This window comes from Gigantopelta aegis, chromosome 3, assembly GCF_016097555.1.
Source record: "Gigantopelta aegis isolate Gae_Host chromosome 3, Gae_host_genome, whole genome shotgun sequence".
Taxonomy (NCBI): Eukaryota; Metazoa; Mollusca; class Gastropoda; order Neomphalida; family Peltospiridae; genus Gigantopelta; species Gigantopelta aegis.
Genome location: NC_054701.1, coordinates 20,131,809 through 20,275,987, shown reverse-complemented (window position 1 = coordinate 20,275,987; position 144,179 = coordinate 20,131,809). Strand labels below are relative to the sequence as shown.

The 144,179-nt window shown below is 39.1% G+C and overlaps 1 protein-coding gene and 1 long non-coding RNA gene across 3 annotated transcripts; both read left to right on the top strand.

Annotated features, from left to right (window-relative positions):
• Nucleotides 1-23,248: 23,248 nt before the first annotated feature.
• On the top strand, nt 23,249-113,028 carry LOC121367666 (somatomedin-B and thrombospondin type-1 domain-containing protein-like). 2 transcript variants are annotated; one of them, XM_041491973.1, is made up of 4 exons: nt 23,249-23,946; nt 83,915-84,130; nt 102,493-102,616; nt 108,049-113,028. In XM_041491973.1, the coding sequence occupies exons 1-4, from the start codon at nt 23,700-23,702 to the stop codon at nt 108,335-108,337; spliced, it is 876 nt and encodes a 291-aa protein (XP_041347907.1). In that variant the 5' UTR covers nt 23,249-23,699; the 3' UTR covers nt 108,338-113,028. The 2 variants fall into 2 exon arrangements, with proteins under 2 accessions (XP_041347907.1, XP_041347908.1); XM_041491974.1 differs by lacking the exon at nt 23,249-23,946 and adding an exon at nt 70,742-70,922.
• Nucleotides 113,029-134,660: 21,632 nt separating this feature from the next.
• On the top strand, nt 134,661-138,892 carry LOC121369523. Its single transcript, XR_005957629.1, has 3 exons — nt 134,661-134,904; nt 137,960-138,116; nt 138,755-138,892. It is a non-coding gene; the product is annotated as an uncharacterized LOC121369523 (long non-coding RNA).
• The last annotated feature ends 5,287 nt before the right edge of the window (nt 138,893-144,179 follow it).

The following is a 144,179-nucleotide window of genomic DNA, read 5'->3' as shown; positions in this document are numbered from 1 at the left end:
CAAAATGGACACTAAGTTTGGTTAATTTAAAAACATGTAACAAATTTTTATACAACAGAGTAAAACAAGAGTCTGTGATTTTGACATACTAAAACGCGACTCCATAACCGTTACTTCTCAGACGCACGTGCGTTTTTAAAAATATGAAAAATGCAATAAAATATAAGTAATGTTTGATTTCAGTGATCATAAACGTCTCTAATAGTGAAAAATATGCCTTAGTGGCCTAGGGTCTGTCCCTTTAAATGAGCGACAACAAAATGATGGAAATGGTGGTCAACGACATCGTCCGACATGTCAGAAACATCAAAGGTCTTGTTCTGTAATTGCCAATTATAATCATTTTCTATTAGTTTCTAACGAATTACAACAAACTATTTTTTTCGAGAAAATAAATTACCCGTAGCCCTCCCCCATCCCACACCCTTTCTATTATGTGGGTGCCCATAATGTTCCGCTAGTTTCCAGTAATAAGACTGACAAACTGTAATTGCAGTGTGAAAAGAATCGTCCATTCTTTGATATGACCGCCCTTGGTACCAACTGTCATAACAAAGCCGTGCGAAATTTCAATCGGCTGGAATTAATGCGTTTTACGCCTGCTGATTTGGATAAACATCCCTATAATTGCAGTACGGATGTTACTCCCTTTTCGCGGGGGTAAGCCTGGTACTTTGTGAGGACGATGTTCACACAGTATCCGTTGAGTAGAGAACTGATTTAATAGCACTTCTGACCTGTTAACATTATTCAAGTGGTTTGTTTTCAAAATCGCGATCATAAGTTTAAATACTCGCCTGTATTTTGTTTTAATTTGGCGTGTAAATGAAGGTTTAAATGACCTATCTGACCCGCATGAGACGGGTTCTGGGGACGACCGGGTATCTAATTGCCAGCAGCGAATTGTAAATCATCGCTTATTCTGATGTTAAATGCATTATATTTAGAAAGGATGTGATTTGAATTAAATAGTTTTAGTTATGTGGTGTCTTTTTTTCTGTTCTTCGTCGTTCACTTTAGGTTTAAATATTCATTCAGTTGGACTGTTTGTTGTAAGGACACTTTAATGGTGCCGTGTTACTTTTCTATAAAGTAATTTGTCCACTAAATTAAATAGTTTCAATAATTAATTAATAAAGAAATACAACTAATTAAATGATTACTCTTCAAGACCAATACAACAAATAACACCAATAAAGTGTCTCAAAACCAGTATTGTTAGTAACTGATTTCAGATTTCAAGGCAAAGAAAAAAAAGAAGCTTACTTAACATTGGGCAGTGGTTGACTGATACATGTATTTATGACTGCTTCTATGCCCGCGGGAGCCCGTAGCTGGAGGGAGAGAGTGTAAATTGCCCTTTTTGACTTTGAAGTGCCATTTTTTAAGAGCGGAAATATTTTAGGGACGAGACCAAGAGCAAAAGGGCAGATGGACCAACGCCGTGAAAGGGGCACTTAATGAAAATTGTAAACAACTTCTCAAAATAAGGCATTTTAACTAACGTTTTTTTTTTAGCGAAGCAGACCCCCTAGTCCACTCTCTTGGACCCGCCCTTGACGTTTATCTAGAAAAGATATTGTATTACTGTGTCCCCATTCTTGTTTATTTTACCTCTCCCACCCCAATTATTTTTATTAGGCGCGACCCTACGATTAATATGGTCAATACTGTCAGATTAAAAACTGTTGTTAGATACAAGAAAAGTCAATCAGTTAAAGTTTGTTCTGTTTAACGACACCACTAGAGAACATTGATTTATTAATCATCGGCTATTGGATGTGAAACATTAGTGTTCAGAGGAAACCCGCTAGCAGCAAGCGATCTTTTTATATACACTATCCTACAGACAGGATAGCAAACTGGATGGGATGGGAAAAAACGCCAGTCAGAAAATGGGTCTACAGAGGAGGTCCAATCCTGCGACGAAGCCACCTCAGGCGAACACTCTACCGACTGATTTCATTTCATTTCAACTTATTTTCATGCTTATATCCAATTAAGGTTCAAGCATACTGTCCTAGACACACACACACACACACACACACACACACACACACACACCTCAGCTATCTGGGCTGTCTGTCCAGGACAGTGGGTTAGTTGTCAGTGGTTGGTGAAAGAAAAGAGGGCGTAGTGGTCTTACACCTACCCACTGAGTCATTAAAACTCACTCTGGGCGGGAGCCGGTACCGGGCTGCGAACCATCTACCTACCAGCCTTGTGTCTGGTGGCTTAACCACGACACCACCGAGGCCCGTGCTCTACCGACTGACTTGTGGTATGATATAGGGATGAACGTGCACATTCAGAGAAGCTGTCGTGGGCACAGGTACCGACTGAGCTAGATACATACAAGAATATAGGTTTAGTTAAGCGTAAAACGGTCAGGATCCGTTTGACCACAAATCCAATATCTTATCTCATACATTTTATAATCGCATCGCGCGATACCAGTGACCACCACCTGTTGGCGTTGACCGGCTCGATGATAGGTAAGCAGCCATCAACAGGGCCTGGAGTGGCACTCGGGGGTCAAGTCGGTCCCGTTACATGTCACACCTTACCTTTTGACGCAACCACATCCACGCGGCCTTCATAAACAAAGGTCGCTGGTGCCAAAAAGAAGAGTGCGTAAACAATGGGTACATGTAAATTACTGTATACTTGTCAGGCACGTCACTCTGGCGTAAACTGTAACACAAACGGTAGGTTTTGTTTACTGGACGTTTCACGTCTTGGGTAGCTTGACCAAATTCTAAACTATGCCAGACTGACGATTAATAGTTGAAAAGATTATGTAATGTAGACAACCATGATTATATTGCTTACCAGCTATGGCCTTGAGGTTTATAAAGACCGCTGGACAAATCCAGCTTTTGAGGTATCATACCATATCGATTTTGTAATTATAAGTTTATTTTCATTTTGCTTTGATTTTCAGAATTTTCATATGAAATGACATAACATGGCATGTAATGAAATTGTATGACATGACAGGAAATTACATAAAATAACATGACATGACATGTCGCGACACGACGTGACATGACATCATGAAAATTGTCTGAATATAAGGCACAATTCAAGTTTGTCAAAAAGCAAAGACGATAATATATATAACATTACGTATGACATAACATGATATGATATGTCATGACATAACATGATATGACATACCTTATGTAATGTAACATAATAATGACAAATTAATTGGAAGTGAAACTTGAGTGCAAGCCAAATGACCCTTCTGCCACACCCATTGGCATACGAAAACAAGGTGGTATGGTCTCAAAGATACTCCTGAATCCTTTGGTATAAATGTTCATTACGTAATAAAACTTTAATAGCCCCGTGCATGTGACTTCAAGATAAGGCCAACTCCTGCGAGGGCAGGGGTGGCCACATTCTTGTGGTTTTCATGCAGTACAGGACCGTACTCTCCGGGGGGAGGGGGGGGGGGTAGGGTTGCAGTCGCCCCCCTAAGAATCTCACGGGTTTTTTTTACTCCAGAAAATAGCATAAACATCTTAGGGTTTAATTTGTATGGTGTTTCATTTGTTTATAAAAAGTAGTGCCCCCCCCCCCTGGGATTTTGATCAGGGTACGGCCCTGCAGTATGGCGAACACAACACACATTCTTCAGTATCTCGTAAACCTTGCAGAATTAATTATATAAGAATCTATGATAATGTTTTAAATGTTTCAAATCTATGTGTATTTCGGTTCGTGTTCATGGTTCAGTGTAATGTTCGGTATACTTATCACAGCTCTGTTCACTGTTCCCGTGGCTTGACCATCATGTTTGTGTTGTCTTTTTGAAGAGTTTATTCTTTGTATGTTGTGTTGATAGACATTGTTCTGGTAACTAGGTTAGTTTTAATTTACTACCATATAAAATATTATAATACTGCTATCATCCATATTGTCGTGTTGAATCCGGCAGACCACCGTGAAGTAACCAATGAACCTGCAAATAGGGTAATGACTACATTATTTTGGGGAAGTTGGACAAAATTAGAGGGTAAAGTCAGCTTATAAACCGATGTTAAAGTCCAAATTGTAGGGTAATAAGTGCAGCGAGTTGTAAAATTCAGTCACCCGAGTAGCAATACTGGCCTGAAAATCCGTAATTCATACAAACATACAGGTATGCACCCCATGAGACCGTGTATCCCACGTGCGGTAGTCTATGGTGTTTTGAAATCGGGATAACGTGATGAGTGTTCACGGGTACAAAGGCGAGGAGACGTCACGGTGTTGGCCAATATAGGGTCCCCTCCCGCCCCGGAAGTGGTCACTGGCGATGTCAGAGGCTAGATCCGGGACGGGCGTGCCTGAACCCTAGTGGATAGGGGCACGTTAATAGAGTTGCCCATTGCCCAATATAGGGTCAAATATGTATTAAATATGGTGCTTCCTTCTCTCTGTGTCTCTCTCTCTCTGTGTGTGTGTGTGTGTGTGTGTCTCTCTCTCTCTCTCTCTCTCTCTCTCTCTCTCTCTCTCTCTCTCTCTCTCTCTCTCTCTCTCTCTCTCTCTCTCTCAGTGTGTACGTATAGATTTATGTGTTCGTAGCGGTTTTCTATTTTGTCAAACCAGACATGGAATGGCAGTCCTCTTACAGACAGAATGAATTGCCATGATGAGTGGCAGGCTTCCAACATAGATGCGATGTGGAGAACTCTCACTACTGTCGTTCAGCGTATGCGTGTGCCTGTCTCTGTGTAGGTGGCCGTATGTCTGTATATGACTATAGTGTGTGTGTGTGTGTGAACGTCTGCACATACATGTGCGTATGTTTGTCTGGCTGCTGTGTGTATGTGTTTGCGTGTGCGTGTGTGTGTGTGTGTGTGTGCGTGCGCGTGCGCGTATGTGTGTGTGTGTGTGTGTGTGTGTGTGTGTGTGATGCGGTGATTTATACTTGGTGTGCGATCAGTCGCTCCCTAGACTGTTTGGTAGCGGTCGGATCGATCCCCCACAGTGGGCCTTTTGTCTTTTTGTTTTTCCCCCGTCCCAACCAGTGTACCACAACTATTAAAGGCTATGGTATGTGCTCTCTTGTCTATGGGAAAGTGCAGCGGGTTTCCTCTAAGACTACGAGTCACAAATGACCAAATGTTTGACATGCAATAGCCGATGATTTATAAATCAATGTGCTCTAGTGGTGTCCTTAAACACAGCAAACTTTAAACCCTAGACTAGTTTTTGCACGTGATGAACGTGATGCAATAGTAGACGATAGCAACAGTCAAATTGTTTGGAAGCGCTCTGCCGCCAAAACACGCCAATGGTTTGATATAGTACGTGCGATTGTACTATATTGTATTGTATTCTATTGTACTCTATTATATACAGCGTGTGTATTGTTTGTTTTCTTCTTCGGTGTTTTGTACCATTTCAAACAGATTTAGACTTGTAAGGAAATAATTTACACGGTCTGTTGCGTCATCAAAAGACCTACTTACGATAGAAATGACAGTTCGGATTTCTGACCAATCGAAATGTAATGACCATGACTAAGGCAGACGAGAGTGGACAATGTAAAACGTGACAAAATTAGCCACATTCGCCAGGGCCGTTACGTCATGCAAATCAAAGTGCTGAATGCGGGAGCACGCCCTTTAATCCAGTGTAACAGACTCAATGGCTTGTGAAACACAGTTTAACGATACTTAATTATTCCCCAATTTCTATTCCGGTCAGTTTGATGGATTAATTCTGCCCGAGGATACGATCCGCCATCTGGTCGTATGAGCCGTGCAAGGCTGGATGACCCACGTTAGAACAGCACCAGGTGACATCCGACACAGGTCTTACGGTGTAGCTTAAGTGGGAGAGCGATGGGTCGTAGGATCGATTCCCATCGGTGGACACGTGTATTGTCCCCAATCCCAATCAGTGTCCCGCGTCTGTTATATCAAACTACATGTAGTATTATCTAGACTGTGTTATGACCTGTCCCCGTTCCAAGAAGCGATCTTAGCGTTAAGATCAGCTTAAGTATGCAATTACATTATGCATTTAAGGTGATCTTAGCGCGCTAAGATCGCTTCGTGGAACGGGGTCCTGCAGTGTCCACGAGAAAGTGTATATATACACATTACATATATTATTAAGAAGTCCTTGCTATTATTCAGTTGAATCAAGAGTCTGTGCCCATGGGGGACGTGCCTGAACCTTTTGAGAATGGGGGATTGTTAATAGTTACCCATTCAGTAGAAGTAGACTATGTGACTACGGTGGGTTTCTGCTCTTAATCTGTGGACCAGGTGTCGAAATAACCACATACGCATCAAATGGTTTATAAGAGGATTGACGACACGGCGATATCTAATATCCTGGACAGACAGCCCAGATAGCTGAGGTGTGTTCCCAAGACAGCGTGCTTGAACCTTAATTGAATATAAACACGAAAACAAGTTGAAATGAATGAATGAACGGAGATAAATATCGAATCGGGATACGAGGTCCACGATACGATACATCGATTTCCGGCAGTCTTACAGTCGCTGACGTTGATTACCTTTTTGTTGTTGCATAAAATGAATGTGTAGCTAGGTACTATAAAACAAGACAAAACAAAATAGATTTGCTCCAATTGACGTTGTAATCGGTATGTTTGAAACCTAATAACCGATGTGGACTAACGTATTGTATGTACATGTTTTTAGGCCATTATACCGACGTCTTGAGTATATATGAAAATATTAGGCCATTATACCGACGTCTTGAGTATATATGAAAATATTAGGCCATTATACCGACGTCTTTGTCACCAACCTAAAGTTATTATACATGAACGTTTAGATCATTATATCAACGTCTTTGTCACCAAACTAAAGTGACTATACATGAAAGATTTGACCATTGTACCGACGTCTTTGTCACCAATCTAAAGTGACTGTACATGAATGTGTTAGGCCATTATTCCGACGTCTTTCTGACAAACAGCAGTTACCCCAGCTCATCTAGTCATATAATCTGTCTGTCTGTCTGTCTCTCTCTCTCTCTCTCTCTCTCTCTCTCTCTCTCTCTCTCTCTCTCTCTCTCTCTCTCTCTCTCTCTCTCTCTCTCTCTCTCTCTCATTCCAAATGTTGATATAACATAACCATAAGTTAGACACTAAAACTAACCGTATTTTAAAATGTGCTGAGGTGTTATTAGACCAATATTCCTTTCTTACAATCTCCAGACAGTCACTGCACCATTGAACTACGTCCTGCGCGTTTATTTGTAAGTAATTAACCGCGAGAAACATATTAACATGCATAATGCATTTTCTTATAGTATGTTAATTTAAGAAATTTAATATTACCCGTTCACAAATGTAGTTTATTTACTAGTAAACAGAAGTGCCCATATAGGACGCGTTGAAGTTTTGCGTTGTGTTTTATGTGACAACGCGTAGCAATGCGACAACAATGTCTCACATCTCATTTTGACCTCAGGTCCTTTCAATTTATTTTACTGAATTAACCAGCCTACATTGCTGTTAATGGTAGAAAAAACCATGAATATTCATTGTGTTTTGAGATTTATTTCATGAACCAGGCAATTAAGATATAGTTTTAAGTATATATTGGAATTATTGTCTTAAAAAATAAATTGAAAAATAAAACCCACATAAAAAGATTATACTAAAAAAATTACCCACCAAATGCCAGAGACAAAAAATGACTACTGTAACTAAATAAAAAAGACCCATTGAAACAATATATTGCTAGGGTCAGAAAGTAATATCACTCTTGTCTGTGTCTGTCTTTGAACCTGTCTGCCCCCTCTCGCTTTGTATTACTAAAACGTGATACGAGGTTAGGTAGAAGAAGTCCGCGTTGTCGCCACATAAACTATTCTTTTATAGTCTTTCAATGTATGTTTTATCCTACAAGACATACCACACAAAGAAAAAGGTTTTTGATATATCAGTCGTGGAAATGGGTAAACAATGGATTACGTAATCACATATTTTTATTGAAACATTTGTTCACTAATATACATATAGGAAATAGGAGCTTCTACAGCACGACAAAACAGAAACGCTAGAAAAGGGCACGACCCAGAACTGAAGCCCATGTGGGAGGTTTTGTGGGTTTTTTGTTTAACGACACCACTAGAGCACATTGATGTGTTAATCACCGGCTATTGGATGTCAAAGATTTGGTAATTCTGGCTTACCGGTAGTGTTAGAGAGGTAACCCACTACAGTTTTCTTTTAGTAGCAAGGGATCTTTTATATGCACTTTCCCACATACAGGACATCACATACCACGGCCTTTGATATACCAGTTGTGGTGAACTGATTGTAATGGGAAAACCCCCAATCAGAGAATGGGTCCATACGGTAATTCGATCAGGCGCTAGCTCTACTGACTGAGCTAGATCAAGTCCAGGATAAACCTGCCTGCACATTCAGTAGAGATGGGGACGTTAAGAGTAACCTTCTAAAAGGGGCACTTTTTCCTATTTTTATGGGGACGGTAAATGTGTACAGAGAGAGAGAGAGAGAGAGAGAGAGAGAGAGAGAGAGAGAGAGAGAGAGAGAGAGAGAGAGAGAGAGAGAGAGAGAGAGAGAGAGAGAGGTTTTTAAAAACATAACTTCTTCATGACATTACAAATGCATATACACGGCAGTCCCCTCCCAACCCCCTGATAATAAGAGTACAGTCTAGCACAACGCGCTTTCAGATTATACAGTGAAAAACAACCCCTAGCTTCTTTTAGTCGACTGGTACCTTAAACGCAATACCTACAGCGCATCATGTCAAAGGTCACACATTAAATATGCAGTCAAAAAGATGAGGGTGGGGGACCTTTTAGGGTAAGGCATTTTTAAATCATTGATTAAACCATCATAAAATATAGTTCTGGCTATTGCGTTAATTCCTTAATGATTAATTACTATATGTCTTAATTTTTTTCCAAAAAAGAAATACGTGTATTACACATACACAGTTGAAGCAAGAAGCGTGCAGTTTCTGTTTAGAATGATAACATTTAGGGCCTCTCACACAATTTGCATACAATCCATACACCGAAGAATGTCTGTGAAATTTAATTACTGTTAAATTGCCCGTTCCAAACCGTCTTCGTCCGTCAGTACAGAAACAATGCCAATCCTTTACTGCTGACTCAGGTTAATGGCAACCCACTAGCTAACAGTCATGGACTCCTGTTTTCTTTTTCTTCTGTGTGCAGGGATGATTGGAGCAATTCAGGCAAAACGAAATCAAAGGTTTACTTTTGCCAAGCCAAGGATACACATTTATGCCAATGTGTATCCTAAATCCTATCTCACAATATATCCTGAACTGGCACCTTCTTATGACAAACGGATTCTTAGGGATGAGCCTTCTTCAAGGATTCTTAAAGAGAAAGCTGTCACCAAAAAGAAACTTGATGTTACCGGTAAATCAAAATCGAAGAAAGGTTCAAAACTTGAAATAAATTGTGAGTATATTTTCTTGTGATGTGGCTTTTAAAATATGACTTTATGGCCCGTGCTTATAAAACTTTATTTAGAGTCTAGACTCGAATGTCTAATGACGTCACACGTATACATTTTGTATTTGGCATTAAATACTCAGATTCCATTAGAATCTTGAGACCAGACTCTAAAAGGTTTGTAAGCACCAAGCCAAATACATATGTGTTGTTCCGATACCGTGGTCATGACCATAACGGTTTGAGGAACAACACATAAGTGAACACGACATGCAGCATGCAATAACATTTTACGACACTACTGTTGGCTACATTTAGTTGCATGACTGGAAACACATAACAGGCTGATGCTATATAACAGTAAAAGTAAAATATTTTCTTTAGAGAAAAGCAAAGAAAAAGGAAATATCAATTTATTGATTAGAACTGACCCAAGTTCAGCCAGCGAACGTTTTGCTAACGTTCGCGAACTATTTAATTGGTTCCCGACGTGGCCATTTGGTTTAACGTGAAGCGCATAAATCAGTCTAGCGGACGTTAGCCACAAGCTGTTGACTGAACTTAACCCTGACGTAACTGACTCTAAATATACCGATGGAAAGAAATAAGGGAGCACATGGTATTTGAGACCACGCTTAATTCACTACTAGAGTAGCTATAACTGTATAAAATACAGAGATGTCGGACTGAATGTCAGTACCGGTACTGCTGGAATGATCGCCAGTAACATAGTTAACTTCCTGACACTACGGATCAGTGTTTTGGTTGCAGTCAATATTTGGAGTTACTATTTATGTCTTGCCTTACTTCTTTTCAACTGTATATAAGCATGTACTCGCTTCCTGTTCCCATGACAGGCGTGCGCCAAAACAGCTTGCTCTGAATGTGCACGTTAATCCCTATAGCATAACATAACCAGAGAAGATGCTGCCCGATGTTACGTCAGATTCCTAAGGCACTGCCAGCAGGAGTTGCTGCCTGGTGGTGGAAGCCTCTTATTTCTGTCTAAATTTAAATCAATGTTTCCCAACTATTATACAGATATTTAAAATCATTGAAACCAACCCATAATATGTTTAATAATTTTACCAGCGGTTTTACAAGACAAGACTTTATGTACGCTCGGGCCATTGCACAACGGCATATGAGGAATATATATATATATATATATATATATATATATATATATATATATATATACATAAACATATATAAGGCTAGGGGAGGTCACTCTTAATTCTATTTACAGATACAAGCAAAGGGTTAATGGCAGATAAGATTGGAGAGTTTATGTTATGGAAAAAAGAAATAAAGAAGTGTTTTGTTTTTAACGACGCACTCAACACATTTTATTTACGGTTATATGGCGTCAGACATATGGTTAAGGACCACACATATTTTTTTTTTTTTAGAGGAAACCCGCTGTCGCCACACAGGCTACTCTTTTACGACAGGCAGCAAGGGATCTTTTATTTGCGCTTCCCACAGGCAGGATAGCACAAACCATGGCCTTTGTTGAACCAGTTATGGATCACTGGTCGGTGCAAGTGGTTTACACCTACCCATTGAGCCTTGCGGAGCACTCACTCAGGCTTTGGAGTCGGTATCTGGATTAAAAATTCCATGCCTCGACTGGGATCCGAACCCAGTACCTACCAGCCTGTAGACCGACGGCCTGCCACGACGCCACCGAGGCCGGTTTATGTTATGGAGTGATGGGCGAATAAAAAGTAAAACTGACATCACAGATCTGAAGAAACTACTGTGTCAATTCAGAAATTAATCCCGAGACATAAATGCGATACTGTGTTGTAATACTATTAAGTACCTTTAACAATACTAAAGCGCTGGCTACAAAACGTCGAGGGGGGGGGGGGGGGGGGGGGGGGGGAGAGTACTTCTGTCTGTCCACTGGCGAAATTCGAGACGTCATTGAATGAAAAATGATGTTTGGCACTCTAATGTTTGTTGATATAGTTTTAACCCGAGATTGGGTAAATCGACAGAGGTTTCCTATTTCGTTATCGGAGAGAGCGGGGGTAAACGATAACCTTGTCTGACCGCGATATTAAACCGTATTAAGACATCTGACACAATGATTGAATCGTCTATGGTGTGCCCAGTGCCCTGGCTGTAAGATGAGCGCACTCTGGTGGGGTAGTACTGAATTGAGAGGACAACCATACAAGTGATATCAAGGCAGATAGTCAACGCATTAAGGGATGATAAAGTTCAATAATCTCAATACACGAGTTTTACCGAGTAAAGTCGAGTAGTGTACATCGTAGTTTTCTTAAAGTCGAATATAGCGTACGATGGGCTAGCATAAACAAGGGGCATACCTGGGAGTGGGCACGGGCACAGACGCGTGTGCAGAGGAAGGGTTTCGGGGCGGGGGTGAAACCTCTCCTTGCTCAAGCATTTTTTCCATATATTTTCCGAGGGAGCATGACTCGACCCCCCTATAAACTTCATTCGCCAAAGTCTAGACCCCCTGCTAAAATCCCTGTACACGCGTTTGTGGCAGAAGCGGCAGTTTACCCCTGTCAAATACAAAAATGTGCCATTTTTAGTTTTTAAAATTCCCATTATGTCGATCTGAAGACCCTTTATTACCGTATCCTGATTCTTTACTTTTTTCCAAGCCTCCCCCGGTTATGTTAACCTAAGTGCGGCACTAGACAAAAGTTCTGATATATACGCTCTCTTGTGACTTTTAATAAGACCCACTAGAATACGTCAAACAGAAACTGGTGCCCTAATATTTTAGTGCTTATATGTTAGGCTCACACTGGCTCTGAATATACTGTAAAGCAAACTATGGATAGATACGAGGGGAGGTGGGGGGTGGGGGGGGCAGTTACAGGGAGGTGCGTATCCCCTTTTTTATCATGACCCTTTTAATGTAATGCCGGTCATCTTTAGAAATTGTAACGTAAAACAGTTTAAGTTAATTTCATTGGACGATTTTGCTTTAGTGTCTAGGTCATCACTATGGAGTGGCCAGTCTTTAAATCAATCCCTAATGTATGTGTGATAGCAGCCTGGAATATCAAAAATACCTCCCCAACGGGTGTATACAAAAATATTTATTCAGATAAAATACGTTATGGGTATGGAAAATGTTTGGCGTATGGGCATGGAAAATGTTTGGCGTATGGGTATGGGAAATGTTTGGCGTATGGGTATGGGAAATGTTTGGCGTGCTTCCTTCAGAAAACTGTTCAATCACGCCTGTTGTGGACACCGCGTCTGACTTCGCCAGAGAGTTCTGCCCACAACAGGCAAGGATGTGAACTGGGCCGAGTTCAGCCAAACCGATCAGAAAAACGTCCGCAAGACTGGTTTATGCGCTTCACGGTAAACCAAATGGCCACATCGGGAACCAATCAAATAGTTCACGAACGTCAGCGAAACGTTTGTTGGCTGAACTTGGGGCTGGTATTCGTACTACTGTAACTTCACAAGATAACTGGAGTCAGTTTTCTACGAACGTTTCCGAAGATTTTCAGATGCTTTTTCGTACAATGCGGGTTGCGCGGTATTTAATAATAGGAACGCCATTCTAAACGTGCCACTCGGCGCCGCCCCTGTATTAGCGTTGGGTCTACGTGTTCACACATTGTATGACTTCGCTGCCTTAAATTGATCGGGTCCCAGGGTCGTGTCACAACATAATACCGAGGTAATTGTCTTTGGGATTTACAAGCAGTATTTCGGAATGGGGGATTTGATAAGCTACATGTTTATGAATGAACAACAAGCGTTGATGTAAATTGTCCGGCGTCATCTATAGTAGGTCAGTGAATGAAGAAAACGAAAGTTTATCCTATCTCTGTATTATATATTCCAGTCAGTTAAAAATAAAACACAATAATAAAAGTTAAAGTTTGCTTTGTTTAACAACACCATTAGAGCATATTGATTTATTAATCATCGGCTATTGGATGACAAACATTTGATATTTTTTTTTACATATAGTCTTAAAGAGGAAACCCGCTACAAGGGAACAGGGAACTCTTTTTACGTGCCCATATCCAAAAGAGGTTCGGGCACGCCCATCCCGGACCTGGTCTCTGACATCGCTAGGGGGCAGTTCCGGGACGGGAAGAAAACCCGCTACATTTTTCCATTAGCAGCAAGGGGTCTTTTATATGTATCATCCCACAAACAGGATAGCACATACCATGACCTTTGATATACCAGTCGTAATGCACTGGCTTGAACGAGAAATAGCCCAATGGGCCCACCGACAGGCATCGATTTCAAACCGACTGCGCATCAAGCGAGCGCTAAATACCACTGGGCTACGTCCCGCTATCCCTGCGCGTGCTGTAACCTCACCGTGGTGCAGGGGTGTAACCTCACCGTGGTGCAGAGGTGTAACCTCACCGTGGTGCAGGGGTGTAACCTCACCGTGGTGCAGGGGTGTAACATTTTCTTTGAGAATGGCCAATACAGCACAAAATTGAAGTTTTGAGTAAAATTCAGTATCTATCTGTGATATTTGTGTTTTTGCACAGTTCTTTACACTGTTTTTATTTAAATCTTGAATTTTTATATTGATGTTGATCATCACTTTATTTATTTGCATTACCATAGTTTGACACCCAATGGCCGATGTATTTTTTCGTGCTGGGGTGTCGTTAAACATTCATTCATTCATTCATTACGTCCCGCTATCTCTTTTTCTTCCAGTCAGTTAAAAATAAAACAAATTATGTTGAATATAATGGTGAAAGTTAAAGTTTTGCTTTGTTTAATAACACCACTAGAGCACACTGATTGATGGTAATTTTGACATAGTCTTAAAGTGGAAACCCATTACATTTTCCCATTAGTATCAAGGGATCGTTTATATGTACCACCCCATAGACAGGATAACACATATCACGGTCTGTGATATACCAATCGTGGTGCACTGGCTGGAACGAGAAATAGCCCTTAGGTGTCAATCGATGGGGGTCGAGCGCTGTACCACTGGGTCACGTCCTTTCCCATGATATAAACATAATGAGTGCATCTGTAACATAATACGTTTGCGATCGTTCTGATTGCTTGTCTTATTTTGATTTGTACTGCAGACAGCTTTCTTTGTACTTATCTGATGCTGCACTTCTCAGGGATCTTTTTGCACTGAGATCCAGTCGACTACCGTACACACGGGTTACATCTAGTAATAATATAAAGGTTTACAATTTACACACGCATAGTTTACTATATAACGCTGACTTGTACCGATTGCAATAGGCTTCTAGCTTTTTAACGATTACATTAAGAGGTTATTTAATTGTTAGCTTTTTTAACGATTACATTAAGAGGTTATTTAATTGTTAGTATTTAAACGCTCGTCTTTTGTCTGTACCGGTATGTATTTTAGCATGCCTTTTTGTCTACTTTTCTGTTTGCACCACATTCATACATCCTTCCATATGTCCATCCACCCACCCCTTCCACCCATCCCTTCCACTCACCCTCCCTCCCTCTCTCCCACTATCTCTCTCTTAATTCATCCATCCATCTATCTATCCATCTATCCATACATACATACACAAAACACATACACGCAATCATCCATCTGTCAATCTATCCATCCATCCGTACATCCATCCATCCACCCATCATCATCCACCTTCCTCCTTCCACCTTTTTATTATTTCATTTAACGCTGCTTTAACGTTTACAAGGGGACCGCGTTAAGTGGGTTATAATAGTAATTTAATCATGTGTCAAAGTTAACGGATCATTATTTGGACACTTAAATGCCCGGTGTCTGTAATCATTGATTAACAATGGGAAATAGCCCGTCAATAACCGCTAACGTTGAGTAATAACAACACCTGCCAGAGGAACAAACCTTGTGCGATACCAGTGAATATTTACATCACGGCCTTTACGAGATGTTAAGTCGTAATCCTAGTCACGTGACCACACAAAACATTACATCACTCACTTGAAATTTACCCAACGTTGGTATAATGATCTATATTTATTTATTCATTTATTTGTTTATTTGTTTATTTGGTTGTTTATTTATTTATATTTTGTAAATCGAATTGCCATTTATATATGAACCGGGGGCGAGTGGTAAAGCGCTCGCTTGATGCGCGATCGGTTTGGGATCGATCCTCGTCGGTGGGCTATTTCTCGTTCTAGCTAGTGCACCACGAGTGGTATATCAAAGGTCGAGACATGTGCTATCCTGTTTGTGGGATGGTGCATATAAAATATCCCTTGCTACTAATGGAAAAATTTAGCGGGTTTCCTAAAACAATATGTCAACATTACAAACTGTTTGACATCCAATAGCCGATGATTAATAAAGCAATGTGCTCTAGTGGTGTCGTTAAACAAAACAAAAAAAAACCTTTTAAAAACAAACTTTCAAAACCTAAGCTGAATTGCCAATTCAAGGAAACATATGCACGTAGATGTACATGCGCTGCTATATAAAATTCCTTTCAAAATACATGTACAGCACTTTTAATTTTTTTTCTTTTAACCCTATTGTTGCCAACATCCTGACGGCTCTTCACATTTTCTGGTTTAACTATTCGTATTGAAAGAACCAAGAAAACAGTGGGTTATTGGCTGTGTATTATTAATCAAACAAACTTATGAGACATAAAATTTAATAAAGTGTGAAATCCAGTGCCAAAGTACCCGTGTATTCTGGCGTCTTATTGATTTCATGCCCCGGAACACACTTGTCTCACTACAAGCCATTGTCCGCATGCGGTCCTTTGTGGTTCTTTACGGGCGATGGGCTGCCGTTTGGCCACCATTCTTGTCAGTCGTATATTTTAAGGAAGGGGTCAATTGTTTACTTTATTGCATTCTTTCAAAGAGCTTGGCAACAGCTCGGAAATTGATTTTTGATACTTGTAATTCTGTTTGACAAAACGAGACGGCGTCTGGTGTTTCATTTCGTTATAATGTAGAGTATTGTTAAATATTTTTTTTATATTTTCGACTTCTCATATGCTGGGGCGTAGCCAGAGAAGAAAAAACACCGATGCAAACCCAGACCTATAAAATAAATATCAGTGTCACGGGAAAAATAAAATAAATTTGGGGAAATTCCAGACGAGGCAAGCGCCTCGTCTGCCTCATGCTGGCTACGCCATTGATATGTATTGTTTCTAGTTACATTCACGATAAGAATTAAATGTGAAATAACAAGCAATTCCATGGCAGAGGGAAAATCGCAAACTGCTAGTATACTTATTAAATTATTGATGTTCTTAGGTGTATCAAGCGATATGACTGGGGAAAGTACCTAAAAGGCACCTCCATAACATTGATGCTTTGTACATTTATACTAATGTTTAAAAGTGGGCATAATACATGTATAATATTTTCGGTTATCAAATAGTGATATAAAACGTATTTCGGGATAAAGTGGGCCTTTATTTGTGAACACTGTTCTCAAAACACGCATCTTTGTTCACAAGACGCACTCCATCATATTTTGTATTACTCCAATATTCACATACGGCCCACTCTAGGATGACCTTCCTTGATGTACCATGTGTTTTGATTTCACTTATATGTGCAGAATGTTAAACTTTTTCTTAAACAAAATTACTGGAGCACATTGATTTATATTATTAATCATCGGCTATTGGATGTCAAACATGTGATAATCCTGACATGTATTCAAGGGAAACCCGTTACATTTTTCCATTAGCAGGAAGGGGTCTTAGTACTTTTCCAGTTAGGACAGCACATAGCACGGTCTTTGATATATCAGTCGTGGGATACCCGTTGCTGAAAGGAAAAACAATAAGAAAATAGGTGCACCTGTGTAATGTATGAGAGAAGCCATCTGTTGACTAACATTATTTTTCTCCTTAATCAGGTATGGGCCAGTTTCATTTCATCGTGAGACATGGGACGGGATGTAGCCCAGTGGTAAAGCGCTCGCTTGATGCGAGATCGGTTTGGGATCGATCCCCGTCGGTGGGCCCATTGGGCTATTTCTCGTTCCAGCCAGGGCACCATGACTGGTATATCAAAGGCCGTGGTATGTGCTATCCTGTCTGTGGGAAAGTGCATATAAAAGACCCCGTTCTGCATTAGGAAACATGTAGCGGGTTTCCTCTGATGACTACGATTCAGAATTACCAAATGTTTGTCATCCAATAGCCGATGATTAATTAATCAATGTGCTCTGGTGGTGACGTTAAACAAAACAAACTTTAACTATCATCGTGAGACATGTTATGGAATCGTATTTGCTTACTCAGATAATTTCTAATAATTATCCAATTAAGATCGTTTAGAGTTGCGAAGATTATGTTTAAGGTGCATAATCATAGTTAATATTGACGGAAACAGCTATTTTTACATTCATTTGTGATAACTGTTTACAAACTAATCTATTTGACGGGCCAATGTTACACAATTAATCGGATTCAACGATGTTCGACTGCAATACGTGAGAAAATTCATTTGTCTTAGTTAACCAAACCCCAAAATAGCCTAATGATAATGGTAATGGTAATCATTTATCTTCGCGCGTATACCAGTTAAAGGCACTATGTCGGGATTACTGAAAATCCTAAATCATAGAATAAATTTAATAATCAAGTCTTATTTTTGTATCATTGTTGCCTTCCACGGCAAGTCCAGTAACATGACCCATATCAGCCTAATAGGTCACTGTTTCCAATGGCTGATCAAACAGGACATCGGACAGTTTAAAAAAACAATCAGACACAGTAATTGTTTTCCAGGACCACTTCTAAACTAAAAGGACACTTAATTTTCTTAATTTGTCCTCCGGTAGGAACAACTTTACAAAGGTAGGATGCTAATATCTGGCAGCGATATTTTCTTGTGGCTAATTGCATGCATTATAATGAACGAACGAACGGACGAACAAACGAAGGAATTAATGAATTAATGCTTAATGACATTCCAGCATAAACAATACTTCGGCTATTGAGAAGGAAGGAAGGAAATGTTTTATTTAACGACGCACTCAACACATTTTATTTTACGGTTATATGGCGTCAGACATATGGTTAAGGACCACACAGATACTGAGAGAGAAAACCTACTGTTGCCACTTCATGGGCTACTCTTTTCGATTAGCAGCAAGGGATCTTTGATATGCACCATCCCACAGACAGGGTAGTACATACCACGGCCTTTGATATACGAGTCGTGGTGCACTGGCTGGAGCGAAAAATAGCCCAATGGGCCCACCGACGGGGATCGATCCCAGACCGACCGCGCATTGAGCGAGCGCTTTACCACTGTGCTACGTCCCGCCCCTTTCGGCTATTGGATGTCAAACAAAGTCGGCCTACGTAATATGTATATACTGATGGAAAGAAATAAGGGATCTCACCTACCCAAACAAGAAAGAGAGACTGAAGGTCAGGTCAGGTCAGGTCATAGGCTTTTACGTGCACATTCAGAACACGCTGTTGTAGCGCACGCCTGTCATGGGCACAGATGCCACCCTGGGCCGTCTGTCCAGGACAGGAACGGGTTGGAGTGTGTGGGAGAAGGGACCGCCCACGCTGGCATGTACAAGAGAGCACCAGCATCCCGACCAGGGTCGGTAGCGGGCGGGGGCAATTTTGGTGCCATTGAATTTTGAATATCCTGTAGGATTAAGTCAAATAGGAAAGTGATGCGCAATTTCTTGCAGTAATTTTGGCGCGTTTTGGAACGGTTCATCAAGAAAAGGGGAGACTACAACCAGAAGCCTCATTCATACAGTCTGGAAGTTAACCTCGTTACTGACATTGAATCTCACATTAATGACAATGAATCCCATATTACATCTTTGTACTCTGTTCAGACATTACGGCGTTAAAGAGAAAGACCCTAGTTTTTAAACACTAAGGCATATTTTTCACTACTAGAGCCGTTTTTTATAACTGAAATTATACATTACTTTACATTCTTTAAATTATCCATTCCGTACATCCGAAGTGTTTTTGGTTATCCCGTTGTTTGTAATATAACAAAATGCATTTTTCATATTTTTAAAAACGCACGTGCAACTGTGAAGTAACAGTTACGGACTCAAGTTTTAGTTTATTTTTAAGGGTATTTCACCGTTTCAGGGTCACAGACTGTTGTTTCACTCTGTTGTAACTTTATCCAAACGTGTTACAGGCTTATGGATTAAGTATATTTATGTACATGTATACGGGTTGAATCTAGGGTCTGCGGCTTTAATAGTGACTGATATTTGGTCTAAAATACCAAGCGTTCCAATATTTCTTTCTCCCAGTAAATGAAGAAAACAAAGAAGAAAGTTTGTTTTGTTTAACGACACCACTAGAGCACATTGATTAATTAATAATCTGATATTGAATGTTAAACATTTGGTAATTCTGACAAGTAGTCATCAGAGGAAACCCGCTACATTTTGTCTAAGGTAGCAAGTGATCTTTTATGTGCACCTTCCCACAGACAGGAAAGCACATACCACGGCCTTTGACCAGTTATGGTGCACTGGTTGGAACGAGAAGTAAATGTAGAAATGCATGACACTAGCATAGGAATAACCAGTGTGGATGCAATGAATTTCACCTCTCAGTGTCTGGACAATGTGTCGCAAAAATGATACTTTATGACTACAGATTTAAAAATATATTATTTCGATTTGAAAATCAAATTTCTGCATAATTACACACAGTTCATGCGGAGCATTTATCTCCTGTCGGCTATCATGCCACAAACGAGTTGTGGAGAGACAACTGGTTAAGTTATATGCTTAATGATGATACCCATATGATAACAATAATGTGGGATTTTAATGGATTCTAGTGATACCCTGGGGTTTTTCTTTTCATTTTTAATTGTGTGCATTGCTATTGGTACTATAGATAGGCATCATTCTAAAAAAAAATGCTAATTATTTTTTCTTTGAATTCTCCTTTAAGTCTAGCTAAACCTTGATTATTTTTCTATTTATGACGCTGAATTACAAAGCGTATATCAAAGTTTACGGGATGATAATAATATGATTCCACGTCAGCCAGCAACTGTTTAATACTGATGTATTTCTCATCGATTTTCGTTGTTTGAAAGGAACTAAAAACATAAATACGACGTGTTATTACTCATATGGAGCCTCCCTTTGTTCTCGTCGTGAAAGCTGGGATACTACCATGAGTCAACACGTTGATGTCTTTAATCATTCTACTAGTATATGAGCGAGCACCAAACCACTAATTTCCGAATCTGGGTAACAACATTTATTCCTATGAACATTACTGCGAAACAGCTATATAAGGATGCAAACGAATCACTATGCATTTTTACATGGATTACAACTAATATTGTGGGTAGAATGATAGAGAAAAAAACATAGTGGAGAGGTTTTAAACAAGCTTATTTTGGCCGAAAATCTCTATCCTTTCTCCCCGAAATTGAAGATTTCCTCCAGCTATTTTGCCCGAATTTGATGATTTGTTCCCCTCTCCCTGTCCCCTGTCTCGTAAGCTTAAGGGAACGGTAAAACACAATATGGTCCACACCTTTTCTTCTTTTACCAGTTATTTTCTACAACTAAAAAATCACTTTTGTGTAAACTATGTAAATATTTGCAAATTGTCATTGAGTGGGTCAGTCTTCCGGGTTAATATTACTTAAATATTATGTCCATTACCACTACACAAAACACTTTGTAACTTATTTTGTTTATATTTTCTCCATACTGCACTCGGTGCAGTTTATGAGAATAAAATTCTTGTCTTGTCTTGTCTTGTCTTGTTTTGTTTTTCTTCAATAAGGCGCCAGTTGGGGAAGGGCAACTTCCTTTTGATCCTCAGTAATTTATTTCGGCATCATTTGCTGGGGGAGGCACCCACACTATCTATGAGCTGTGTTATGGGGAGACAGGCAAATGTGACTGGGGAGTGGTATGGCCTCCACAAGTTAAACCTCACCCTCTGGCTACGCCGCTGGATTATTCATATGTGTTATTGATAAAGTACACATAGATAAAATACATTAAATTATAAAGACGTACACTAGGCTATAGTATTAATAAGCATAAGAAAACACGTCTCAGCTCATTTAACAGACCGTATCATTTTCTTCCCCGAGGCTCCAAGTCTGCGCGAGTTAGCGGACAAAGACGAATATTGTTGAATAACGTTCACGGTAGTCAAGCACGCGTACCATGACAAACATCACGAACTGTCGCCCTTCTCTAATTATTAAAGCAAATGGTTTCATTAATTCCAGACAAGTGTCTCAGTCCCGGAAATGACACCAATGCATACTAAATCCACTCCTCTTCTCTCTCACTAACCACTAACAAACTAACAACTAACCCACTGTCCTCGACAGACAGCCCAGATAGCTGAGGTGTATGTGTGCCCAGGACAGCGTGCTTGAACCTTAATTGGATATACGCACGAAAATAAGTTGAAATGAAATGAAATGCATACTATTATATTTAATAACAGGACACCTCATGGTAATTATAATACCCCCCCCCCCCCCAACAACATCACCTGTTATAATGAATTGTACAACGATTGTATTTGTAAGTGAACAATGGAAAGGGGGATGCAGCTATAAAGCAAACATGATATCCGAGGAGCAAGAAGTTTTGTGTGTGTTTTTTTTAATGCTATATATCTACCCCACTACACTTCCAAACAACACTCCACAAGTAGTATAGCAAAGCACAAGTAAAAGTATAAATTTAATATATTCGCCACACTGTCCTGGAATGGGAACTAGATTTAATTCAATCAGTAGAACCCTGGGTGTTTGGGTCTTTGGTTCGAACCACCTCGATGGACACAATCTCTGGCTGGGTTTTTCCATGTGGCCAACAGTACCCCACGACTGGTATGTGATATGTGTGCTGTCCTGTCTGTGGGAAAATGCAAATAAAAGATCCCTTGCTAATGGGAAAATGTAGCGGGTTTTCTCTGAGACTACAATTCAGAGTTAAACAATTATTTAACATCCAATAGCCGATGATTAACAAATTGGTGTGTACTCTAGTAGTGTTATTAAACAAAACAAACATTAACTGTCTTCTAAAAGTATGTATACATTGTAAAATACCCCCATGTGTGAATGTAAGAGCAGCTTATAGTGATCTTGTGCCACACGTACATCAAAGACCATGGTATGTACTATCCTGTCTACGGAAAAAATACAATGGCAGTCCCGTAGGAACGATATCTGGAATGGGGGGGGGGTGGGGGGACAACCTCTAGTAAAGGGAACACAATCTCTAGTTGAAAGGGGGGGGGGGGGAGGAAGGCTCAAACCATATTTTAATTTTTATTTCAGAGGAGTACAAAAATCTTACATTTTTGCTCTTGCTCCTTCAGGCCTGTACATTAAAACCCCTTTTTGCTTTTCGATGGAAGTAACCTATGTGAGACGCAAGAAATATCTCCTTCCTCTCCCTCCCTCCCTCCCCCCCCCCATCTCTCTCTCTCTCTCTCTCTCTCTCTCTCTCTCTCTCTCTCTCTCTCTCTCTCTCTCTAACAATTTTGGTGCAATAATTTTAGAAGCAAAGTTTTATCAATTAACGCATTTGTGTGTCATCTGTCGTGTCGTAAAGTGTGTAGGAAATGTCGAATTATCGTCTGCTAACTTCGACAATCGATTGTCCGTGTGTGTAAAGCGTTCGGAGCGGCTTCGAGTATGCCAAGTCAATTTTAATTTATATATGCAAAGTTTTACATCCCGGCTGAAATGTGTGTTAACTACACGCTACACACGAGGAGTTCTCGCAGGGCTGTAAAACCGGACCATGTTTACACTTGGTCTGGTGCGATACCGATAGGCAGCGCGGCATTACGGGGTGGGACAGGCAACCGAGGACGCGCGAGCTAGGGGTGGAGGGAAAACAGAGGCTATAAATATTCATGAATCCGCACAAAGGCACTGAAGCCGCGCAGCCAAAGCGAAGTTTGAACTGCCGTTCATTTATCTGTCTTTCACCGGCAGAGGCACACATCGGCTGTGTGAGTCACTGATACTCGGCGAGCGTGTATTCTCTGTGTAATTGTCTTCAGCTGTGAAAGAAACTCAGGATAGTTACTGCCAGTGCGCACAGCTTCGCGAGTAGAGTGTACGCAAAGAAGCCCGAGCAGCGCTCGTGCAAGTTAAAAATAATTTATACTTAAAAAAAAATCCTTTGGATTATAGCTGGGAATAAACTACAGATCGTTTTTGGAAGATACCCGACATCGTCAAGCGAACCGAAAGTTTTCGTGTTACCGTTTTTGGGTTTTTTGGAAAACTGTTTCACAATGGAAAACAGATTGCTCCTATGTTCGCTGGCAGTGCTCGTTCTTTGTGTTTTCACCAGCATTGGACGTGAAATCCACAAACCTAGAAATTGCATGGAGAAGGGGCAATGCTGTACTGGACAAAATAACACATGTTTTGCCCATGGACCACGGTTAGATAGGAACGTGAATGAAACTCAATGTTACTGCGATGCGAACTGTCTTATAATGGGGGACTGTTGTATAGATTTCCACGAAACATGCAAAGGTAGGTATATATACATATTTTTTAAGACACAGAATAACTAACAAACCTAATGACAAACTTTAAAACCCTAACCCCGTAAGGCTGGAAATACTCCGATAAGCATATATATTTGGCTCAATTTATCATAAAAATGTGTCCCTGTTGAAATCTGGCATATGTAACAGATACTATTCCCATGCCAGAGGTGCCTAAACCATAACGTTAAGAAGGGCTTTACGTAGTCTAGTAGCAGTTTACAATACTTTTAATAATGGGTTTAACCAGCCCTAACCTAAATATTGGTATATTTACTACTGCAAGCATTACATTTGTCCGACACATCTGCCGTCAACCGAGTCAAACTTAGTTGTCGACAGATGTGTCGGACCAGCATTATAGATCGTGAAAGTTAATTAAAACTGTTTCTTTTTTAAATGCTAAATGTCTATATGTGATCTCTTGGTTTACAGTAGTTCAATACATATGCCATCAAACTGAATTCGGACTTGGTAGTTGTTTATCATATTGCATTTACAAATTAAGGAACGACTTTCCTTTGGCACTGTCACTAGCCCTAACCCTAACTCTATTTATGATATCATAAGTATTTATAATATTCTTTATACGTGACAATGCCAAAAGAAAGTCGTACCACAAATTCAAGAAACAGATGTACAGCCGAAGCAAACCTACAACATGTTATGCCATTAACCAGAACCATGTTAATATATTGTGTTTTTCACACACGTTGTGGATGACATCATGTAATACATATTTTATGACTTCCTGGCTTTATTCCTACGTAAACGACCGCCTGTCCGCCTCCTGATCAGTCCCCCAGAGATGCCGCGACGTTTGGGTGAGAATTCGATTACGGGGAATTTCATCTGATGAATATATTAGCTTGTGAGCTCATACATTGCCCCATTTGATGTCTTGGTGTTTTGACAGTCTGAGGCGACCGGGTCTAATATGTAAACGAGAAACAGGTTTATATCAAGAGGGACAGATTGGGAAATTTGGATTCACGGACTCTGCCCTGTCCTTTCGGCACTATTGTAGGACATACACACATACATACATACATACATACATACAGACGCACGCACGCACGCACACACGCACGCACACACAGATACAGACAGACATTCAGTTTCCTGAAACCCAAGGTTACATCAAACGACACTGATGTCTTCGTTAGTCGCTATACCCTACTATGTTAATTGTAGATGGAAGATGGCAAGTTTTGATTGAATTATTGAAACTTTTGCAATGAGAAGTTATGAACAAAACATATAACCATGAATATACCCTTATAATGGCTGGGTTGCTTCACTTTTGTTTTTACCATAGGGGAAGAATAAAACACATTTCCAACTTTTTTGCCAGCAATAATTATATCCATTTGTTCCAGGTATGTATAATCTATTTGAATTATGTGACAAAACCTTAAATACAACATATCCAAATCAACAAATGAAATTTGTTTAAAAAAAAAAAAAAATACTGCTCAAAGGCTAGTAAAATGTATGGGTGGGGGAGGGTGGCGAGGGAGAGCCACAGCATCCAATGGATGGGGCACAGTCTCTCTAGATTAAAACTTATATATTAAGTAGGACCAAAAAAAAGAACCCGTACATTTTCAATCTTGGGGGTGGGGTGAGCTGGCTGGGGTTGGGGGCGCACAGTCCGTGGAATATTGGCTGGAACGAGAAATATCTCGATGAGTTCAGCGACGGGGATCGATCGCATTTTACCATTGGACTACGTCCCGCCCCAGTAATTAATATTACATGAATCAGGAGGAGGAGGAAGCAGAATGTGCACTGTTATTAGAGTTCCTTCTGGTCACATCAGTGTAAGCTGTCTGCACATCAAAGATTATCTATTGAAACTAACGCTGTTGTCAGTTTATCTACACTTTGTCAACTTAGCGCAGGCAAAACGGGGGACGTTGAACCCTGGATCAGCCTAATCCCAAGTTTAAACAAAAGCCACTGGAAAGTTCGCACATCATAGAAGATTTTTGGTTCGTGTTTGCGATCGAACACTTTTTCTCCAAACGACAGGTCCATGGAAGGCGCACGGCATCACGTATTTTTAGTGCGGCACTATTGTTGGTGTGACAAAATCAGTGCCACGATCCGTTTGTGTGTGGCCTTGCGAGAGCGTTTTAGGCCTTTTGTCGCACTTGGCATATTTGTGGATCGGGAAAATTGGGGTCCTTTGTTGGTGAGACACCATACCGATACATGGAGTGACTGCGAGGTGTCCATGCGATTAAATACATTCCTAGAGTCACAACCTGTAAACGGATTCTTGTTTATGATGTGGGTTATGTTGCTCGATCGTTCAAAAACACAATAATCAAGGTCATTAACGACACAGGAAAATATGATACCTCAGCTCATAAAATATCTTGTATCATCACAGACATTTAGAGGCTTGTATGATCAATGCCATATACACACGATAGGTCCGTTCTTTTATTTATTCATTTTCATTTTAGTCCTTAATAGTTATATTCACGTACGGTTCAAGCTTTCGGTCCTGAGCAAAGACCTCAGCTATCTCAGCCACTTGTCCAGGACAGTAATTAATGGTTAGTTTTTAGTGATCAGTGACACATAAGCCGATCTAGTTGTCTTACACCTTCCCATTAAGCCGTTAAAACAATCTGGTTTGAAGCCAATACTGGGATGCGAACCCAACCCTACTGGCTTCAAGGTCGATAGCTTACCCACTATGCCACCGAGTCTGACGACACAAACTAACGAAAGTCAAAACGTCTACTCAAGTCGGACGTGCTGTACAACAAGTTGTTCTGGCGAGAATGTTAAAATCTTGTAACTTTGTACCATTCTGAGAAATTTCGTGTAAATGTTTTATCACAAACATCACATGATTGCTTCTCCATATCCCAAGGAATGCTCTATTTTGATTTGCTTAATGGTAGATTATAAGCACATGCCTGCTTTTGGCATATGCCTCTTCAAAGAAGCGGATCTTGTAGGCCAAGTACTATTATGGGGGGGGGGGGGGGGGGGTTCACGAGCGTTTATTTTTACGTTTAAGTTAAACTCAACTCTTCAGTGGATCTTTTCAATATGAATACGACCAGTGGAAGAGGAGCCACGAGTCCAGAGTGGGGACTTTCAAGATGTGCATTTTCTCCAAGGTCGTGCAAGGTCGTTGAATTTGTCTTCAACGTAACACTTTATTCGTACCATTCTTGTTGCATCATTCCCCCAAAAAATCCTGGATTCGCCTCGATAAAGCAATGGATCAACGAATTGTTAGCATGTCTGTCTGATATGGACCTGAAGTTATTAGACCTAGCTTCTAAAAGCATCGAATCTATCTGTTAAGCAGCTATAAAACATTTATCGCTAAATAACCAGGTGTTAAGCTGAAATGATCAACTTTAGCAAATCCAGTTTGTTTCTGGTCGTCTACGGTGTTTGTTGTACTAGCTCCAAATGCATTTCACGGAAGCAGAATGGTGTACAAATGATACGTACCTTGCGAACTAAGGTCATTGACTTTAATAAGCTCGTTATATAACATTTAATAATGCATCCGATACTCGGCCAACACGGAATACCTACTCGTCAAAGAAAAGCACACAACGACCTTTGATATACATATACACATGTACCGGTTCTGAAGCACGTGCATTCTCTGCTGCACAACCCTATGACTACGTGTGCTTGAAAGCTGGGTCATCCATCCAGGTATTAACCGAACCAAGCACTGCTTACCTTTGATATGACCGAAAGCCGGTGTTTGTAAATTTATAGTGTAGTCACAGTTTTATCTTTGTCTATGATCTTGTGAGAAAACATCCCCATCAGTTTGCCATCATCATGGCAAATGTTACAACGCATGGCTGGTCGACTTTAGAGTTCAGTTGGTGTGCACAAGATAATTGAAATCACGTGTGCGCGATTTACTTTTATTTGAAGTAAATACGCTACCGACGTATTGTGTTGTATTTGTTTGAGATATTTACTATCAAGTCAAAAATAAACTGACCCCGGAGGAGGTCGTCTATTCATATTTTACACAGAAACAGTTTAAAACAGACTGACTGGCTAATTATTATGAGACACAATATACTTGCTTATAGGAACCGGTGGTAAAAAGTGTGTTTGTGCCCTCCCACCCCTCCCCGTCCTCCCCGTCCGCTTCATACATTGTGCCCACGGTACTGCTGAAGGTGGTGGGGGTCTCTAGCCGCTCCAATAATTGTGAATAAAAAAATACTATTGATAGTAAATCATAAGGCAGAGATGAATTTTACTTGAAGAATGCAGGAAATTGCATTTAAGGACATCTAGTTTTCAAACTTTTACGGGAGAACATACCCCCGAACACCCTCGGAACTTTGCTTTGCGCCCTCGTTCTCAGTCAGCCCTCCCCCACCTGTCTACTTGCTTCCGCCGTGCCTGTTTTTATGTGCCTATATCCATTCGAGGGTCAGGCACATTTATCCCAAGCCAAATCTTTGGCATAGTCAGTGGTTAGGCTTGAGACAGGATCACTTGAGCTAGTTCTTGGTAGATTCTAACTACTCATGCCCAGTACGCCAAGTACAACATCAAAGAAAAAAAAAGTCGTGTTATTTAGTCTGACCTACATGCCCGTTTAGTTGATGTGACATGTTTATTAAAGATACATGGGTTACTTACGATGTGCTTATCTGACTAGCTAATTGGTTCTTGTCAGGCACGGAAGAGCGGGGTGGGGGTGGGGTGGGGGGATGGGGCGGACAAGCCCTCCAATAATTCTGAATAAAAATATTGTTGGTTGTAAATCTTGATACAGAAATGAATTTTATTTGTAGAATGCAGGAAATTGCAGGGGAACATACCTCTAAACCCCTAAGAAACTTTACTTTGCGCCCTCGATCTCCGTGCCTGCTTGTTATGTGTGATTTATGATATTTCGTCCAAGCACAGATAATAGTAGTCCAAATCTGTCCATAATAGATGGACTAAATATTGAGGTTTTGGAAGGGTTTACAACGGGTGCGAACTTGTAATACCCGCACTAAGGCCTATAATTTTATATGCAACAGCGAAATTAAAAAGCGTAAGAAATGTGAAGTATCTGGACGTTTAGCACGTATCATATATGGTTTTACCTGGGTCAAAAAAGGGAAACCACTCGCTAGCCTGGTTTAGGGGCTTTACGTTACCGAATGACGACTTTGGAAACCAGCCAAATCTGTTGGGAACGTTATCGTTGCTCGTTGACATTGAACGCAAACCAAGGGCTTGTATGGATGAAATCATTGTGAAAATTGAATCTCGTTTTTGGTAAGTCAGTCGGAGTTACATTACCGTATGTTGGGGTCGGTTTGGGGTATAGGGATCATATATGTATGTACAATTAATAATTACGTATCGGTGATTTTAAAAGTAGAAACCGTGAATTGACGAATGCACACGTACACATGTGACTGCATGGGCGTACATGGGGGGGGGGGTTTCGATGGGTTCGACCGACCCCCCCCCCCTGAAATCGCTTTTTTTTAATAATTTAATATATCTGACATTGATATCTGACATTATTATATTTACTCAACATAGAAATATATGCCCAATATCTCTGCAATCTATTTTGGAACCCCCCTTTTCAAAATCCTATGTACGCCAATGGACTGACGTTTCTTGTTCGTGTATCAATGAAGACTTGAAAACGTAACAGCTGTACGCGTGTCAATGTTGATAATTCACGTACCATGTTGACTGCTGCACGCGCGCTGCACGGTAACATTAGAACATGCAACATTGGTATGACTTGGGACAGCTGGTCTTCATTATTGGATGACTTTTATACTCCACACAATATGTTTTACACCACGCACACAATGAAAGATGTAACACTTTTAGACAACTACAATGTATGAGAAAATATTGCATGCACATTTTTATGACGTTGTCCGTAATAACATCAAACACATATAGAGTTTTATAAGCTTTTTCATAACAACATTTTACTGTGCATCATTGTTGCTTTTGCAGTAAATAAATATAATATGTAATTACTGTTCATTAACCATGTTATGTGGTTTTGGTTTGAATTGTATTGTGGTGGTAAACTTGTATTGCTGCAGTATTGGTACGTGTGTATGAACTAGCTGTTCTTGCTTCCATTCATAGTAGCCTGCGTGGCAAGAGTGTGGTTTTTCTATTCTAATCTTTAAGCCCATCTGTCATAAGTTCCACAAACCTGGTTGGTTATGAAGCAGATACATATGCAGGCAATTGCACAGGAGGGATAAGATCTACACTGGCGAGAGGAAGGTGTCTAAAAGGTTTGGATCATGGTTCCTTGAAAAAAGAAAATAATTTGCTTTGCACAGGGAGTTTTCGACTTCAGAACTTGCCTCCCCCCCCCCCCACGCACCTGTAAACAATGCGGGGGGGGGGAATCTGGAAATCATTATAGAAACTTAAAGAAAATTCTCTTCTTAACTGTTTAAGGAGTTTTAGACTATTAACTACTCAGTTGCCCCCCCCCCCCCCAAACAAACAATCCTAGGTATGGCCCTGTAACATATATTCATTTGTGGTAATATTTTTGTTTTTTGTGTGACTGGTATACATGTTTTGTCTGCATGTAAGACTAGCAAGGGGAGGCTCAGACATATTGCACTGTTTATATAAAGATATTGGATTTCATCTTTAATCTCAAGAATTCATTGTTGTAAAGCTGGGGCAGTAATTTACTGAGGAATGTTAGCTGGAAGCAGACTGCACTCTGAATACATGGCTGCACTTATTAAAGGTACACACCCTTGTTAAAGGTACACACCCTTATTACACCCAGTGCACTGCAAACGCAGTCGATCTACACTAGTATATAGCTAGCTATACGTAGAAGAATGGCACGACATCACTAGAGCACATTGATTTATTTATATCATCAGCTATTGGATGTCAAACATCTGGTAATTTCAACATATAGTCCTAGAGAGGAAACCCAGTACATTTATCAATTAGTAGCAAGGGATCTCTTATATGCACATCCCTTAGACAGGACAGCACATACCACAGCCTTTGATATACCAGTTGTGGTGCACTGGTTGGAATGAGAAATATATGGCAGTGGCGTAAGAAGATTTCAAAAGGGGGCACACGCATATAACCATCGCTGCTGTTACTGGATCAAGAAAACGTGTTCCCCCACTTCCTATGCCAGTGTAATAAATGGTGCTTTCATCGAACCATCTCAGTGGATCCATTCTCTGATTGGTGTTTGCCCCATCCTGTCCAGTGCCCCATGATTGCTATATCAAAGGCCATGGTATGTGCTGTCCTTTCTGTGGGAAAGTACATATAAAAGATCCTTGCTGCCAATAAAGAAAATATAGATGTCTCCTTTAAGGGTATGTGTACATCCAATAGCCGATGATTAATAACAAAATATGCTCTAGTGGTGTCTTTCAACAAACAAACTGTGACAAAAAAAGAAAGGAATGTTTATTTAACACCATTTCAATAGATTTCAAACTACACATGTATGGCAAACACTTTGTTCCCCAAAATATGTTTTATTTATTGAATGATTCCCAACAAAAGTTTGTACATTAAACTTTAGTGATTTAAAAGGTTTTTTTTTTTAACGTGACAAATCCCACAGATATCGTTGAAATGACTTGACTAGGGGACAGGAAATGGTCCATTTGACTCTTGTTTGTATTTGATAATTAGCCCATTTGCTCGTGGATATAAATTTCGTGGGTCAGTGTGCTGTTGGATTTTGTCAAGTGTTTTACGGTCTGTTTTAGCTGGCTGCTGAATGGAGAGACTTGAAAGATGAGATGATTTTAGACCTCCTTTTAAGAAACTTGAACCTGAAACCCACAGCAGGTTTCCACAGCTGCTCATTCCCCTGGTAGGAGGGAGGAATGGGAGAAGGAATCTAATTAATATGTTAATTTAACAGTAATTTTGTTCTATATATATATATATATATATATATATAGGGCCGAATTTACGCAGCCTGTTTTTTTTTTAAATGCAGGTTGTTAGTACATGTAGTTACATGCATTTAAGTCAAAAACAGGCTTTGTACATTTGGCCGAGAGTGTCATAGTTTTTATTACAAGTAGCCTAACTAGGGGTGTAAGATTGTCTGGAACTGGTTGGGGGAGGTTTCAAATATGAACTTAATGAAGACTTTTGTCTAAATTTTCTTAGACATGCACAGTTTTTAAATAGCCTAATATTGCACTGTAAACAATATTGTTTTAACCTCAGTACGGGAGGAGGGTTCATCAGATCCCCCCCCCCCTCCTCTCAGCCTACACCTCTGCTAAAATGCAGTGATGGCTTCTAAGTTCTTTGCTTTGACCATCTGCCAGGGCCTGGTTAGAAGTGTTCAGTAATTTATGAACTCGGTAAATTAGCATAGCTTGAACTTCCACACACAAATAAGGTCATGTATTAAAAGAATACATTGTCCCAGTGCTGGACCTCATGAGGGAGGAGTTGAATGTAGCTCTGTGATACACCATTAGCATCTGTCCAAGGTACAAAAGATTGTACAGTCAAATTTTGGCCATAGGTCATCCAATATTTTGTGTGCTGTCATGTGATCCACCATATTAATGCTGGGTCCATCACTTGGCATTTGTTTTTGTTTCTACTAAAATAAAAATACTTCAGATTCCCCCAGAATTTCAAATTTTAGTGCCATCTGCAACTTTAGGCATTGTCATTTAAGTTCTTGATGAAAACCTCACAATAACTCTTCTACTGTCCATGTTTCCTAACGATCTGATGAGATGTATGAGATTTTTTTCATCATGATTTGAGTATCCTGTATTATGTACATACAAGAGCATCAATTTTAACAAAATAAAAAAAATATATGATACAAGTTGAAGTTTATTATTCAGACCTCAGTATTCTAAAAGGTATTTATTAATGTCATTTATTTAATTTTTCTCAAATACTGATAGAGAAGTTGAGAGAATCTCATGTAGTATTGCCTGTTGTGGGGAGGGATGTAGCCCAGTGGTAAAGTGCTCGCTTGATGCATGGTCAGTTTGGGATAGATCCCCACTGGTAGGCCCATTGGGCTATTTCTCGTTCCAGCCAGTGCACCATGACTGGTATATCAAAGGCCGTGGTATGTGCTATCCTGTCTGTGGGATGGTGCATATAAAAGATCCCTTGCTACTAACAGCCGATGATTAATAAATCAATGTACCCTAGTGGTGTTGAGTGTGTCATAAACTGGATGCATAAGGGTCAAACTTGACTTGAATGCTGACCAGAGACCAGCAATTTGTTTTTTTGCCTAACCTGCTCATTAGCTGCTCATACACCAAGGCTGTAGACTGGTATTGGCTACATTTATAATTCTGGTTCCACTACTGACTGGTATGTTGGGCTAACAAACAAAAACAGCTGTGTTTATTGGTAACATTTTTGCTGATAACTGAACAAAATTTAGTAATATAGTGGACTGTTTATTTCTTTACATTTCTCCTGGAAGTAGCAGCAAATTGATTCAACAAACAGAAAGATCACTTTACTTCAGTGTTGGACATGATCAAACTCTGGCCAGTTGTGGCTGGTTATTGCAGTGAGGAAATATATCCAAGTAATGGTTGGTACAGGTGTGTAAACACAAAGGGGAAACAATAAGGGTTGAAAATGTGTTACTGGTTATAGTGTTTTCACCGGCCTTGGTGGGGCAGTGGTTAAGCTATTGGACTACAAGCTGGTAGGTACAGGGTTCGTAGCGTGGTATGGGCACCAACCCAGAGTGAGTTCTTAAGTGCTCAGTGGGTAGGTGTAAGGCCACTACACACTCTTCTCTGTCACTAACCAACTAAGAACTAACCCACTGTCTTGGACAGACAGCCCAGATAGCTGATGTGTGTACCCATGACAGAGTGCTTGAACTTTAATTGGATATAAACACGAAAATAAATTGAAAAGAAAAAATATAGTGTTTTCTTCATGGTTATAGTGGTTTTATCAAGGAACGACCTTAGTGATTTCTCACACTGACTTTATAGTCACATGAAGTGGTGAAATCTGAGTCTGTGGTAAAATTCTCTCCTGAGGTTCAATGGCTTACAATATTGATTGCCATCAATCGACTTTGTTTTATCTCATGCTAACCAGTGGTCTACAGCTAGTAAATCAAAGGCAGTGATGTGTACTATCCTGTCTGTTTGAAAGTGCATATGAAAAATGCTTTTCTGGTAGAATTAGCATATGTGGTGGCAACAGGTTTCCTTTTTCTCTCAATCATGTATCAAATTAACCATATATTACTAACCATCATTTATGTTTTCAGGTGCCACATGACTGTAAGATAGTGATACTATGGCATGCCAACCCTGGCACTAGTGACGACCGTATTTGTTTTCTGCGGTTAATAAACTTCTTTTAAAAAAACAGAAAGAAAGAAAAGGTTTCCAAGGGCCAAGGCTGAAAAGTGAAAACCTATTCTATAAGTATTACCTGTCATCTTACTTACATAATAGCGAGCTCCACGTGATGGAGTTGACACTTGAACACTGGAGACAGGTTAGAGATGGTCATCACTCTAGCACTGTCATTTGTAACACATAATCTCTTAATAACAGACTCACAGGGCAGTTCAGACGTAGGTGTATGACTCGGCTGACCTTCACTCTCTGCACTGAGCTCGGTGGGCCACCCAGATGGTGAGGCAGAGACCAAGGACACAAGGATAAACAGTAGACTGGAGTGGAAATGTAAAATTCCTTCCATCCATCCACTCATCCATCCATCCATCTAGCCATTCATCCATCCATCCATCCATCAAAACCCACTCCCAAAGCCATCCATCCATCCATCCATCCAAACACACACTCAAACCCCCCATCTACCAATCCATCGATCTGTCCACCCAAAATTACCTACCCACCCCTCCTTCTCCATCCATCCAAATGTAACCATCCGCTCATTCATCCATCCATCCATATATCCATCCATCCCTCCATCTATCTGTCCCTCCCTCCATCTTGTCCGTCCATCCCTCCCTCTGTCCCTCCCTCCCTTCATTTCTCCCTCCCTCCCTCCACCCATCCCTCCATCCAAAACCATCCATTCCTCCATCCCTATCTCCCCTCTCTTCCTCAGTCCATCCATTCATCTATCTACAATTCCATCCATCGAAACATTGTCCATTTGTCTCTCCATTTGCCCATCACTTCCTGCCTTTCCCCCAGAATCCATTAAGATAATACAATAAATATCTGGGCTCCTTCTCTCCTCATCTGTAACTAACTTTGTCTCATTCTGATTCAATTAGATTTTGATTAACCCAAATGAAATTTGACATCCCCAGTTCAAACAGTTTAACTAACACAAAGTGCTTGATGTGATTTTGGTGAGGGATTAACTTGGCCAGAATGCGATCCCTCCACCAACAGCCCTGCTGGCCACAGTCAACAATAAACTGGCCAATCTGTTGACCTGTATTGTGAGTGTCTGTGACCAGCTCATGTCCTGCTGTCATGTTCCCCTCTCACACCAATGACTGTTGCTGGGTCCGAGCCTGACAAGTGACAATTAGCTGGAGGCCAGTTGCCATTAGATTGGTCAAGTGTATTTATCTGTCATTTGTAGTCAACCTCAGGTGGATTTCGTTTAGGGAAAAGGGGTGGGAGTGGATGATTGCTTGGATTGAGGTGTCAGAGGTTTCAGAATCAATTCATTTCTCAGTAGAACGTTTAATGGTTTGCTTGATAACTTGTTGACAGTCCAGGGCACTTATTAATTTGTTTGCTAGATAGTGGAGAATGTATGAGGAAGTACAAGAAGTGTTGAGATGTACATATTGCATGTGTTAGCTATAATGGAAAGGTCGGATTGTTTAATGACACCTCAGCATATGTAACGCTGAATATTTGTTGTCCATCATATGGCTGATTTGGAATAGACTGACAGAGGAAACCAGCAGCTGCCACATAGGTTACTCCTTCCAAATAGCAGAAATTTATCTTTTTATATGTGTTCTTAGCGACAAGGCAACAGATATCACACACCCCTTGATATATACCTTCCTTGCAGGTGACCCATTGGGCTATTTCTCATTCCAGCCAATGCACCACGACTGGTATAATAAATGCCATGGTATGTGCTATCCTGTCTATGGGATGATTCATATAAAAATGTTGCAGGTTTCCTTTCGATGACTACATGTCAGAATTACGAAATGTTTGACATCCAGTAGCTGATGATTAATAAATCAATGTGCTCTAGTGGTGTTATTAAACAAAGAAAACTTTAACTTTAATATACATGTATACCAGTGGGTTGAGAAAAACAAGTCCACTCAGGTAAACCTTGTACCACTGAGCTACATCATTCCTCCTTTTGACTTGCTGTTCCTGTTAGTAGAGCCATTGCTAGGTATTTGAACTAATTATTAAAACAAATATTTGATGGTGTATTATAGGTGAGCTGTCTAGATTATTGAAAGTTTAATAGGATTCAGTCTTTGCATAAAATAAGACCAGCTCATCTTACAGTAGCAGGTTTCTTTCCCCTATGTCACAATTATCAGGTTCGACACTTAATATGGCTGCTGAATAAACAGCTGGCTAAGGTGTTGTAAAACAGGCATTCTTTGCTTTAAAGCTGTGTTCAGTTACTTATGTTGTTTTGACTTTAATGTCAAAACTAAAACTTAATTGTTAACAAGAGATTCCTGATGTGATGCATGCAGACACCTGATCTAAGTTTGAAAAAAAAGAAAGAAAAAAAAAGAAGAGGTTTTACTGGGATGCCCATCTTCTAGAAGTCATCAGCTATAATGCTCACAAAATCAAATAACCCATAACAACAATCTACAAAATAAAGTTATCCAGATTTATTCATGCACGATCATTCTGTCAGACCAAACAGAAGTTGAAAAAAGGTTATTCTGATCATTCTGAAGTTGAAAAAAGGTTATTCTGATCATTCTGAAGTTGAAAAAAGTTTATTCTGATCATTCTGAATGGGACATAGCCCAGTGGTCAAGTGCTAGTCTGATTGATCTAGGATTGAAGGAAATATTTTATTTAACGACGCATTCAACACATTTTCTTTACGGTCACATGGCGTCAGACGTATGGTTAAGGACTACACATATATTGAAAGAGAAAACCCGCTGTCGCCACTCCATGGGTTACTCTTTTCGATTTGCAGCAAGGGATCTTTTATATGCACCATCCCACAGACAGGATAGTACATACCACGGCCTTGGTTACACCAGTTGTGGAGCACAGGCTGGAACGAGAAATAGCCCAATGGGCCCACTGATAGGAATCGATCCTAGATTGATCGCGCATCAGTCAAGTGCTATACCACTGAGTTACGTCCTGCTCCGATCTAGGATTGATGCCCATTGGGCTATTTGTCAGTCCAGCCAGTGATTCACAACTGGTGTAACAAAAGCCATGGTATGTACTAACCTGTCTATGTGATGATGTCTACAGAATTAACTGAAAAGAGTAGTGCATGGTGGCAATGAGTTTCCTCTCTCATTATGGGTGTGGTCCTTAACCATATGTCCAGTGCCATAAAACCATAAATAAAAATGTTTCAACTTTTAAGTGCGTCATTAAATAAAACATTTCTGCCTTCTTTTCTCAACACGTTCTCATAATTGGACCAGACAATCTGGAAATGGAACTGGTGATTAATGTGCATATTCAGAGCAAGCTGTTGTAGGACATGCCTATCTTGGGCACAGGCACCGGCCTCGGCCAGTTCCTCTGTCCAAGTCAGGAAAGGGGGGGGGGGGGGGGGTGGAGGAGAGACCTCCTGTGCTGGCAGGTGCAGGGGAGGTGGAGGAGAGACCTCCTGTGCTGGCAGGTGCAAGGGAGCACCAGCAGCAGCCTGACCATGGTCAGTAGCAGGGTGTGTGTGTGTGTGTGTGTGTGTGTGTGTGTGTGTGTGTGTGTGTGTGTGTGTTTTGGTGCTATGGTGCTATGGAATTTGGAATGTCCTGTAGGATTGTCCAAAGAGAAAGGGTGCACATTTTTGATGAAGGAGGTTAGTTGCAATTTGGAACGGTCGATCTAATGGAAAGGGTTAGGAGCTATGAGTAGGTTTGGATATTAGTAGGCCGAGAGTAGTTCAGAACCAGACAATGATAGAAGAAGCCTACTTCTCCAGTACGAGTCATCGTGTGTTTGATGAACACTACCATTGCCATTAATGTGGTGGGAGTTAGATCAGTTGGTAGAGCGCTTGCCTAAGGTGATTGGGCCAGGATCGAATCCCCTCGGTAGACCCATTCTCTGATTAGTTTTTTCCCATTCCAACTAGTGTCATACACCTTGTATATCAGAGGCCATGGTGTTTGCTGCCCTGTCTATAGGGGAAAAAAAGAGTTTGTTTTGTTTAACGACACCACTAGAGCACATTGATTAGTTAATCATCAGCTATTGAATGTCAAACATTTGGTCATTATGATACATAGTCACCAGAGGAAAACTGCTACATTTTTCCTAATGCAGTAAGGGATCATTTATATGCACTTTCCCACACACAGGAAAGCACATACCATGGCCTTTGACCAATTGTGGTGCACTGGCTGGAATGAGAAAAAACCAAATCAGTTCAAGGTGGTTCAATCCTGCGATGCAAGCACCTCAAGCGAGCACTCAACCAACTGAGCTAACTCCTGCCCCTGTCTATAAGAAAGTGCATATAAAATATCCCTTGCTATTAACTTCTAATCTGAGAAAAGGTTAAATACCATTGTTATGCATGGGCTGCATGTTTTGGCAGGACGGTTTGCTGACTGAAAGTAGTTTGTTAACTGATTGTACATGTAGTTTGCACTGGAAGAAATGTAGCAGATTTCTTCTGAAGACTAAGTGTCAAAATTATTAAAATTATGTTTAACATGCAATAACCGATGATTAATAAATCAATGTCCTTTAGTGGTGTCATTACACAAAACAAACTTTATCTCTCCCATTGCTCCACATTCCCACTGCCTAGATGGGAGGACGTCTGCTCAAGTTCTGTCACTGAATAATTTCCATCTAAATTTCAGCCTGATCACCTTACTAATCCATCTTGTAGTGTGTAGTCTGTTGGATAGCTGACACGCAATGCTTTGTCCAGGTTAATTAATGACCAATTACCTAGGAGCATGGCCATGCAAGACAATGTCCGGTCTGCTATCAGGTGGACACTGGTCATTGGATACAAATGGGACAGCGTTGATTAATAATGATTCTCTTGTTACAGACTCTGGCCTCTTGTCTTGGTGACATGTACGAGACAGGTGTTAAAAACAGATGGTAATTGATGGGATTATTGTGGCTCATAAAGCTTGTAATCAGACCCATTTGGTAGAGCCCACAGATCAATGCAAAGATCCGCAATAAAAGGGTTGATGGATGGTCATGCTTTGCAGTAGAAATGGCTAAATTGGTTCTCGTGACATTCTCTTTGGAGAGGATTTTGTAAATTGTAGGTTATTCTTACGATATGATTGATATCATATATTTTTATTGGGTTTTGAGCTATATGTGACATTATGTTGTCAACGAGGTGACAATGCAATATTATTAATACAATAACAGTTGAATTTGTTTTTTGTCCGTATGAATGACAGTTTTCTTCCACTTCAAATCTGAGAAAATTTTAAATATCATTGTTATGGGCTGCATGTTTTGGCAGAACTGTTTGTTGACTGAGACCAGCCTAAGTGGAGCAGTTGTTAAGCCATCGGACTAAAGGCTTGTAGGTACAGGGTTCGCAGCCCAGTACCGGCTCCAACACAGAGTGAGTTCTTAAGAGCTCAATGGGTAGGTATAAGGCCATTACACCCTCTTCTCTCTCTCACTAACCACTAACAATTAACAACTAACCCATTATCCTGGACAAACAGCCCAGATAACTTAGGTGTATGCCCAGGATAGTGTGCTTGAACCTTAATTTGATATAAGCACGAAAATAAGTTGAAATGAAATGTCTTTTAAGTTAAAGGTGAGGGTTGTGCTATTTTCATATCTTGAAGAAGTGTAACTTACCGTAGAATAAAAAACTTTGGTTAGGTATGTAGAAAAATACAATTCCATAGATTTATCTGCCACCTGCTGATACCATTTCAACAAACACATTTCTGTTGGTGTATTTTGTATTACAGTACACCCAGCACTGTCTTCCTATTTCACACGCCTCTGTCGATAGAGATGAACATGATAGCACCAAAATAAAAACAAAGAATGTTTTCTATTTATCAATGTGTTAAGAAATACTTGAAAAACATCATCAAGAAAATAAAAAGCACAAATATTTGTTTTAGATAAAAGTGTCATTTCTCCGATCTGATAGCTGTTAGAGTGTTTAGATATAGATGATCCTGCTATAAATATTTCCGTTCTGCATGCAAAATCATGTATTTTATATATTTCAATTAAAGTTTGTTTTGTTAAATGAGAACCACTAGGGCTCAGTGATTTATTAATCATCAGCTATTGGATGTCAAACTAACAAAGTACATTACATAATCAATGGTTAAAAGGAATGTTCAAAGCTTTATATATCATATCAATATAAATAGCCACTGAAGAAATTTTTATTTAGGACAACATAATGTAGGCCAAACAGTACACTGAAAAGAAATAATGATGTAGCATAATTTTGCCTTGAACAACTGGGCAAGCTTGAAGGTATATTAGTATGATGATGATAGTGATGATGATATGGATGGTTATGTTGGTGATGATGATTGTGATGATGATGTTGATGATGGTTATAATGATGGTGATGGTGATGACTGGTGGTGGTGGTGATGATGGTGATGGTGATGACTGTGGTGGTGATGGTGATGATGGTGATGATTATGGTGTTCATATCCAATGAAGGATCAAGCATATTCTCCTAATGATGTAAATTCATGTAATCCAGAATACTATTTGCCTCTCTGTAATCCAGAATACTATTTGCCTCTCTGGCACAGGAAATTATTTCAGGGTTCTTGACTGATCTTTGTTGACTGGTTTTACTATACTATAGTTGGTTTGCATCAAAAGGGAACTGATGAATTGGCTTGAATAATGTTAAAATTCATATAAAACATCATATGAAGTTTTAAATACCATGGTTAAAAAAATGTCAGTATAAATAAAGTTTCTTGACAAATTACCATTAAAATGCAGAGGTTAAATCTTCCTCTTTTAAAACAGGTATGAAGACAACTAATGGAACAGCCATGGTAAAACATGCACAGTTTACCTTTAGTCTGTTTATTGCATTATCGGTTACTTGGTAACATGATGCTGCATACCTTGGCTGTTCTAGCATTTTGTCTTCACCCCTATTTTAAAAATGATATTTTAAGCTACGTTATATAATTTGATGGTAAACATATAAATTTTTTGTTAAAAATGTTTTTGTTTTTTTTAAATGTCATTTTTTTCTTAAAAATATTCTAAGTGTTTGTATGGGTTTAAAACATGTTTATATGTTTATATAAGTTCTAACGTCATTCATTTTGGAGTTACATGCCAATTCATCGGTTATTTTTTGACGCAAATGGTCTAGAGTGTGTTTTTGTAGCAGTGTATATAAACATCTACAGATAACTGACGTGGATAGCTGTGTGCTTCACTCACGTCACTCTCTGTTTTACTCATCTGGCTGTCTGTTGAGGCCAGAGTGATGGATATAGATGTTGTTGTTTTTATGTTGTGTGTAATAAAGTAAGACTAGTATATCAATGACAGATGTACATTCCAACTTTCATGTAGAGCTCAATGGTGGAGTGCCAACCCTAGGTGTAGTAATAGTGATCTCCCTTGGGCAACATTATTCCTCACTGCATCCCTTTCTTCACATCTACCAATGATCTAGTGAATCAATTTAAAAAAATGTTTTAACAACAAGAGCACATTGATTTATTAATCATCGGCTATTGGATGTCAAACATTTGGTAATTTTGACATAATCTGAGAGAGGAAACCCGCAACTTCTTTCAATTAGTAGTAAGGGATCTTTTATATGTACCATTACACAGACAGGGTAACACATACCGGTGGTGGTGCACTGGCTGGAACGAGAAATAGCCCAATAGGCCTGATGACTGGGATCGATCCCAAACGGACTGCACATCAAGTGAGTGCTTTAACACTGGGTTACATCCCGCCCCTAGTGAATCAGATGATGGTATGCACTGTCCTGTCTGTGGGATATTACATAATTAAAAAGTGCTTTCTTCTTAGAGCCTTTTGATGTAGGCAGGTTTTTGACCAGTGATCTGCATTAACAAATACTGGACTCAACATAACATGTCACATCTCAAACAGTCATGGTATGTGCTGTTGTGTCTATTGGAGAATGCATATAAAAACTGTTTGGCAGCAGTAAGTCTCCCCCCCCCCCCCCCTCTCTCTCTCTCTCTCTCTCTCTCTCTCTCTCTCTCTCTCTCTCTCTCACTAACATTTTCATTTCAAGATAAAGGGCATTCTCATTTTGTGATCAGTGCACCGACTTGTTGTATGCGATCAAATCATAGGCCTACTGTCAGAACACCTAATTTGGAATCACTTTAGTCTAAAATGTTCTGATTTTTTTTAGGGCTGACAAATCAGTGTGACTGATTGTATAATGTGAATGCCACTTGGTCATTCAATATTTTTTTTTTTTTTTGAGTTTGTTTTTTTGGTGGGGGAAGGGGGAGCAATGCTTAAAAAGTCTTGTGGGTGTTGAAAATTGTAAAAGATGGTCACTGTTGCAATCCCTGCAATTGTCCATGGCAGTTGGCAATGCGGTGAAGATTGACATGGAATGTTTCATTCGTCATGGCACTTTTTTTTTTGCTGTGGACATTTTCTTAATTGCAGGGCTTGCTGTTGTAAATAATCTTTTATAAAAGGACACCGTGGGTTCATGTGTGGGTATTAGCCTGTGATTCCTCCTGTCCTGGAATTGGTCACTGGTGAAGTCAGAGGCTAAGTCCGGGGTGGGCGTGTGCCTGAACCTCTGTGGATATGGGCACGTAAATAGAGTTCCCATTCCCATTCCCATTAGCCTGTGATTTGTTGTATGGATGCATAATGGTAAGCTGAACTAACTACCTTCAGTACAGAAGTCTGATAGCAGCAGTGTGACTGACCATTTGACCTTCGTGAAGACTCTTGAAACAAGTACTCACAACTTACAGAAGAGCATAGCTTTAGGGAATCTGTGTAAACTGTTCTGAAGAGGATGAAACTGGCGGCACAAAGAGCACATTTCACATATCTCTGAACAAATTGTGAGACACCACCATTGCCAAGAAAATGGTTTCCTCTACAACTTGTCTCATTATGTGTATATTGCTGCCATCTTCCAAACTTCTTCAGCTCTAAGTAGGGCAAACAATGAGATTTATGTGAACCATGTTCGGGCTGGCATTTTGCCAGGTGCGTTTGTTTTTTTGTTGGTCTACAGGAATGGTTTCTGAATTAATCAAGTTGTACGCAGATCACTCTGAGGCTCGGGTTTCAGCACATTTCTTCTTTTTTTCTCATGGCAGCCGGCCATTCATGAATATTTCATCAGTACAAACCTCCAGGACAGGAGCAGATAACCTTCCCCAGAAAGCGATAACCACTGCTGTTTGCTTACGTTTTATAATGATGTAGATAATCATTGTGGTTTGCTGATACTGGCCGTTTGAATGGATACAGATAGTCATAATAGTTTGCTTATATTCTGAACTATTATAGATAACCATAACAGTTTGCAGTTTGCCAGTGATTATTGCTTAACTTGTTATTACATGTATTAAATGAGTATGGTTTGCTTTCAACTTGTTTACAGTTACAACTGGTACAGATAATCAGTAAACAGAAAATAGCTTTAACATGTAATTTAGTCATCAAAAAGGATTGTAAATTGTAAATATGTAAATATATAACAATGGCAAAAAAATTCTGGACAGTCCTTTAAGAATTTTATTTTGTGACTTTAGATGGAGACTTTATTTTGATCAAAGACAAAAAATGTTTTGTCTTCATCTAATTTAGAATTCAAATGCAATAACTGACGGTTTAAACTAAACAAACTTAAGTTGAAGACTAAACATCTCTCAGTAAAGTACACAAGATTTAGGCTTATTTAGACTGGACAACATGTAACATTTAACAATTTAAGGAACCAGTGTATGGAAAATGTATTACATTTGAAGCTTCCTGGTACTGAATGCAATGACTTCCATATTCCCAATTAAGCAGCATGGGGCCGGCTAGTGTGGTAACCAGTTTACAACTGACCCATGTCAGCATGGTGATAATTTGCAGATAATCACCAAATTACAGTGCCAGAGTGAGAGAGAAGGAAGAATGGGTCATTTCTAACAACTAGGGGTGGTTAGCTGGTCATTTCACAGTAAAATGGAGTGAAATGTTTGTAATGTTCAAGTAATTACGCTTACAGCAGTAGCTAATTATGTTCTTTTTGCAAAAGGAATTTGTTTAAAATTTGCTTTGTAAGTGGTTAAAGGAATAGCATACACAGTTGACCTACATGTATTAAATGAACTAACAAAATATTATTTGAAACTTTTACATAGTTTGTTACAAACCATATTTATGCACCCAGTTACATAATTTTCATATCTCACTTGTTAATAATATTTTTGTATATAACTGATAATGGCTACATTCAAGTAAAATACTTTTTAGCTGATGTTTTTATTTTGAATTGTTTGAATGAATGAATAAATGAATGTTTAACAACATCCCAGCAAAAAAAATACATAAGCTATTGGGTGTCAAACTACTGTAAATGCAAACATGTGAAACCATTTGAATAACAAGCCATGGTATGTGCTATCCTGTCTATGGGATGGTGCATATATAAAATCTCTTGCTACTAATGGAAAAATGTAGCGGGTTTCTCCTCTATGACTGTCAAAATGACCATATGTTTGACATCCAATAGCTGATGATTAATAAATCAATGTGCTCTAGTGGTGTCATTAAACAAAACAAACTTTTTAACTCAAAAGCACGGTGCACACTGTATTTCATGTCTTTCAGTGCCTTTAAACCAGACACCTATAAATAATACATGGGTAAAAAATCAGATGACCAGTTCCCTTTATAAATGCCACTTCTCAGTTGTTGGTGTCAAAATTGCATTCAGGTGACAAAGAAAGATCCAAGATGGAGGTGATAGATACCACAATGAAAATGTTTTGTTCTCGCATGTTTTATGCCCATCTTTAACAAAGGTCCCGGGAGATGAAGCAATATTAGGTTTCAGTTTGTTTTTATCAGTGTGCCTCCACATGGCTTTGGGATCTGACGAGAGGCCAGTTCAAACAGGAACTTCCTATTGAAAGTTGTAACAGCAAGCCGTCAATGTGTTCATTGCTCAGGTACCACTGTCATGTCAGGTGAAGCTGAGTCAAAGTGGCTAAACGTGCTCAAGTTTTGGCATCAAAATTCAACACCCTACCTCGCATCTAAGCTATAGTTTACCGGCCTCAGTGGCGTCGTGGAAGGCCATCGATCAACAGGCTGGTAGGTACTGGGTTCGGATCCCAGTCGAGGCATGGGATTTTTAATCCAGATACCGACTCCAAACCCTAAGTGAGTGCTCCACAAGTCTCAATGGGTAGGTGTAAACCACTTGCACTGACCAGTGATCCATAACTGGTTCAACAAAGGCCATGGTTTGTGCTATCCTGCCTGTGGGAAGTGCAAATAAAAGATCCCTTGCTGCTAATCGGAAGAGTAGCCCATGTAGTGGCGACAGTGGGTTTCCTCTCCAAATCTGTGTGGTCCTTAACCATATGTCTGATGCCATATAACCGTAAATAAAATGTGTTGAGTGCGTCGTTAAATAAAACATTTCTTTCTAAGCTATAGTTTGTAGTTCAAATAATCCAGAAATGTACCAAGAATAAAAATTAATGGAACACTAAGTTGATTAATTTTTGTTGATGGGGGAGGTAGTGTTATAGTGTGGGCTGGAATTAATGTACAACCATAGAAAAAGTTTGATGACCGTCCATGATAACCTGATGGATAAACAATATATTGATGAGATTGTACAGGGCTTAAAATAGGAAGTAAAATATCACCTGTTATTATTTTTTAAATATAGCAGGTCAAAATAAATATGTCCTGTTTAGAAAAAATATTGCATTAATATTGAAGTCAGGTAGCACAGGGGAAGGTTTGGGATCGCGTGTGAAAAAGTAGCACATCTGAGATGTGTTTTAGAGCATTTTGGAATATAAATATAACAGAATCACAGGCTAAATAACAGATGAGATAATCATACATGCATATATCTGCCGTGTTTATGGGTGGTTTTAGCAGGTGAATATTCTATTTCAACCTGGTCGCAAATGAAATAGTTCATTTTCAAAATTGAGAATAACATGATTTTGCTTCAACATGAAAAAGTGTATATCAGAAAAAGTACGGTTTTAAGATTCTGTTTAAAGAGCATAGATTACATTTTGATGAAAATTCTATTGTATTATACCGGAGTATTTGTTTTTTTTATTTGACTATCATTTGAAGTTTGTTGCGTGGTACCGGGTAGTTTGTTTGCAGTCATTTACACCCTACTGTTTCATCTGTACCTTTTGGTCAACTACGTACTTCTGACTTCATCGTCCTTTTTTTCGGGGCATGTCCCTTAGCCTTTGGTTTACCCGCCTAATGCCCAAGGCAGTGGTGCTTTTCAGTAGAGGTTTACTCCCTTAGTTGTACTAATGTTGATATACCTTCACTGCTGATGCCAGAATTTGGAAATTGGTGTATCGGGTATATCTAGTTTTGGAAATGGACTGTTCATTTATAATGATATGTGTATGATTTTTTGATGCAGACATATATTTTTTAGAAATACAAATGTACTAGTAATCTTGATGATATGAAAATGGGTTACTGGCAAACAGAGATGAAGCATGTCCTGTGAAAACAGTATTCCGCCAGTAATGTGTTGTGTATAGCTGATCATTTTCACCTGGGAAAAACACTTCATACTTGTTAAATGGACATAAAAACACCTATAAAAGGCATTCATTATAATCGGGTTGTGTTAAGATTTCCATTGTATTTTATGTTAAAAAAGCATTAACTCTTTGTGAAAAATGTTTATGGGTATTTCCATGGCAGCATGTCCATTGTGTCTGATAGTCCAGTGCTGTTGGAAGTGTTTCACGTGTCTGATACAAAACATAATGGCTCAACAAGCACTGGATGAGCTGCTACAACCATGGCCTCTTGTCGTGCCCCCCCCCCCCCCCCTCCCCCCATCAGTGTGTGAAGTAAAGTTGAATGACTTGTTCAGTACATGTCAGTCTGTGTGTATCTGTATGTGAACATAATTTAAAATCATACTCAAAGTTCCACAGCTAAATCTGACCTGTAATCAATCCACTAGATGGAAGATGTTAGAGAAGTGACTTTACTGGGCAGGGCTATCCACCCCTCATAAATTACCACTTAGCACTAAGACCAATGTAGACAGTTTGCATAGAACTAATGATTACTTTATAATCTTTACCTTAATTCACAAAGTATACAAAATTTCATGACTTGCCCAAAAGACACTTAAGTTATGAGTGTTTGCAATGCCATTATTTCCTGGCACTAAATTTGGTCCGGACAAAATCCTGGATATTAAATGCAGAATCATCTAATTCAAGAAATATGTCTCAGATTAATCTGCTGAATACAATTCATAACTTTATCAAAAAGTTCATTCAGTAACCATGTCACATTTAATTGTTTAGTCAAAATCTGATTTTACTCTCCAGTATCTGAAGAAATGTGACCAGATTAAATTCAGCAAGTCTTAGGTTTGTCTTGCAAATTCTATTAGATAATATTGCAACAAGATTCAACATGGCTGCCAAGACTATTTTTGCACATATGTTTTATATGTTTGATTGAAGTCATATTTTAGTTTGCAAATACATCTTTCAAGGGGAAATTAAATATTGTCCCACACTTCAAATTGAATGTATAGGAAAGTCTGTCATCTTGAACTGAGATACCAATACAGGCTTGTGTCTCCAATAATGTCTGCATTCCCCAGTATTGGCCCACATTGTTTGATCTCCTCGTTATCTGGCAATCTCGTCTGATTTAAACATGATATTGTCAAGTTTGTGTGGACACTTGAACTTGTTGATTCAATCATTGTTGTGACACAGAGCTGATTCTTGGCTGCAATCAGCATGGTGGGTGAATGTTACAATGCTTCTGTCTACAGCCCGCAGGCAGCTCTACCACACAAAGCAAGGCATTTTGGTTTAACCATGGGCCCTGCAGATCAAGCAGGAACACAATACTGTGTTTTGTGGTGTCCTTAGATTCCTTTAACATTTCTGCTAACTATATGGTTGATGTCTGATCGATGTGTCCAGTTCTATAATTGTTTAAATGTATAATGATACAATGGTTGTGAGAGTGATATGTTGGTTGCCCCCCTCCCCCCCCCCCCCCAAACCTCTCCAGTGAACCCATATAATTATTTCTCATTCACTGATTGCAACCATTGCTGCACACAGTTTGATAAATCACAGGCTGTTGCTATTCATTATTTAAGAAACTTCAAATAAAACAGCTCCTGGTACTCCTAATTGTTTGGGGAAGGATCTAGCTAAATTTATAGGGCACTTGCCAGAGCTGCATGGGTCAAGGGTCGAACCCCCTCAATGGACCCGTTCTCCTAGTGCTTCACAAGTGGTATATCAAAGGCTGTGGTATATGCTGTTCTGTCTGTGGAGAGTGCATATAAAAAATCCCTTACTGCTAATAGAAAAATGTAGCAGCTTTCCGTTGAATTACAAAGTTTAATAAATACAACCAGTTGCAATTATTTATAAGTAATCTAATGTAGTGACAGATTTTTTCTTTCACTATTTTTCATCTGTTTAGAAGACTTCTAATCTTGAAGAGTAGCAGAATATAAATATGAGAATCCACTGATGTAGGAAGGGGGGGGGGTGGGGGCAAGCGAGGCATGTGCCCCCCCACTTTGTGGGAGCAGCGATGTTTTTTTATACATTTATACATGTATTTATATATATATGTGTGTGTGTGTGCCCCCAACTTTTTGGCACCTTCCTACGCCTGTGTAATCAGTTATATCATGTTTAATTTTTAATAATAGTTTCAGGTATTTAGAATACATCATCAATTTTTGTTTTCTTTCCACAATCATTCTTTCATTTCCTTTAAATGTTATTAAAAATCTGTGTCAGATTCAAATGCAGTTCTAGTAAAATTGACACCAAATGGCAGGATGCTACTGCTCAATTCCCATGAGACTACACTGTACCATAGACAGAATAACTGAACAATATTTTAAACATACATAGTTAGAAACAAACTTTCAAACAGAATAATACTTTCAGCTAATAGCTAAATTATAAACAATTATTGGTTAATACATGTGTAATCATGGACTCATTTGCACAGAGCCTCTAGCACTGGCTAGATTCTGGGACTGGGAACTGGGAACTATATTTACGTGCCCATATCCAATGAAGGTTCAGGCACGCCCACCCTGGACTTAGCCTCTGACTTAGCCAGTGACCAATTCCGGGGCAGGAAGCTGGCAAGATTCTCATTTTAAATGACAAATATCTGGTATTTGTAGGAAGTACACATGAGACAAAAAAATAGCTAAGTAAGCACATTTTTATAATGAGCAGATTCCTCATGGTTACTTTACACAGCGGCTGTGTGTAATTTATACATCATATGGTTACAGGATAAACTGAGAGTGTGAGCTGCAAATTGTTTGGCAGTTTCCACACTGCAGTTTGGTGTCTGCATGTTAGCACATGTTGCAGACACAGGCAGACGCGCATTCCACATCTGTTTGTCAGATCTTCCTGTAAATACCTGGCATGCAAGTCAAAGTGTTTCACTGTCTTCAAGATAAAAGTACATAAATAACACGTTGTTATATCACTAGTTCCACAAAATTACTTTCTCACTTTTGATGTGAACAAATTAAGATAAGGTGTATTTTTATGGCAGTTTGAGAAATGGTAACTGACATAAACCTGTGGCTAAGAGATTATTTTTTAAACCATTAAAAACAAAATATATCTACAAATTATCAGTTTGAAACTGTTGCTTTAACCATGAAATCATTTTAAAATGTGTAGTATAAAATTAATATATTTGGAAAATGTAATCTGATCATAAAACTGGCATTCTAAAAATACTAGGTACTGTATGAGGTAAAACATTTCTATGTTCTAATTCTTGTAAATCCTTTCTTCATTGGTTCATCATCATTCTAATAAATAAAAGTCCTTATTTCTTTTATCTTTGTTTTATTAGTGTGCTTGTGGCCAGTTAATGTCCAAGAACAGTAACACTGGCCATACAGCCCAGCATATGTAAAAGATGAAAGGCAAAGTAAGAACAATGATATAAAACAGAATAAAAGTGTGATTTGAGGCCATCTTTTATGAGCATCACATCTTTGTACGGGGCAGGATGTAGCTCAGTTAGTAGACATCTACTTGTGTCATAGAATTGAAGCATTTCAATGGACATATTTTCTTATTGTTTTTTCACCATCCAAACAATGCTGAACAACTGGTATATCAAAGGCCATGGTTTGTGTTGTCCTGTCTGTGGAAAAGATCCCTTGCTGCTATTGGAAAAATGTAGGTTTCCTGTAACATGACATGTGAAAACTGTTCAAAAGTTTGACCCAACAGCCGATGATTGATAAAGCAATGTTCTCTTTTGGTGTCATTAAATAAAAGAAACTTTTGATGCTTGTACCATCTGATGTAAGATTTAAAGGAGAAATAAAATAGATTGAGATTTTGGACTTTGTACAGGTACTACATGTATTTAAATTTCCTGTAAATGACATAGAAATATGCACACTCTGGAGAAGACCTAAGAGTTCGGAATACATGTTTGTACCAGTAGTTTACTTGTATGTTTTAAATAATGTTTTTAAAATATATTTGAAATATGTTTGTGTGTATCTCCATAATCATAGAGTTTAATTTGTGATCAAATTTCTTTTTGAGTATGTAATTTGGTTATAGACAGTTCAAACTGTTAGGCTATCCCATTGTTGGTTAGAGGTAGTAACAACCTTGAAGCACATGTGTTTTTGTAATAACACAAACAGGAAGATGTATGCTTTAACATGTTTGAATACTCAACCTATCTTATGACTGCCACATTGGCTATTTGTTTTTAGCAGCAAAAAAACACACGCATTTGTATGCATGTTTCCTACAGTCTGGACATGAATGTTATTTAGCTGAACTAACCATCCAGAAAATAAAATCAATCGTATGATTTACTAATAACAAGTCTTCAGGCATTAACTGTTTCAATGCCTCCTATGGCTCAGTCTGGTGTGATTTTATGGCTTTATGAATAATTAATATTTAATCACTTAATGATGAGACAAAAATCTCAAAATACATGTGTATCTGAATGAGGAAATGTGGCCGTAATAAAGAAAGTCTCATTCACCACTCTGTCGTTTGACAGAGTGTTAGAGACAGCAAGTGATGTATTGAGTTGGAAGTCTGACTGCTGGGTTTAGGTGACACTTGCAGACAGATTGAAGGAAGGAATATTTTTATTTAATGACACACTCAACACATTTTAATTATGATTATATGATGTCAATATATACCTGCCCACAGATAATGAGGAAACTCCGCTGCCACACTCTCTCTCTTTCTCTCTCTCTCTCTCTCTCTCTCTCTCTCTCTCTCTCTCTCTCTCTCTCTCTCTCTCTCTCTCTCTCTCTCTCTCTCTCTCTCTCTCTCTACTTTTAAACAAATATCAAATATTATTTTCCTTTTCTTGTCAAGAGACTGTGTTTCTGGAGTCTGCTTGTGGTTCTGACTTTGGAAACATGATCTAAAGGTGCAACTGGAGGCAATCCGGCTGATAACCTGCAGCACATAATGAAGCCGTTGTTTTTTCTCTCCAGTCCTCTCTGTCGTATTGTTAACAGACCTATCTTTATTTGAGGCTGACTACAACACATGTTGTGTGTAGTATCCGATTAAGTGTTGAGTGTGTTAGGGAGATAGCTGAGTTTCTGTTTGGGTGATGACAGGCTGGCCACAGTTTGATACAGGTGTTTTTTGTAAGGGGCTCTTCCACAAATTATCACATTACAAAGAGGAAGGAAGGAAGGAATGTTTTATTTAACAATACACTCAACACATTTTAGTTACATTAATCTGGTGTCTGACATATGGTTAAACACCATGCAGATAATGGGAGAGGAAACCAGCTGACACCATGCAATGGGCTACTTTTTCTATTAACAGCGAGCGATCTTTTGTATGCAATATGCCACAGACAGGATAGTACATACCATGGCCTATGTTACACCAGTTGTAGAGCACTGACTGGAATGAGAAATAGCCACATGGTCCCACCAATGGGAATCGATCCTAGACCGAACATGCATCAGGCGAGTGCTTTACTACTGGACTACATCCCCGTCAGGTCAATAAGAGACTAAATGGAACAGAATGGAATTTATTAATTTTAAATACAATGTAATTGTTTTAATGCTTTTATCATTAGTAGATAACTGTCAAAATTGCAATCTTCCAATTTTTCATTACCTTTTTGCTTAACACATAAGTAATATTTCAGCCAATTAGTAAACTTTCTTGAATTCAATTTTTTATTTATATTCCACTTCGTAGACACTACTTTTTGACTGTTGTTTTTCACCCAGTCCACAGTCCAGTTCTTGTTTTGAAAAATACAGTTTGATACCATAATGTGCTTTACCAGTGCATTGATTATATCTACCAGTAAATGTATATACTGGTAACTGTTTGTCAGTAGGTGGGGTTGGGTGGATTATGGGTGGGGGTGTAACCCTCTAGGTCATCTCTGTTGGCAACCATTCTTTTAGCATTCATTTGAATGTGGGAGACAATTTGGGTGTGGAAGAAAAATGTCCCTCATTCACCAACAGTTAATCAATACAGAAAGAGTCCTGCCCTAAAATCTTTTGAAGTACAATTATCCAACTGAGCTGGCAATAGATCTGTTTAACCTGTTGAATTGAAATGTACAATTTATTGACCTGGACAACTCGGGCGTAAATTAATCTGAGATCTACCTACAGGTGTAAAATGGTGCAGACCTTTGCCATACGATGTTCAGATGTTTAAATTGCTGTTCGTTTTGTGTGTGTCTTCTCTCACAGTTGACAGCACTTGGTGACATCTACCCGTAATGATTCCCATCAGGTGATTACGCTTGCTCACCTGGAAAATTACCTGTACACAACATAACACAAAGACGTCCGAGAAGAAAAGAGGTGATATCTTAGTGACAATTACAGGTAATGTGACACAAAGCCATCATAACATAAAAGCCATGATATCGTCATTAGACATGTATGTATTGAATCATATTTCAACAGTGATTTACGTCATTGGCAGGGAGCTTGGTTAAACATTGGTTTCGTTTAACAATGCCATTAGAGCACATTTATTAAATAATTGGCGCATAGCTATCTAGCCAGGTTTACTGGGTGTGTTTGTTTGTGGGTTGTCCTTTTCAGGGTATGTTGCCCCCATGAAGGCAAAGAAAGAAAGAAAGAAATGTTTTATTTAACAACGCACTCAACATATTTTATGTACGGTTATATGGCGTCAAACATATTGTTAAGGACGACATAGATATTGAGAGAGGAAACCTGCTGTCACCACTTCATGGGCTACTCTTTTTTCGATTAGCAGCAAGGGTTCTTTTATATGCACCATCCCACAGACAGGGTAGCACATACCACAGCCTTTCATGTGCCAGTCGTGGTGCACTGGCTGGAGCGAGAAATAGCTGAATGGGCCCACTGATGGGGATCGATCCCAAACTGACTGTGCATCAAGCAAGCGCTTTGCCACTGGGCTACATGTTCATGAAGGCAAAGATGCATTAAAAAAATCCATGGGCCTACTGATATTAATAAAAGTGCTATAGCCACTAATGTTATATAGCAGAAATAATTGTGGTATGTGACCACATCAGTGGACTGATTCAGTTATTTTTCATCACACAGTTCTACAACTCTACAACTGGTGGGGTGAAATGTGCTATAATCTCGTCAGGAAAATGCAATGTTCATCAAATACAGAATGTAGTTAAATTTAGAGAAAATATTTTATAATAAATTTCATAATAAATTTAACAAAATGCTAATTAGAAAATAATGAGACTTTGTTTTGCTTGGCCAAGAATAAGCATTATGGTTATGGAAGGAAAACGTCCCTCATTTATCTGACAGAACACAAAATAGCTGAAAAGAAGAAAGATGAGAGCTTTGTGTATGGAATTTAACTTTATTTAGATGAAATTAGCAGGTGAGATGTAACTCGGGCTTGCATTTAAAGCTGAGTATACTGAAAATACCGCTTGGTATCAGTATTGTATTGTTACCGAATACCACACCGATACTGAGGTAAATCACCCCCAAAATACCGATACTGATCCTGAAATTTCAATACCACCCAGCTCTAAAGCCGTGCAGTCTTGAGTTTGGTATATATTTAATATTGATTAATTTAGGATACTATAGATCACCTGGCTTGTTTGTTTCCCAGCATGCCCCTCTCTTCAGTTTGTTCGCTGTTATCTCCACTCTATATCACATAAAACTATTTGTTAGCCATTAAATCACTCTTAGTGAGAAGATCTGTAGACTTTTAAACAGTCCAGTAAAAATGGTGAAGCAACTTGTCTGTTGAATCAGGACAGTCAATGATATCCATTGACAGTGAAAATACGAGTTTATTAAAACTGAAGATATGTAAAACATTCAATATCCAATGATTAATAAATCAATACAGTAGCGGATCCAGGGGGGGTCCAGGGGTCCGTTCCCCCCCCCCCCCCCTGCCCTTTTTGTAAATTTGAGCATGATGTGTTCAGCTGTAAGAGGCACGCTGTGTAAAAGGAAAGAAGAGTCATCACATTTGGACCCCACACCCCTTCAGAAAACCTGCATCCGTACCTGCAATGTGCTCATTAAACAAAACAAAGTTCTAGTAAAAAAATTTACATGGGAAAGTGAAATTGTTATGTAACTTTTATTTAGTTACACATTTTAAAATCTAATTTGCCCAGCTGCTAACAGTAGCAAATATTACTGCTATACCCAGGGCCCAATTTCACAAAACACCATAAGCCTAGTTTTGCACTTAAATGTAAATCTATGACTAAACTAGTTCTTTTTACCACTAACAGTACAACAAATATAGTTTCAAGTACACCTATTTCATTTTCTTTCATCCTTAAAATGCTCAATCTTCATAATGATGTAATTTTCTGCGTGAAATAGATGTCAAACACGTGCAAACGTATGACCAGTTCAACTGCTAGTCGCAGACGTAAACTTAACAATGTTTTGTGAATTTGGCTCCAGGAGTGGCCTTTATAATAGATGCATGTGTCATTCATAATTATACACTGGCGTAGGAAGTGTGTGTGTGTGTGTGTGTGTGTGGGGGGGGGGGGGGGGGGTTAAGGGGTATGTGCCCTCTCTTTTCAGGTATTTTGCTTTATATTTGCTTTATAATAGTGTAAAAGTGTTTAAATATAAAAGTGTGCCCCCCCCCCCCCCCCCCCCCCCCCCCCCCCCCCCCCCCTCAACACTTTTTGGCACCTTCCTATGCCACTGTTATATTAGTGAAAGATAGGGACCAGTTTATATGTTACAATGTTCAAAACCAATCTTTTTGTGAACTTTGCTGGATGACAGCTAGTTACCAAACAAAGTGCTGAAATGTCACACATCATAATACAGAAACTTTCTTCTTTATTACATGTACCGGTATAATAAAAAATTATTTACAAAATAAATTGAAAAAACTATAATCTCAATCACATTTTCCTGTTAAGCTATGCAGACACGAACTGTATCCCAACATGCATGACTACATCTTTTCTGATTTTTCAGTGGATGCCTTTTTATTGTCATGTTGTCAGGGTATACACGGTTCTTTTCTTTCTCTCTTTGAATTAGAGGGTTTTGATATCATTCGGGATCAGAAAGTTAACATGAATATTTCCGGATGGTTTTTGTGCTCGGTGAAACGAAGTGTAAATGTACAAAGTACAAATGTCATGATGGAGACCTGTGTAATGAAACCCTTTTTATTTAGGTAGAGTTATCTCCTCTTGTGCTTGCAGAAAATGAAAACTACTAGTATTTTAAAATAATTTTGAAATAAATTGGCTTATCCATTTTATTATTTTGTAGCTTGTGATTGTTATAATGTTTATACTTTCTTTTCAGTGGTGTAGGATTGTGGGTATGGAAATAACTGGGTGGTGGTGCTGGCAGGCAACTGTATTTGTATATGACTTATCCTTAATTGGGGTTTTCTTTTGCTTCAAATACTAGCAACCCATAAAAGTAATTTTCAGGTATTTACATACGTTTCCATTCAGTTGACATGGTTGGATATATTACAGTACCATATATACATTTTAATTTATTTTCAATCTCTCTCTGCCAGAAATCGGCCTCAGTGGCGTCTTGGTTAGGCCATTGGTCTACAGGCTGGTAGGTACTGGGTTCGGATCCCAGTCGAGGCATGGGATTTTTAATCCAGATACCGACTCCAAACCCTGAGTGAGTGCTCCGCAAGGCTCATTGGGTAGGTGTAAACCACTTGCACCGACCAGTGATCCATAACTGGTTCAACAAAGGCCATGGTTTGTGCTATCCTGCCTGTGGGAAGCGCAAATAAAAGATCCCATGTAGTGGCGACAGCAGGTTTCCTCTCAAAATTTGTGTGGTCCGTAACCATATGTCGGACACCATATAACCATAAATAAAATGTTGAGTGCATCGTTAAATAAAACATTTCTTTCTTTCTTTCTTTCTCTGTCAGAAGTGCTGGGTTGTATGGTCAAACCCCCTTAGGGGACCAATTATCTAAAAAAAAAAAAAATTCTTCTGTACCATCTAGTTCCACATATATCAAAGGCCATGACATGTGCTATCTTGCATGTTGAACAGTGCATATAAAATATCCCTATGAAAAAATTTAGCATTTCCTCAAAGACTGTGTTTAAATTATTAAATGTTTGACATCCATTATCAATAATTGGTTTAATGTTTTTTACTGGCAGTGTTAAATAAAACAAATTTTCACTTTAGTTTTAGTCTGAATTAAACTTTTTTTTTTTTTTTACCTGTTTTTACTAAGCACACAAACTGCACATTTTTTTGCCACATCTTTACCACATACATGTACATGTATACCAGTAGCATTTTTTTCTTTTCTTTTTTTTTAGATGTTTGAAGAGATTCTTATGTCACAGGGGGGGAAAAAAGTCAACACAATTTATAATTTTCTTGTTTGTCTACATTCAATGGTGCTATCACATAATATCACAAATGGTGACAGCCATGTTCTATTAGTCCAGAAGATAATTTATTTCTTCTGACCCTCAAATCCCGTCTTATTTATTTTGCAACATTTTATCGTGCCTGTACAGTGCGAGTATTGTAGAGTGTTGTAGCCTCAGCCTATATAATTCATCCATCTGACCCACTGGCTTTGATGTGCCGCCCTACATTAGGGGATGTCTGAACACTGTTTATGATCGGGCTGCTGGTGCTCCCTTGCACCTGCCAGTGCAGGCAGTCCCTCCTCTCCCCTCCCCCCCCCCCCCACCTTTCCTGTCATGGGCGGAGGAGCTGGCCAAGGCCGGATCTTGTGCCCACGACAGGCGTGCCCTACAACAGCTTGTTCTGAATGTGCACTAAAACCCTATGACCTGACCTGACCTGACTGTTTATGGGTCTGTCAGAGTTCTATACAGTTATGAAGTACAGTGCTCCAGTGTCGCTTGGTAAAATACTGGCTTCTGAAAACTGTGGGCCGATAGTTTATGTTTGTGTGTTATTCACGCAAGTGTAAATATGTGTAGCCCATTTTTCATTGATGTAGTAAATTTAGAACATCAGTTATGTAGCAATAGTGAAGTGTGTCATTAAATAAAAAATGTCTTTTTTTTTTTCTTTTTTTTTTCTTTTACATAATCATGACAGGTTATTCAAAAACAAAATGGGTAACATGAATTTTTGTGTGACCCACAAATGGGTTATGCTTGTCAACTCTCAATTCTCAGAGGCCGACAGTGTTTGTTTAATGACACCCCAGCACATTGATTAATAAATGGCTATTTAATATATTGCATATACTGTTCACATTTACCATTACCAGTATATCAAAAGCTGTGGTATGTGATGTATTGTCATATAAAAGATCTCTTGCTGCTAATGGAAAAATGTAGCAGATTCCCTCTAATTCTGATGATGGTTTGCCCCTATCCCTCTCCAAAACAAAATATTTGTAGTCATTTATAAGTAACTTTTGATCAAATCTGTCAAGAGCCATTATAACGATCCATTATACCGGTATTAAAGGTGCTATCTCAGTGTTATCCAATGACAGCTATTGCAAATCATTGTTGTTGTGTGTTTTTTTTGTGTTTTTTTATAAAATTTTGATTTGACATTTAAAGAAGACACCTTTAACAATATGCCCATAAATGATTATAGGAAATAATTTTATCTACTGGTAGAAAATACTTTTTTATTGGAGAATCTTTATCACAGCTCACATTATATAGCACCTTGAAGTTGTTGCAAGATTGTGTAAATTTCTAACGTACTTATATTGAATTTATATTCAATTCATATGCTTGTCATAATTAATAATATATGCTGCAATTCAAAATAATCAGTTAACTTGCAGTTTTAAATTAAAAGTTTGTTTAAGGGTAAATGAAATTGACACATATCAACAAAATGTGTTATAGTCTGTTCCAATAAAGGTCATAAATCACCTGTTTACTGACACATTTAGTTTAATTTTAAGAGTAAACACTACCTTGTACATCAGTGAGAGCCCAAACAAGTAAATGCTAAAGTAAAGTATCATTGAATGGGTATTTACAAAATATTTACTTGTCAGTTTAATATGAAAGAAGTAATCGACAAAAATAATTTTTATTCTATTTCCGACAGTACTTTAGTCCTAATCAGTACTTAGAACAGCCGATGTAGTCACCCACTGAGCTAATTCCGACCCCTGCATAGGTACACTGGCTCCCCAACTCCTGAGCACCAAGCAAATGATAACACTATAGTTTACCTTCTAGTTTCCTAAAAATAGTTTATTTTGAGCAAGTAGGTTGGCCACTAGACACATTAACTTGACTGGAGTTAAAACACTGGTGGCATAATGGATCAGCTGTCAGTGAGGTACTGTAGGTACATGTATATGGTGGGCTCAGTTTGATGTCAGCACCAGCCCAGAATCATTTTCCATGACTCAGGGAAAAAAGAAAGTTTGCTTTGTCTAATGACACTACTAGAGAACATTGATTTATTAATCATCAGCTATTGGATGTCAAACATTTGGTACTTTTGACATATAGTCTTAGAGAGGAAACCCGCTACATTGTTCCATCAGTAGCAAAGTATCTTTTATATTTATTATTCCACAGACAGGATAGTACATACCATGGCCTTTGATATACCAGTCGTGGTGCACTGGTTAAATCGAGAAATAGCCCAATTGGCCCACCGATGGTGATTGATCCCAAGCCCAAGCGAGCGTTTTATCACTGTGCTACATCCTGTCCCCTCCATGACTCAGGAAGGTGGTTCATATCTTACTATGCACCTCGCACTGCACTGCATTGACCTGTCTCTCAATACACATCTAACCATTAACCTCTTCCATGGCCTGGGGTTGGGATCTAGCTTAGTAGGTAGAACACTTACCTGATGTCATTTCATCATAAGATCAAATCACCTCAATAGATTCATTCTCTGTTTTTTCCCCATTCCAACCAGTGCACTACAACTGGTATATCAAATGCCAAGATATGTACTGTCCTAACTGTGCGAAAGCTAGTACATATAAAAGATCCCTTGAAGCTAATAGAAAAAGTAGCAGATTTCCTCTACGACAAAAATACACATTGGCTGTTGGCGAGTCTAGTGGTATCGTAAAACAAAATAAACTTTTTAAGTTTCTTCCATGGACTGAGGTGTCTGTCCAAAACAACCTGCTTTCCTTATTCAGATATTTGGACAAAAATAAAATGAATGAAATGAATTTATTAATTATTAATGTAAAAGGGACATCTCTGTGAATTTATAATGAACAATTCACAGAAACCCCTGATTCAGCAAATAGTTAACTCTTGAGTATGAAGTTCTCTACTGTAAATACAGACATTGTGCAGACTAGCCCAACTTGAACGAGAGAGCACTGCACCACAAAGTAAACACCTCTTGTTGACGGTATGTGGATTAAACAGACCTATCAACCACAGCACTGAGAGTTTATTGACAGAGGGGGAAGGGTCATGTTGCCACAATTAGATTATCACCCAAAGCTGCATTTGCTGTTTCGTTTATAGACTTTTGGTGAAATTTGTATTCTTTAACTATTTTGTTAACTTTACACAGTCTATAAACATAAAACTGTTGTAAGGCCAGTGTTTTATTTAGTGCTAGGTACAGTCATATATAAGAAAGACTATCATAATTTCATTCCAGGGGAGAACTTTCAAGTAAGGAGAGCAGTTTGCAAGGGTTCCTCCTGTTTTCCCTCACAACAAATCTTTATATAAAGTTAAAATTTGTTTTGTTTAACAACACTACTAGAGCACATTGATTTATTAATCATTGGCTATTGGATGTCAAATACTTGGTAATGTTTACATGTAGTCTTAGAGAGGAAACCTGCTACAAGGGATCTTTTATATGCACCATCCCACAGACAGTATAACACATACCACAGCCTTTGATATACCAGTTGTGCACTGGCTGGAATGAGAAATAGCCCAATGAGCCCACTGACGGGGACTGATCCCGTTTATATAAAACACAATTATTTTGTGTTATGAATATTAGGATTAGGGTTAAGTTTCATTATAAAATACCAATATAATTTTCATATATCGTAATCCATGCAAATTCAAAACTCCCAAGGAGGGAATGGGTGGAACTGTTTCCAAATTTATAAGTACAAAATTTACTTCATAAATATTTCTTGGTTAATGAGAAGATTCAATCATTGTTAAATTTTATACATCATTATACAATGTGTTATAAATAGAGATTATTATACGAACTCATGTGTCATACTGATTTAAGAAACAAGTGTCATGGTTTTTGTATTATAAATAGAGATTATTATACGAGCTCATGTGTCATACTGATTTAAGAAACAAGTGTCATGGTTTTTGTATTATAAATAGAGATTATTATACGAGCTCATGTGTCATACTGATTTAAGAAACAAGTGTCATGGTTTTTGTATTATAAATAGAGATTATTATACGAGCTCATGTGTCATACTGATTTTATGAAACAAGTGTCATGGTTTTTGTATTATAAATAGAGATTATTATACAAGCTCATGTGTCATACTGATTTTACGAAACAAGTGTCATGGTTTTTGTATTGCTCGAGTGAGAATCTTCACACAAGTTTTGTAAAATCAGTACAACTCACACGCAAGTGTAATAATTTCTTTATTATCCATATTGTTATTGATTTTTTAAATAAATAACAAAGACCGTCTCAAATGTTTCAGCCACAACTAGAATGAGACGACGAAATGACATTCATATTTTACATACAGTCTGAGCTGGGGAAGCAATGTCATGTTATGACGTCACTTCCAAAAACTGCATCATTACACTTGTTATTACACGTGTGCTTCGTATGGTTTTTATTAACTCGGTTATGTTGAACCACTAACCATATGGATAGTAATATAAATATACAGAACTTCACATACGTTGTTTTTGCTTCCTATTTATTGCACAAGTTTATTTTGTGCAAGAATATATACCACAAGACCGCATAGTGGTTGAGTGGTATGTTCTTTCACAAAATAAACGAGTGCAATAAATAGGAAGCGAAAATAACGTATGTGAAGTTCTGTAGTTATTACATACCTTCTTTTATGTTTTACAAAAACGGTTTTTAATTTAACATCATAACTACACTTTGTTAAATCTATGATCAAAACTCCTTTCATGGATTCATTTGACGTCAAGAATCATACTCTGCGGCAGCCTTGTGTAATGTTTCAAATACGATATGACGTCATTTGTAAATCATATATGACGTAAGTAAATAAAAGGCACTAACTACAGTAAAAAGAAAAAGGGAATTCCCCCATTTAAAAGTTCCTGTCCAGATTGCACATATGTGCAATATAGGATAAATTTATTACACGGTTTCAAAAGGCCTTTATCACTATAGTAAGACTGAATAGATATGTAATAAAAAAGATGACAGTGAGGGATCTTATTTATAAGATCTTCATGACAATGTAAAATGTATGGCCGTCAGCTGAGCAAACACTAAGTGTAACAGATACGTTGCCAAGGAAGAGTAAATAATCTTGCTCAACTTAGGTAACAATATTTTTTGTGCTCCTGTAGACAGTACCGTATTTCTTGGCCTTTAAGCCACTACCTTTTTTACTGTCAATTGCAAGGTGCTGTTTATAAAATGGTGCACTTTATTTAAGAATTTTACGGTAACTGCAGTGTGTATAAACCACACTTTTTTAAATTCTTATAATGATAGTATCGCATACCAAATGACTGTTTATTAATTAAGCAGGGTCTGAAGTATTACTATGGAATGGCTGTTTATTGTCTTGTCGGGCTAGAAACAATACAACACTTGTGTATTGTTATACTTACAGTGTGACTGTCAAAAACGCCCCAGCTGGTTAAGAAGGTACTGGATGGTGAATTAATATGGGAAGGTTTTAAAGGATGCATAAATCTTCAAGGCTTGCGAGCTCGAATGTCATCTAGCCCCATTCTGTTTTTCTTATATGTGAGAATATGACTATAAACTGTTATGTCTGAAATTTCAGAACACTTAAAGGGTCATTAACTAGTGTGTCTAAGTTACACATAATTTCTTAAATCTGATGCCACAGATTTCTAACTTTATTATTTTGGAGTTCACTCACATTCATCTTTTATTTTTTCGACTGGTGCAAAGGAATCCGATATCCTGTATGAAACGCACACACAGTAAGCCAATTTTGAATAGAGGGATGTTTTTTTTTTTTTTTTTTTTTTTTTTTTTTTTTCTTGAAGCATTTATTCTAGTCACTAAACTCAAATAGAATCAAACCAAAGGTCTGATTTAGACAAATGTATTTAAGGCACAGTTGTTGACAAGCATTTAGTTGTTGAAAACTGGCCAACTGTTATACTGAGTACTGTCTAGCCAAACCCAGCATATGAACAGACAGGGCCAGTGGTTTTAATGCTTAGTTCACATGGGTTATATCATGGTATCATCGTCACTATGTGTTATGTTAAACCAGTCTTCCTTGACTTGTATATATATAAATCTGTGGTATGTGTTGTCCTGTCTTGGAAATTATGTTTACTCATAAAAAACATTGATATTCTGAAAGAATAGCCTATATGGTTACAGCAGGTTTCATCTTTATCACTAAATCTTGTGCTCAGTCACCTGTACTTTGCTACGACGCCAACATCTCCTGCCTCTACTCCGGGAATCTTCAGGCTCGCCAAAGTAGACACCAACCTCCATTTTCTTTTTTTGGGCTTAGTTGGACTTTAAAATTTTTTCGGCCACGGCTCAAAATTCTTATGTTTATTTTTTTATAAATAGTCCAACGCATTTTACTTTGGTGCCCGATCAATTGCTCAAATCACCTTAAAACCTTTTAGGTCGAGCAGTCAAAAACTTTTGGTTTTAAATTCTTAGTCCGGACATGTGTAGAAGTGTAGAATGTCGTTAGGATTTTAGGACTTAGGTCTTTGACCGACCACTAAATTTTTTATTCCAAATTCCGCCCACCTCAAACGTACCCCTCCCCCCTCCTGGCCCAGACTTAGTCACTGGCGAAAGTCAGAGATTAAGCCCGTGACAGGCGTGCGTGAAACCTTCGTGGTATATACGCACGTGTAAAACTTTTACTCACTCACTCAGTCACCTGTATCTGAAACCTAACCATTGCTGATTAAACAATAGGCTGAGCTGTTATGAAACAAACTTTCCTTTCTTCTAATTTCTTTTCATCATGCATATATACTAAGCAATAAAAGAAACTCTAGGTGCAAAATAATCAGAAAATGGGTTTATTTAGGCAGTGATTTGAACTAGAAGAACACTAAAATTGTGTGATATTGTGATTTCTCAAGCTAACAGACGTCTATAAGAAGAGGGTCCTGTTTTAATGAATTTCATTTACTCAGTGCAGAGGGGCGGGACATAGCCCAGTAGTAAAGTGTTTGCTTGATGCACGCTTCGTCTGGGATCGATCCCTATCGCTGGGCCCATTGGGCTATTTCTCATCACATTCACTGATCCCATTGGTATATCACAGGCCGTGGGATGGTGCATATAAAAAATTCCTTGCTACTAATGGAAAAATGTAACGTGATTCCTCTAAGACTATATGTCAAAATTACCAAATGTTTGACATCCAGTAGCCAATGATTAATAAATCAATGTGCTCTAGTGGAGTCGTTAAAACAAACTTTTTACAAAGTGGGGATTATGTTCATTCCATTTGAATTTTCCCCGTGTTTCTTTTGTCTATTTTTAGAAGCTTACTTCATTTTAAATTCTCCCCACTGTAATTCAGTTTTCTGGGCTTAACTAACTGATGGCATCCTGGTTCATTGATTTCCATTGCTGTTTGAATATATCACTCAAACTGACCCATCGCCGGCAAGAGTCGGATTTATCACTTGCAGTTTAAATAGTCGCAGATTGCATCAGATAATGACCAAACACACAAAGGCCATTAATATGGGTTATTTGAAATGACAGTAAAAGAGAATGAAAATATTGTTCAATGGCACCTCAGCACATTGTGTAATGAGACAAAGAAAGCAATGGAAAGAAAGAAGCATTATTTAATGACACACTCAACACATTTTAATTAGTGTCAGACATATAATTAAGAAGGGGCGGGATGTAGCCCAGTGGTAAAGCACTCACTCGATGCATAGTCGGTCTGAGATCGATCCCTGTTGGTGGCCCATTGGGCTATTTCTCATTCCAGCCAGTGCACTTGTATATCAAAGGTCATGGTATGTGTTATCCTGTCTGTGACTAATGTATATATAAAAGATCCCTTGCTGCTAATGAAAAAATGTAGTGGGTTTATTCTTAAGACTGTGTCACAGTTATGAAAACACAGTACCTACCAGCCATATTTCCGACGGCTTAACCATAACGCCACCGAGGCCGGTATTTGGCCATTAAAATTCACTACAGAATTGATGTTGGTACTGAGAAGCAAACCCAGAACCCTACATCTTTAAAGCAGATGGGATGGGATGAGAACTCTATTTACGTGCCCATATCCACAAAGGTTCAGGCACGCCCACCCTGGACTTAGCCTCTGACTTCGCCAGTGACCAATTCCAGGGCAGGAGGGGCTTTAAAGCAGATGGTATAACCAACAGACGACTGAGACCAGTGGTGATACAGGTGTAAGTCATTTGAAACAGATTTCACTCCTCAGGTATGTGTTACCTGGATTAACCTGCCACCTTACACATTGTGCTCTTTGATCTTAATCTGCTGTAATCCTGAGTTGAAAGATCCACTCCTTCATTCAACATTACTCAACAATGGTGGACACACTGTAAACCCTATTAAAGCTCGTAGAGGCCAACACTGAAAATAATATTCCTCTATAACAACATATACACTGGCTTATGTTGGCCTCGGTGGTGTAGGAGTTAGGTCATCAAATATAAGGCTGGTAGGTACTGGGTTCACATCTTGGTACCGGCTCCCACCCAGAGCAAGTTTAACAACTCAGTGGGTAGGTGTAAGACCACTACACTGACTTCTCTCTTACCAACCACTAATAATATAATTAACCATTAACCCACAGTTCTGGACAGACAAGCCAGATAGCTGAGGTGTGTGTCCAGGACAGTGTGCTTTAACTTTAATTGGATATTAGCACTAAAATAAATATAAATGAATTGATGAAAATGTAGAGGCCAAGACTGAAAGTAATATTGCTATAAACCAAGAATATAAACCGGCTTATACCATTTTATTTGTTTTCAGATCTAGCTTCAGATGAACCTACTTATTTTATTGCAAGTCTCATGACAAAGTGAACTATATTCCTGTCCAAGATTATACTGTCAGTTGTAATGGCTTGGCATGTACAGAAGCAATAACATTCAGATAAAACTTGGTTAATGGGACTAAATATGGATGTCTATGTTAGTATTCTACTTTGTTGAATCGATCTGTGATGCTATCTTTTTTTTCTTTCTTTTAGTGGTAATACAATTACTGCCAGTCTGCTTATTGGTTATTTTAATAATTAAGGCTTCATCATGAAGTTCATGTAATGGGTGGCTTTAAAAAACAAAACCCCACAAATGACATAATTTTAAATGCAACAGTTATTTTTGGCCAATTAAACATATAGGGATTTTTATATTTATTTTCCAATGATACTTATTTTCAGTAGGTTGTGATTTTCATATATTGGCATAGACATAAGTAGTCCTGTAGCTAGTGGGAAGGAAATAGGGGTTGACGATGACTATAAGTGGGGGTTGGGGAGGACTACAAGTGGGGGTTGACGATGACTACAAGTGGGGGTTGGTGAGGACTACAAGTGGGTTGGGGAGGACTACAAGTGAGGGTTGGTGAGGACTACAAGTGGAGGTTGGTGAGGACTACAAGTGGGTTGGGGAGGACTACAAGTGGGGGTTGGTGAGGACTACAAGTGGGTTGGGGAGGACTACAAGTGGGGGTTGGTGAGGACTACAAGTGGGTTGGGGAGGACTACAAGTGGGTTGGGGAGGACTACAAGTGGGTTGGGGAGGACTACAAGTGGGGGTTGGTGAGGACTACAAGTGGGGGTTGGTGAGGACTACAAGTGGGTTGGGGAGGACTACAAGTGGGGGTTGGGGAGGACTACAAGTGGGTTGGGGAGGACTACAAGTGGGTTGGGGAGGACTACAAGTGGGGGTTGGTGAGGACTACAAGTGGGTTGGGGAGGACTACAAGTGGGTTGGTGAGGACTACAAGTGGGGGTTGGTGAGGACTACAAGTGGGTTGGGGAGGACTACAAGTGGGGGTTGGTGAGGACTACAAGTGGGTTGGGGAGGACTACAAGTGGGGGTTGGTGAGGACTACAAGTGGGTTGGGGAGGACTACAAGTGGGGGTTGGTGAGGACTACAAGTGGGTTGGGGAGGACTACAAGTGGGGGTTGGGGAGGACTACAAGTGGGTTGGGGAGGACTACAAGTGGGTTGGTGAGGACTACAAGTGGGGGTTGGTGAGGACTACAAGTGGGTTGGGGAGGACTACAAGTGGGTTGGTGAGGACTACAAGTGGGGGTTGGTGAGGACTACAAGTGGGTTGGGGAGGACTACAAGTGGGGGTTGGTGAGGACTACAAGTGGGTTGGTGAGGACTACAAGTGGGGGTTGGTGAGGACTACAAGTGGGTTGGTGAGGACTACAAGTGGGTTGGGGAGGACTACAAGTGGGGATTGGTGAGGACTACAAGTGGGTTGGTGAGGACTACAAGTGGGGGTTGACAATGACTACAAGTGGGGGTTGGTGAGGACTACAAGTGGGTTGGTGAGGACTACAAGTGAGGGTTGGCAAGGACTACTAGTGGGGGTTGGCGAGGACTACAAGTGGAGGTTGGTGAGGACTACAAGTGGGGGTTGGGGAGGACTACAAGTGGGGTTTGGGAGGTTGGGGAGGACTACAAGTGGGGGTTGGGGAGGACTACAAATGGGTTTTTTGTTGAGGACTACAAATGACCATTTTTCAGACTGGATTTTAATCAATAAGAAATTGAATTGCCAAAAATAGCTTATTTTTAATATGTTATCCCACTTTTGTAATTTTGACATGTATTGCAAGTTATGACTCATTTTGTTGTTGATCAGTCCAATTTTTCAGACTATATACAAATAACAAAACTAATTGCTGTAACATTTGTAGAAATGTTTGTGTGAAAATGTTGACCCTGTCGGGCCATGAAGCAATAGTTACCTATTTACCTATAACCTGGACACAGGACTAATTATTAAATATAAAATGTATTAACATGAGAAGTAATGTAATGTTGACCCTGTCGGGCCATGAAGCAATAGTTACCTATAACCTGGACACAGGGACTAATTATTAAATATAAAATGTATTAACATGAGAAGTAATGTAATTGTATCTCCACTTTCCAATTATGCTTCAAATACTTACTAGCAGCTGTGTGTTTACACTGATTACAACTGTCACTTAAACCAACCAAGGTGGTCATTAGACACCAACCAATGAGATCACAGTTGACACTAAAACTATAAGACCAACCAATGAGATTATAATTAACAAAAACATACCACAAACACCAACCAATGACATTTCAGTTAACAAAATCAATTGCAGCGTTAAAGAATTGGGTCCACTTTGCAGTTTTTATACCACACACACACATTTGACCTTCTACATAAGTCAAGTACAGTTCAAATGTTTGTGCATTTATCGTAGATCTTGTGTTTATTGAGAAGTTTGTTCAGCAATTTAGATGTCTTTGTGCTGGTAAGGCACTGCCAGTATGGGAGATTTTCTTCTCTGTGTGCATTTGTTTGCCTGGCTAAGGTGTCTTGGGAGGACATGCTTCTCCATGTCATGTTAATTATTAGCCTGTCTCCTTGGTATGAAAGGGGTTCAGGTGGATATCAAAGCACTTGTCGGCCCCTTGTAGTAAGACTTAGTTATGTGAATTGTTTAGTATATTGTATATTTACATGGAACATGTACACAGTACAAATATTTCTTTGCACTGATAGAATAAAAACATGCCCAGTCTGTCGTCTGATTCCCATACCCTGTGTAAAGTGTTGGGTGTTTGCCAGCATAATGCATATATATTAATGTAGTGCAGTATTTTCTCAGATCAGGATCACTGCCCCACTCCCCCACCCCAAACCATCCCTATTGATTTATTTGCATCCCAGGGCTAACTCTGGGTGAGAAGAAAATTTCGCCAAATTATGTTTCAGATTCTGTAACAAAATGTCAAAAATTGACAATTATTACATGTAATTTATTCGCCATGTAATTTGTTTTCTAAACAAGAAAATATATTTAATATTGAAGTTTAATCATAGAAATATATTATTAGTGGAAAACATTTTACAATGCAGCAAACTCAGGAATGTCCCTTTAAAAGAAAATTTACCAATTACTTTTAAAATTCACAACTGGTGAATTTGGTGATTGCCAGATCTAACCCTGCATCCCCTACTTTCGAGTAATCTCCAGTTGACTGGAAAGTCTGTCAAGAGAAATCCTTTTTATAACTGCTAATGTCCATAACTTCACATTATGACATCATCATTTTGCCTTTGTACATAAAAAATATCAGATATGTGAACATAATTTTGTATCAGCTTCCTTTTTGGTAGATGGTGAAGTTGTAGAAATTAAAACATGGTTGTGTCTTTTTTTTAAATTTGTTTCTCTCCAAATATCAAAGAAAATTTTCATTTGTGTCTGTTTTACATTGGAAAGTGTTTCTGTAATTTAACAGAATAGTTTATTATTACTATATGAATATTACTATATAAATAATGTCTTTGGCTATTTAAGGCTTTCTTCGAGTTGTATGAATGCATCAAGTGTTTGACTGTTTGTACCATCTAGTAAATGTAGGACATACAAAATATTTTCAAATATGTGATATTTGTTGTATGAAGTCAAAACAATGGTGCCACAATGTCCTGTTTGGTATCATGACAAATTTCAGAGATAACTAACATATCTAATTAGCTTGAACGAAATCTCTTCAAACAATAAAGTTTATCTGTGAAAGACATGTTTGAATAATTATTCACAACCCCCACAATTGACCACATTAAAACTATTGGTTTTACTAGTTTTCTGTTTTTTTTTATCATGTGCCTTGATTCTGACATAAAAGTTGAAATCGTGTCACCCATTAAGTATTTATATAAAATACAAAATGTATTCCAGGTGATATACTTCTTTTTAAATCGGGTTCACGTTCACATGCGTAGTTATTTGTTATTTCCTTATTTGTATGTGTGACCCTGTCATGACACATTTCTCAATTCATGCCATTATGTCAGTGTTTTTGGCCCCGGGATACTATCTTGTTTTTTCTCTCACCCCTAAATCAAATGGGTCACTGTCCGGTTCCGTGAGTGGACATTACCCTCCATAGCATGAACTGTAATGGTCAGACATACAATTAACAATGTCCATTCCGGGCTATTATGCTTACTGCCCATTGTGACAGTGCTAGACAGAGTTTGTATGGCTACAGGGTAAACTGTACACATTATTAGTCTGGTTACAATGGGAAAAAAAGAAAATGTGTTGAGACTGTCATCTTGAGCAATAGTGGTTGTAAACATGTCTACACAGGTGGAAGTACAGGTAATACAGGTAACACAGGTAAAATAGCCAGGTGGACACTCTGTTCTTAACATCCAATTGTACAGCTTAATTAAGCATGATGCATATCATGAATGATGTCATCAGGATGCGTCTCTGATGATGATGAATGCTTGACTTTCATGATGGTCAAGAAATGAGATCTTGGTTTGGTTTACACAGTGGAGATTCGGGTTAACGAGTCTGGACTGTAGGCGTCCAAGACACATGCATTGTTGGTATCAATGTGGGTCCCCGATTTCCAGGCTGGTTAATGATGGGTCCCAGTTCTTGAGGTTATCTGTGGGAGGCCGAGACCGTAAAGCACATCGCATTCTTCTTCTTTGTTTTCCCTGGCCAGACTGGCTGTCTGAGGTGGCTGCTGCTATCACTGTCGTAGAGAGGAAAACTGAAACATTTTCAAAAATTTACAATGGAATTTCGTCTCTTATGTGGATTTTTCCTGGTTTTAGTTGGGAACATTCAGGGTTTGCAACATTGTAAGTATGATGCACTCATCACAAGTGTAATATATTCATTTATAGGTAGCAATCTTGAAGATATTTTTATGTTTTTAGCCAATTCAGAATAACTGAGCATCCAAATTAATATTTTTGTAATGACCATCTATTCTTTGTAATCCTTTAGCTAATCACTAATCTGAATCACATAATGATGTCATATTGTCCATTTTAATATCAGAAGTGAGGGGCGCTAATCCAAACATATTAGGTGTTCAGCTGTATGTTTAAAGTGTTACGTATAGAATAACTAGTTGAATGACGAAGGATGATCCTGTGAAGGTAATAATGGGAGACAGATGAAGATATCTTTATCCTGTGAAGGTAATATTGGGAGCCAAACAAAGATATCTTTATCCTGTGAAGGTAATAATGGAAGCCAAATGAAGATATCTTTATCCTGTGACAGTAATAAAGGGAGCCAGATGAAGATATCTTTATCCTGTGAAGGTAATATTGGGATCCAAACAAAGATATCTTTATCCTGTGAAGGTAATATTGGGAGCCAAACAAAGATATCTTTATCCTGTGAAGGTAACAATGGAAGCCAAATGAAGATATCTTTATCCTGTGACAGTAATAAAGGGAGCCAGATGAAGATACATGTATCTTTATCCTGTGAAGGTAATATTGGGATCCAAACAACGATATCTTTATCCTGTGAAGGTAATACTGGGAGCCAAACAAAGATATCTTTATCCTGTGAAGGTAATATTGGGATCCAAACAAAGATATCTTTATCCTGTGAAGGTAATATTGGGATCCAAACAAAGATATCTTTATCCTGTGAAGGTAACAATGGAAGCCAAATGAAGATATCTTTATCCTGTGACAGTAATAAAGAGAGCCAGATGAAGATACATGTATCTTTATCCTGTGAAGGTAATATTGGGATCCAAACAAAGATATCTTTATCCTGTGAAGGTAATATTGGGAGCCAAACAAAGATATCTTTATCATGTGAAGGTAACAATGGAAGCCAAATGAAGATATCTTTATCCTGTGACAGTCTGTGACAGTAATAATGGGAGCAAGATGAAGATATCTTTATCCTGTGATGGTAATAATGGGAGCCAGACGAAGATATCTTTATCCTGTGATGGTAATAATGGGAGCCAGATGAAGATATCTTTATCCTGCGATGGTAATAATGGGAGCCAGATGAAGATATCTTTATCCTGTAATCCCTCAGAAATTGAGGGGGAAAAAACTATTGTTCCAGTTTATATGAACTGCTTTGTATGATTAATTATGTAAGTGAAGTGAACGGTTTTATGACATTTCCATGGATGTGATGTCCACGTGTCGTCACAAGACATAGCTTGCTAATAGCAGGATACGACTCACTTTATCCAGTCATCACAATCTGCTAATACAAACATTGGTTATAGAACAAACATATTAACAATATAGTGGCACTTATTTGTTTTATGAATGCAGCGGACAGTTTCCACGAACAGTGATAAACTGGCCTCGGTGGTGTCGTGGTTAGGCCATCGGACATAAGGCTGGTCGGTACAGGGTTTGTAGCCCAGTACCGGCTCCCACCCAGAGTGAGTTTTAGCCCAAATAGCTGAGGTGTGTGCCCAGGACAGCATGCTTGAAACATAATTGGATATAAGCATGAAAATAAGTTGAAATGAAATGCAACAGTGATCAACATTGTAGTGGTGTTTGATGATTTTAAATCAATAGATCATAGGATGATGTTATAATAATTATATTAAAGAGAGACTTCAGCTGTAATTGTTTAAATTCAGCAGATTTGAAGGTGGTTAAACAATATGACCAGGATTTCAATTAACCATACAGTTAATGCTAGGCAGTCATGGAAGATTGGTTGGAAAATAACTCAGCATGAACGTGTCCACTGGAGAGTATCAATTCTCTAGCCCTGTCCCATTAAACTTTACTGATGCTCGAATATTGAAACTGTTTGTCTGATGAACAAACTGGGCTTGAAATACTGTTTGTTTTGCAATTCAGATGAAGATTGATGTAAATGGCTTAAGTTAACCCAGTAACTATACTAAATATTCATTCTGTGTCTGATGAAACAAGATAAGACCCATTTCCTGACTGAGATATGGCTGCTTCTACACACTGATGTGTCTTCATTTAAATAATTTTGAATGGCTAATATGTCTGTGTTACATCTTGATTATGAGACTACTGTCAAAGCTGGGTGTTTAACATGTTGGAAGATTTGTGTAGCTTTGATAATAATAATAATAATATAATGGGTGTTTTTATTATTGTACAAAGAGCTCAGTTTTTATGGTGATGGTTTTAAACTTAACCATTATTAAAATATTTTAGGCTGTTCTATTAGAATTTGTCAGTTACTGACAAATATACACCAGGTACAGTGGATCTTAGGGGACTGTGTGCGCACGCACACGTGTGTGTGTGTGTGTGTGTGTGTGTGTGTGTGTGTGTGTGTGTGTGTGTGTGTGTGTGTGTGTTTTGAAGAGGCACCATTTGTCATGGCAAAATTGTCTTTGTAGATTGCAGTATTGCATTTTAGGGTATCTAATTTTCAAAAATATCCAAGTGACAGTTGATGCCTCCATATCCACCCCTCTAGAATTGTACCTTTTTTTTTTTAGTTTTCCTAGTCCTGTCAGTATTGCCTTATTAATCTGTCCCTGCCCCCTTCAATGTTTACCTTCTTACATCCTGTTCCTGTAGACCTATATAATGATATATAGCTTAGAATACAAAACTGACATACAGTGAAACCCCACCAAACCAGACCACCAGTAAATGGGAATTCCCACCAAACCAGACCACCAGTAAATGGGAATTCCCACCAAACCAGACCACCAGTAAATGGGAATTCCCTCAAAACCAGACCACCAGTAAATGGGAATTCCCACCAAACCAGACCACCAGTAAATGGGAATTCCCTCAAAACCAGACCACCAGTAAATGGGAATTCCCTCAAAACCAGACCACCAGTAAATGGGAATTCTCTCAAAACCAGACCACCAGTAAATGGGAATTCTCTCAAAACCAGACCACCAGTAAATGGGAATTCCCTCAAAACCAGACCACCAGTAAATGGGAATTCCCCCAAAACCAGACCACCAGTAAATGGGAATTCCCTCAAAACCAAACCACCAGTAAATGGGAATTCCCTCAAAACCAAACCACCAGTAAATGGGAATTCCCTTAAAAACAAAAAAAATTTCATGGTCCCATGTTAAATATCAGTACAGATCACAATCTCTTTAAACCATATACCCCTTGAAACTGGACATTTTACTTGCTCCTGTGGGTGTCTGGTTTAAAAAGGTTTCTCTGTGCTAGTAATTTAGTAATTAAATTTTTTACAGCTGTCAGTGACCACGTTACAACAGTTTAAAGGCCACAAAAGGATTAAAGCACACACACTTTGTCTCTTGACTCCAATCCAAAGCCTGAGCTCAATGACTTAATTACAGAGTCTTGTTAGCAGACACAATTACCACTACTAGCTGCTGGCGTTCAGCTAGATGGGAGTCGTTAGTAAAACAGTGTCATGAGGCTTGTCACTTTTATTACTGGTAGATAATGATGAAGTCATTTTTGTGCAGGATATGGAGAATCCACTTGTAGGAAGAATTGTAGGTGTGGAATAATTGTCTGAAGGCCAAAGGTCAAGATGTCTGGCAGAAATGGGTTAACTGAACAACTAGAGAAGAAAGTGAATAAAAACATAAATATTAGCATGATGAAGACATATGTTGGAGAGGGCCAATTAATATAAGGGTCTGCTTTTCGTTCCATCTGGAACACTCTGTTAGTTCGACCTAACCATTCGGTCAACATCGTGTAAGTATAACTGGGGACTTCGTTTTTGGTTCAAGCTTTTCGGTGTATTCGACCCTTCCGAGTTCGACCCAATGAGATTCTACTGTGTATATATATATATATAACTGGGCCAAGAAATAAAGACTAAATTACACAGCCTTTAATCAGTTTTAGTTTCAAAATGATCTGCAATAAACTCAGGGGCAAAAAGCATATTTTTATATGAAATGGCGCTTGATGGAAAAGATTAAACAACTTGTCTGCCAGTGATCAACTTGGTCTATGAAAGACTTGAGATCTGAGTGTTCTCACACCCTCAGCAACCACTTCCCCATCAGTGGACCCACTAGGCTATTTCTTGTTCCATCCAGAGCACCACAACTGGTATATTAAAGGTCGTGGTATGTGCCATCCTGTCTGTGGGATGGTGCATTTAAAAGATCCCTTACTACTAATGGAAAAATGTAGGGTTTTTTCTTTCTAAGACTATGTCGAAATTATCAAATGTTTGACATCCAATATCTGATGATTAGTGATCTAGTGGTGTCGTTAAACAAAACAAACTTCTTCAACAGCCCCTTCCCCATCCCCCATCTTGGATATAGAAGTGCTCTGACCAGGCCTTTGAAAATGACCCAACTGATTCTTTTATTCGGACAGTTCTCATGTAAATCGGGCCTAATTCACAAAGCTCTCTTGGGCTCTACTAAACAACAAATCATCCTCTTTGCAAGACTGTTAGCATTGCACTGCGAGATCACAAAGTTGTGAGAGTTTAGTGAATTAGGCAAGACACAGCCCAGTGGTGAAGTACTCATCTGTTGGTGGGTCCATTGGGCTATTTTTTATACCATTCACTGCTCCACAAGTGCTGTAACAAAGGCCATGGTATGTACTATCCTATTTTTGGAATGCTGCACATAAAAAATTCCTTGCTACTAATAAAAAGGAGTAGCCCATAGAGTGGCGACAGTGGGTTTCCTTTTAAATTATCTTTATAGTCCTAGGTAACCAATGTTTTAGTTACATGAATTAAATTTGCGTAACCTACCGTAATCAGTTATCTCAAAATTGCTTTAAAATATTACAGGATAGGTTATCTGCAAAAAAGTTTGCAAACTTTTAATTTCAGAATGCATAATTTTTCACCACATAACCAACTGACAGTTTGTGTAGATTTTACCGTTGCATAATCTACACATGAACAGAACGGTGTTTCGTGTGAAATATTGTGCTCTGGTGTAATCTCTAAATGGTGTATGTCAGTTTTCAATTATCAGAAACCTGCCTGTGTTGAAAATGAGTGTTCTTGGAAACTACTTGCACTGGATAAACCTTTACCTTGTTTTATTATTCTTACACCGAAATAGCTGTACCAGCTTGGTTCAGTGCCTTCCTGACAACTGATAACTGTTTTAGATTTTGTCTGGCAGGAATTAATTAATTTTTTTTACTTTTAGAAAGTTTTTTTTTCTTTCTGGAGATGCAACAAGTTTATCTGTTAACTCTTCTTTCTCAAGTTGTGATAAATATGACAGGTGAGATATATTGTAGGATGGAGCATTTATCTCTAGGTACATGTACCTGGTTTATCTCTCGCTTTTATTCATGAAAATGCTTTTTTCCCATTCCAATCAGTGACTTATACATCAGCAGTGGCTCAATTATGATGCTTCTTAGATACAAACGAGCCTTTACTTTTTATAAACAAATTGGGGGGGGGGGGGGGGGGGCAACTGCCAAATGTGCAAGCAATTGGTTTCTTTTTTTAGTTCCCCATCGTTGTATGTGTCATGGTGACCCTACTTCGGACACCAGTAGCTTATAGTAATGTGTTGGGTTGACATTTAAACCAACTTTTCTTTCCTTTTGAAGATATTGGAGCACTGTACAGTTTAAGTACAGTATACTTTGTCTACCAGCGTAAGGACAAGAACATCAAACAAACCGGCTGCTTTTAGGAGTAAATAATGGGACAGATTCAATCCTTTGTGTCATAACTAGAGCCTGCATGTTGGGTTAATCAGAATTCTTATAAGACTGCCCCCTGGCAGATTTATGGTTTTATGGATATATGTTGTATGATGTATGTTACTGTAAATGTTAATCAGTCTGACATGGGTATAGAAAAATGTCATAACAGGAGGTACTGATAGATATTTTGTCAACTTGCTCAGCCCTTGAGTGTGGACATAGGTCATTCTGGTACTTTGGTGGGTATATGTAAACATGGGGCATTTTTATAAGTTGATACATTTATACCTTTTTTATGACAGCCAATGGCCATGTATATTTAGTGCTGGCAGCATCCATCCATCAGTCTGTTAATTGTCCATCCATCCATCCATCCATCTGTCCGTCCGTCGGTCCATCCATCGGTCCATCTATCCAATCCATCCATCCATCCCTCCCTCCATCCATCCATCCATCCATCCATCCCTCCATCCCTCCATCCATCCATCCATCCATCCAATCCATCCATCCCATCCATCCATCCATCCATCCATCCATCCCTCCATCCATCCATCCATCCAATCCATCCATCCATCCATCCATCCATCCATCCATCCCTCCATCCATCCATCCATCCAATCCATCCAATCCGTCCATCCAGTCCATCTATCCATCTATCCACCCACCCAATCCAATCCAGTCCAATCCAGTCCAGTCCAGTCCAGTCCCCAGTCCAGTCCAGTCCAGTCCAGTCCAGTCCAGTCCAGTCCAGTCCCCAGTCCCCAGTCCCCAGTCCCCATCCCCATCCCCATCCCCATTCCCATTCCCATTCCCATTCCCACCCCCACCCACATCCCCATATTTGTATGACAAAGTTTTAAAAACTTAATTCTATTTATTATTTAGAAACATTGACCATAGCTGTGTTATATATTTCCACCTAATACTGGTTGTTGCCATTAAATTGCAACTTCTTATTTAAATGATCAGCTCTGTCAAATCCAGCGCAGGAGGGTCCCAGGCGAGTTGGATATAAAAGGAGAAGGAGATTAGCTGTGCAATGCTTTTTTTCTGTAGTAATTGGTTCCCTAAATGTACTGGTGTTTTGTGTCACTGGAATTTAAAAAAAAACTGTTATGTGGGAAAACAGTTATACATGTGTCATACCTAATCTCTGAATGACCTTTAGACTTGAAATACATGCTGACTGACATATGACATCAAATTGATTGTTTATGGAGATAATCGGTGTTCACTGCATTGCTGGGATTGTTTTCAAATTGGTGGGGACACTGAGTCACATAGTATGCATACTTTTGATGCAGTTCACAAATGTCTGTAGGGTCAAGTACATTATAACTCTCACATCCTTATTTCTGCAGTGTGCTTGTCATCAAGATTTGTTGTGGAAAAAAAGAAAGAAAGAAACATTTTATTTAATGATGCACTCAACACATTTTATTTACGGTTATATGGCGTCAGACATATGGTTAAGGCTCACACAGATTTTGAGAGGAAACCCGCTGTCGCCACTACATGGGCTACTCTTTCCGATTAGCAGCAAGGGATCTTTTATTTGCGCTTCCCACAGGCAGAATAGCACAAACCATGGCCTTTGTTGAACCAGTTATGGATCACTGGTCGGTGCAAATGGTTTACACCTACCCATTGAGCCTTGCGGAGCATGTTGAGGAATTAATTTTTTTTTTTTTTTAATGACACCATTAGAACACGTCGATTTATTAATCATTGGTTATCGGATGTCAAACATTTGGTAATTTCGACATATAGTCTTTCCATTAGTAGCAAGGGACATTTATATGCACCATCCCACAGACAGGATAACACATACCATGGCCTTTGATAGACCAGTCATGGTGCACTGGATGGTCATGATTTGTTGGAGTCTGCAGCTAATGCATGAAAGTTTACAAGAAATAAGTAAATCACGTTCATAGCAAGTTCCACACAGAACCGGCAACATACCAAACTAGATTTTTTTAAATTGTTTATTTAAAAAAAGAAGAAGATTAATTAATTGATTTTAATAGTTCAGGCATGTGTCCATTTATTATATGAGCCACCTATAACTGTATACAGGTCCATAGGAAGAAAATGTAAATTTTTGTCATGCTCTATATTAAAAAAATATAAATATCCGGTTTCTGCCCCCTCCCCCCCACCCACCCCCCATTAGACATGGTAGCCCCTCTCATTAGAGATTGTGCTACCCCCACCAGATATAATTCCTACAGGCCTGATATATGGATAACCAAGTTATTAAAATAATACATGTGTATGTATAGGTAAAAAGTATAATGGATTATTTCATAATGTGGACTCATAAGTGTAAATCAGATGATATAATAGATGGAATAGTACAGTAGTTAACTTAGTCATATTAAGTTCATTATTCAGTAAGCCTCCAGCAAATCCCTGAAATAGTAAGTCTACAAGTTCAGTTGGCCTATTACTGTGCCTCCCCTCCCATCCCCTTCCTCCCCTTACCTATCCCCCTCCCTCCCATCCACCCCAAAGTGTCCATGGATGGCCACGATAATGGCACATTGTTTGAAGTGTATGTTCGATGTTTGTGCCAAAATGTTTTGTTGTTTTTGGGGCTAAGAGTTTTTGTTTACCCCTTTATTATAATCAATCAGCGATTCACATTTTAACATTGCTCAAGTGAGGACACTTTTATGGTTGTGTTAGCCATGGATGTTCAATATTTGTGGCAAGAGCTTTTGTTGCTGGAGCTAAGAGTTTTTGTTTACTCCTTTATTATAATCAATCAGCAATTCTCATTTTAACATTGCTCAAGTGCAGACATTTTTGTGGTTGTGTTGGCCATGTGTGTGTGGTTTACTGCTGTTTGAACTCGATGCTGCAGCCTATGAAGAATAGCAGCTCGCTTGTTTACCTGGCGTGTGAAGGCAAATGATTGCCTCAAGGAATGATGGGTATTTCCTGATGGTTTCCCCCAGTGAGCTTGAACTTCCTGACCTGTACAAAGATTTCTTCTAACAGTGGCTGTAACTGGTAGCTTTCCTTTTTCATACAATGTCCCCTCGATCTCTCCCTAAATCGTTCTGTCTCCAGGAAATATTACGTATGCTAATGCATTGTACAATATCATGTGAAGCACTCACTTCATGTGTGGTCGGTCTGAGATCGATCATAGCCATTGGGCTATTTCTCGTTCCAGCCATTGCACCATGACTGGTATATCAAAGGCCATGGTATGTGCTATCCTGTCTTTGGGATGGTGCATATAAAAGATCCTTTGCTACTAATAAATAAAATGTAGTGGGTTTCCTCTCTAAGACTATGTGACAATCTGACATCCAATAGCTGATGATTAATAAATCAATGTGCTCTAGTGGTGTAGTTAAACAAAACAAACTTTCCTTTGGTACAATATCACAGGCATGGGAATATGCCAGCAACTGGAAGGGCTAGTAATATATTCATTTGCCTTACTGGGGGTGGAGTGGCGGTGAATGGTGAGTAATACATTAATTTGCCTTCCAGTGGGGGGGGGGGGGGGGAGGGCAGTGTATTATCTTCAGAGCCCCCAGTGGCCACCCCCCCCCCCCCCCACCCACCCCGCTTCTTATGTCTGTGAGTACTTAATACATACAACTACACCTGCCCATTGAGTTGTAAAAAATTACTCCAAGAGAGTGGGGTGAGGCGTAGCCCAGTGGTAAAGCATTCGCTTGATGCACGGTCGGTTTGGGATCAATCCCCATCAGTGGGCCCATTGCGCTATTTCTTGCTTCAGCCAGTGCACTACGACTGGTACATCAAAGGCTGTGGTATGTGCTCTCCTGTCTATGGGATGGTGCATATAAAAGATCCATTGTTGTTTATCAAAAAGATTAGCCTATGAAGTGGCGACAGCGGGTTTCCTTCCTCAGTATCAGTGTGGTCTTTAACCATATGTCTGACGCCATATAACCATAAATAAAATGTGTTGAGTGCGTTGTTAAATAAAACATTTCCTTCCTACTCCAAAAGCATGGGAGCCAGTACCAGGATTTGAACCTCACACTTATCAGCCTTATGAGTGAAACAAGTGTGCTGGTGAGGGGAATTGATTCTACACATGTACATACAGCCCACTGTGTCTTGGCCAGAGCTCTACCACAGAACTGGGTTTTCTAAGTGCTTTCCAAATAAACTTACTGCTTTGGCATTCATGTTTGCCATTCTGTGTATTTTATGCAAGACAACTGTTTGTGCCAACGCCAAACATTTCAGCTGTAGGCATAAATATGACCACATGTAATGATTAAAACTTGTTTTAAACTTCATAACCTGAAACTTCTGAGTTGGAGGTAACACTTGGTGACCTATGGTTTGTGATAACATGGATGTCTATCTGCTGTTGGAATACCTAAATGGTACTCCCAATCCAAGAGTGTAGTTTGACCTATATCCATGCCTCTTTAGAGCAGCTGGCAGGAAATGGAATGGATATTTAATGTGTGGCATCACCATTATTTAAAGTGCCACAGCCAGACTTTTAGAGGAACGGGATTTCTTAATAATATAGTTCACAAGAACTTATGCCAATAATGGAACATCCATATAATTGTTAAAATGCACAATAATGTTATCCATGATCTGAACTTCAGAATAGGTTTTGCCACTAAGGGAACATCCATATAATAAATTGTTAAAATGCACAATGTTATTCATGATTGAAAATATGATTTGTGTCTTGTAACAACATAAAAAATAAAAAGATAAAAAAACTTTTTGCATATAAACATTCCACATATGGAACTGAATGCAAAACATATGCACAAACAAGACACATACAAACATCATACTATTCTAATGACTAAATAAGGACTAATTATGGGCAATACATGTATAATCTTGAACAAACTTGTATACCGCACCAGCACAGGATGGATTTTGGTTCTGCATCTTGAATATAAATTTTCTTGCCGACTCATACTTATAAATAGATAATTATGGAAAGTTAGATAATTTGACATGTTGAGTATTATATGTATGTATTTTGTACATGTATGTATTTATGTATTTTACAAATGAACCTTAATTTTCTTATCCATGGTTTGCATAAGAGTACAAGGCAGGGGGGACAACTGCCCCTCTAGTGCTGGAGAAAAACTTCAAATGTGGACAAAAATTATAGAGATATTCAGGAAAAATGTGCTAACCTGAGACCTTTTTACCATGTATTTCCATCATTCTACTCTCAAAATTAGTTGAAATCCATGTAAAAATGCGTAGTGATTCATTTGCAACCCTATACAGCTGTTTGGTAATAATGCTAATATGAATAAATGTTGTTGCCCAGATTTGGGCAGTTTCATATAATTCAGGCAAAAACCAGCCATCCAAAATGGGACCCCGTGCGCCTATGATGGTTTGGTATAAACAGGGCTATAGATGGCTAAGTACTCTGTATGATACCATGAATGTTGAATGCACGCTGTGGCATATACAGAGTTTGGTAAAATTAATCAACTCTACACATTAGGTCGCTGTAGGATTTGGCAAGCTTGCAGCAGTGATCACTTTTTGTTTTATACTCAGCTACATTCCGGTAATACTTTATGACACTCCGCACATACACAGGCATTCATTTAATGTTAGTCCAAAGTAGGCCTCACAATAACAAAGTAATTACTTTGTAATTTTTTAAAGTAGGAAGTTATACATGTAGCTCCACAAAAACAAAGTAATTAATAAGTAAAAATAAACATGGATGTCACAATACAGAAGAAGCTCCAGGATTTTTCTTGGGATGGGGTCCAACTCAAACACCGAGTTATAATTGCTAAGACACACAGCAGATGATAACTAACAATGTTCAGCTGTGTCGTTAAACAGTTATTCCTTTCTCGGTTTCTTATACCATTATATTAAAGTAGGTCACTATGACCAGTATAAACAGTTTAGTCAATGCTGGTTAACTAACAGCTCATAATTTGTTACTTAAATACACTGGTGAGCAAATAATGTGAATAAAATTAATTTTATTTGACTTTTGTGCTTGGTGTATCCAGTTACGGTTCAAGCTCACTGTTATGGGCACACACCTCGGTAAATCAGTTGTTTGAACTGTGCGTCCAGGACAGTGGGGTAATGGTTAGTTCTCAGTGAAAGAGTAAACATAATGACATCAAACCTTCCCAGTAAGCACCCAGTCTATGTAGAGCCATTACATCCCTCACCCTAGTGGTGGTCTAGGTGTGAGCCAGACCCCCCCCCCCCCCCCCCCAGTAAGCACTTAGTCTAGGTAGGAGCCCATACCACCCACAATCCCAGTGAGCCCCCAGACTCACTGAGAGCCAGTACCCAGTATCAGAATTTAGAACAGTTAAATATAATCAGGGGTGTAGGCTGGAGGGGTTCGGGGGTTCGGACAAATCCCCCCGCTCAAGCAAATAGTCCGCTTTCAGAACTAAACCATACAGCTTTATACACATGGAGTTTCTGGTGGTGCAAAACAAAATGGAAAAAGGGTCCACTTGGTTCATATTCAAAACCACCCCCAAGGTTCAGATCAAGCTACGCCCCTGATAATCCTAATATATCATGGTCCTAAATGTAATTTAATCTAACTTGATACATACAAGACTGGACTGTCTCACAGAAGGTTTCTGGTTCGAATCCTCTTGATATGCGTTGATATGTGTTGATATGTGTTGATATGCGTTGATATGTGTTGTGTTACTTTATCATGGTAGGCCTACATTGTAATTAATAAATTGTTCTTGATATGTGTTGTGTTACTTTATCATGGTAGGCCTACATTGTAATTAATAAATTGTTCTTGATATGTGTTGTGTTACTTTATCATGGTAGGCCTACATTGTAATTAATAAATTGTTCTTGATATGTGTTGTGTTACTTTATCATGGTAGGCCTACATTGTAATTAATAAATTGTTCTTGATATGCGTTGATATGTGTTGTGTTACTTTATCATGGTAGGCCTACATTGTAATTAATAAATTGTTCTTGATATGCGTTGATATGTGTTGTGTTACTTTATCATGGTAGGCCTACATTGTAATTAATAAATTGTTCTTGATATGCATTGATATGTGTTGTGTTACTTTATCATGGTAGGCCTACATTGTAATTAATAAATTGTTCTTGATATGCGTTGATATGTGTTGTGTTACTTTATCATGGTAGGCCTACATTGTAATTAATAAATTGTTCTTGTTTTTGCAGCTCAAAATTGTAAAGTGACTGAGTGGGCCGGCTGGGAGGAGTGTGATAATCCTTGCGGTATCGGCAGTCGGCGTCGGATCAGAAAAGTCGAGACTTTCCCCGAGAACGGCGGGAAGCACTGCCCTGTTTTAAAACAGCGTCAGGCGTGCGTCGGGGACGGGTTAAGTGAAGAATGCTTGCAGCAGGATTTGGAATTCCAAGGGGAAGAACTCCGGGGTAAGTCGATAATGTAATCTGTGGCATGTTCAGGAGGCAGAGCAATCGTAAACAGTTTGACTCGTACCATCGTCTGCTATCACATCACATTCATCTAATGATAGGTGCAAAAACCAGTCTAGCAAGCAACTGCGATAGCTCATCCCTCCTAAACACAGGGGGCAAGTGGTCGGTCTGGGATTGATCCCCATCAGTGGGCCCATTGGGCTATTTCTTGTCACAGCCAGTGCACCACGACTTATATATCAAAGGCTGTGGTATGTGCTATCCTGTCTGTAGGATGGTGCATATAAAAGATGCCTTGCTGCTAATCGGAAAGAGTAGGCCATGAAGTGGTGACAGCGGGTTTCCCATCTCAATATCTGTGTGGTCCTTAACCATGTGTCTGACGCCATATAACTGTAATTAAAATGTGTTGAGTGCGTTGTTGAATAAAACATTGCCTTCCCTCCTGAAGAGGTGACTGTTTTCTGCAGTGATGTTTGTGGTTAGAGGTTGAATCAGTTAGTGACACAACTTGAATATTTTTACATGACTGTTGTTATCTAATAGCTTTATATTGAAATTGCTTTTAAAATATAGACATGCAACTGATTTTTATATTCATATATTAAATCCAAAATGAAAGCACGTTTGGGATATGATGCACTTAGAAATGTGATAGTCTAATATCTTAAAATGTACTATTAAGCGAAACTGGACATGTTTTAAATTGAGATGTATGATAAATAGACAAGCACACTATTTATTCAGTATAAAGGCCATACGCTCATAATTTTTATGCTAAATAATATCTAATGGACATGAGTATAGTATTCCAATTCTTATGTATTATCAATAACCTAGTTTAAAGAAATTTAAGTGCCTTTTCTATCTGAAATTTAGGTCGCTTATGCTTGCACAGTTTAACTTGGATAGAAATCAGTTTCAGTAATGTTAATGTCAGTGATTAGTTTGGCTTTTTCATCTAGATTATCATAATAGAGCAGACAGTCAGATGTCTTCAACTATATCCATCATATGTTGAATGTCGCCATGTGATATGATAAATCTCACACAATGTTCTCTCAAATGAGTTACCGGCCTCGGTGGTGTCGTGGTTTACAGGTCTACAGGCTGGTAGGTACTGGGTTCAGATCCCAGTCGAGGCATGGGATTTTTAATCCAGATACCGACTCCAAACTCTGAGTGAGTGCTCCGCAAGGCTCAATGGGTAGGTGTAAACCACTTGCACCAACCAGTGATCCATAACTGGTTCAACAAAGGCCATGGTTTGTGCTACCCTGCCTGTGGGAAAGCACAAATAAAAGATCCCTTGCTTCTAATCGGAAAGAGTAGCCCATGAGTGGCGACAGCAGGTTTCCTCTCAAAATCTGTGTGGTCATTAACCATATGTCTGATGCCATATAACTGTAAATAAAATGTGTTGAGTGCGTCGTTAAATAAAACATTTCTTTCTTTCTCAAATGAGTGTGTAAGAAATAATTGTTATTTTCATTTCTATGTTGTTAACTGTTTATTATTGTGTTGATATATCTCACACATAAGTCTTAAACATTCAAATTTTATGTATAGTCACACAGTGCGCACAATCAATATTAAATTTTTTTTTGATATCTAGGAAATGGAACTATTTAAATTGTCGTGAACCCACCAGGCACCTTATCATGGCTGGGATAGGATTTAGCTCAGTCGGTTGAGTGCTCGCCTGAGGTGCTTGCGTTACAGGATTGAACCACCTCAGTGGATCCATTCAACTGATTGGTTTTTTTTGCGTTTCAACCAGCGCACCACAACTGGTCAAAGGCAGTGGTATGTGCTTTCCTGTCTGTAGGAAAGTGCATATAAAAGATCCCTTGCTACTAATGGAAAAAATGTAACAGGTTTCCTCTCTAAGATTCTAGAGTTACCAAATGTTTGACATCCAGTAGCCAATGATTGATTAATCACTGTACTCTAGTGGTGTTGTTAAACAAAATAAACTAACACACATGGTCATTCATTTAGGCTACACCAATACCTCAGTCTTTGTAGGTCATGTAATCGTGGTGTACGATCCACTGGGTTAAATGTCTTGGTGTCAGGTTTCTGTCTAAAGCTAGCAGGTGAAGAACCAATCTGCTGGTATAATCAGAATGTCCAACAAGCCCCACACTGTAACTCAGTCATTTCCACAACTGTTGGAGTTTACATACACTTGATGCTTTTAATAGCTTCAATGTATTCTTAGTGGTTCACATTGTCCAAAAACCCCATCCAACCAGATTTTAAAAAGACCCCCAAAAAATATTAAAAAATAAGACAAATAAAAAAGGACTCCCCCCATCCCCAAAAAGAGACAAAAAACAACAATAATATAAAATCACACCACAGTTTCTTAACCATCACAAGTGCATTAAAAAATATATTTCTGATTAATAGTTATATATTTATCTAGTTTGTTTTCTGCTGGATACAGTGTAGGCCTACATGTATTTAAAAGTTTGGCTTGTTTAACGACACAACTAGAGCACATTGACTTACTAATCATTGGCTAGTAGATGTCAAACATTTGGTAATTTTGACATATAGTCTTGGAGAGGAAACCTGCTACATTTTTAGGCTGTGGCATGTGCTATCCTGTCTATGGGATGGTGCATATAAAAAAACCTTGCTGCTAATTGAAAAGAGTAGCTCATGAAGTGGCAACAGCGGGTTTCCTCTCAATATCTGTGTGGTCCTTAACCATATGTCCAATGCCATATAACCGGCCTCGGTGGCGTCATGGTTAGGCCATCGGTCTACAGGCTGGTAGGTACTGGGTTCGGATCCCAGTCGAGGCATGGGATTTTTAATCCAGATACTGACTCCAAACCCTGAGTGAGTGCTCCACAAGGCTCAGTGGGTAGGTGTAAACCACTTGCACTGACCACTGATCCATAACTGGTTCAACAAAGGCCATGGTTTGTGCTGTCCTGCCTGTGGGAAGTGCAAATAAAAGATCCCTTGCTGTCTGCTGTAAAAGAGTAGCCTATGTGGCGACAACGAATTTCCTCTAAAAAACAGTGTCCGAATGACAATATGTTTGACGTCCAATAACTGATGATAAGATAAAAAATCAATGTGCTCTAGTGGCGTTGTTAAATAAAACAAACTTTATTTTATAACTGTAAATAAAATGTGTTGAGAGCATTGTTAAATAAACCATTTCCTTGAAACGTATCAGTAACTGGGGTGGGTGGGTGGTATCCAGCTCAGCAGGTAAGAGACATCACCCGAGTAGTTGCATCACAGGATCAAACCACGTTAATGCACCTATTCTTGGGCTTTTTCTCATCCCAACCAGTGCTCCACAACTGCTATATCAAAGGTTGAGGTATGTGCTGTCCTGTCTTTGGGGGAACATGTTTATAAAAGCTCCCTTGCTGCTAATGAAAAAATGTAGCAAGTTTCCTCTGAAGACTAGAAATCAAAATTACCAAATGTTTGACATCTAATATCCAATGATTAGTAAATATGTACTCTAGTGGTGTTATTAAACAAAACAACCTTTAACTTTTATTGATACTTGTGACACTCGCCACGTACAGGCTATGATTATTTCTCTGCGGCTGGCCGTATGCATTATGCAGACACACGCATCACACATGCATCCAGTCTAGATGCTTTGTTTGAAACTACTGGTAATGTATTTTTTAGCCAGACCACATGCATGCGCTACATCCAGTCTATATAAGCCATAAAGCAGCATTCTTGAATCACATTATATAGGCACACAAATACATTAAATCATTTTTATTTTAGTATATATTTTTTTAATCCTTCCGTTTGTATTTACACCATTTATCTGAAATAAATAGTTTGATGTTTTGTTCCTGGATCAGCATTCAACATTTAACACCGGCCTCGGTGGCGTAGTGGTTAGGCCATCGGTCTACAGGCTGGTAGGTACTGGGTTCGGATCCCAGTCGAGGCATGGGATTTTTTATCCAGATACCGACTGCAAACCCTGAGTGAGTGCTCCACAAGGCTCAATGGGTAGGTGTAAACCACTTGCACTGACCAGTGATCCATAACTGGTTCAACAAAGGCCATGGTTTGTGCTATCCTGCCTGTGGGAAGCTCAAATAAATGATCCCTTGCTGCTAATCGGAAAGAGTAGCCCATGTAGTGGTGGCAGCAGGTTTCTTCTCCAAAACTGTGTGGTCCTTAACCATATGTCTGATGCCATATAACCGTAAATAAAATGTATTGAGTGCGTCGTTGAATAATACATTTCTTTCTTTCAACATTTAACAGCACTCAGTGTGCTCTAGTGGTGGTGTTAAACAAACCAACTTTAACGTTTTCTGGATGGCAGTGATACTAAATAAAAAAACATGTGCAGGCTTAAAAAAGAAATAATCTAAATCTTTATAAACATAAATTACGTCATCTTTATTTTTAATCATATTTGAATGCTTTAGTTGGATTTACAGTCTTTGTATCTGAACTAAATTGCTAGATGGTCTGGTCCCGGATAGCCATGTTAGATTACTCTCTCTCTCTCTCTCTCTGATATGATAAGATTATACAAGTGAAAGACGAAAACAACTTATCTAAATAGCGTGAACGCTGAGTAAACTGGAATGATTCCAGCAAATTCACAGCTGCTTCTTTGAGATTAGTCTAGCAAGAGTAATTGTGCCTACATACAGCATCGTGAACAAGAGAGACATACATGTATATCTCGGAACAAATTTAGAATGTGCTGTGCTTAGCAGAAATGGTTTACAGTTTGATGGTTGATGTCGTATTGAGTATGGGCCCCAAACTTCAATGGATCTCAATTAGTAGTTTGCAAATGCTTTTAACCACTACAAAAAATAAAGATGAATTCTTAAATCTGCAAATGCCATATTTTGCTATTTTTACATGTATTTTCACATGTATTTTCATAAATAATTTCAAATGAATTGATCTAATATATAATCTTTGCATAATTAACTCAAGAATATAAAAATTGTGATGTGTTGTCACTCGGAATTAAAAGTGGGTTTTTAAAATAATTTGTGGCAAGAAATATAATGTACATAGAAACATTTTGTATCCATTAGATGTTAGTTCTTTGTCAGTATGGATGTGCAATTCAGAATCAAATTGTAACATTATATACTAACTTGTCAGTTGCCCTTCCTGGATTCTGCAATAATATAAATTAAAAAAAATATACCTTAAAAATTGAAGCTTGTATAGATGTTTTCAAAGTAATCCTAAATGTTCTGTCAAGAGAAAATCAATTTATTTACCAAGAAAACAAAAGTATACCATTTTACTACTTTCACACACTTTTTACTGAAATTACTCTCTACACATTACTTACAATGTCTAACTTAGCAATGTCAACAAAATCACTGTGCTTCTGGTTATCCTGGAGTTTGTTGTGGCTCCAAATGCATTTTTTTTTTTTAAACAGAAAAGGTATGTACTTTGGGAGCTAATATCGGTGACTAACCATTTTCAGTCTGAATTTTTTTCAAGTTATTACAAAATAAATATATCTTAGTACAAAAGTTTATTTTTGAACTTTATTGTCTTGCTTTTATGCAGTAAAAATGTGAGATACAGGTATTACTTTTCGAACAACGATAGTAGTGGTGTCGGTGGAGACTTTGTTAACTTGTATGTTAAAGTTTCACATTTAAATCTGTTTCTTACAAACTATAAGTTTAAGTCTATAAATCTAAGATCTATAAAACTTAGTTTATACAGTGAAACCTGTGTAAACTGGACCCTGAACAAACCTGAATCCTGTCAAAACCGGCCAAGTTTCATGATCTCAAATTGTCTAAATTCTAAAAAGGCGACTCTATAATAAACACCAGATTCTGTCTAAATCGGATACATACATGTATTAGAGGTCTAGTTTAAACAGGATTCACTGTAGCTGCACTTATGGAGGTTCATCACAGTGCCCTGAAAAAGTTTATAATAGGGAGACATTTTACTCTGTGAAATTCTTGTATTGTATTGAAGATAGCCATATAAGGTGCTATTTTTCTGGAAGAATAATGCTTACGACATGTCATAAATGAATTTATGCAAACAGAATGTCTTGTGAATAGAGTAATACTGTGAAAATATTTATGGATCATTCAACCACTTGAGATGTTGATAATCGCAGGTTACTGGATACATGGCTATCTGCATGTATCATCACTGGTATGACCATAACATGTATGGTATCATCAACTTGGAACAACTACCAGTGTTTATCTTGAAATTGTTTCCATACAAAGACATTGTTTACTTACATGTCACAGTGTTGGTATAGCATCGTGTTACAAATACGTTTGTCCATTTTTCGGTCATTCTATCAAAATGGGTAAACTTTGAGCAGTGGGGTGATAAACATGGCCACATTCTGGTATTCATGTTGTCATGCATTGAGTAGCCTTTAAACCAAGTCGTTGAGATGTTAACACGAATTGTGAAACCTAATGACAGTTTAATCTGTGATGTAAACAAAATTAAAACTGGGGGGACCCCCCCCCCCCCCCGAAAACTGTCAAAGAAAATAAGCTTTTCACATCAGTTGTGACACTTGATGACAATTAATCTTTGCTGCAAACAAAATTAAAATGTTAAAAAAAAAAATACAGTTTAAAAAATAACCTTTTAAACTAGATGACTAAGATTTTAACATGGACCTGTAAAACGTGATAAGTTTAATCTCCAATATAAAAGTTAAAACTGCAATATCAAGTATTTCTTATAATTTAACTATTTAAAATAATCCATCCACATTAATTTTCATTGTGTGACACACCATGTTTCTTGTTATATCTATTGGGTATACTTGTATACTTGCTTATCTATGTCATAATTTTCAACCTTTTCACGAGCGTACAAACCGTATGCTTTTGACCACCCCCCTCGCCCCCCTAAAAGTGTACATCCCAAAATGAAAAATGTTGATTGACATTTTTCATTTTCAAAAAAAGTGTATGCTGACCCCTTAACCCCCTCCACCCCCCCCCCCCCACCGCGTACGGTTTGTACGCTCGTGAAAATGTTGAAAATTATGAAGTTGGACACTATACAACTGTATTAGAACTAAAGAATTACAATCATGATGACATACAGTTGAATCCCATTGGCTCGGACCCTGTTGGTGCTCGAAAAAGTGTTAGACCCATCGGGTAGTTCAACCCAACCATTCGGTCAACATTATGTAAGTGTTACTCAGGACTATGTTTTTAATTTGAGCGTTGGACCCTTCCGAGTTCTACCCACCAATTCTACTGTACTTGTATGAAGACAGGTGATGATAAACATTGCCATTTTGTGTCTGCTACAATGACATAATGGACTGAGCTTTTTGATGATGTCAAACTAATAGTAACACACAGCGCACTATCACATCGACAACATAATTAAGTTGACGGCTTGTAGTCAGCCAGCCAACATTGATAAAAGGGCCTGGAAAATGTTTGGATGGCATTTCTTTGTTACAATCAATCTGACTACACAGATATGTTCTATATAGTCTCCACATCAATGTCCAGATGGATGCCAGTTGATAAATTGCCTAATTTAGCCATGAATCAACATTCAAAATGGCCGCCATATGCATTTGAATGAACAATTCTGAGAACAAGTAACATATCGCAATTCATGAATATAATTGGCTTTGGCCTGTTTCATTGCATATAAATACAATATAAACATGTCAATGGCAAAGAGAATTCTGCATACAACACGTTTAACAAAAATTCAAGATGGCTGTCATTAAATTCCAGATACATACATGATACTTCAAGCTGAAGTGACCAGAAAGTCTTGGATTCATATACAATATAAACGTGTCAAACGCTATGAGAATTCTGCACACAGCACGTTTAATACAAAAATTCAAGATGGCTGCCATTAAAGTCCAGATACATACATGATACTTCAAGCTGAAGTGACCAGAAAGTCTTGGATTCAGCTATTTGCCATAGGATTACAACACTGTTCTGCATTACATCCACATGTAGGTGTGCAGATTTGTTGTGCTTTACTGCATTTACAGGCAGCAGATCTGCACTTTGTTTGGCAATTGCATGCCACCAATTCAAGACACATAGTCGGTACTGCAGGGAGGGTTGTCCAGACTACCTCGATTCCTATGTCAGCCAGTTTCCACCCTCCAGATGTCTAGGGTAGCCCAGTTGTTGATGCAATGTTCTGCCTGTCAGCGTTCAACCACACCTTGGTTTGATAGTTAGCTCTGGCATAGTGTAAGTTGAGGGCATCCTTCGTGGGTGGAAGATTACCCATATCCTTCTTTCCTTTCTGGAACATGTCATGCCTTGCTTTGTTTATGCCACCATGTGGGTCAGGTGCAGAGTACAGAAGACAAATGAACTCCTCAACTGCCTGTAGTGGACCATCACGACCAACTCCTTCCAACAGGTGTGGATGCTCGCTGTATACTTTCCAACAGGTGTGGATGCTCGCTGTATACTTTCCAACAGGTGTGGATGCTCGCTGTATACTTTCCAACAGGTGTGGATGCTCGCTGTATACTTTCCAACAGGTGTGGATGCTCGCTGTATACTTTCCAACAGGTGTGGATGTTCGCTGTATACTTTCCAACAGGTGTGGATGCTCGCTGTATACTTTCCAACAGGACTTTTTACCAAAACCCGTGAATGAGGATGTTGTGTCTGAACCTGTCAGTGCGTGGAATCCATGTAGGTTGTTCTTGACAGGCTGCGGTAGCTTCTGTGAGATTTCATGAACTGGATAGATGTGTCGATCTCTAGCAGTTCCTCCAATCATCCACACACGGCATTTCATGTCTCCAAAGAGATGGACCAGAAGAAGTAGAACATCTGTCTTGGCAATATACCACTATCTGCTTATATCCCGCACATTTGGCCTCGAGACCATGCAAAATGAGCCTTGCGTCTGCTTCTTCGTGGTCACAACTAAGAGTTGAAATGTGTCCTCTAGATGTAGATACAACCTTTTCAGTAGAGCTGAAACCACCACCTACCACCACTTCACAGTTTGAGGATACTTGCTCTGATCTACCCATCAGGTTATCAGATAGAAATGAAGCAAGGTCTGCTTTGTTTTCACTCAAAGCAATAAACTGCGGCCACACATGTGGAAGTGGCACTTCACCACTAGTGATCGACTTACGGATTGATTTCTTAGTTTTTCTGCCTCTCTTGACTCTGGTCTGTGTCTTGATGGAGCCGGAACCAATGTATCGGTCGAAGATCACATCTACCCTAGTAGCACCTTGATCAAAGTGCCTAAACACTGTTTTGGCAAATACATCTGAGTAGTCTGCAAATGTCCTACAACCAGCTGGTTTGCCTAATCTCTGAATAAGTGCATGCCCATCTATGAGGACACATGCACCCTGGACAGCATTTTCTATATCTGTAGAACATGTGCTGACATCTTCTGCAAGTATTCCAAGCAAAGCAGATTTGGCATTTCAGTTTCTACTTTCATCTGTCTTTGCCAGTGACAGGGGGACTCCCGCAAGTTCATGCTTCAGGATTTTCTCCATGTTTACCATACGACCTGACTGTAAGGCATTGAACAACCTTTGCATGAGGTGTCTGTTTGCTTTTATTTCTTTTTGGATATTTGCAGCTGTGTTTACCACAGACTTGTAGAGGATTGCAAATGTTTTAGACTTCTGCTTTCTTATTGGAGAAGAGAAAGGTACTGACTTTTCAACTAAGCGATCTGTCACAAAGTCACCAACCACCTTGATGCCACGTGTCTTTACTAAAAGTAGTTGCTCTTGGATGTCTTCAGATGCTATATCTCTAGTAGTCAGTGACGTCAAGTGTTTCGATGTTTGTGACTCTTCGTTGTTGCATTCCGTAGCTATTTCCTGAACAGAAAATACTCCAAATCTGGCAAACTGTTCAACTAGTTTCTTGACATCTTCTTCATCATTCTTCACCTTTGCTGGAAGTGCATCCTTTCGAGTTGATAGCGACTCGTCTTCCTCTTCTACCCCCGACAGCTCCTTTGTTGCATTTGATATTGTGGATCTCTCTCCCCATGTTAAGCAGAACCTGTCACTAGCTGTATCATTTCTTGTAATTCCAATGATCCCATTTGATAGATTGCACAATTTGTTCACCCATTCAGTAGCCTGGTCGATTGGCACCTGGCTGAATTTCCTCTTGCTTTCTTCATAACAAAGTTTCCTTCCATAAACTCTGCATATACCTCAGGAGCGGTTTCATGCAAGGCCAGCATTTCTGCATAGTAGACAGGACCCCATCTGGCGTAGTTGACATGATCGTACACACTCAACCATGGCAGCATCCTCCCTAGTGTCTGGGTGTGTAGCTTCCAATTGCCATCCCTGTTTGCTCGAATGAAGTCAAGCATGATCTCTACAAGCTCCAAGTAGGTGGTCCAATATGCATAGTTTGGATCGCTGATGAACAAGTCATCAAACGCCTTCCAAAGCTTCTGCATGTCTTGACACATCAAGATGTCTGCCAATCTGCACACATTTTCACATATGACTTCTTCATTCTTGGGATTCGTCTCAATGAGTTCATGTATTGATGAGACCTGTTCATCCACTTCTGCCGGGCATCGTTCACCAGCCCATCTCCGGAATGCTGACCACTTGATTTGGCAGAGAGCCTCGTATGCTAACATGTGGCCACGGACCGCTCTGTAGTATGCCTTTCCCTCCATGATAGCATATGTAGAATTTTGCGCAAAGATTCCAGCCTCCACCCAAACATCATCTAAGCCAGCACACTCAACATGTTGACCAATTGCTTTCAAGAAGTTGAAGAGAATGTACAAGCCACCCATCAGTACTATGACATTATCATATTTCTCAGGATTTGACCAGCACAGCTCCTTTGACCGAATGTACAGGGGTAGATCTCCAACGATAATCACATGTTTTTGCCCCAGGTGTTGAGCAATCTTCTGAAATCGATTCAGTAGTGTAGTAACAGTGACATTGTTGTCTGCAGGAGCCTGGAGTATGGGCATCATGCCAGCTGTTGTAGTTGGTGCGTCTACTTTACTGCAATGCTCATTGAAAGCTGACCAAGAGGGAAACTTCTGGTCGGTCGTACTGTACATTCTGCACAAGATCCATGCCTGATTTAGACCATGACTCAGTCCTTGTATTTCATCTATTCCCCATTGATCCAGCTGAATCTTACCAGGGAGGATAGGTGTGGGTCATCTGCCAGAGCCTTCTATGCATGTGTCCAATTCATGTAGCTTCTGAAGAAGGTTTGAATCTGGTGTCCTGTTTCGTTCAATTGTCTGTGGTGTGTTCTTTTGTGGTGCTGCAGGGCCACTCTGCCACAGAACACATTGGGTGCTGTGGAATGTGTTCTTCCCATCTATCGTTTCTTCAAGGACATCAATGTTGTCAAATGATGCTATGACAATACGACCAAACTGATAGGGAACAATTCCATTAGGAATGTATACGTACCCATTCTGCTCATATCGTTGTAGAATATGATTTGCAAGTGTTGTGTCTACCCGACGCACTATGTCTATGCCAATAGTGTGTCCAGCAGCATGAAACAAGTTGACTAGTTTTTCTGATCGTGTAGCCTGGTGCAGAGCTAAGCCAAGACCCACATGTTTAGGGGTCAACTTCCTTTTCTTAGATGCAATGTATACAATATCTTGAGCAATACTGCATATCGTCGTTTGCTTATCATGTTCCTCTTCTTCAGAATCCTCCATATCCAGTGCACTATCACCTCCAAACAACACACACAAGAATAGATGTAGGCTATTTGGAATCACTCTGAACACATGTTCATCATCAATGCCATAACAGCCCGACTCGTGCCCTGGTGTGTCATTTAAGTCTGTACGCAAATGAAGAGCTGTATGGACGATCTCCTGGAGAGGTGTAACACCTGGTACCAATGTTGGTAATATTTCATCAGACAGCATTGAAGATGCATCAGAGTCTTCTATTGCAGCTGTTTTTTTTCCAATGTGCGTGCTATGGCAGTATCTGACAGGTGAGTGGGGTACAGTAGGAGCGGTGCTGTTGGATTCAATGTGCATGCTATGGCAGTATCTGACAGGTGAGTGGGGTACAGTAGGAGCGGTGCTGTTGGATTCAGTGGGCGAACAGTGCTACCTTTAGTGCCAATCATTCTCTTCACATCATCATAGAAACTCTGTCTTCTGGATACATATCTGGCAGGTATGTCTTGGTTCTTTATTTGACACAGTTCCTCACTATAGAAATGCCAAACATTTGCCATGTCATACACATAACCTCGTGATAAGCCTTGTAGTATCTCAGAACATAGTTCATCCATGCAGTGGTCTTGAGTATGCTTAGTTTGACAACTTTGTTTGACTTTGTTTGCATCTCGCTGAAATTTGACCCAACAGTCAAGGTGATATTTACCTTCCTCGGCGCATAGATCTGATACCACTCCTGCTAGTCTTACACGCATCGTCACATCATGCACAGCTAATTGAAGGATCTTCTGAGATGTCTTATCATATTCAACTGTTCTCAGAAGATGAGGTCTTCCTGGTATTTGACAAAACATGCACAAGTTCCAGTCCATCTTTATACACGATGACCTTGATCGGCGTGCATCTGCAGTAAACGAACTACTTCCTTGACTTTGTTCTGACTTTTGTCTCAACCTTTCAAGCTTTGATTCTGATGTAAATGTTGCATAACATGATTTATGCCACACTGATTCACTGGCCCACTCTTCATCATCCAGACTAGTTAGTTTTTCCAATAGTTTGATTGAATCGGTGTCTTCAAGCCTCTTTCTTTCATAAAAAGCATGTTTAACACGTTCCTTCCCTTGTGGTGTGCTCGTCCTTAAGATCTCGCCTTTTTGCATTCTCTGGTCACAGAATAAACACAGATGTCCTGATGCACCAGCTGCCTTTCGTTTAGATTTCAAAACACCAACCGGCTCCATGTCTATTCTCTATGCTTGTCTGAAATTAATTGAACATCATGTTACCGAAATTTGCAGACATAATTACTCATATCAGGAGATAATCATAAATATTTGTAAATATAAGTTTCCGAGAACTGTGTAGTGAAAACCTACAATTAAAAACAAATTTCATGAAAATCGATTGACTATTGAGGGAGATACAGCACATAAAGATATCTTACCTGTCAAAATCATGAAAATGGCGGCCATTTTAAAAAAAAAAAAAATTGGGGGGCACTTTAACAGCAAAATCCAAACTGGCATCCACCCTAGTGATGTTACCTGAGGTTCACTGAACAAGTCTGGCTAGTTACTTTCATTGTAACACAGAGATGCCATGCTTTTAAATAATTATCTGTGTCGGCTGGCTGACTATTGCCATCATGTAACAAAAAGGTTAACAACAGGTATTAAAACTGTAGCTGTGTTTGCATTTGCATTAGCAAATGATGGTGAAACAAGATTACAGGGTCAGACTTTGAAGTAAGTGAAATCTTTCTCTACCAATTGGGGAAAACAAATTGAATCCATTGAGAGTGAACAGTCAATCGTACAGTCCACTGAACCTCAAGCAAGCACTCTACCACTGGGCTACATCCTGCTAGTATTGGGAATCAGTTGGAATGTCATCACCGATCATCGATTACAATCAGTTCGCAACCTTCAAATACACAATCACAATTATATGAACATAAGGATTTTAATTATAAGGCAGCCCTCTATATTGCTACCGATTTGGTAGCCTATATGATCATTCTTTTTCATCTTGTGACTAAAACTTTTCTATATAAAAAAAGAGAAGTAGGCATCATCTGGCTCAATGATGGAAAAGTTAACATAGTGGGCAGTAAAGACCATGTACCTTTTGTCGTGATCACCGGGATAGAGACTCTACAAATTGCTAATTTTACCTGTAATAACTATTTTAATATATTTTTGTCTACACATGGAAACAAACCCCAACCCCAACAAATTTACATCAATTCCATCAGTAACAATTACAGTTCATGACAATCAATTGTACATTTTTATAATCGATCCTCACATCGGTAGAGCCCAAGCAACCAATTTTCAATCATAATCAATCATTGGAAAATCACTATGGTGGTGTCATGGTTAAGCCATCGGACATAAGGCTGGTAGGTACAGGGTTCACAGCCCAGTACCGGCTCTCACCCAAAGTGAGTTTTAACAACTTAATGGGTAGGTATAAGACCACTACACCCTCTTCCCTCTCACTAACCACTAACAACTAACTCACTGTCCTGGACAGACAGCCCAGATAACTGAGGTGTGTGCCCAGGACAGTGTGCTTGAACCGTGACTAGATATAAGCACGAAAATAAGTTGAAATGAATGAATGAATAAACTCAAATCTAGTTTAGACCTTTCTGGAAATGTTATAAAAAATTTAACAGAGTTTCAAGTGCAGACTGCAAACTTCAGCCTTGTGTCAGTTTTATGGCACAAATTGGAAAACGTTGAGTTTCTCCGTGTATTGATATGGCTATTGATATGGCCGGTACTTGACAATGATTGTAGACCTCAGGGTTATATATCTCATTGTGTTGTCCAGGCGGACTTCGGGTGGTGTCAAGTGGCAAAACAATCACACAGGACAAAGATACATCCCAGGACCTATGTCTCTGCACGTTACACAGACCACCACATCCAGTTGGGTTTGTGTCAGTACTGTTTACCAAGACCAAAACATACCCAGACCGGACACACTGCTGGTCCTGTACTTGAAAGACTGTATACTTTCACGTGTGTTTGATGAGCCAAATCTGCATGTTGTAAATCAGACTTTAATAAATCAAATGTCATAATGTAAAACATAAAAAAGGTAAAAGATAGTAACTAAGTTTAGTTTTTGCTATTAAGAGAGTGTAGAATCAGTTTGTGAAATAAACAATGTCAATTTAGTAACTTCCTATTGTTAATAGATGATGATAAAATGTATTTCAGCTCATATTAAAACAAGGTAAAAGATAAAATTTGTTTTGTTTAATGACACCACTAGAGCTCATTGATGTCACTACTGGATGTAAAAAATCTGCTACAATTTCCATTAGCAGCAAGTGATCTTCAGATGTACATTCCCTCAGACAGGACAGCACATACCATACATACAATATTTGTTAGAAATAAATTTTCAAGCTGATATTGCTAATCAAAATTTTGAAACAAAATATTTCCTGATAGTAAAAAAATACATTTGTGCATCAACTTATTTTTAACAATTGCAGACTATGGTGCATGATTGATCTAGCATTGATTCTCGTTAGTGGGACCATTCAGTTATTGCTCATTGCTAATTCACCACAACTGGTATATCAAAGGTCTTAGTATGTGCTATCCTGTCTGTGGAATGGTGCATATAAAAGATCCCTTGCCACTAATGGAAAAGTTTAGCAGGTTTCACCTCTAATATATGTCAGAATTACCAAATGTTTGACATCCAATAGCTGATGATTAATAAATCAGTGTGCTCTACTAGTGTCTTCAAGGGAAACAAAGCATAACTTGTTAAAGTATAACAGTTACAACTTGATATAATTTCTCACTAAAATACATTAATAAATTTCTCTCAAATTGAAAACAACTGTCATATTGCAGGTAACAAAATTTCTTGCCCATTGGACAGGTTTATCCAGGTTTTGCACGGTGTTAGAAATATCTTGTCTGACCCTATGGCTAGATAAATCTGTCCGACCCGAGGGCTAGATGATTTCTACATACGCATGACGTCGTAACTCATGTTTTACGACGATTAACGTCATAACTAATGGCTTTTAAAATGCTGTTTGCTATTTCATGTTGTATCATTTAAAAAAAATATTTAAACAAATGAATATTTTCAACTTTATATTTATTGGTAAGTTGAACATTACATATTTATGTCGTTGCATAAGGTGGACTATATTTTTTTGTGTATGAGTAAATGAGTTTGCAGGTGAAATTTAACGAATCGTTCTACAATAAACAAACCATACCTTACAAAATTAATGTTTTGTTACTGTAATTAAATGGGCAAGGTAAAGAATCAATCACCGTTGTGAGGTATAGATAACGCAATCCCAACCCTCGGGATAGATTCTATTAATATTTGTGCATCAACATTTAAAATAACAACTGCAGACTATGAGCAGTTGTTAAAAAAAAGAAGAAAAAAAAAGGACAAAAAGATGCCAGACCAATATATGAGTGCAGACGTATCTTTTACTACAACTATTATCTGGTGATTTGCAGTTGAGCTGAGTCAGCAGAGGATATTTCAATAGGCGTAGTAGTTCACCGAGTATTGTGGACTTCATAAAACATTCTCTAGCTGACAGGCAACACTTAGTCCTGTTGGACCGGATCGGCCAGTGTTTGTATAGGGCCTCATTGAACACAAATCTACACAGACTGAGTCAGGTTGAGACATCAAATTCCCTTGTAACAAATCACAGTTAAAAGTTGGTTTGGGTTAACGACACCACTAGAGCACATTGATTTATTAATCATCGACTATTGGATGTCAAACATTTTGTAATTTTTGACTCGTATACCAATCATGGGTTACTGGTTGGGACAGAAAGGAATCCAATATGAGAATAGGTCCACTGAGGAGGTTCGATCCTACAATGCAAGCACCTCAAGTGAGTGCTCTACTAACTGCGCTCAATCCAACCCAAATCAGATAGTTCTGTGTCAAAATTTGAGGTGCACCAACATATGTTTACAGAGTAAAAACAACTGCGACACTGGTTAGTAGTAATATCTGACATTGATTATTTGTGTCGATAATTAAGTATTGCCATTAAATGAATACATTTTTATTCAGTATACTGTTTTAATGCAACATACACTAGAAGCTGAAACCCATGCAGGATACCCCCACAAATGAGACTACGATGTTCAGCAAATATGAAGGTTGCTAATAAAAATATTTGTGAAACCTCATGAAAGGCCATGTGACCCCTAGTTTTCTTGCAGGTAGATTAAATGTGTGGTGCCACACTTTTTATTGGTGTACTGCCTGGGTGTGCTGATACGCTGCTTATATTGGTTTTATTTTGAAATGTTAATATCACTGGATATGGGAATTGATGTGATACAAGAAAGCCATCACAAGTTGTCGCCTCTGTATATAGTGTTTGATTTTAAAATCCCTTACTGATAACTTTTTTTGGGTCTCACATTGATGAAGTAAAAAGGTGAGATACAGGTATATTTTTCTGATGGTGGTCATGGCTGGGGTGGCAACAACATCAACTTTTGCATTTGACTCAATTGTAAAGTTTTGCATCATTAAAACATGATTTATGGTTGCACATATGGATGTTCATCTTAATGCATATGAAAAAAAAAAAAAAAAAAAAAAAATGTGCCCCTTCCCCTACTGGAGGACAAAAATGTATTCTTTTTTTGTCCTACTCTATATGAAGATAAAATTATGGCTTGTGCCCCCCCCACTAGAGGTTGTGACCCCCCTCCACTGGTGGTTGTGATCTCCTCCCCCCACACACACTCCTATGGGACTGACTATAGGACCATGTGCCCCTTTAAGATACATGAAACATCTGCTCTGACTGTGGTACACAGCACAACATGACACAGTCACAGTCTGTGAAGTTATTTTATACCTCTGAATCAAGATAATAAAGAGATTAGGATAATGACACATTAATAGTCCATTTCCTTCATCATTTTCGCAACAATTGCACACATTATAAAATCATGTGTTAGGAGAGGTTTAAAAACAACAATAAAACCCCCACAATTTTTACTATGCTGTAAAGTATATTTATATATACAGCACATTTTGAATTTTATGGGGTTTTTTGTTGTTGCTTTTTTAGCATTTTTTTGCTGATACATGTATGAGTGTAGTCGTTCATTTCTAATTTCATACTTTCTGCATAAATAATAATAGCATTCAGAGATTCTGAATCTCTATTTGTTATATTAAAATAAAGTTGCATAATGATATATCAGTCATGGTGCACTGGCTGAAACGGGAAATAGCCCAAAGGGCCTACTGACAGGGATTGATCTTAGACCAGGCGAGCACTTTACCACTGGGCAATGTCCCACTCAATGCGACTGTTTACATGACTGTTTACTTCACTGTTTACATGACTGTTTACACAACTGTTTACTTCACTGTTTACATGGCTGTTTACATGACTGTTTACTTCACTGTTTACACAGTGAGCAAGCACAGTACAATTTCAATATTCCAGAGTTATGCAAAGATTATGTCAAGTATGGGATCGATTAATTTGTTGTTAAATATATAATAGCACTTCTGCCTGTGATATAACACATTTAATATATGTCACTGTTTGCTACCAGTTATAAAAAGTGTATACTAAACAACAAAAGAAATATATGTTGTTGTTTTTTCATTTTCAGAAAGGGGCCAAATATTACCTGTGAAGTACGGTATTTTCCGATCTAGTAAGGAATATGCCCCATGGAAGGGAATTCTGAAGAATCTTTACGGAAGAAATTACAACCAGATTTTGAAAAGAGCAACGTAAGTTTTCAAAGTTTAAATTTCAATGCATTTGATATGTATGAGTCACGTTTTGAATCAAGAGTGACATGACTTCCACATGTCAAGTGACCTACACCCAAATCCATCCCTGGCATGTACTGCAGGTGTCTTGACCCTGGCTTCATGCTTACAGAACCTTTATTGGTGGGTATACTTGAGGCTTGAATGTAAATGGTATGAAAATAGATGTTTTACATTAGGCCAAAACAATAAATGGTGTGTTTCCAGTAACCCAACCAACCCTAATTTTAACTAAACAATATTTCTTCATTTCTTAATAAATTTTTTCGGGTTTCCTCTCTAAGACTATATATCAGAATTACCACATGTTTGACATCCAGTAGCTGATGATTAATAAATCAATGTGCTCAAGTGGTGGTGTTAAACAAAACAAACTTTAATTAAAAATTTTCTAATGCAATATGAATAAAAAATACTTTTAAAAACCCACCCTCCCTGTCCTAATGTTTTTTGACATGTTACTAGAAATACACTATTTAAAAAACAACAACAACAACATTGGGGGCCTTATTCCCCCCCCCCCCCCCCCACACACACACACTTCACACACACACACATGCATGATGAAAGTTGAGATGTTAACTCGCCTTGATCCACCCTATTCAGCCCTGACAGTATAAACGATCACACTGACCGAGTCGGCATCATTTTACCTTTTAAAGAGGTAATTTCAAATACATTAATCTGAGGTCAGAAGCATGTTTGGTTTGTGGGTTATCCGAGTCACTTCAACAGAGATAAGACTTAACACCACAAGCTGTGGCTGTACCTGTTGTGGTTTTGTCTCACGGTAACAGATCAAATCATGCTACTTTTACAGGACTTAGTAGTGAAGTGTTGGGAAAAGCTACAGCTCAGTGGGTAGAAACGTTAAAGTTTGTTTTGTTTAACAACACCACTAGAGCACATTGATTTATTAATCATAAGCTACTGGATGTCAAACAATTGGCAATTTTGATATATAGTCTTAGATAGGAAACAGACTACATTTTTCCATTAGTAGCAAGGGATTTTTTTATATGCACCATCCCATAGACAGGATAGCACATACCACAACCTTTCATATACTAGTTGTGGTGCACTGGCTGGAACGAGAAATAGCCCAGTGGGCCCACTGGCAGGGATCGATCTCCGACTGACTGCATCAAGCAAACGCTTTACCACTGGGCTACGTCCCGCTCCCAGTGGGTATAGTGCTCACATGAGGTGTGTGGATAGCAGGATTGAAAATATTTAGTGGACCCATTCTCTGATTCACTTTTTGTTTCTTTCTTGTCCTCACCAGTGCCCCCCCCACAATTGGTATATATGAAAGGTCATGGATTTTGCTGTCTTTTCTGTGGAAAAATGCATGCAAAGGATCCCTTCCTGCTAATGGAAAAATGTAGCAGGTTTCCTCTACGAAAATATGTCAGAATTAACAAATGTTTGACATCCAATAGCTGATGTGATGAATTAATCATTCATTTCATTTCAACTTATTTTCGTGCTTATATCCAATTACGGTTCAAGCACGCTATCCTGGGCACACACCTCAGCTATCTGGGCTGTCTGTCAGGGACAGGGGTTAGTGGTTAGTGAATAATTAATCAATGCCTTAGTGATGTCGTTAAACAAAAGAAACTTTAACTTTGTTAGTGTGGTGGTTAGGCAACTAAGTTGATAGGTACTCAGTCCTATTCCAGTTCTTGCTCCAACCCAGTGAGTTTTCTTGGCACACACACATGTACAATGAATGCAGTGTATGCATGTGACGTGGCTACACAAATTAAAACACTGTTTCCAATAACAACATGTATACTGGATGAAAGCTGAACTTTGTGCCCAGAACAGTAAGCTTAAACTGTAAATAGTTATAATCACCAAAACAGGTTTGTCCTTAACAAGTAAGATTTGTCTACCAAATAGTACATCATGATTATTATAATCATTACTAAATATCAGATAATTTTTAAAGCAGGTTCTTTTTTTTTAAATTTATATTTTAAATAGTTTATTGTCCCAGAAATGTGTTATGGTGATGTCAGGGTTAGAGTTCTAAGTTCATTACCTTACATGTTAAATATCTAGCAATGAGACATTATGTAATCTTAATCTGAAAAACCGTATCATTTTGATATAAAAATGAAATGGAGCAATAAAAAGGTAAAGATAAAATATAGAGTACAAGAGATAAGGTAAGGATAAAAAGATGGGTAGATATACTGACGTCATGATTTAAAAAAAATGTCATGACAGTACTAAGTGTCTCAACTATTAATCAAGCTTTCCAATTGTCGTCCAATTGATTCTTGGGTGTCAAAATAATTAAATTCTTTTCATCAAACAAATTCTTTTATTGAAACTACAGACTTGTTCATTGTTACTTGCACAACCTATAATTCATCATAACATACAAAGAAGCAGAATAACAGTATAAAATATGGGTAGTGCTCAACGTTTGTGCATTGTGTGTATTATATGGATCTACATTATAGCTTACATGGGAGGTTTGTAGGACAACAGTGCTGTCAGCACATTTTTAGCAGGTTTGTAGGACAACAGTGCTATCAGCATATATTTAACAAGAAATTTATTGCTATTCGTATCTTGATGGTGTTTTATTGGCTATGCTGTTTATTAATGTGTTGAAGTTGTAAGTCTGCCATCATGTGTGGTAAATGTGTTGTGACGTCTGGAGAGATCCTGCGTTATTGAGGACCACCTGGGTATGCGTTTCATAGAAACATGTAGGTGAATCATGACGCTCTTTCATCACTGATGTACTAGTTTTCTGTGTGGATGATTTCAGTAATTCTTGTTTTTATGTGTGGGAGTCCTATTACTATAGTTAAGTCATCTTTTCTATCCTTTTTACCATCTGTCTGTTTATCCATCAGTCCATTCATTCATTAATTGAAATATTCTACTTTAGAAGTGACTTCATATCCATCCATCCATCCATCCATCCATCTGTCCATCCATCTGTCCATCCAACCATCCATCCATCCATCCATCCATCCATCCATCCATCCATCCATCCATCCATCCATCCACCCATCCATTCATCCATCCATCCATCCATCTACCAATCCATTCACCCACCAATCCATCCATCCAAACCCACCCACACACCCATCCATCCATTCAAACCAACCAACCAGCCAACCAACTGCTCGTAACCTACCCAACCACTCTAAAACCCACCCACCCACACACCCATCCATCCATCCATCCATCCATCCATCCATCCATCCATCCATCCATCCATCTATCCTTTCATCCATCCATCCATCCATACATCCTTTTATCCATCCATCTATCCTTTCATCCATCTGTCCATCCATGCATCCATCCAGAACCCAAGAACCTACCCATCCATCCATCCATCCATAACCCACCCATACAACACACCGACACACCCACAAATTCATCCATCCATCCATCTACCAATCCATTCACCAATCTGCTCCATCCATCCATCTATCAATCTGCTCCATCGATCCACCCACCCACCCACCCAACTATCCATCCACCCATCCATTCAGGCATCTATCCAACAACCCATCCATCCATCCACCCATCCATCCATCCATCCATTCAGGCATCTATCCAACAACCCATCCATCCATCCATCCACCCAGCTATCCATCCATTCAGGCATCTATCCAACAACCCATCCATGCATCCATCCATCCATCCATCCATTCAGGCATCTATCCAACAACCCATCCATCCATCCATCCATCCATCCATCCATTCAGGCATCTATCCAACAATCCATCCACCCATCCATCCATCCATTCAGGCATCTATCCAACAACCCATCCATCCATCCATCCATCCATTCAGGCATCTATCCTACAACCCATCCATCCATCCATCCATCCATCCATCCATCCACCCACCCACCCATCCATCCATCCACCCATCCATCCAGGCATCTATCCAACAATCCATCCATCCATCCACCCATCCATCCATCCATTCAGGCATCTATCCAACAACCCATCCATCCATCCATCCATCCATCTATCCTACAACCCATCCATCCATCCATCCATCCATCCATCCATCCATCCATCCATCCATCCATTCAGGCATCTATCCAACAACCTATCCATCCATCCATCCATCCATTCAGGCATCTATCCAACCATCCATCCACCCATCCATCCATCCATCCATCCACCCATCCATCCAGGCATCTATCCAACAACCCATCCATCCATCCACCCATCCATCCATTCAGACATCTATCCAACAACCCATCCATCCATCCATCCACCCACCCACCCATCCACCCACCCATCCATCCATCCATCCATCCATCCATCCATCCATCCATCCATCCATCCATCCATTCAGGCATCTATCCAACAACCTATCCATCCATCCATCCATCCATTCAGGCATCTATCCAACCATCCATCCACCCATCCATCCATCCATCCATCCACCCATCCATCCAGGCATCTATCCAACAACCCATCCATCCATCCACCCATCCATCCATTCAGACATCTATCCAACAACCCATCCATCCATCCATCCACCCACCCACCCATCCACCCACCCATCCATCCATCCATCCATCCATCCATCCATCCATCCATCCATCCATCCATTCCGACATCTATCCATCCATTTAGGCATCTATCCAACAACCCATTCATCCATCCATCCATCCATTCAGGCATTTATCCAACAACCCATCCATCCATCCATCCATCCATCCATCCATCCATTCAGGCATCTATCCAACAACCCATCCATCCATCCATCCATCCATCCATTCAGGCATCTATCCAACAACCCATCCATCCATCCATCCATCCACCCATCCATCCATTCAGGCATCTATCCAACAACCCATCCATCCATCCATCCATCCCCCCACTATCCATTCAGGCATCTATCCAACAACCCATCCATCCATCCATCCATCCACCCATCCATCCACCCATCCATCCATTCAGGCATCTATCCAACAACCAATCCATCCATTCAGATATTTCTCCAACAACCCATACATCCATTCAGGCATCTCTCCAACAACCCATCCATTTATGCAGTTGATTACTATACATGTTCATCCATTCTTCCCTAGATGTATTCCCTTCTTAAAAGAAAGCATCTTTTGCAGGGGTTAGAATATGTCTTTACATACGGAACGTACATGCATCTTCAGTTTTCATTATTGTGATTGCTATCCAAACTGCCCTCTATTGCAGGTTAAACAGTTTGAGCTGAATTTAAAAAGCCTGTTTATGTCTTACACATGTGTAACTATGTACATATACAATGCTTAAACAACTGTGTTTAAGAAAAACAGGCTTTGTAAATTAGGTCCGTTTTGTTTAATTACTAAGCATGTGAAATATTTACCTTGATGTCCGTGTTTATTTCAGGTACTACTCCACGTACCTGATCACCAGCACTCGTGATGCCTGCTTCGACAAGGCCGACGCCCCCTGGGCCAACTTCCTGAAGAAAGGTGTGCACGTCTGTGTGGAGTGCCAGCCCACTGCCATGGACCGCGATAGAGGCTTGCGCTGCATAGGCCATGGTGTGAAAAACATGCTCACGGAGTGGTCCGCAGTCAATGTGCCACACTGCCGCGGGGAGTGGACGATGCAGAAACCACATGAATCGGGGACCTGCCAACAGGACAATGAAAATGCATTCATTTTCATCTGATTGGGTGCGAGAACCAATGGATAAAGGAAACATTGGATTTTTGGTTTTCCAATTTGAACACGTAAAAATGTGCTGATTAAGTTTTCATAATGTGGCATTACTTAATGGTTAATCTGGCTGTCAAGAAGGTTTAGAGGTTGATGATACTAATAAGTTAAAAGGTTAGGAACAGAGGGAGATTTTTTCGAATAGTGTGTGTTAGATTTTGATAACTCTTGTGTCATTGTTTGGTGGTTAAGCTTCTCCACCATTAGAACACATCTAACATAGGATGGTTTGCTCCATTATAGCAGTTTTCCAATTTTTGAAGCAGGGAATACAACTTTACAGTTTTCTGTAAATGCTCTTATAATTCATTATCTACAGTTCAACCTGTCTTGTACGACTGAGGTACCTGCAATGACCTTTGTTAAGGTCAGTCTTACTTTCCATTCAGAGAAAGCTTTTTGAGAAGCTTGCCTGTTGTGGATAGTGAATAACCAATCTAATGCGTAAAAAAGGGAACCAGGGGTCAAAATACCACCGTTCCAACTGGTTTTTGCCAGTCAATATCACCCTGGGCTGGGATATTTGTTTAGCTGTCATCAACAAGTCTATATACAGATTAGACATATCTAACATGACTCTTTTAAGACATGTTTTTACTCTACAAGGTACCTTTTTAGCAACAGGTTCGACTGTTTATAATGGTTTAACTAGAGATACTGACCACCAATGTATGTAGCAGAGTAGACCCCCACTGGTGTGATGAACGAAAGGAGAAATTGTATAAAACAATCACTTTTTGTATATTCGTCTTTTCCTTGAAATGTAGTGTTGTTGTTTTTAGTGACAGTGTTCAAGGATATGTATACATATTCATCCACATTTAGTGAAGCATTCTAGTATGTAGTCACTCATATTTTTATTATTTTGCATTTACCTCAGCAAACCTGGTGCTCGTTTTTTTTAAATTTTGTTTGTTTGATTTAAACCAGGCCAGTATTCCATCACTATTATGTCTGGTTTCTGTGTCAAAACTTATCAGCTTGAAGATTTAACATGGTATTTTACCTGAGTTTTACAACAAGATATTACCAACTCAGCGAGTGTGTCAAGCTATGGATGACAATTAGATACGTTCTGTAAACGAGTGGTTAAAATAAAATTGAAGCAGACGTGGTGGATTTAGAAGTTTCATTAAAGATTCATAAATATTTACTGCTGAACTAGCTTTTGTGTATTAATCTTGTATTGGAGCATAAATTGTAATAATTAGTGGAGATTTGTAATGGACTATTTTTTGTTTTGTTTTTACAAGTACTTGCCCATGGTAAATTCAGAATTTTCACTTAAGGATTTCAGCATTGAATTCATAAATATTTACTGCTGGACTAGCTTGTACAGTAATAGGACATAAATTATGATAATCATCCACATTTTGCAATGGGCAGTACAGGTTATAGTTTTCAGACTTGTTTTAACTTTAAGAAAAAAATGGTCTTTAGATGGTTATTCAAATAATCTCTTCAAAATGCCCCAAAAGCGGTTTTACTGTGCAGTCAGTGCCTATTAACAGAAGTTAAGCATTTGTCAAAAACCTTGTTCAGTTGCTTGTACAACATTAGTTTTACTTACAAATCGATACATATATAGGAAAAACAAGAAAAATATGTACTTCGTATGAACCCTACTTGACTTCTATGACCAAATCTGTTTTGTAAATTCCTCGAATACTTATGGTCAATGGCATGTCTAGATCCACCACAGTGTGTGTTTGCAAACAAATGACACAACATTTAGTCATAATTTTGTTTTTGTGTTTTACCATATTTTTTTTACATTTAGCTTGAACCAGTTTTGGGTGTTTTGCTTCAAAGTGAATTCCTTTTCATTTGTCACAGTCTGTGTCACAAACATGTTAAGCTTTATTTTTAAAACTTATTCTAATAAAAAAGGAAAATGTTCATACTCAGGTACATGCTAGTTAAGACACCAGACCAAAGTAATTTGTTTTAATGTTTACTATTTTGTGTGTAATTTTGTGTAGTCCCAGCATTACTTCTTAAATCATTAAAACATAAGAATGGTAAAACTGGCATTACCACTGAAATGAAGTGACCAATTTACCAACGAAGTCATGGTATCGTAGATCAGGTTTTGGCATAATCATGTTTGAAACCAGACTGAATTGTGGTTTTAAATGTACTGATAGCTGGCAGTTTGAGTCTCTTGTCGTAGAACAAGCTGTAGATGTCATAGTCTGCTCAAAATTCTCTTAAAGACACTTGTCGGAACCCCACGAAACCCATTAAAATGTTCAGGAAATGTTATGACAAGTCCACCACTGCTGGCCCTGGCCATTTAAGTGGTGTACAAGTGGCTTAGAACTACCAGGTGCCATGGATTTCATTTTTCATCAAATTCTGTTAAATTCATTTGTCAGTTTCCACAACTTTACATAATGGGAATACTACACAAGAATCTGTTTTTCATGGATTTCGTTTAGTGTGCTGATTGATTAATTAATTCGGAATTTGATGCTAACAAATAATACAATTATTATCTGGTCAAGAAAATATATATTTTTAATATATTATGTTTCCAGAACAGTAGATCTGCTTGTTCTAAGGATTTTGTTTTAAAGATTGGTGTTAATTGAAACTAATTGAATTCCTGTGATTTTTCTCGATGGGAATATTAATGAGTATCAGATTGCCAGATTACACTAGAAAAACAAGCTCTGTCTACTTGTCCAGCAATTTGAAATGAATCAATTAACAATTTATTTGCATTATATATGCACCGTGAAATCTCATGAACCCATGTACATACAAGAGTGTGAAGTCGGATCGTAAACCCCCACTGATACCTACACAGATCGTGACATTTTACAGCAATACCAAAAATAATGCTTTAACTCAGTTTGTAAACAAATTACAAGGATTTTAAAATTTTGTTTCTGTTTTTAGTTTCACTGATGAAATGGTGCTTTTTCACTGGCCCCCAAAGCAGACTGTAAGCTCATTTTTTGAACATTTCAGTTGCTTTGGTGACCATTATTTTGTGTCAATGTTATTTTTATTTTATGCTTGCAGCCACATCAAATTGTGACTTATGCTACTAAATGAAAAACAAAAAAGGTTTTAAAGCTTGTTTTTAGTAACGGTTTGGAAAATGAATGCACATGCTCAATGCTTATAACTACGATGTATGTTCGCACCATAAATATATAGTTATTTATATCTAGAAGACCATGTTACATTTATTGTGTGCTATATAAAACAACAACAACAACAACAAACCATCTACTTTGCTCTATAAATGTTGTACTATGATTTTTGCTTACATCCAAGAAAATGGAGTTTTGAGGTATATGGTCAGTGTACTTTAAATTTAATTATTTCCTAGAAAATGGAGTTTGGGATTATGTGGGCATTGTACTGTATTTTGCTATATTTCCTAGAAAATGGAAATTTGGATTATATGGGCATTATACTGTACTTTTCCTATTTCCTAAAAAAGAGAAGCTTTTTAAGTTCATGGGCATTGTACTGATGTTTTCCATATTTCCTAGAAAAGAGAGTCTTGGGTTATATTTGCTTCATCTAGTTCATCTTCCATGTGTTCTGTGTTGTTATAGACTGCAAAAAATAGTATCAACAGTACAACAAGCTCAAAGGCCTTTCCATCTGTGGAATTTGTGCAAACACTTTCACTTTTGAATGTATCAAAAATATATCTAAGCATACAACTTTTGATACTTTTGCAAATTTGACTATCAAAATCCCAACTGTTTTATGTAATAAAGGACAACATAATTTTGTACCATTTCTCAGATATTTAATAGATAAACATGGTACAAGACCATATTGGTTAGTGTTTCAAGTTGCAAATAGTAACTATAACACAAGTTCAGAGGACTTAGTGGACTTGTATTTCAATTACTATGTAGTTAATAGTTATTGCATTTATTCTACATAAGCAATATTTGTATATCTCCTGTCAATATCACTCATCTTTGATGTTATATCTAGTTTGAAAGTGTACCAACTTTATATAGTGGCTTTTTGTACATACGTCTTTTAATGTGTTGTTGCCACTGTTTTATATTCTGTACTAATTGTTTTTCTCAGTTCTTCAGATAGTGCTTGTCTGTAATGTTGTATTAAACTGATTTATCAATAATATTTTTACTATACTAGCACTTATAGTAGTAAACTGTGCAGCACCACAATGGAGGAACTTAAAGAGCTACATGATGTCATCCAAACAGAAAGTTGTAAATGTTTCTCATTTCTTTTATTCAGAGAGAAGTAAAGACATCTTAACCTATAAAGAAATAGAGACTTTTAACTAAACCGGTCACTTAATTAAACAACATCTCTGTGACAGGTAGGAAAAGAGAATTTCCAGCCCTGCTGACAAAATCATGGAAAAGCTTATTTTACATTCTTTTGTTGTATTGGATGTGATTGAATGAACAAAGTAGAGCATGTGTAACAACATAATATTTATTAATATCGTTGTACTTTACATTTGTGCAATAATCACATTTGTACAAGATTTTTCTCTCAATTGAATATTAGTTTTATGTCGTGCAGATCTCTGTCATTTGCACTATGTGGTTTGAGTCTGCAGCTTAGTTTGAAATTTAACCATACAGAACTTACATTTAAATTTTATTTTAAGAAAATAAATATTTCTTCTCATTTGAATTGTCTTTTATTTCAACACTAACCAAGTGAATGTGCATGAATTTGTGCTAGGGTGGGTCTAGACTGTGGTGTGTGAAGTTTTATGGGGTGGTAGTGGGGACTTGGGTCGTGCTTGCACAGAAAATATATCATCAATAAGAAAATGCGTTTGGAGCAGTTGGGTTTTAACCCCAACCCCCTCTTCAATACACCTGCTAACAAAATACAAAAAACAATTTTGGAAAAACACACAGAAGTCATTTCTTTTTTTTAAGTAAGTGCTTTGAAGCTGAGACCCCAAGAATACAACTGGCCAAATTGTATGTGATTTATTCATGCTATAATGTTATTTTGTTTTCTGGGATAACAAATTATATATATATATATATATATATATATATATTTATATACACACAGTAAAACCTCTCAAAACCGGACCCTCTGTAAACCAGAATTCCCTCAAGACCGGACATTTTTCATGGTCCTTTTTTAAAAATCGGTAAAAAACTTAACCTCTCTAAACTGGATACCTTTTAAAACCAGGTGTCCGGTTTAGATGGGTTTCACTGTATATATATACACACACATACATTATATATATATATATATATACACACACAAACATATATATAGCTATAACGTTGTCATTAGAATCAAATTTTCTTTATGGATAATTTACTTTCATTTTTGGAAACAATACTTAAAGTTTTGTTTAATGACAGCACTAGAGCACATTGATTTATTAATCATCAGCTGTTGTATGTCAAACATTTGGTAATTTGACATATAGTCTTAGAGAGGAAATCCGATACATTTTTCAATTAGTAGCAAGGGATCTTTTATATGCACCATCCCATAGACAGGATAACACATACCACAGCCTTTGATATTCCAGTCGTGGTGCAGTAGATGGAACGGGAAATAGTCCAATGGGCCCACCGACTGGGATCGATCCGAAACTGACCACGCATCTAGCGAGCGCTTTACCACTGGACTACGTCCAGCCCAGGAAGGAAGGAAATGTATTTTTTAATGACGCACTCAACACATTTTATTTACGGTTATATGGCGTCAGACATATGGTTAAGAACCACACAGATATTGAGAGAGAAAACCCGCTGTCGCCACTTGATGGGCTACTCTTTTCGATTAGCAGGAAGGGATCTTTTATATGCACCACCCCATAGACAGGATAGCACATACCACAGCCTTTGATGTACCAGTCATGGGGCACTAGCTGGAACGAGAAATAGCGCAAAGGGCCCAAAATAATAGAGGATACACATAGTGAATGTAGTGGGCGGACAATCAACCTGAAGCCTCATTCAGTTGCTTAAAAAAAAAACCAACCAAAAAAAAAAAAAAAGGGAAGAAAAAAACAAACAACAACAACCCATAACGTGTGCACTGGCGCATTGTCATGCAGGACTACAAGAGGCATACGGCGCAAATTTCACCGATCCATAATTCGCATGTGTTTACATATAGTATACGTAACCGGTAATGCGCATCAATCACTTTCTATGCAAATGTGTTGGGTGAATTCCAGTTATACGTTCTGCTTACGCGTGTGCGTATCGATCACACTAAGCATTGCGGATTACAGACAAATGCGACTAAAACGCATCAGCAGCTTTCCGCATCGTGTTACGTCGTGTTTATTAACCCTTTGTAGTCCTTCACGGCCTCGGTGGCGTCGTGGTTAGGCCATCGGTCTACAGGCTGGTAGGTATTGGGTTCGGATCCCAGTCTAGGCATGGGATTTTTAATCCAGATACCGACTCCAAACCCTGAGTGAGTGCTCCGCAAGCAACAATGGGTAGGTGTAAACCACTTACACCGACCAGTGATCCATAACTGGTTCAACAAAGGCTATGGTTTGTGCTATCCTGCCTGTGGGAAGCGCAAATAAAAGATCCCTTGCTGCTAATCGGAAAGAGTAGCCCATGTAGTGGCGACAGCGGGTTTCCTCTCAAAATCTGTGTGGTCCTTAACCATATGTCTGACACCGTATAACCGTACATAAAATGTGTTGAGTGCGTCGTTAAATAAAACATTTTTTTTTTTTTTCACGTTTTCTTGATTTCTCCTGGAAAGTTGGTTCAAACCCTTGTGGTAGTGACCACATTCCCATTATTTTGGAGAATGATGGACCTCCATCGCTTGAAAGGGTTCAAAGATGGAAGTTGGCAAAGGCAAACTGGGTACAGTTTCAGCATCTGTGCAGCACTCGTCTGCAACAATTTGCCATTACTGATGCTGATGATCCAATGTCTTTGTTTACTTCCATCTTGAAGGACATTGCAGATGAAACTATTCCTAAGACTTCGGCGGTACCAAATCGTTTCAATAAACCATGGTTTAATATGTGTAAAGATGCATTCAAAGACCGAAACAGGTTACTTGAAAGGTTCAAACGTGAACCTACTGGGAATAACCTGGATGCATTTCGTATTGCTAGGGCTAAAGCTCGCAGAGAGATTAGACAGAGTAAGAAATCATCTTGGAGAACTTTTGTCTCCAAGTTGAATTCACAAAGATCAGTGAAATCTGTTTGGAATAGGATCCGATCCGTAAAATCAAAGATAAAGAATCCAGTAATACAGTTCATCATTTGTTTGTCAATGACACGGATGTCACGACTCGTCGTGACATTGCCAATGCCTTGGCAGACAACTTTTCATCTACATCTGTCAAAACTAAAGCTGAAAAGCAGTCCATTATGTTTTTCATCTAAAAATGCCAAAGTATACAACAGGCATTTCTCTATGGAGGAATTGCAGGATGCTCTTCGTAAAGCCCATGATACTTCAATAGGACCAGATGAAATTCATTATCAGTTATTAAAACATTTACTTGAATCATCTTTGATGGCTATTTTGAATATTTTTAATAACATCTGGATTTCTGGTGATTTTCCTTCTGATTGGAGGAAAGCGATTATTATTCAAATTCCCAAGCCTGGTAAGGATACAACTAATCCTACTAGTTATCGCCCTATCGCTTTGACAAGTTGCATTTGTAAAACGATGGAACGAATGATCAGTCGTAGACTCGTCTGGTATCTTGAATCCCACAAATTGCTTACTAACGTGCAATGTGGGTTCAGATCTAGACGTAACACGGTTGATCATCTTGTTAGATTTGAAACGTTTGGTAGGGAAGCTTTCATCCATAATCAGCACTTGATTTCAGTGTTTTTTAATTTGGAGAAAGCTTACGATACCACGTGGAAGTATGGGATTTTAAACGACCTCCATGGCATGGGCCTAAGAGGTCGACTTCCCATTTTTATTTCTCAATTTTTAAGTCCGGGTGGGGTCGACTTTATCTGACATTCACTCACAGGAGATGGGTGTGCCTCAAGGTAGTATCCTGTCTGTAACTTTATTTTCTGTGAAAATTAACAGCATCACCCAGTGTTTAACACCTGATGTGGATTGCTCGTTATATGTGGATGATTTTCAGATTTGTTACAGATCGTCCAATATGAGTATCAGTGAACGTAAGTTGCAGCTTTATGGATTATGGATGCATTGTATATGGGTCAGCTAGATCCTATACACAACCAGGGACTTAGGCTTTGTCTTGGTGCATTTAGAACATCTCCTGTAGAGAGCTTGTACGTTGATGCACACGAACCTTGTTTGGGTGCTAGACGTGCAAAGCTTTCTCTGCAGTATGCGACCAAGATTAACTCTTTACCACAACATCCTACACATGATGCGGTGTTTGATAACAAATATACGAAGTTGTTTGATGCAAGGCAAATGCTATTCGTACATTTGATCTTCGCATTAAGCGTTTTTTTATCGCTTTCCAACATTGATTTAAATGACATTTTGGAAACTCCTTCATATTTTGTTTTACCACCTTGGTGTATTACACCACCTAAAATTGTGTTTGATCTGGCGCATCTGAAGAAAGATCGCACAGATGTTGTTATTTATCATGGAAATTCAAGACAAGTACCGTGATTACATTCCTGTGTATACAGATGGATCATGGGATGGGAATTCTGTGGCTTGTGCTACAGTCTTTCCATCAGACACTATCATTTCCATGCGACTGCCTGACTCGGCATCGATCTTTAGTGCTGATGTTTGGGCAATCATTAAAGCCTTAGAAAAAATCAAAGATTCAATAGCATCCAAATTTATAATTTTTACTGACTCGCTTTCGTGTCTCCAAGCTTTGGGGCAATATGAAGCTGGACCATCCCTTAATTGGGATGGTGATGCGAAAGTGTGTCTTTTTATCTATTGCCAATAAAGATGTTGTATTTTGTTGGGTGCCCAGCCATGTTGGTATCAGGGGTAATGAAAAGGCAGATTCTGCTGCCAAGTCTGCTTTGGATTTGCCTCATGCCAGGGTTGGTGTACCTTATACTGATTTTAAACTTAGTATCAACCATTTTATCTTTTCGACTTGGCAACATGATTGGGACGGTGCGGTTTTGAACAAGCTTCATGCTATCAAGCCAGTCTTGCGAGAGTGGCAGTCCTCCTATAGACAGTGCAGGAAGGATGAAATAGTATTGTGTCGTGCTCGCATCGGTCATACTTACTTGACCCATTCATTTATTTTGAAGAAGGATCCTCCTCCTCAGTGTGAGTACTGTCAGTGTATTCCGACTGTACGCCGCATTTTGTTGGGGTGTCCTCATCTCAAAGAAACTCGAAAATATATATTTGGACAAACAAATGTGATAGAATCATTTCGATTCCATCCAGAATTAGTTTTACAATATTTACGTGACACTGAATTTTACTCTAAATTTTAATTTGATCTACCTGTGATATTTGTATTGTAGCACAGTTCTTTACATTGTGTTTTTATTTCACTGTTGAATTTTATATTGATGTTGCTCATCATTTTAGTTTTGCATTTACCATAGTTTGACACCCAATAGCCGATGTATTTTTCGTGCTGGGGTGTCGTTAAACATTCATTCATTCGTTTTACGCCGTGTTCAAGTCATTTACATGATACCTGTAGTTCTCACGGTGTATTTGTGAACGTAATCAATCATCAAAACTCCAACAGTCGATAGAAAATTGATACCATAACTATTTTTAAAGAAAACAAAAATCCTTTTTGAATTCTTTGGAGTGGGAACTAGCTGTGGTGTTTTGCGTCTCTTTTATGTTTCTGGGGCAGGGTGTAGCTCAGTGGTACAGCGTTCGCCTGATGCGCGATCGATCTGGGATCAATCCCCTTCGGTGGGCCCATTGGGCTATTTCTCAATCCATCCAGTGCACAACGACTGGTATATCAAAGGCCGTACTACCCTATCTGTGAGAAAAGCATAGCCCATGCAGTGGCGACAGCTGGTTTCCTCTTTCAGTATCTGTGTGGTTCTTAACCATATAACCATAAATAAAATGTGGTGAGTCTGTCGTTAAATAAAACATTTCCTTCCTTCCTACCGGCCTCGGTGGCGTCGTGGCAGGCCATCGGTATACAGGCTGGTAGGTACTGGGTTCGGATCCCAGTCGAGGCATGGCATTTTTAATCGAGATACCTACTCCAAACCCTGAGTGAGTGCTCCGCAAGGCTCAGTGGGTAGGTGTAAACCACTTGCACCGACCAGTGATCCATAACTGGTTCAACAAAGGCCATGGTTTGTGCTATCCTGCCTGTAGGAAGCGCAAATAAAAGATCCCTTGCTGCCTGTCGTAAAAAGAGTAGCCTATGTGGCGACAGCGGGTTTCCTCTAAAAACAGTGTCAGAATGACCATATGTTTGACGTCCAATAGCGATGATAAGATAAAAAATCAATGTGCTCTAGCGGCGTCGTTAAATAAAACAAACAAACTTTACTTTTTCCTTCCTTCCTTTTATGGTTCTGAATTAAATTTTGAAACCAAGTTATTGTTTAACAATTTGATTTACCCTTCGTTGAATGTTGTCAAGTGTAGGAAGAACTTACATTAAACGACAAATTGTATTGTACCTTGCCGGGTTTTTTAGGAACAGTTAACATCTCCGGTTCCACACATTTACATGTGCAGACACGCACACTTGTTGCGGACAGTGAAGTGCATGTTCATTGACAATAGATACATATAGTAAACCTATGGTTGCATTTTTTTCCAACGTGAAACGTACGTGTCTGTGCGGATGCAGTGAAAGGCCGCGATCAGATATATTCGAGGTTTTTTTTTTTGTGTGTACATCCGCACCCGCTTCCACACACGTTGTCCGTGAAATTCGACTGTAGGCCTATTGAAACGAGTAAGTGTCAACAGACATGTCGGTCCCCGGTTCCGTACATTTACACTCGTCTGCAATGCAATTGAATTTGGCGGACGACGGATAACCTAGATGCAGAAGCGGGGACGTTAGGACCCCCCTCCCCCCAATAAATGTTACCGCGACGAATGAACTGCGAAGACACATGCAGTGGCACAGGCGAAACAGACTCGAGCGACGAGCTCCAGACTCACCTACCCCCCCCCCCCCCCCAAACAACACACACACGTATGTCATATTTATTAGTTTTTTGTCAACCGCACCCGCTTCCGCATAAGTTATAAAAGAGTCGTGAGGATGCAACCTTTCATCTGGGGAAGGGTAAAGCATATTCTGACTTCCTCAGCTTTATTAAGGCGTATGCAGACTGGATGCGGACTGTGCTTGCGTCTGCGGCTTGCGTTTTGAGCATATAAATCATATACGATTAGTTCGATGCGGCCGACCGCGAGCGTTTTGCAGCCGTTCACATTGCACACATCCAGTCTAGACGCTCTCAATGAAACTAACATAACACATTTTGATCCTTTTTAGCCTTAACGCACGCATTCGCCGCACCCAGGCTATATGAGCCTTTAGAAATGGGCCCCGTCTCCTCCATCCTCACTCCAACTTCCGGCGCCATTGGCAATTCATCTGAGTTATCTTATTCCAAATACCGGAACAATTCTTCAGAAAAAAAGATATCGACTGCCAATGGGTTTTTATATCAAATTGGCACATCCTGATACCAGTGTATCTGGAAATGTTATTGCTCATTAACCGGCGCATGTTGTTAACGAGGTATTTTGCAAGGTTTCATCATTGATGCTGACTTGTTTTGGCTTAAGAAATGTGGGCCACCTGCAAATTACTCATTGCATCAGTCTAGTAATTGACATCCAGACATCCAGATATCATGTACAGGACGTAACACACGCTTCTCGTATCAACCAGGAACTTAAAATGGACTCAAGATGAAAGAATAATAATAATAAATAAAAAATGAAATAACAAATGATGCAGTAAAGTCGGCTAATAAAATCGATAGTTTCTATTAATTAATATTAGCCAAATGGCAAGAGAGAGAGAGAGAGAGAGAGAGAGAGAGAGAGAGAGAGAGAGAGAGAGAGAGAGAGAGAGAGAGAGAGAGAGAGAGACACACACACACACACACACAGACAGACAGACTTGTATATTTTGTTTTATAACAGATGATAGAATACCTAAAACTTATATATATTACAGCTACTTCATCCAGTTTACAATAGAGGTTAGATTGTATCTTATGAGAAAGAATAAAAAGACCCACGAACAGCGACAAGTTCAAGTCGGACATATTGATACAATCTATCAGACATTTGTAAAGACATGTTTTAATGGCAATAACCGGTCACCCGGTGTCACGAAGCACATGACCTGTACAGACGATCATCTGTTCACGTTCTGGCGCGTTCTGGCACTAACAGCAAACGACACGGGGACATCTTCAAGATACACATACTCTATAATTAAGTATACCGCTCTACAGTCGAGTTGTTCATAACAGACAGACACTGAGGCTACGTACAACACTTTGATATACCAGTCATGGTGCACTGGCTACAACTAGAAATAGCCCAATGGGCCACAGACAGGGGTCGATCCTGGACCGACTGCACATCAGGCGAGTGCTTAACCACTGGGCTACGTTCCGTTCTCTACAACCTTATGAAGGCTTTCTGTAAATGAACGTTAAAATCTTAAAAGTGCTTTATAGACGAGCGTTTGTTAAGATAAGTTCCACCTTAAGTTTTAACAACTGCAGTGTTCAGTCTGAAAATGTTAATTATTTTTTAACTTAAATATGTTAAAAGGTAAAATTTCAATAGGCCTTTTGCAATATATTTCTAAAAAAGATTTTAATGCATTAAATCTATAAATTCGTTTTAGCTGATTGTGATCTCTCTCTCTCTCTCTCTCTCTCTCTCTCTCTCTCTCTCTCTCTCTCTCTCACTGCTCCCCTCCCTCAAATTTGAGACAATACATTAACCCCCCCCTCTCTCTCTCTCTCTCTCTCTCTCTCTCTCTCTCTCTCTCTCTCTCTCTCTCTCTCTCTCTCTCTCTCTCTCTCTCTCTCTCTCTCTCTCTCTCTCTCTCTCTCAAATTTGAGACAACAATACATTAAACCAATAAACCGTCTACTTCCGTAAGACATACTTGGAAATCATCGAGGCATATTATTCTATTATTCTTGTCAGACATGGATAATATGAATTCCCAGAATACCTCAGGGCGACAGTCTTCCTGTGAATCCAATAGAGAACGCCGCAAGCTTCACATGATAATGTTTTGTTGGACATCTCGTAAATGATAAAGATATTTATTAGAGTGCAGTCAGATTGTACCTATGTGTGGCGGGTACCTGTATGTGTGGTAGTATTTACGTCTGATACAGAATTTTAAAATAGGCATATTTATTGTTTGACTCTACAGCCATTTCAACATGTATCTGGCTTACAGAGCCTTATTTAAACGATTAAAATTACAAAATAATTTATATTTTCGTTTGTCTGATAGTAATATCTGTGCATCTTAACAGGAGTCGCGGAACGGGAGGGGGAGGGAGGAGGGAGGAGGGAAGGTGCTATGCTCCCTACTTTTCCCCTGTTATTGTTATCAGAAGGCTGGAAATGTATTTGAACATCTCAATATAATTGATTCCCCGAGGAACATGCCACCGAATCTCCTCTAACTGGTTTGGTCCCCTAGAGTCCTCACATTTCCATCCCCCGGACCATCGCACTGACAGTGTCGCCCACTTTCAAATACACGCCGCGGGTCATGTCCAGTATGTTTTTTGTTAATAAAAAGTTTACACATGTATTAAAAAGCATTAAAAAGCATTACGAGGGATATAGCCCAGTGGAAACGCGATCGCTTGATGCGCGGTCGGTCTAGGATCGATCCCCGTCAGTGGATTCATTGGGTATTTCTCGTTGCAGCCAGTGCACCACGACTGTTACATCAAAGGCCGTGGTATGTGCTATCCTGTCTGTGGGATGGCGCATATAAAAGGTCCCTTGCTACCAATGGAACATTGTAGCGGGATGTCTCTCCAAGACTATATGTCAGAATAACCAAATATTTGACATCCAATAGCGGTTGAGTAATAAATCAATGTGCTCTAGTGATATCGTTAAACAAAACAAACGTTTTAACTTTAAAAAGCATTACGAGGTAAAAGTCAGTTTAAACTGATCAACCAGACCAGAAACAAACCAGCTGGATAGAGATGGTGCTATTTTAGACAGGAAAAATTTAACTAAATTTGCATACTAGATACAAAATCGATAATGTCCCTTTAACGAGCTTGACTCGACCGCTAACAGTAATTGTAGGAATGGCCGTTTTCAAACTCGTCTCGATTTTTGGTACAAGGCATGTTTGTACATAAATAAATCATAAATGTAAACTGTTTTTGATGGCGAAAATGACACTAAATAAACTGTATGAAATTCAAATATTTACTCATCAAAAATGGATGTTTGTTGTAGAAAAATTACAATAATATTGTAAGATACCCCATCCACCTGGACTCCGCTGTGATACGACACGTTACCGTGGTGTACGTTATTCCGTACTGCTACTGTTTGCGAAGTTCTAATAAGATTGGCGGGAGGTAGACTATCACATGACAGTTATTGGACATCTTCGCAACGTGAAGGGGAAACACAAGACGGCTTCAAACATTTTATAGCATCCACGCTAAGATTTGATAAGAAAATATTCTGTTTGCAAAATATTCTTTAAGAAAAGAAATTAGTTATGAATAATAATATTGTACTCAAACAGGTGTCATTCCTTAAAATGACAGCATAGGCGCCGCAAGTGGGTGTGGGTGGGTGCAGGATGAACTGCCCCACCAACTCCGAATAAGCACTGACCGCCCTAGCTTCACCGTCTTATCTTTAATAGCAGGTGTGACAATGAAATGTGTGTTTAGAACTGTAGAAGGTATAATTATATTTGCGAAGTCTTTAACAGGCGCGCTGTGGTATGAAAAAGACACACGCGCTCTTCCAGCTTGTGTTCGATATGAAAGAAAGGAATGTTTCTTTCTTGATACCTCGGCACATTTTAAACTAGGGACGGGACGTAGCCCAGTGGTACATCGCCTGATACGCGGTCGGTTAGGGATCGATCCCCGTCGGAAGAGTCAGTGGCCTATTTCTCGTTCCAGCTAGTGCACCACGACTGGTATATGAAAGACCGTGGTATGTGCTATCCTGTCTGTGAGATGGCGCATATAAAAGAGCACATGCTAATAATGTACAAATGTAGTGGGTTTCTTCTCCAAGTAAGTATGTTAGAACTACGGGTCAGAATGTTTGACATCCAATAGCCGATGATTGATAAATCAAAGTGCTCTAGTGGTGTCGTTAAACAGAAACAAACAAACATCGACATTTTGTCAACAAAGCAAACATACAGCTGCCATATACTAGACTAACTCTACTGAATGAGCAGCTTAAGATGTTTTATGTATGCACTTTGCCATAAACAGAACAGTGTACCAGACACTGGTTGGAACGTGAAAAACTGAAGTCTTAATGATCACTAATAAAACAATGTGCCTAGGTGTCGTAAAACAAACAGTCCTTCCATCGTAAGCACTATATTATTAACGAGTCTATACTTAACGCAACTGATCCTAAGTTTTTTGCTACCCTCACACGGAATTATTTCAAATTTCATTTGGCCGTTGGAAGAAACAATAAATTTGTACATGTATACACAATTATTTTAGATAAAAACTCGTTATTGAGATTCTATGAAACATTACGATGTGCAGAAATACATTGTTTATATACAGATATTCATATTCTAAGCAAGAAAATGCAAGTCAGTTGTAAAATAATTTAATAAAGTAAAAATATTTTATTAAAAACCCCCATTTTAAAATGGCTTTAAACTTTACGATGTTAAGAAATGCATTGGTTATAAAATATTCACATTCTAAGCAAGAAAATGCAAGAAAATTGTAAAATATTTTATTTCCCCCAAAAAACTTTTAAAAATGTCTTTAAACATTACGATGTTAAGAAATGCATTGATTATAAAAATATTCACATTCTAAGCAAGAAAATTGTAAAATATTTTATTTCCCCCCAGAAAACTTTTTAAAATGTCTATAAACATTACGAAGTTAAGAAATGCATTGGTTATAGAGGTATGCATAGCCTAAGCAAGAAAATTCAATTAAATTGTAAAATATTTTAATAATGTAAAAATATTTTATTTTCCAAAAAACCTTTTAAAATGGCTACAGATTCAGGACAGTGCCTTTAATGAGCATAAAACCACTTCTGCCGCCAGAGTTCAGCGCACGGACATGGTGTCTCCGACACCCAGTGAGGACACCCCACGGTTTCTTTGAACTATCGTAAGCTATAACTCCCATCGTATGTCACGGAAGTCTCCTTTTATCAAAACGTTAGCTTCAGTATATATTCTTTGACAGTTATTGACATACCCTTAACATAATTGTATATATGGTTCTATCCGCTTGACGAATGCACAATACAATAAACACGAAATAAATACAACTGTTTTTTTTTTTTTTTACTATCCTTATTTTTTGATATGAAGAACATTGTCTTCTTTTTCTTGTTTTGTGTTATTTGCTTTGCCTAATCCTGTTTATTTTAGTGTCGCACATAAAAAGCCACCAACGAAGTTTGTTGATTAAACTAGGAGAAGAATGTAAATAGGATTGTAAAGAAATCATGATTTTGGGCACACAATAGTTCAAATAAATAAATAACACCTGTCAATGCATATGTTAAAAATCTATCACAGATGATTATTCGCCGATTCACAACTTAACATAAAATATGAATGATAATAAAATACACATTTATACCTGTGTAGAATGGTAATTTCCGTAATATACCTACTAGAATGGCAAAGTCAAGATGGCTCGCATGTTACGTACTGGGTGTAGTAGTGAAAAGATTACAAAGTGCTGGACAATTGTGAGTTATTTATTAAAAGAAAAAAAAACTACTAAAAGAAAAAAAAACTATGTTATGCATTCCATAACTCAATATCTTGAGCATAATTATTGTATAAGTGATAAACAACATTTTTGTTGTAGTTTAAAACTGTTTCAAAGATTACGGTCTCTTTTTCCATTTGTTATCAAATTTCTGTCTTGCTCAGGTGCGTTGCGTGTGCAAGTTAAATACTATTACTTGGTGACTATGTATACAAAATATGAACGCAGTCTTTAAAAAAAAAAAGGTTCAAGACTTAGAATGTAGAGAAAATGAGAGAGAGAGAGAGAGAGAGAGAGAGAGAGAGAGAGAGAGAGAGAGAGAGAGAGAGAGAGAGAGAGAGAGAGAGAGATCTTGCATTATATACCAAGAGGGGCTATTTCTCGTTCCAGCCATGCACTACGACTGGTATATCAAAGAGACAGATACGAATGTCTCGTACAAGAACAGCCGATTGCATAGTAACCGATGACATTGTAATGTCTGTCGTGTCACAATCGGCTGTTCTCGTTCTAGGTATTCGCATCGTGTATCGTCGCCTTAACTAATCCAGAAGGTGTGTGTGTGGGGAGTGGAGGTTGAGGACTGAGTGACTGGGATCGAATACGCGAACCGCCCGCGTTTCGTTTACCGGAAATATTTTGAAATCTTGATGTTCTAAAATGCTATTTCAAACATTCTCTCATTATGTCAAATGCTAATATTTTAATTATGTAAATCCAACAAACGCACCCATAACAAATACCTGACTTCGATTTGAGCAAAAAATTAAAAGCAACATCCACCACCAACCCACCCAAACCCATACCCCATGAAAAACCCGACCTCCCCGAAGCCCCCATCCCAAATAAAAACAAAACAATAAAAACAAAAACAAATCCAACCCCCAAAGCACCATCAACCAACCAACCAACCGAAAAAAGAAAGAAACAAACACACAGACAAACAAACAAACAAACAAACAAATAAACCAATATAATCAAACAAGAACAACAACAAGACCACCACCAACAACAACAACAGTAAAACCCTCCCAACAAAACAAACAAAATACACACGTCCAAACCATTCAGCCTTCGCCATCGATGAGTGGACGTTTGAATTTGGTCTAATCACCAGTTCCAAACACTCTCCTAATGATTAAAAATTCCTTTCATCTTTACATGCCACTCTCCTCCTCTCCTCCCCAGACACATGCTCTTTATCTACAACCCTGAAAAGGGAGTTGTAAATTAGAAAATCCATTTTTGAATCATTAGCGATCCCGTATTTAGGAGAAATATTATTACTGTGTTAAGAGCAAAGATATTGATTACTACAATGACTCATCTTCATAAATTAATGATCGGGCCATATTTCCACATTACCACGTCTTTTTACTAACTACGTCTCTTTGTGTGCTTCGATTATTTCTTTTGTGTGCATCAATAATATTTGTATTTTGATAATAATAAAAAAAACATTCCTCGTAATCTTCATGGATATCGACCAACTGAAACTGTTTCCGTGATTCACCACCTGATGGATTCACTTAAGACGATGCCACACGACACAAGATTCCGTGATTCACCACCTGATGGATTCACTTAAGACGACGCCACACGACACAAGTTTCCGTGATTCAACACCTGATGGATTCACTTAAGACGACGCCACACGACACAAGATTCCATGATTCAGCACCTGATGGATTCACTTACGAGGACGCCACGCGACACAAGATTCCGTGATTCACTGCCTGATGGATTCACTTACGAGGTCGCCACGCGACACAAGATTCCGTGGTTTACCGCCTGATGGATTTACTTAAAACGAAAAAAGAAGAAAGAAATGTTTTATTTAACGACGCACTCAACACATTTTATTTACGGTTATATGGCGTCAGACATATGGTTAAGAACCACACAGATTTTGAGAGAAAACCCGCTGTCGCCACTACATGGGCTACTCTTTCCGATTAGCAGCAAGGGATCTTTTATTTGCGCTTCCCACAGGCAGGATAGCACAAACCATTGCCTTTGTTGAACCAGTTATGGATCACTGGTCGGTGCAAGTGGTTTACACCTACCCATTGAGCCTTGCGGAGCACTCACTCAGGGTTTGGAGTCGGTATCTGGATTAAAAATTCCATGCCTCGACTGGGATCCGAACCCAGTACCTACCAGCCTGTAGACCGATGGCCTAACCACTACGCCACCGAGGCCGGTTCACTTAAGACGACGCCACACGACACAAGATTCCGTGATTCAGCACCTGAAGTATTAACTTACGAGGGCGCCACGCAACACAAGATTCCGTGATTCAGCACCTGATGGATTCACTTACGAAGACGCCACGCAACACAAGATTCCGCGATTCAGCACCTGATGGATTGACTTAAGACGACGCCACACGACACAAGATTCCATGTTTCAGCACCTGATGGATTCACTTACGAGGACACCACACGACACAAGATTCCGTGATTCAGCACCTGACGGTTTGACTTAAGACGACGCCACACGATACAAGATTCCGTGATTCAGCACCTGATGGATTCACTTACGAGGACGCCACACAACACAAGATTCCGTGATTCAGCACCTGATGGATTCACTTACGAGGACACCACGCGACACAAGATTCCGTGATTCAGCACCTGATAGATTGACTTAAGACGATGCCACACGATACAAGATTCCCTGATTCAGCACCTGATGGATTCACTTAAGACGACGCCACGCGACACAAGATTCCGTGATTCAGCACCTGATGGATTCACTTAAGACGACGCCACACGACACAAGATTCCGTGATTCAGCACGTGATGGATTCACTTAAGACGACGCCACACGACACAAGCGCCTCGTATGAGAGTAGTCAATTAACAAGGGAAACATGACGATTTCATCGGCTCAGGACCGTAGTTAGCGGAGGGGGAGGAAGGGCGGGGGGAGGGGGGGGGGAGGGGGCTGTTCCCCAATTTGTTTTTAATGGGTATTGATATTGACGTTTTAAGTATGTAACTTCCCTGAAATGGCTGCAAAATGGTATTTTATAGCCTTCAAAATGTCCAGGGGGAACACTTCCGGACCCTAAAAATCGTAGCTACGACCCTGCTGCTATGTAGTTCGGTTATTGTCGTGGCTATTCTCGTACGAGGCGCTCGTGTCGTGTGACCTCACCTTTACTGCCTCGGCTGGATAGATTTATAAAACACAAGACTCCGGAAGAGAAGAACATGAAAGGGATAGCTGAGATAAAATCTTCTGAGACTTTTGAGAACAGAAAAATCATGTTTATTGAACAGCAAACAAAGGTTTCAGATTTTATATGTAAATGAACAGTTAGTCTCAGTGCTCGGCAAATTAGACTGTGTTCGTAATACAAATCATTTTAGAGAGGTTTTTTTGTGTCATTCTTGAGGGGCGAATCTACGATTTGACTACTGACATGGGGGTACGGAAGGTGGTGCTAGAATATTTTTTTCTTAACTTGCTTGCATTCGTATAGGGATTTATCAAAGTAGCATGACTGCCAAAATTAATTTAAAAGAAATATAAACAGTATACCAACATGCCCATAAACATTATAACCATATTATTTCACTCAATAGCAGAAAAATAATTTATTGGGAAATCTTTAGACTGATCAGCAGACTATGAACATAACATCACTGGTTTTAGCATACACGTTTTCCACACACAATTATTTGATGGCAAGGAACTGCTGCGTGTTCAGGAGGTCGAGCGCTTGCAAACTATTTGACTGTAACCATCGTCTTTTATCATATCACATTCATCTAACGCTGTCTCAAAAACCAGTCTAGCGAGCTGCTGTTTTGATACGTGACATGGAGTACTGTAAGTTGTAACTATGATAAAGCATATTGTTTAATTATCAGTGGAAAAACAAGTTTTCCAAACAAAACACTACGGTACCTACATCTCATGCAGTCTGCGTTTGCCGTAACTACCCCTACATATAGTGTCAAATAGCAGCATGCATAAACATATAATGTGTAATTTAGATATAATGTTTGTTATTGCGACGAAGGAAATGCATATCAGTGGCTATTAAAATTGTGACATCACACCCAACCCTATAGATCTTTGTCTTGTGCGCCTCCCCCCCCCCCGAGGACGAAAATATACTTTTATTGTCCTACTCTATATAGCGAAAGATAAAAAGCTGGGTATGCCCCCGCCCCCCCCCCCCCCCAACTCTAGAGACTGTGCCCCACTCCAGATTTCGTTCCTACGGGTCTGGGAGTCTGGGTGTGTGTGTGTGGGGGGGGGGGGGGGGGGGGGGTGGGGGTGGGGGGGTGAGTGGGGGCGGGGTGTGTGTGTGTGACTGGGTGGAATGGGAAGTGGGGGTTTGGGGGGTATATGGTAGGCCGAATCAAACGAAAATACCAGAATCTGGATAACTAATTTTTTTTCCGCTATTATCATTACTGCCGAGCGTTTATAAATTATAGGGATACAAACGACTAACTAATATTGCGCGTAGAAGGAAGGAAATGTTTTAATTAACGAGACCGGCCTCGGTGGCGTCGTGGTTAGGCCATCGGTCTACAGGCTGGTAGGTACTGGGTTTGGATCCCAGTCGAGGCATGGAATTTTTAATCCAGATACCAACTCCAAACCCTGAGTGAGTGCTCCGCAAGGCTCAATGGGCAGGTGTAAACCACTTGCATCGACCAGTGATCCATAACTGGTTCAACAAAGGCCATGGTTTGTGCTATCCTGCCTGTGGGAAGCGGAAATAAAAGATCCCTTGCTGCTAATCGGAAAGAGTAGCCTATGTAGTGGCGACAGCGGGTTTCCTCTCAAAATCTGTGTGGTCCGTAACCATATGTCTGACGCCATATAACCGTAAATAAAATGTGTTGAGTGCGTCGTTAAATAAAACATTTCTTTCTTTCTTTCTTTATTTAACGACGCACTCAACACATTTTATTTACGGTTATATGACGTCGGACATATGGTTCAGGACCACACAGATATTGAGACAGGAAACCCGCTGTCGCCACTTCATGGGCTACTCTTTTCGACTAGCAGCAAGGGATCTTTTATATAAACCATCCCACAGACAAGATAGTACATACCACGGCCTTTGTTACACCAGTTGTGGGGCACTGGCTGGAACGAGAAATAGTCCAATGGGCCCACCGACGGGGATGCGGGTAGAATGATACAAATACATGGTTAAAAGGCTGAAGGTTAGCACATTTTGCACGAATATCTATCGTTTTGCCCGAATTTGAGGATTTGTTCCCTGTCTCGTACGCTTATGTAAGCCACACATGTAAGCCGCTTCTGAACTATGTCATTATTTAGAACCAATGATCCTCAATGGACCCATTGAATTTTCGCCTTTCCGGTCAGTACTCTGGTTTAATAGTCGAAATGCTATTCGACACTACCTAGTAGCATTTCAGTTATTGAAATTACTTCAGTTTATTAAAGGATGTCTGTGTGTACATAGAAAATACTCCAAGTTGCTAATCAGAACATATGGAATGACAATGCGTTTGTTCTCTAACTAGAGACTAAATATCACACTTATCAAAATGTTAAGACACCAACATGTCTTTGATTTATCACCAATCTATTCAGGTCCAAGTTCAGCCAGCAAACGTTTCGCTGACGTTCGCGAACTATTTGATTGGTTCCCATTGTGGCCATTTGGTTTACTGTAAAGCACATAAACCAGTCTAGCGGACGTTTTTTCGCTTGGTCCGGCTGAACGAAGCTCAGGTGTAGTGAAACAGTTTAAAAATATATATATTTCCTAGACGATGGGGTCACCGCAGATTCATTACCCCGACCCTGTATCAATCTGGACCCACCACTGACATGCCGGATCATGATTCAGCATCTTTTAGTTTATATTACTCATTTAAACTATATAGATGAACAATGAACTTCCAGGGGCGTGTTCAGGAATTTATGCAGGGAGAGGGGAGCTTTAAACTGTGGCAAAAGAAATGTATTAAGGGGGGTGGGGGGGGGTGAACTTCCAGGAGCGTGTGCAGAAATTTATGCAGGAGGGGACAAAAGAAATGTATTATGTGGGGGGGAGGGGGGGGGATTTGGTCACATTCCCCAGACAATATGTTGAAAAACAAAAATCTGCTAGTGCGGTGTTTGAACCTGAAAATAGTGCATCATGTTTAGCAGAAGACAGGCAGAGTTAACTCCCTTGTTAATATTGAAACGATTTACACGAAATTGCATCACAAATGTTTTATGCTACGGAAGTGCAGAATCAATTTATTACATCAACCATTTATTGATTGATAGATCTCCATTTGGTATCATCAGCAAGAACAGGGTTTAGCCCAATGTCGTAGAATTGATCGGCATCGGATTCGAGATACGAGATGGGGGGAGGGGGAGGACGCAATCAGAGAATAAGTCCACAGACGGGGTTCGATCCTTCGACCAAAGCAGCCCAGGAGAGCACTCTATCGATTGTGCTAGATCCCACCTATTATATATATATATATATTGAAGATACATGTGTGCGTGTACTTGCATGCATATATACGTGTGTGTGTGTAGAGAGAGAGAGAGAGAGAGAGAGAGAGAGAGAGAGAGAGAGAGAGAGAGAGAGAGAGAGAGAGAGAGAGAGAGAGAGAGAGAGAGAGAGAGGGGGGGGGGGGGAGAGAGAGAGAGAGAGACAGCGTGAGAGAGCAAGAGAAAGATAGAATAAAATAAAATAAAATAAATAAAAATAATTGTAAACAATAAAAATAAAAAAATAAATAAAATGACGGCCTAGGACAGCGTGCATGAAGCTTAATTGTATATAAGCACGAACATAAGTTGAAATGAATCAATAATCAGTGCATTTCTGGGGCGAAAGGTAACCCACTGGTAACGCGATCAGTCTAGGATCTATTCCCGTCGTTGTGGCCCAGTGCACCACGACTGGTATATCAAAGGCCGTGATAGGTGATGTCCTGTCTGCGGGATGGTACATAAAAACATCCCCTGCTATGTAGGGGGTTTCCTCTTTAAAACTATATCAATATTACCAAATGTTAATCCGATATCAATGTGCTGAAGTGGATAGCAGGGTTTCAAGTTTTATTTATATAATTCTAAATAATAATAATAATCTTATGCCATTTATCTCTGTCTTGTATTCTTCTTCTTCTCCTTTTCCGTCAAAATCGTCTTCCTTCCGATTCTCGTCCCTCATCTGCGCTATTATTTCTGTTCACGTTTAAATATCGGATCATGACATTTTTAATTTATATTATAGATCACTGTCCATGTGGTGTCGTCCTATTTGGTCGAATTCCCAATTGGTCGAAATGCCAATTGATGATGATGATAACTAGTTTAACATGCCCATATACCACTAGGGTTTCGAATACGCCCATCCCGAGTCCGACCTCCGATAAGATCGGTGGCCTGACTGAGGATGGAGGGGGTGGTGGTGGTGGTGGTGGTGGTGGTGGTGGGGGGGGGGGGGGTGTTTTGAAAATGGGCAGAATTTTGAAAATAGCAATTAGTAAAAAAGTTAATAGAATAAAAAAAGAAAGAAAAAAAAAGGTTACAAGGCAAAAATAAAAAGAATTGACTGCTCGGCCGAATATTTATATAATTTGGAGCATTTTAGAAGAACAGTCCAAAATTAAATAAAAGTAAAGTTTGTTTTATTTAACGACGCCACTAGAGCACATTGATTTTTTTTATCTTATCATCGGCTATTGGACGTCAAACATATGGTCATTCTGACACTGTTTTTAGAGGAAACCCGCTGTCGCCACATAGGCTACTCTTTTTACGACAGGCAGCAAGGGATCTTTTATTTGCGCTTCCCACAGGCAGGATAGCACAAACCATGGCCTTTGTTGAACCAGTTATGGATCACTGGTCGGTGCAAGTGGTTTACACCTACCCATTGAGCCTTGCGGAGCACTCACTCAGGGTTTGGAGTCGGTATCTGGATTAAAAATCCCATGCCTCGACTGGGATCCGAACCCAATACCTACCAGCCTATAGACCGATGGCCTGCCACGACGCCACCGAGGCCGGTAAAATTAAATAAGAGAAAGAAGAGAGGATCGGACTATTTAATATTTTAAAAAAACCAGAAGTAATTTCGACATAATTTTTTTAACGCAGATCTAAAAGTTTAATGTCCGATCGATATGTTCACGCGAGTGGCCTCGTTAAGGCCGTTTGAGTGCACAGCTTAAAGGGACGAGATGGGTTGCATCCCGTCAAGAAAACCCCTAGATTGACAGTCGATAGACGTTGAAGGTGTAGTGCCGTGCTGAAATACAGATCTTGAGAAGCCGGATCCGTCTGAACGAGAGAGAGTATCAGACTAGGGTATAGTCCAGTCGTCATGGGTTGGTATATATGCGGACGGGCCCGACTCCGGAGGATACGAAATAGTATCACTATAAAGCAAGGTAAAGTCTAGAAAAAGAGTAGTAGGGGCCGACCCCGCTTCCTATTTCTTCTTAGAGTGAGGCGGTCAATCTTCCAGTGCTGCTAGGACAGGCTCAGACATGTAGAGACTAAACGCAAACAACCGTGGCGTTCTGCAGAATGGCCGTCATACAAGTCACGAAAAAACAAGTCGACAGTCAGACGGAGAAATGATGTGGAGGCAAGGAATCTCGCTAAAAAAGAATCCAACCTGGTGGTGCAGGCTGTCAAAACGAGAAGCGTTCCAGCGTTCAATCAGTTCCAATGGCCGCATACATCCCAGTAGAAAACTTCGTTTCGCTGACAAAAACAACGAAATGAAGGACCCCCAAGTCGAGCACACGAAAGCACGTGCAGTGTGCACAAGCGAAACAAACATGTCTTACCGCGTGGAGCTCCAGACTAGGAATGGAAATGCCAATTAGTCGAAAAATAAGTACTTGTCTGTTATATAACCACTACCTGATTACCTGTGTATGTAATGAACATGGCCTCTTCATGTTTATACAAGTTTTGATTATAGACGGACAATGGTTTATTTATCAATGTACATAAACTGGTTGCCGTACATAAACATATTTTCTCCAGTTTTTCATAGTTTCTCCCTGGCCTCTTGTGAATAAAACTCTGTTTATACAAATTTTCATTTGGATATTTGTCATAATTATTATTTGCATACTTTATGCGTTAAGCAATATCTATACCATTTATACAATAATAATCGGTTTCCAAATAATCTGGAACAGTTCATTATAATGACTGAGGTAACAACATGCATGTCAATAAGACCATTGAACCATATCTATTGTTGTTTTAGCAGTTCGACCAATTGAGAATTCGACCAAATGGGAGTAAGCCGTCCATGTTCAATTGCCAGTTTGTCCTTTTAATGGACATGTTTGAATAATTTGTTTCAATCTGTTCGTTCGAGTAAGTCGGTGTGGTCTGCTTGTATACCCTGACCCTATGTATACGAATGCATGCGTTGAACATGAGTGAATCAGTTTCTGTTTTGTTATTTTAAAATAGCTTTTTGTTGTTGCTTTGTTGCTTAGAACATGGATATGTATGTAACGCAGTGAGACGGACAGTCAGAGAGACATTTGGATAGCGGGCAGTCAAGACATTTGGAGAGATGGACAGTCAGTGAAACAGTTGGAGAGACGATGAGAACGAGGGAGAGGGTAAGGTAGAGAGACAGAGACAGACAGTTGGAGAGAGAGAGAGAGAGAGAGAGAGAGAGAGAGAGAGAGAGAGAGAGAGAGAGAGAGAGAGAGAGAGAGAGAGAGAGAGAGAGAGAGAGAGAATTGGAGAGACTGGCAGGTGCAAGTGAGCACCAGCAGCCCGACCGTGGTCGATAGCAGGCGGAGGGGGATAATGGTGCTATGGAATTTTGAATGGAGCAAGAATTATGCCAAAAGAGAAAAGGTGCGCAAGTTTGATTGAGGAATTTGGGTGCAATTTTGAACGGTCAGTCAAAAAGAAAGTTCCGGAGCTAATATAGGTTTTGACATTAGTGAATCGAGAGTAGCTCGTTAATTAGACCTCTATGATTCTGTGGTTTCTCCCTAGGTTGCCCATAGGGCTCTTAAAAGGGCCTGACCGCTTCTGGTCGTTGCATGACATCCCTGGGGAGACTCGTCCAATTGTGTAAACACCGGTAGGCAAGGTGCTGTCGTTCCGGTGTTTTTCCAAATCTTGTTGTTGTTGCAGTTAACGACGGCCTCCTCTTCAGTGTCACCAAGTACCAAGTAAACCACCAGCGGCAAGTATCTGGGGGTGGGATAGGGTAGGCTGGTATTCTTTTGTCCAGCTTCCCCTAGGTGCAGTGCAATTGTGTACTCGGAGCCGGTATTCTTTTGTCCAGCTCCTTATTATAGTACGTGCTGGGGCCATTAAATGGGGGCGATGCATTGTTATCATTATGATTTACTTCGCTGCTACCTGAAGACACTCTTGACACATACCACTGGAATTCACACCACACTGGTTTCCAAGGTAATAATAACAAAGTATTTGTATATTTCATAATTTTAATGGAGCCAGAAATTGGCTGCTTTAATTTTTATAATTTATTACATAATCACTGATGTAATATGACCACAACAACAACAAATGTTAAGCTTGAGGTGAACTCAAACTGGGTATTGACTATGAAAAATCGTATATTGGCCAAGACTGAAAAGATGCCAAATATGGGATGTGTAATTTGGACAGGTTGCCAAAAATGGGACAAAAGAAAGGATTATAACAAATATGGAATTATTCATGCAAAAATACCTGGTCGTCCAAAACACCAAACTTTTAAAGTACACCGACTCCAGTATATGCTCCACCACAATCACTTTGACATACCTCGTAGCATGGATGTATCACATTTATGTCACCACTCCCTCTGTGTTAATACTGAACACTTGAGCCTCGAACCACATTATGTTAACAACAACCGTCAGCACTGTCTAAACATTGTCCCGAAACACTGCATCGGCCATCCAGGTTATAGAGACTGTTTTTGTCTTCTTGGGAACAGGTATGTATGATCTGTTAGACATGGTGGTACAACTTCGGAGTCAAGTACATTCTTCTTGTAGGTTGTTCTTGCAGTACTGTTGTGTTTGTCGTCATATTGCTGGTATCGAACCTTGCGGAGATAATTTCTTCGGGATCTGTACCGAGTAGTTTTTTCCCTAGTAGCATGATACCGGTCTTCGCGTTCCCGAGCTTTCAGTTCTGCGAGGGCGTGTATTCTTCCAGTCAGTGGGGCTCCCACTAGTTGACATCTTGTAACAGTAGACTTTAGAATTCCTTTGTTGAGCATGTGGGCTGCACTGTGTATTTTTGCTCCAAAGTTGCGATAGAATGTCACTTGTTTCGGATTTGTTCTAGTATAAGCCCGGTTGACACTTTCTACTTTTTGAGTGTTTGTATTGAGTTTTGTTTTAAGAACTGCAGTTTTGCCGAGTCAAAGTTCTAGGCATTTTCTTAACAATTCTTTATCGCCTTCTTTCATTTTCAGAACTGAATCTGCAGGTAAATAGGCTGGTTTCCATGCCTTGATCCGCCTGCCCGAACACACGAATGAATGCCTTTGACACAGTGTTGAACAGTTGCCACTCACACAGGCCACGATGGAATCGATGGTGTACGTCATTTTTCTAACTATTTTAGTGATATCTCCTGCAAGTTGACGGTGGGCGATATTAAGTTCGAGGTGACAACGTTGCTTGATGTCCATGGCAAAAGGTCGCTGTACTTTCTGTCGGTCTGATTTATTTTCCCCCCGGAAACATGTTTAAGCTAAATGAAACTTTTTCAATCGCCTTTTGCTGACTTTTAGAAAAATTTCTAGTGTCACGTAAATTCTCAATGGAACCTGTCTGTGCTCGGGTAGCACCGTCAGTAGCATGTGAATCGCCATCAGTCGTGAAATAACCAATGTTGAGTTTGTCTTCGTCCACTTGAAATTCATTCACGCATTTTTCTGCATATAAGCCCTCATTGCCGATGGAATCTGTTGTCTTGAAATTGGCTGTACATTTTCCACTGTGATCTGGACATGTAATTTTCTCTCCTTTAGATCTGAGGATTTCAGCTTTTTTGCAAAGTTTGTTTGCAGTGTATATCCCAATAATTTCCTTTTTAGGTGTTTCGTTCTCAGCAGTGGTGTAGACCGCTTGAGTTGCAGGCTGGAGGGGTGTGCTCGAGTTGCCACCGAAAAGTCTGTTGTAACGGCAGTCTCCCTCAACACTTATCTTGTGATCACTGGTAAAACCTTTTAGTTTGTTTAGTCGAACCAAATTAGACCGTCTTTCTTTCATATCCTGTCTGTTTATGTACACTGTTTTGGATCCAACATAATTGGCTGAATTCTGCATTCCACGCTTGCTTCCAACAGGGATACCAGCTGCGGATAAGGAATCGCGAAATCCTGTAATTCCAACTGATGTATTCATAAGGCCAACATGTATCCCAATATTAGGCTGAGCAGCTTTCTGACCTCGTGCAGTGTGTAAAGTGACTTCTTCGTACAATTTGTGCTTCTTCGATCTAAAATGACATAGCTCACATTTTAAACCTAGGCGCCAACACATACCCCATTGTTGATAGGACTGTTCGTCATACTTCAGATCACCATCACATGTTGGGAAATTATTTCTATGTTCTCGATAAGATTCATTGAATAGATTGAGCACAGTGAAGAAGTTTATAGCCATCTAAGTCTTGATTGGTTTGTTTCAGGAAATCTTCCAAGGCACCGGGAACAGCTGTGTGAGGCCGAAGTAACCGCATATTACCAGTCGTCCCCTGTGAATCGGTGACCACATATGAAGATGCACCTCGACTCATTGACGGCTTAGCCACTGCATCAAAGTCTTCCCTGGACAGCCTGGTACAGGTAGGTGATTTGGTGGCATTTGGGAGCAGTGTACTTTCGTTTTGGTGATGGAATTTGTGACCAATTACATATACATTTTTTCTGTTAGGGGGTCTACCCAAAACTTTTTTTTCTTGGCAGGGTTTTCCGCATAATAATTTATCAATGTCAGTATATAAATTTAATTTTCTGTAGTCTGCCCCAGTGTGACAAAAACATGTTCTCACTTTTCAAAATTATCTGACTGACAAATAATCCTGCCTCTGGGAAAACATTTGCCAGGTCCGCAGAATACCCCCCACTGAATACTTTGTCCTGGTATACAGTAACAACACACTGAAACAACATGCTGTTGTGTCATGGTGGACGTATGGCTGCTAGTGGTTACCCAATATGCCAAAGATACTCCAAATAGAACAACAGTTTTGTGATAATCACTGAAGTGATTAGAAAATGTTTCCCACATTCCACAATTTTCAACTTTAAAATCAAATGTAAAAATTGAGGGACAGGTGAGGTGGCCTGAAAATACCCCCCTGTATACAGTATGATATTACCAGGTTTAGCAATCAGTCAGACTTGGCCTAAAATAGAAATCTTTATTTAAACAAAACAATTCCAGTGTATCATACTAATAATTTTTTCCCCATTTTTTCTAGGCCAAATCAGACCAATACAGTGACACTCCTCAAAGAGTTATCTCCCCTTGACCAGTGTCAACATATAACCAAGTGACTTTCGTGAAGTGCAAAATGTTAGTATTCATGTTGGAGCAATAAAATTTATAAACCGAAAAATATTTTTTGTTCTTAAGGTTGCAGAGAAGTAAACTGACCAATGAGCGTCGTGTTGCCTACGAAGATAGTGCTTTTAAAATACACCCCCTATTTGAATAAAATAATTTATGAGTTTGAAAATAGGTAAGAAATTGGATCTTTGACAGGAATTGCACCTACATTTATGGTTCACAGTTGTGTTGAATGAGATCTCACTTTCCATGAGTGATTTGTACATACCGAGTATGAATACATGGTCGGGGTTGAGAGACTTCCTAGCAGCCGTGAAATGGCAAAATGGGGGGTGCCTCCAAAAATAAGAGATTATTTCCAGATTTAGGTTGACATCACCCAGTTCAGACATACTTGCTGCACAAAACAAGGACTGGCCATCATCACTACATGTGTGATTCACCTGGGAAAATTCTCTTTTTCTATTTTTTAAAATTTATGTTAATATAGTGGACAGTATGTTATGATTTACTTCGCTGCTACCTATATCCTGCGAAGGTTAGAACGGCGAATGCCGCAAGGCTTTGCGAAGCGGCATTCGTCAGTTGACGTGAGTAGGATAAAGTAGATATCTTACGACAGTAACCGGTTATTTTATTTGTGTTCCAATCCTACAATAATACGAAAAAAAAATGTATTTAACCTTTTTACTTCACAACTTTACCATTTTCTAGGGTAATAGGCCCACACGTGTTGAATGCCCAGTCGACTACAATATCTATACACTAAAACAAAATAGTTCTAAAATAACAATTTATTTCTTATTTTAAGAATAAAAATTAACTTGAAAAAGGTTTTTAAAAATAAAAATTTATCAACTGAAAGTAAAAGAATAAGTAACTTTGAATAATACAACACTCCTTTGCTGATCATAACTAGAGTAAAAGTAGTTTTTGTGGAATGACTTAAAATATATTATATCTTGACAATACATATAGTGTTTTCAGAATAAAACTGTATACTGAAAGGATATATTATATACAAATCTGAATAATGTTATATTTTCATATCAAATCAATTCTCTGAAAATCTTTTGTATTTACCTTTGTTTGACACCCATCTTCTCGTAAAACTTCGCAACAGCATATTCATTTCTACGGGGATTTTTAAAATGTAAGACGCCCCCCCCAAAAAACCCCAAAACAACAACAACCAAAAACCCCCACAACAACAACAACAAAAAACAACAACAAAAAAACACACAAAAAAAACAACAACAATCAAACCCCCACAAACATTAAACCCCACAAACATTAAACCCCACAAACAAACACAATGACTAAACAACCCCCCCCCCCCCCCCCCCCCCCCACACACACAAACCCACAACCCCACACACCTATATATCATTGTCAATCCATGTTAGTGGCCTACTTACCCACAACGACAGGCTGCGAGTTTAGAGTACACATATCTATGTCGCTAACTGTGTCTTTTCTCTGAAATTAGATAACAGTGAGAGAGAGAGAGAGAGAGAGAGAGAGAGAGAGAGAGAGAGAGAGAGAGAGAGAGAGAGAGAGAGAGAGAGAGAGAGAGAGAGAGAGATAGATGGAGAGTAAAGTTTGTTTTGTTTAATGACACCACTAGAACACGTTGTGTTAAACCGTATCTAACGAGCGAAAGCGAATTGGATACGTTTTTAAGCAACGAATTATATTTCTTACATTTCAACGTCTTTTCCTACTAAAACATATTTACGGCCCTAGCGCTTATAGTTAACTTATGCGTCAGAAATAAATCAATTTTGATGTCTTTAAATTATTATCACACGTATATGTGTTGTTAGTATGTGTTATGAAAAATAACGAATGATATTCTCACCAACGGGTAAGAAATTGATTGTGTTTACTCTTACAATTTTCAAAAGTGAAGTGGCGACAGCGGGTTTCCTCTCTCAATATCTGTGTGGTCCGTAACCATATGTCCGACGCCATATAACCTTAAATAAAATCTGTTGAGTACGTTGTTAAATTAAACATTTCTTTCTTGCTTTCTTACAATTTTCCGCACTGCGTAATTTTCCTGCTATTCTACTTGAAAATGTCTGGATCGTCTTTGTGTTATGATTTACGCGATGTGTGTCGCGTACATGTATTTACTTCAATCCACTAACACCAAACAAGTGAATGAATGGAACACAAATCATTGCGAGTAAGTAGAATCTAAGATACCATGTTCTTACAAACATGACAGAACAGAACACACCACAAGACAAGCAGTTACATGCAACACACAACCGGCCTCGGTGGTGTCGTGGTTAAGCCATCGGACATAAGGCTGGTAGGTACAGGGTTCGCAGTCTGGTAACGGCTCCCACCCAGAGCGAGTTTTAACGACTCAGTGGGTAGGTGCAAGACCACTACACCCTATTCTCTCTCACTAAGCAATAACAACTAACCCACTGTCCTGGACAGATAACCCAGCTAGCTGAGGTGTGTGCCCAGGACAGTGTGTTTGAACCTTAATTGGATATAGGTATGAAAATAAGTTAAAATGAAATGATTGCAAGACACAGGTCAAAATGGAAAGAGGAACGGTAAAACAGCCGTCACAAATAGCTTCAAGTAAGGATGACCAAACCAACACGGAGACCTAAAATCGTGCCTATTCACTGTCCGAAAATGCAAAGATGTTATTTATAAATGATATAACGTGTTGCGCTAAGAAAACAAAATCACTGTAAAGTTACACATTTTTGAAAGTGGCCTTCCGTTAATGTAAAAACAGTCGACCCAGCCCCAGTTTAACAGCTTGTGTTTAATATATACGGTATTTTAGTAGACTTACCACGTCCATTGTTTTTCGAAATCGCTTGTTCCTGAAAAAAGGAGAATGGTTATACATACACATATGCAAGCAATTTTTCAGAATTGGTGTATGGTTAGTTAAATTCTGTAGAATCTTATTCCATCAATAAACATTTCTTTTAATTCCGTCCGATATTTTGAAATAACAGTTTAACATGGCGTCCCGTACGTTTCAGTGTGACTCAACTAAGATTGTAAATCCAACAATGGATGTGATATGAATGAATCGATGAATGAATGAATGAATGAATGAATGAATGAATGAATGTTTAACACAAACAGAGATCGGTTATTAGGTGTCATACGAAGGCAAGCACATCAATATGATTATTTCCACTAAAATTGTATAATTGTGTAAAACACAGTGTAAAGAGCTATGGGGAAAAGTATAATACAATACAAATATATGGATATAATCGCCCGATTGTGGATGTTGGTGGACATAGAAAACTAGTACAGGATGTTGTCAAATTAGAAAACACAACATAACATAAAGATGAATATTCTGTGTGTGTGAGAGAGAGAGAGAGAGAGAGAGAGAGAGAGAGAGAGAGAGAGAGAGAGAGAGAGAGAGAGAGAGAGAGAGAGAGAGAGAGAGAGAGAGAGAGAGAGAGAGCGTGAGTGTATGTGTGAGTTAGTGTGTGTAGGTCTATGTGTGTATGTGTTTGTGTGGCGAGTGTGTTTGTTTTTCCAGTTATGTCTATAAAGATAGGCTTATGAGATTATGCTTACCTTCAAGACATTGAAATTCGCGTTTACTTCGTATGCACCAAGAGCCACGCAGAGAAGAAATATGACGCAATAAGTAGCCATTTTGAGACTGAAATCGAGAAATAACAGTCCCCTGTTTAAAATGTGGTTGTATTGTTAGAAAACTCTGTAAGAATAATTGCGTTGTAACAATCAACCATTTAAAACGTAGACGCAAGACTTTCAGAATTTGGATAACAATTATGAATATTTCAGTTATGGCAAAACTAGCATTTGTTAGCGTCAATAAATTTAATAAATTAACCTAGACTCGGCAGACAGCTACAAATGTATATATGTGACAATTTCATTTAGAATATTTACCTATTTTCTTTATCTTCCTTTGAAAAATAACGGAACAGATGTTTCTGACGTAGTATATATTGTCATACAGTCCAATCGATTTAATAACATATTCAACAGAAAGTCAACGGCAGAAGTTGCGTACGTATGTGAAAAGAAACTTCTGATTGGCCCAAAGTTCTATCACGTCAGACCAGTCAGCACGCGCACGTGGTTCCATGCGGCTCGAACTCCTATCTGCACCGTAACGGAAAAGCCAAGCCTCACACTGGTTGCATCTGCTACATAGTAGGGGGGCTTAGCTGAAAAATCGTTCACATTATTGCAAATCTTTGAGCTTTTGATCTTAGCTGGATATGACCTAGACATTTCATAATCTGCCGGCAGACAAGCTCAATAAAAAAATCAATCTATGCCATGTTTAGCAAACTGGTAGTTATCACCACAACAAAAATAAAATTCAATCTATGCCATGTTTAGCAAACTGGTAGATATTACAAGAACAAAAATAAAATTCAATCTATGACATGTTTAACAAACTGGTCAACTTAGAACTCGGAACAGTCACTTGCAATTAATCATTAATCTGCATTGTCATTATTGACACAGCCTCCTTTACACTTGCACAGAGACGTGCATCGCACCCCGGCTTTGCTGCACTTGCAGTGTCCACGGCATGCCTTCTGACAACCACATCGGAGAAGAAGAGCACACGCTTTACTGGCATCAGGTAATGCTGTCCAGAACGGCACCCACTGCTTTGATCTCTCGTCGAGCTCCCATCCCCACGTGCTGAAGTTAGGGATCTCCTGGTGACACTTTGCAGCCTGCCTCCAAATGAAACATGCCTGTAGAATTGACCTCTTCAAATGTTCAAACAACGCAGCCTGGGATGGAGGTAAAGCTTCAAGGGAGCGTAGGCCATGTGAGAATAGTTGTTGTCTTGCTTGGTTCACTGTTGCGGCACTGCTGTACATGACTACGTGGAATCGCTCAAGCCGAGGCATATGGATGGAGTCCATTGTGAACGAGTTCGGGTCATCAGTAAGTTCCAGGAACGTCTGCGTCATCTCAGGCATGCTCTCCCATGCAGACCAAGCTGTCTTTTTCCCACACCCGAGGAGCTGAGACGTCGTGTCACATCCACTAAGGGCATGAAATAGTGGAAGAGCTCGAGACTTGGATGCACCCAGCCTTGCGTGTATGTATATCTCGGTAGTTCTTCCCAATTCCAAATCCAATCCAAAGTTTGGAGAGATGTAGCTGATCGAAAAAAGCAATGGCAAGAACTACCACATCACTGCCCACAGTGCGGACATATGCTCACTCATGTCCCTGGCTCGAGGCATGTGCCAGATGGAGAATGATGCGTGAGTCGGCTTCAGTGTGGTTGCATGGTTGTAGATCCGATATCTCAGTCTATGGTTTGTTAAACA

Coding starts and splice junctions, on each gene's coding strand:
- LOC121367666 (XM_041491973.1), top strand. CDS start 23,700: ATGGAAAACAGATTGCTCCTATGTTCGCTGGCAGTGCTCGTTCTTTGT. Junction 23,947..83,914: donor TTTCCACGAAACATGCAAAG/GTAGGTATATAT, acceptor TTGTTTTTGCAG/CTCAAAATTGTAAAGTGACT. Junction 84,131..102,492: donor CCAAGGGGAAGAACTCCGGG/GTAAGTCGATAA, acceptor TTTCATTTTCAG/AAAGGGGCCAAATATTACCT.